The following is a 144179-nucleotide window of genomic DNA, read 5'->3' on the forward strand; positions in this document are numbered from 1 at the left end:
AATAATTAAAAATAAAATAATAAAAAAAAAACACCTTGTTTCTTATCAATTCTGTTCTTTTAGTGAGAAATTAGATAACTAATGTGCAAGAAATGGATAACTGCACCTAATTTTAGTGTTAAACTAAACTATAATTTTTAATTTAACCAGCAAGTGGCAGCATTGTAAAGAAAGCCAAGTGCCAAAAAATGTTTTTTAACCAGCAATACACACTAGAATATTATGTAAAAAAGGCCCCTACAAAAAGCTACCGAAGCTATATTACTTATTAATAAGCATTATGTCAGGTATTTAAAAGAAATCAATCTAGTTTTATAGCCCGAATAAAGCATTATACTTCCATCTCTAAAATTAAATGAAATATTAAAATGAAATAACATGGAAATATGTCAGTTTCAAAAGCAGAATTATGCTTCCTATTTTCCCAAATATACTTAAATAATGCACAACAGCTATGAATATCCTGTAAGGCAGTGCTGTCCAACTGGCGGCCCGCGACCCCCCTCTGTGTGGCCCCCCACCTGTCTGGCTGCTTTGATGGCTTACTCTTGTGTAAGCTTTAAATGGTATCAGTACTGTGATTAACTGCCCCCCCTGCATGGTTCTCACCTCACATTCAGGCTGTAATCAGGCTGTATTGTTTAAATATGTAATCCCCTGTGTTGTTCACACCTTTTAATCTCTGCATTGTTCACCCCCTGCTGTGTTCACACCTCAGGCTCAGACTGTAATCACCCCCATTGTTCCCCTGTTCACACCTCAGAACAGTTTTTTAAAATATAGTTATTGTGCAGACTGTAGGAGCAGTGCCAGCATTGTGTCACTGTATGCTGCCTGTGTATGGCACACACAGGCAGGGTAGGGCAGGTAGAGTATGGCACACACAGACAGCATAGGGCAAGCAGAGTATGGCACACACAGGCAGGGTAGGGCAGGCAGAGTATGGCACACACAGGCAGGGTAGGGCAGGCAGAGTATGGCACACACAGGCAGCATAGGGCAAGCAGAGTATGGCACACACAGGTAGCATAGGGCAGGCAGAGTATGGCACACACAGGCAGGGTAGGGCAGGCAGAGTATGGCACACACAGGCAGGGTAGGGCAGGTAGTGTATGGCACACACAGGCAGCATAGGGCAGGCAGAGTATGGCACACACAGGCAGGGTAGGACAGGCAGTGTATGGCACACACAGGCAGGGTAGGGCAGGCAGAGTATGGCACACACAGGCAGGGTAGGACAGGCAGTGTATGGCACACACAGGCAGGGTAGGGCAGGCAGAGTATGGCACACACAGGCAGGGTAGGGCAGGCAGTGTATGGCAGGTTTTTTGCTGTACTACAACCATTAATATGGGTATGGTCATGTGATAACATTGGTGTGGTTTCAAGTGGGTGCGGTTTCAAAAAAGGGAGTGGTCAAAACTGGCTTCCATTATCGGCCCTCCACAGAAGTTGGACAGCACTGCTGTAAGGTATAACATTATATTGTGAATTGTTGATTATTGTAGAGACTTTCACCCAAAGACAGACCTGTCTGTGGAAGGGCAACTGTAGACACTTCGGGTCTCTCCGCCGATACGAACTTGCTTGTGCATGCGCAGTTGGAGGTAGCAGGAAATCAGCTTCAACTGTGCATGCGCAAGCAGGGTCCCTGTCGGTGGTGAGATCCGAAGAGTCTTCAGTTGGTAAGAAGATGTTGGTCAGGTACGCTGCTGTGCTACTCTGCATTTTTAGCTAGGGGTTAGCAATAGGAACAGCATTTAAACTTAGGAACTTAGCGCCCAGAGATATAGTTCTCCTTAAAGCAAAACAGGGATTGTTTGCCCATATATTGCATATACTTCAAGCTGGCCAACTGGACCCACTGGTCCTAGGACTGGCTTAAAGTATATTGCAATATACAGATAAGAATATCTATGTACATTGGTTTGCAGGCATACTGGTGTTATTGATATGCCACAATATGAATGAGCTTTCAGAACAGCTCTGACAGTCTGTGCTGCTGCATATCAACATAGTTATTAGCAGTAACATGGGCAAGCTGTCAGACCACAGTAATGCTAAAGTAAAATCAATTGTAAGGGCTATTAGAAGTCACCTTGGACTGTATATATTAATATTCAAAGAATATCGTGTATATTTTAACAGAGTAGAAGACCTTATATAGTTCCAACCATGAGTCTATATTTTAAAGCTGCTTTGTAGGTATAACATATATTATCTGGAATGCTTGGGATCTGGGGATTTCTGGATAAGGGATCTTTAAAATCTGCTAAAAAAATAATTAATGCCACCAATATGGGTACATGTGGCTTAGTTACCATCAAATACAAACTTCCATTTTATTATTACAGAGGAAAAGGAAATTATTTTTAAAAATCAGAATCATTTTTTTTAAATGGAATCTATGGGAGATGGCCTTCCCATAATTCTGAACTTTGTGGATAGTAGGTTTCTGGATAAGGGATGCCTTACCTGTACAACAGGTATCACCTGGTATCCAAGATGCTCTGGACCTGGGGTTTTCTGGATAAGGGGTCTTTAGACATGTAAAGCCTACATTTGCCTACAATATAAATCAGTTGGGCACGTTTCCCCCACCCAAATGGCATTATTTGTACTGCATGTATCCCCTCCTCTTGCCAGCACCATCACATTTTTCTAAAGTAAATAGCAGCTTTCACCCGGTGGCCATTTTTCCTCTGATACATAATCAGTTATATTTAAATCTGCAAACAGCATACACACACAGACCCTTATTCAGCATACATTTCATCAAGAATACAGGCTCACACAGGCACAACTGTCTCTGATAAAAGTTCTGCTTTGTTTGAGCACTGTAAGTGATTAAGGAGATGTTGCAGCCTTACTATTTACCTCTGGACAACCAGAGTGGCAGGTATTGAAAGATTTCAAAGAGGCTGTTCACTGATTACATTTTTGTGTGCGGGGTTTACATGTCTTTTAAGACTATCAAAAGATTATTAAAATGCTAATTAAACCAATGGGATTGTTTTACCTCCAATAAGGATTAATTATGTCTTAGTTTAGATCAAGTACAAGGTACTGCTTTAGATTTACAGAGAAAAATAATTATGTAAATGTGAATTATTTGATTAAAATTAAAGGAGAAGGAAAGGCAAAATGTTAGGCACCCCCAAGTGACTTTAATCGCTTACCTTGTACCCCGGGCTGGTGCCCCTGTACGGAGAAAACAGCACCAGCCCGGGGTACCTGCAGCGCTTCCTACTTCCGGGTTTGCTCACGCGCGCATGCGCAGTAGAGTGAGGAGCAGAACTTTAACAGAGAAGTCGGCTTTTCACTATACTGCGCATGCGCCTGTCCTTAGTCGTTCCAAGAACGAAGCAGGAAGGAGGAAGCGCTGCGCTCCAGGTACCCCAGGCTGGTGCTGTTTTCTCCTAACAGGGGCACCAGCCCGGGGTACAAGGTAAGCGATTAAAGTCACTTGGGGGTGCCTAACATTTTAGCACCCCCAAGTGACCTTGCCTTTCTTTGCCCTTTAAGGCTATGGGAGATGGCCTTCCCATAACTTGTAACTTTTTGGGTAATGGGTAGATCCTATACCTGTACCAAGTTATTTCTTTATGATTTTGCTCTGACATATAACTTTCATAGAATCTTTCATCAATCTTTAAAAAATAACAAAAACAAATCTGTTCTTTTCATGAATGTACTATAAAATGAAACACTTTCCAACAGCACATATAGACAGCTTATCAAATCTTTATTGGAGTAATAGCCATGTCAGGTTTTTAAAGGTTACAAAATATAAGATAAAACTTTTTAGTCTTCAGTTTAAACCCTCTTGCTTTTTCTTTTTAGGGTTGTTGGTCCAATTGTGATTGTCTGCAAGAAGAACAAAAATAATAAGTATTGTCTGAAAGGCTTCACCTTAAATTAATATGCACTGTTCTAAAATCAAGCGGTGTATTTTCTGGAAGATTTGGACTATTTCAAATAATTAGAAGAAACATAATTTCCAACCTCTAAATACTCTTGTAATGCCTTGCACTTTTTCTAATTGCCAAAAAAGATCCACTTTACTAAGTTAAAGAATTAAAGCATATCATGGGTATTACTGGGCAGATTGACACATGATTTGTGTGGATTGGAACAGCCTGAGAAAATGGCAAATAACTGCTAAATATCAAATTTTGAATACCTACATTATTCCTTACCAAATCTCTGTTTGTCTTTAATTATATGTTCCCCTAATACTTGATAATTAAAGTTCCTGCTTACCTCAACCATTTCATCGCCTTGAATTTCTTGAATGTGGGAAAATGTGTCACTCTTGCAGATGAGTTTTCCGCCCTCCAAATTTACAATAACCTAAAATAAAATTACAGATATGGATATGGCAAATGTGTATACAAATGATTAGAGGTTAGTTGCTGATGTTATTGTAATTTATAGAACCATAGCAGCTGGTATCAGCTGGTAAAGCAAACATTGGATTGGTTGCATGGGTTACAAAACCTGGTTATTACGAAAACCCCATTGTAATTTGTACTCTTGTTCCTGAAATATCTAGAACAGGAAATAAATGTTCTTCTCAAATGTCATATGTCCAAAATGTCCATGTCCATAATACCCACATACACACCCCCTATCACCCACTTTATGCCCTTCTTAGAGCGAAGACTGGGCGATTTAGCTGCCATAGGTTAATATACAAGTCGCCACAATCAATTGCACACCATTCTACGGCTTGCTGATTAGTTGCCGTGACTTTTTAAAAAAGTTGTGGTGTCTAATCACCCCACATGTCTTTGCCATTACGAAGGACAGCAAATAATTTGGAAACTTTTGATATTATTGTGAAAGTGTGACTGAAACCTCCATGGGCCCAGGTTCAGACTTTGAGACAAAAAAAAAAACAGATATTGTTGCCTTACTGGCAGTTTCACTGGAACATGTAGGGGTTCAGTGGCCTATCTGTAATGGCATTGGGGCTTTTAGTACAATGTATCAATTACTTCAGAGCTTCAGAACTTCTGAGTTGTAGACCAGGGATCCCCAACCTTCCTTACTTGTGAGCCACAGTCAAATGTAAAAAGACTTGGAGAGCAACACAAGCATCATAAAAGTTAATGGAGGTGCCAAGTAATGGCTAAGATTGGCTATTAGGTAGCCTCTATCTATCAGTTTATTTGGTAGTAAATCTTGTTTTTATTCAACCAAAACTTGGCTGGCACCAAGTCAGGAATTCAAAAATAACTAACTGGTTTAAGGGCACTGAGAGCAACATCCAAAGGGGTTGGGGAGCAACATGTTGCTCACGAGCCACTGGTTGGGGATCACTGTTGTAGACTAATCATATCTTTGAAAAAAGGCATTTTATTTTGAGTGTCATTCCACTAAATTGTACAAATTTGCTTGAAAACAAAAGGCACATAGTATTTTTGGCATATTTATATAAAAAGTCATAACAAAGACTGCAATCATTGTGTGTAAATTAAGGCACTATTCCAGTTTGAAACGTTACCTTTGCCTTCTTTCCACCCACTGTGGTGATTTCCGACTCCTTTCCGATAGTAAAAGAATTGCTTTGAGACTGTTTTGGTGTCTTTGATGTAACAACGAAATTGTCCCCATTTTGCTGAATTTCAATAATTGGGTTGATGTCTTTGGCAACTTTAATGATCTCATCTGGTAAACCTACAGTAAGATGTATGATATTAGATATGTGTCAAACACAGTGTGCAATGATGGAAAACTACAAAAAGGTGCACATGGCTACTATGTATATTTAGTAATCAGACAGTTTTTGCTTTTTAACCCTTTCAGTGCCCGCTACACAGGAAAAATCACTGTGCGGCTCTGCACTCCTTTCATTGCCTGCAATGAAATGAGCCATTCAATGGTGTCCTATGCTGACATCCTCTATTTCCTTTATTTTGGTTAACCCACTGGCCACGGTCTACTGCATACTAACCTCATGCTAATCCAACTAAGAAATTCCCTGTCTTATTTTTTGGGGGGTGGGCAATGATCTAATGAAGCACTAGTCTTTCTAGCATATCTTTCTTGCCATAACATCCTTCCATTTGCATTAAAAATTGCATGTTACTGTGGCAAAAATCACTAAAGCATTCATTGCAAGGTAACAAAGGTAACCCCTTTTGTAGCTTTATGCTTCTCCCTGTGTATCCACAAATGCACTTAATCTATCATATGCTGATTATGTGCAAATATTTATATATTAATTATTGCATCAAATATAATAATCAATTTGCCATTTGTGTGAATTTCTTTTGAACATATTTATTAGATGTAGATTGTACAGTATTTGCACACAGGCAACATGATAGATCCACTTTAATATCGTAATATAATTGTGTTTGTTAGCATGCTTTATAATATACTTATAATCTATAAAGTTCTATGCATACTTATGGCACTATTTAAATAAAAACATATACATTTGAGCATACTTACCCACTTGTTTTAAGAAGTTTTCATAGTTCTCTTGTGAATATACCTGCCAGGTTCCAGCAAAAGACATGATGAATCCTGATGGTGTTTAGAATGCAGAGATCAAGAGAGAGGAGTGATGTGATCTTCTCACAAAAATCCAGTTTATATTTGCCTGGCTATACTGACGTGTGTGGTGTATGTCATAATTATTACCAACCAAGCTAGTAATTATTAATAGTGGTTTGATGGTCATGGGAATGACCTACAGTTCAGTGTCTGGCAGCTTCAGTTCTGATCAATAAATATGTCCGCTTTAAGATTTTCTTATCTACTGTACATCTTTTAAAAGTTTTTGTAGGGTTGTAATTTGGATCAAACATTGACAAGTTGAAAAGTCACACGCAACACATTCAGCAGCAATACCAGCAATGAACTTATATAAAAACTCATATTAGCTTGTTAAGCATTCTTTTTGCTTTAAAACAAGTTCATTTTTTTTGCAGTAATGTGGTTTCTAAGGGGTCTTTTGAGGTAAATTGTTATAGAGGGATTCTGTTATACAGTGTCCTATTAAAACAACATAGTTACATAGGGTTGAAAAAAGACCAGAGTCCACGAAGTTCAACCCTTTCATACCAACATCAATACAAGTATGAGACCTGTTATCCAGAATGCTCGGGACCTGGGGCTTTCTGGATATGAGATCTTTCTGTTATTTGGATCTCTGTGCCTTCAGGCATTAACAGAATCTGCCATCACAACATAACTAAGAAGGGCATTCCCCAACCTCACTGCCTCACCATGAAAAACCACTACTTTAAATGAAAGTTCTGTTTCTCTAATCTAAAGCGGTGGCCTCTGGTCATTTTTATGGGAAAAAAGAACATCCCCTATGTGCCTATAATCCCCTATAATGTACTTATACAGAGTAATCATGTCCCCCTCACAAGTGCACTTTTTCCAGAGAAAACAACCCCAACCTTGCCAATCTAACCTCAACGTCTTTGCTTTTTTTCTGAAGTCTTGTTAACTTAGCCTAGTATAAATCCATGCTGACAGTAAAACATACCTATGTGGTTATTATTTTTAATGGTGAAATGTTTTAGTACAAGTATGGGACTTGCCATCCAGAATACTAGGGACCTAGGGTTTCTGAATAAGGGATTATTCTGTAATTTGTATCTCCATACCCATAGCTTACTGGAAAATTATTTAACCATTAAATAAATCCAATAGAATTTTTTTTGCCTCCTATAGGCCAAAAATGTCTGCAAAAAAAGCAAAAAACCGTCCTTTCATCCACAAAACTGCAGCAGGTATTTCTAGAACCAATATTGACCCATTATTACTACCATTACACGACATGTAGAATTATTACATTTACCAAGATGCACTGGGAAAGAGCAATTTAGCTACTGTGAATGCAACTGCATCACTTATATTACTGACTAATTAACTTTTAGTTAGAAATATTTTAAAGAACTACAAATCCCAGAAACAGGTAATATGGCACAGTTCTCCACATATGATGACAATAACATTGGATGGTTTACTTCTGGGCTACAGTTTACACCCTCATTCAAACAGTAACCTAGGAAACCTGAAACAAACCTTTACCATGTAAAAAAATTCTGAACTTCATGGACATGGTGGAAAATGCAGCATCTTTTTATATCTGCAAATCATATTAAGCATGGAGAAAAAATTAGCAACATTACAAACTAGTAATTTATTCTATTTATTGAAAGATCTGAACATAAAAAGCATGAATCAATTCAAATGCAGAATGAAAACAAGAACTTTTGTCCACAGATTTAATAAAGATTGTTACAATTTGCCTAGGTGTTGTGTTTTTTACATGAACGAACATTAGTAAATAGGCCCCCTAGGGGCTGATTTACTAATCCACGAATTCGAATCTGAATGGGAAAAATTCGTATTGGAAACGAACATTTTGTGACTTTTTCATATTTTTTGCGATTTTTTCGTCGCCGTTACGACTTTATCGTAAATTGTCGCGACTTTTTCGTAGCCGTTACGACTTGCGCGAAAAGTCGCAACTTTTTCGTAGCCATTACGATTTGCTCGTATATTGTCGCAACTTTTTCATATTGAGTGCTTGTAAACGGCGGGCAAAACTTTCAGACTTTGCATGATTTTGGAAGCCTCCCATAGGACTTAATGGCACTCTGCAGCTCCAACCTTTCCCAAGAAAAGTCACGATACTGAAGCTTGAATGAATCCGAAAGTTTCGTACTCGGCGAGAAGGCTACGAAAAAGTCGCGACAATTCGCGCAAGTCGTAACGCTACGAAAAAGTCACGACAATTTGCGAAACAGTCGTAACGGCTACGATAAAGTCACGACAATTTACGAAAAAATCGCAAAATACCGATCATTACGAAAAAAACGCATTCGGACGCCTTCGGACCGTTCGTGGATTAGTAAATCAGCCCCCTAGTGTCACAATGCCCATTGGTCATGTTACATATATTATCATATATATTCATGTTAATTAGTTCATAATAAATAAAAGTGACACATGATGATACACTTCCATCGACATCTAGATCAGTTCACACCTTTATATCTCAAGGTAAAACCACATTAGGATATACATTTTTTTCTCAAAAGAAATGTACTGAAGTTCAGTGTATGCAAACAATGAACAACCATGTGTTTTGGGCAACTCTGAACTTTTTCAAGTTGCTGTCACCTATAAATTTTTTTTACAGCCTCTAAACTGGCAGAAGCTAAATCTTGACTCTCCCTTATGATTCCATTACAGCAGTTAAAATATAAACTCAACTGAACTTCATCTAGCCACCTTCCAGTATTCTTGACAAATGAGGCGAGGCCTTTATTTTATCTTAGAAAGGTAAATGGCGACTAATCTCCCAGAAATACCATCCCACCGGCGATGTATGTAAATCGCCGGTGGGATGGCATACGCAGCATTCCTCTCAAGGCAACTTCCACGATTTTGGGGAAATTCTCGCCAGTGGGATGGTATTTCAGGGAGATTAGTCGCCAGCGACAAGGGAGATTTGTCGCGGGCGACTAGTCTCCCCGTGTGCCACAGCCCTTACCTGTATTTTGAGAGGCAACAGGCTTTTGCTTGTTTAACTACAGTATAATTATAAGTAAAATGTCTTACTTGTACAGAGACCCCCCCCAAAAAAACCTCTTAAAAAGGTTTCCAATGCTCAAAAACTAAAGCTGAAATACCTATTCATAAGAGCACAGCAGTAGCAGCTAGAATAATAGCTATTATTGATTCATCACCTGAGTTGTGGCTAGGGTTGGCTCTTGGGTAACAGTACTCAGTAGGGTTTGAGCAACAGCTGCCTTAGGGTCCCTCCTTAGCAGGCTACAAAAGGAACGCCTCTATCCTAGGTCTACCTGCTTGTTAATTCAAAAAAAAGGTCAAAATTATCCATCCATTAGCTAGTCCTCCATTACAAGGTTATTTAGACCAGACTTCCACTCTTCTGAAGCCTCTTGCCTCAGAGCACACTTTTTCTTCAATTTAGGCCTCCCATCCTAGTTTTGCATTACATCATAACACCATCAAAAACGCAAGCTCAGCTTTTTTAACCCTTTAAGTGCCACAGATCGTAGATTCTACATTCTGCTGCACTTCCGGGTCTGAGAGCGGAGGACCTTGATTCCCTGTTCGTTCCCAAGCACCTAGCTAACGAGCAGAGGCGGGGATTGAGCAGACCCTTGGGTGCGATCGCCCAGGGGCCCCTAGGCGTCAGCAGGCGCATGCAAACTACTTACCAGCTGTTGCCTGCACTTTCTGGACCCCTCAGAGCTGCCCACTCACCGGATTCTCCACCACAGATGCCTTTCTCATTATGCCTTGGACCTTCCTCCTCCTCCAGACGGATCTTGCAGTAGATCTTTTTTTTAATCAAAATTTTTGCCTAAAGTAATTGCTTTATTGCTATTGCAAATACTGTATTTGGCAACTGCACTGTGCAATACCTTTTGTATGCTATTACAGTGATTATAATACATTTTTGGTGATTTTTGTGCAGTTTTATTGATTTTATTGCATTTTTAGCCATTTAATTGTATTTTCAGTTCTGCATAGCTGTTGGTTTGTTTATTTCTGTAAAACCTACAGTATTTGTCTAAGATAAAATATTCAAACTGATTCTGACTGCTGATTATACTAGATGAAAAAAAAAATTGATTTTTGTGGTTTTATTGGATTTTGGTGATTTTATTGCATTTCACATTGTTCTTTGTTTCTTGTTTGTGCCCATGGAAATTTTGTCTGCTATGTATTCATGTCGGTAACTCTGTACACCAAATAGACTGGTAAATCTATGCATATTGGACATCAAACTGTTCAGCAGATCCCTGACATTTATATTTAGAATGTTTTATATTAGTATGTTAAAGTATATGGGGTATATAATGCGGTAAAATGCAGCTTTGTGACTATTTTCAGAAATTTCATAAAAACTGCTACATTTAACATAACTTTGCTAGTTTGCAGTAGAAAGGTGCAGTTTCCCATTTTGGTTTTGTTAGAATGTGTACTTTCAGAAATAATGTTTTTTTAGGGTCTCCATACTGTTAAGGGGGTCTTATGGCACATAATACACATACCGGGTGCTTATATTGCAGCATCAGACGTGAAAATTCATATGCAATATTTTCATTTGCTTCTGTACGCCACGTAGTTTGCTAAATCAATGCATATTGGGCTTCAAACTGTCCAGTAGGCCCATGGTGTTCATATTTAGCATGTTTATACTGGAACGTTACGAAATGTGGGGCATATTATAGGGTAAATTGCAAACGTTGAGACAATTTTTAGAAGTTACATAAAAATCATTACATTTGGCTTAGCATTCCTGTTTGGTGCTTTGCCATACAAAGACATATTTACCCATTTTAGATTCAGCAGAATGTGTATTTTCTGAAAATATGATATGAGGTCAACTTACTTGTTCACTTACACACTAACTTCCTTTTGGAAATGTTTTGAAAAATATATTTATACAGGTATGGGACCTGGGGTTTTCCGGATAAGGGATCTTTCTTTAATTTGGATCTCCATAACTTAAGGCTGCTAAACATCATTTAACTATTGAATAAACCCAATAGGCTTGTTTTGACTCCAATAAGGATTAATTATATCTTAGTTGGGATCAAGTACAAGGTACTGTTTTATTATTACTGAGAAAAAGGAAATCATTTTTAAAATTAGAATTATTTGCTTATAATGAAGTCTATGGCAGATGGCCTTTCTGTAATTTGGAGCTTTCTGGATAATGGGTTTCCGTATAAGGGATCCCATATCTGTACTTTCAAAAAATGTGTACTTTCGCAAAAATATATGGTTTTGGGGGGGGGGGGTCTATGTATTTTTTTGTGATTTTTCCCCACAAAAATGCAGAAAATGTGTTGAATTGAATTGTTTTTAAGGGGATGCATTATGGGAGGTGACTTATGTAGCCTCAGCTGCAAGTTTCACTACTTTTAACATATGAAAAAGAAAACAAACCAAGCTTGGTCTATGAGGTGTCCCTTTCCTTCAAAACTGCTGTACAGTCAAAACTCATCTGCAGCATTTGTTACATTCACTTTCACTTAAATATTTTCATATAGAAGTCTCATACTATTCACCATTAGAAACATCATACTTATGAATGAATTGGGGCCAAAACAAATTCACAAATTTTATTTAATGGACCATTGAAGAAGAGACATGTACATCTATCATGTAGGTAGTGTAGTGTAGGTTGTTGTTTAAAAATAGTTTTGATGGCTAAAAACAAAAGTACATAAAAATAAAACAGATGTTACCAGTAAATGGTGTAAAACACCATATAAAACTATTCCTGTTCTAGTGCGCCTGGCATTAATTTATGCTTGATTCACATATTAAATAATACTGTTCACAATCGGCTGGATAAAATATGTTTTAAAAAAAGAAAAAAAGTATGAAAATGTCTTGATCTTTCCATTATGCCTTTGGTTTAAGCTTCAGTATTTCAGTTGAGTTTATGATAGCTGAACCAACTGGCTGAATTCTGAATGAAGCCTAGGTTAGTAACCCCTCAGCATTACCTTGTGAAATTCTCAGTTCAATGACCCCACTTGAACTGGACAAGGTCACAACTTAGTAGCTAAAAATTAAGCTAAAATCAAGAATGTAGAACAAATGTAGCGAAAGCATTTCAGAATCTGGTACTCATAGATATGTTAAACTAAAATAATTTTTATATTAAAAATATAGGATATTTGCACTATATGATAAATATACTTTCATATATAATTTTTAAAACATGTAAGCCTGTTTTTACATGGATCAGTTAAAATGAAAACTTTGACCTGAATCATTATGTACACACCTTTGGAAAACCAATTACATTTTTATAGAGAGCAGCCCTGAGCATCTACAGTAAGTGAAAGTGCATATTCTGCAGGTGTTTCTGATCCTTTAACAGATCTCTATGAAGGGATGCACAGTTTCTGCTTTATGACAGGGATTCTTGATATACACTTGGGATCAGAGAATGTGTCTTGGAAAACCAAAGTACCTCATGTAATATTTACATCACCGCAGTACAGAAAAGTGTGTTTCTAATTTACCTAGGAGAATATCAGAAATTAGAAGGCAAGGATAACCACTGAATGTTTAAATGCAAACACATTGGGAAGGCAGAGTTATCTATGGCCAAGCTGAGCAAAAGGCACTCTTGACATGTGTCAGTGCTGTTTATATATAGTACCTAAAAGGAAAACTATAACCCCAAATAATGTAGGTCTCTATAAAAATATATCACATAAACCAGCTCATATGTAAAACCCTGCTTAATCTATATAAACCATTTTCATATAAATATACTTTTTAAGTAGTATGTGCCATTGGGTAAACCTAAAAAGAATATTGCCATTTTAAGAATTAAGGGCCGCCTCCTGGGATCATACGATTCATGGTGCACATACATGCTAGGCCACATAAGCCAATTATAGGACACAGTTCTTTCTTTTGCTCCCACACGTCTTCCTTTTACAGTTAGAGCTTCATTATTTCTGGTCAGGTGATCTCTGAGGGAGCACACAGCCTATTGCAAAATGGTGGCTCAAGGGAAAAGTAATATAAAAGAGCAATATTTACTGATATATATTCCAGTTTGGCAAGATTCTTTAATAGGCCACTTAATATAATATAAACTGTATTCATTCTAGGGGTATAGTTTTCGTTTTAGTGTATTCTGGTAGCATCTGGCAGCATTGCATTCTTTAAAGTAAACTCTTGGTTCAGTGCTGTCCAACTTCCACGGTGCCGAGGGCCGGAATTTCTCTAGCATACATGGTGGAGGGCCGCTAATGGAAGCCAGTTTTGACCACTCCCCTTTTTGAAACCACACCCACTTCAAACCACACCTATTTTATCACAATGGTGGTAGCACAGCAAAATCCCAAATGCTTGGTCCTTACAGTGGGGATATCAACAATCATTCATATGTGAAAGAATTATGTCATATTAAGATATACCCTTAAATTCCATATGCCTCCTCCTCCACTGTGGATAGCAGAGCAACCCCCAGTACATAATTACACACCTTAGGGACCATTTAATGGCTATTTCCAACTGCTAACAAACTCCCACAACAAACCCCTGCCAGGTTCACCTCCCACAAGCAGCATAGGGCAAGCAGAGTATGGCACACAGAGGCAGCATAGGGAAGGCAGAGTATGGCACACACAGGCAGAGTGTCATACTCTGCCTGCCCTACCCTGACTGTGTGTGCCATACTCTGCCTGCCCTACCCTTCCTGTGTGTGCCATACCCTCCCTGACCTATGCTGCCTGTGTGTGCCATACTCTACCTGCCCTATTCTGGCTGTATGTGCCATACTCTACCTGCCCTATGCTGGCTGTATGTGCCATACTCTGCCTACAGTACCTATGTCTGAGGTGTGAAGAAGTGAACAATGGGAGTGATTACAGCCTGAGCCTGAGGTGTGAACACTGCAGGGGGTGAACAATGCAGGTATTAAAAGGTGTGAACAACACAGGGGATTACATTTTTAAACAATACAGAGGGATTACAGCCTGAATCTGAGGTGAGAACCATGCAGGGGGCCAATTAATCTCAGTACTGATACCATTTAATGCTTACTCAAAGGTAAGCCATCAAAGCAGCCAGACAGGTGGGGGGGCCACACAGAGGGGGGTCGCCCGCGGGCTGCCAGTTGGACAGCACTGTCTTGGTTAATGTAATGTAGTTTCCATATCAGGTTTGATATAACCGTTGACTTACAGGACAGTATAGCAGTTTTATTAGCAGTACCATAGTATTTATTTAAATACAATTCAACTTCAAGTTTTCCATTGAAGCAAAAGCAAACTAGTCCTGTGCTTTGCTTTCTAATTGAAGACATATTAATAGTTTGTTTCCTATGATAATAAAAATTATAAGTCTTTAATTTATGGTATGATTTACCTTATAAGATAGTTGTATGTATCATGTGGGAACCAAGTATTGTAGCAAAACTATTATGGTAATAAATTAGTATATTGTATTCACAGATTCTGCTTGTTCTTTTTTTTACCTGCACAGTTTGCTCTTGTAACCAATTTAAATAAACTATCTGCAAACGTACAGTACATTCCAGTCATGTCCCTTCTTGTTCTTGTAATGGAAATGGAGAGGAGGGTTGTATATGAAAGACAGTTGTTATAAGTCAGCTTAGGAACACTTAAAGGCCTATTTACTAATATTTAAGGTCAAGATAAAAAAAACTTTTTTTTGCTACTGCTTTTTTCCCCCCTCAAGCACTACCTTATTTAAGAAAAAAAAACGTAAGAATATTAGCAGTTATGTTTTTTCACAGAAAGAAACTGTTACACACGTGGGTATTGTATTGTTCCATTTATTTTCAATGATGCTGAAAATCTGTAATGTTTTAATAAACTGGGAGAATAAATAAAGTTGTTAGAGACAATTCCAATTGACTTCTATAGAAACTTGCTAGGTTAATATCAACCTCAGCCAATAAGTATCTTCCTATTTGAAAAAAGTTCAGTAATATAACTACATTGAATGCCATCTGCAAATGTAAATAGGGCTTTTGTCTTAAATGTGCTGTTAACGGCTCCGTGGCTTTTGGGTTTTATCCCATGACTTTTTCAGCTCTTCAGGCTCTTCTCCATGTTTGAAGACACTTACTGTCACCTGCCCAACTTCTGAGCCGTACTTGTTTCTCACTGTAATACTGTACCTCCCAGAATCCTCAGCACATATCTTTTCTATGGTCATTGTAACCACAGTTCCCTTGATATCCAGTTTATAACGATCTTTGAACACTACATTTTTATCATTCTTTACCCAGGAAACTTCTGGCGTTGGGTCTCCAGATATATGACATGTCAAACACAGGGTCTGTTAAAAAAGAAAAGCAAGAGTAATTTTTAAATTAATATTATTTGTCATTAAATATGAAAGACACTATGGCATTAATTGACAGGGCAGGCAAAAGGGGTCTTTACATAATGTGGATAACCACAATAAAAATTAATTTAAACATTAAGTAAACTCAATAGGATTATTTTGCCACCAATACAGATTCATGCAGCGTAGTCACCATTAAGTACAAGTTACTGATTACTACAGAGAAAAAAATCATTAAAAAAATTGAAATGATTTGATAAAAGTGTAGTCTATGGAAGATAATTTGGAGTTTTCTTGATATTGGGTACTACTGTATATCTGAACATGTAAAGATATTAAAAACGCACAAATAATTATTAACACCACGGTAACTAATTTGGGGGCTCATTTATAAACAGGGCAAATTTGCAGCGGGGTGGTAAGCCATAGCAACCAGTCAGTGATTATTTTTTTTGCACAGCTGCAAGTAGAACAGTGAAATCAAGCATCTGATTGGTTGCCATGGTTAACTGCCTAGGTGCAAATTTGCCCTGTGTTTGTAAATGACCCCCATGGGGCTCTGCTACTTTCCTGGGACATGGAAACCGAGCTCTCTGGAAACTACTGCAAACTGGCTATTGGGCAAACATTCAAATATCATATCTTGGTGTTAGGCTTTAAGATAGGGTCAACAGGAGTACAGAATATTATTTAAAATGTAGTAAAAATATAAATGAAACCAGCACAGTAAATTTGGAGAGAAAATAACAGGCATTTTAAATCTGTAGGAGAAGGGATAATGACCTGTCTTATGCAAAATTATGTAAACAGAGGATAGTGTGACTGTCTGTTCTTGCACAAGCAGTGCCAGACACACATGCCCTGTTAAAAATGAACTTTAAGACCAACTGTACACTGAAGCAAAAACCCATTTTGATGTCTGACTCTGCAGTTTATTTTTTTAGCTACCTAAAATAATTTATAGAAAATAACAACTTCAGGGTTACTTCATTATTTTTGATAATACTCATATTTCAATGAGTTATGTAAAACAATTGGCTTAACCGAGCACTGATGACCTTACTAAGCCATTCTAAAGTAATAGTATCTGTTTTTATGTCAGTGTAAGCTCCTAAAAAGTTTGTGTGTCTTTGCAGTTCCAAATGCTCCTAGTTTCTGACCACTGGGGTAGTCAACATTTGTAGGGAGGAGGCTTTCTCCTTTCATTTCCATTAGTGTGGCACCCTATAGCAATTAATAAGCAATTAGCAGTTCCCAGCCAAGGCAGACTGATGCCCAATGCAAGACATCCATGATCACAGAGCCCCCATGCATTCATTTGGCATCTGCAATTAGCTTAAACTGGAACAATGATCAATAAAAGCATATTGAATGTCTGCTGTGGGTTACTGTACAAGGTCAGCACTCTACTAACTTTAGAACACGTGTCCAATTGTGACAAATATAATAATATACATGTTTGGTTTAATCAGTGATATTGATAATAGAAACTAATTAGCAAGAAGTTGTCATTCTTGTACAATTTAGAAAATAAAAAAAGATCTGATTGGTTGCTATGGATGGATAACACCATCTGTTTAATCTAAACATCTAATGAAGTGCCAGAAGGAGATTTCATCTATTTAGTTTTTTTTTCTATATACTCTAAGTATGTATACCCAATAGTAATTATTCTATAGAGGCTTGTTGTTTTGAGGCAATTTATTCCAAAACAAGCTTTGACAAGCTTAAAAGGAGACAGTAGAAAATACAAAATTCTGAACAATGTGCACACCACATGTATGAGAAATAAAATAATATTACCTTGTCTTCCATTATCGTAGCTAGATCTGGGAGACCCCGGACAACTTTAGCACGATCTAAAAAATACAACATTCTACATTACAAGATTTCTTTTTAGTTTTTAAGAATTTCTCCAGCTTTGCTGCCCACCACACGTCATATGACAAATGGGTTAAAGTGACACAGTCACTGTCTGTGATTAGTTAGTTATGAAAAGCACAGGTTTTGTTTTAAGAGCACAGAAGTAGATCATTTGGATACCCATATGTATGTTCATGGACAGATGTCTAAATATATGGAACAGTATTAAAAACTGGACTACCAATAATGGTCTTCAAATTTTTGAGTTTGAAGTGGTAAACAACGCTTCCCTTTAAGAAAAAATATTTAAGAATGACAAATTTTAGTATAGATCGGAACAATGCATTAGTCATACTCTAGTTAGTGTAAAGCTAAAAGTTAACACATTTGATAAAAGTTCTACATAATTAATGCTGATGAACTAGTGCCTTTGGTGATGTAACCTATTGATCGTAACAGATGTTTTACAAGGAAGCAACCATAAATTATGCAAAAGGATATTAATGAAATAGAAAATGTACAATGAAGAGTGGCAAAGCTGAAAAAAGGTTATGAAATCTCTTTGCTATGAGGAAAAGCTAGCCAAGTTGGGATTATTGTAACTGGAGCCACTTAAGGGCAGTGGCACACGGGGAGATTAGTCGCCCACAATAAATCTTCACTACTGCAGGCGACTAATCTCCCCAATATGCCATCCCACCAGCAAGAATCTAAATCGCCGGTGGGATGGCACACACAACGATTCGGTCACCCGAAGTTGCCTTGCAAGGAAACCAAAGCAACGTGTATGCCATCCCACCTGCGATTTACATTCTTGCTGGTGGGATGGAATATCGGGGAGATTAGATGCCTGTGGTATTGAAGATTTATCGCAAGCGACTAATCTCTCTGTGTGCCACTGCCCTAAAGGAGGATATGATAATTATGTATAAATATACAAGGTGACCATGCTATAAACTCTTGAATCTTTAGGGTGAAGACACACAGAGCTACTAGTAGCTCTACTACTCGTTGAAAACGATAAGTAGAATGAGATTTTTGGTGAGTTTTTTCATGTTTTTAGTACACATTCAAGTTTGGTGAGTTTTTTTCACATAAAAAAATAAAAAATGTACTAAGTTAAATTTTCAGAAATGTTCCTCCCCATGTAGCGCAATGTATTTTTTGAAGCCAGCATGATGAAAATATGCTACTACTTGTGCAAACTGCCCCTTTGTTGCTACAAAAGTTTTTTTTATTACACCTCACTTACTTTTCTCTATTATTGCAGCTTCCCTGTAAACAGATAAAAATAAAACAAAAATTAGCCTTATCTCAGAAAGGAATAAAACAGTTGATTGGTTTGTTGGATTCATTGCTTTAGCTTCTTGTGCAGCTGAAATGTGTACTTATTCTGCTGTAAAGTCTTTTTATCATTAGTAGTCAGGTTTACTGACAAAAATGGTTACATGTAGTGATTTTTTATAGTATAATTATTAATTCCAAATTATGTTGGATTTAATAAGTAAAGCAAATATTACACTATATGACCAAAAGTATGTGGACACCTTTTCAAATGATTGGAATTTGATATTTAAGTCATAGCTGTCATGGCTGATACAGATGCTACTACATGATACAATTACATTCAAGACGATTCTGTGCTTTAGTTTGGGGAAGATGATTTTCTGTTTCAGCAGAATAATACTTCTATGCACAAAGTGAGGTTCATGCAGAACTGGTTTCCAGAGATGGGAATGGAGGAACCTGACCTCAACCCAAAATAAATACATGTGCGATGAACTGGAATGCCTGTGCGAGTCAGGCCTGATCATCTTATCCTCAGTGCTTAACCTCATATACATAAATGTAAGGAAATTCCACCAGCAATGCCCCAACATCTAGTGGAAAGCCTTAGCAGAAAAGTAGAGGGTAAAGGCAGTTTAACAGCAAAAAGAAGACCACCTTTATATTGGTTTTGAAATAAGATGTCTATTAGGCAAGTGTCAATGTACTTTTAGCCATATGTTATAGATTAACCCATTTTAATATCTGATCCTGATCACCAGTTTCAAACTGGCCCTCTGGAATTCCAGGAAAAATCCTGATGGGCCCAGGTGTCAGTGAGCTCTCCTGTTTTTATTCATTTTGCCTATTCCATGACCAATCTCTAATTCCATATGGCAACAAACAGGTTAAACAGATGGACATTAATTATAGTATGAGAAAATACACAAGCCCCCATATATAACTAAGTTTGCCCAGGAGCAGAAACCCATAGCAACCAATACAATGTTTGTTTTTTAACAGGTGACCAGTAAATGCTGCCTGCTGATTGGTTGCTATGGGTTTCTGCTCCTGGTGCCTTTTATTACATAATTCCCTAGGACAATAAAGAGGTTGAAGGTTAGGAGGTAAATAGTTTGGAAAGTGGGCTCATGATCACACTGCTGTTCACCTGTTCATTTACACATATCTTGCAGGACAGAGCTTATTCCTTTTCAAAGGTTGTGTCTACTACTATTGATGTATAGAGGTAACCAGAAAGTACCAAAAAAGGAGTCTGGACAATCAGCACATGAAATACTATGTAAATCAATTTCTAAATGTATAACATCCCACATCTGTCTATTGGGATTTTCTTTCTTTCACAATAAATTTCTGTGTGTTGGAGAAAATATATACATTAACTGTGGCTTATTGGTTGTTACAAATATAAAATCATAAAACAAACAGTTTACTTGAGTTTCTGATGTTCAGCCAATGCAGCTTCAAACACTGAAAATCAACAGAAAAAAAATCATGTAATAAACATAGTGCTCTAAAAAACAAATGAAGAAATTAAAAAGTATATATTGGAATGTGCAAGTAATAAATACAAAATATTTTTTTCCATAGGGCTAGGTCAAGCTTTCTAAAAAAAAAAACCCACCCTAAAGTACAAGAGATTGGAAATGTAATTTTAAAATGTAACTGATTGTTCTATTTATAGGCATCGGGTCTGATAAGAAATCCCTATGTCATGTGGAGTAACATGCCTTAAACATTCTAAAATCATCTAAATATTAAAAAAAATATATTGTTTTGACATCATGCTTTAATTTATTACGCTAGCTTAGTCATAATTGCTGCCCCTTACATTTGGAATGCCCTCCCTGATTTCCTCCAGAGAGAATCCTCCCTCAGTCTTTTTAAAACTAAACTTAGCGACTACCTTTTGGAGCACTCGCCCAGCACCTGATCTGGAAACTGGCACTTATATTGTAGTGTCACCCACTGTGACCTACAGCACTTACATTTGCCCATTTGTGTCTGTAAGTGACACCTCCCATATAGATTGTAAGCTCTACGGGGCAGGGACCTCCATCATCTTGTGTTCTTGACTCTTATTGCAACTGTACCTTGTATTTATTTGTATTTATAGTTGTACTTTGTATTTATCTATTATCTTAATAACCCCCTGTTTGTATAAATGTATTCTACTGTACAGCGCTGCGTACATAAGTAGCGCTCTATAAATAAAGATATACATACATACAGGTATAGGATCCCATATCCGGAAACCCGATATACAGAAAGCTCCGAATTACGGAAAGCCTGTCTCCTATAGACTCCATTTTAATCAAATAATTCAGAATTTTAAAATTGATTACCTTTTTCTCTGTAGTAATAAAACAGTACCTTGTAATTGATCCCAACTTATATATAAATAATCCTTATTGGATGCAAAACAATCCTATTGGGTTTAAATAATGTTTTATTGATTTTTGTGTAGACTTAAGGTATGGAGATCCAAATTACGGAAAGACCCCTTATCCGGAATACCCTTGGTCCCCGGCATTCTGGATAACGGGTCCTATACCTGTACATAATCAAGTACAATCATTAATATTCAAGGTATCAGATATGCTGATTTATTTGCAAAAGTCTATTCATTAGGCATGTAAACCATCTAAGGCTTCTGGCTACTTTAAAATTTAGCTAGTTGATGTTTTCAGAGTTAGAGGCTGGTAACAGCTAGAAGGCCATATCTTTGATTTATGGTCTGTGCTGATTTATTTTTTGCTCAATAAATCCTAAAGTCAGCTGAGCAGCTTTACTCTGTAGAGAAGGGCAATGAGCACAGAGGCAGCAGGGAAATGATCAATACCATAATGATATTCAAACAATAAAAAGAATAAACAATTCCTTTTTACCTTTGCCACTTAGGTCAAGGGTGCGTTTATGGATGTCCTTGCCATCAAACAGCTCTAGAGTATATTGGCCTTTGTCTGATTCAGTAGGGCTGGTAATATGGAGCCAGACCTGGTTCACCGTGCTTCCAGATTTAACCCTCTCAGTACTTGACAGTTTTTTATCTCTGTGAAGTCCAGAGCAAGAACAAAAAATATGTGAATGCCACTCTGCTTAAAAGGGCCACCTCCAAAAAAAGGAGAAATGTTTTATCCAGTACCAGTATGGTAGATTGCTTGATAATTCTTTGCTTGAGAAATATCTCAAATATTTTAAACTGATAAATAAATTATATAGTAACTATGCAAGGAAAGCAGGACAAAGAGAAAGAAAGAGAGAAACTAAAATATGAAAAGAATTATGCTAGAAATTCTGTTTGATATGACATCATATATTAGGGTTGATTCGCTAATGGTCGATAAGCATTATCGCATGCTTTTTTTATTTGCTAAAGTATTATCGCATGGGTTAAACCGCATATCGCATGCGCTAAATAACGGATAATCGCAAGGCATTAATTTTAATGCATTGCATTAATTCTCGCATAGAAATAATACTAACGCATGATTCACAAACACATAAGAAGCATTAGATGCGCTAAATATCACATTAGTCTCTGCGAAAATTAACACCTACTTGGGGCAGGCGGTAATTATAGAAATTTGTGGTTTGTGAGCTTTTGGCAACACAACATGGACTTGGCAGTGGGATTTTTTCAAGTATGGGGGACAATTATTAATATATGAACGCTCCTAGCATATTTTCTGCAATTTTTCGTACTTTTCGCGACAATTTCATACTTTGCAACAAAATTTTGTGAGAAAAAATCGTATAGTCGCGAAAGTTGTACGAAAGTTTCAGATTCATTTAAGTTTTGGTATCATGACTTTCCTTGGGCCAGGTTGGAGCTACAGAGTGCCATTTAGTCCTATGGGAGGCTTCCAAAATCATGCACAGAAGGATCAAAGTCGGAATCCAGGATCCAGCCGTTTACGAATATTTTGTGACTAAACCACTCATCGCGAGTTAAATCACGCAAGCAACATCGCGTCTAAATTAACGCAAGTATCCTATAGTGAATCGTGGGTTAAGTCGCAAATAATAAGAAGCAATAAAAATTGTAGCGCATACTATAAATAGCGCTCGTTTTAACGCACTTTAGTGAATCGGCCCTATTATATGTATATTGCTCTACCGCTGTTGGGGGATGAGACCCCTCTATCCCCTAAGCCCCTACATGGTCATGGGGTTGGCTAATGTCAAGTTAAACCACTGGGCATAAACGCACAATAATGATCCATGCCATCCAGGTTGCACAGAAGAGCTCCCCATGTTTCTGGTGTTATGTATAGTAGTAAAGAGTTCAACCCTATAACCTCTGGCTCACTTAGCTTCTTTTCTGAAAGACCCCTCTGCTGCAATATCGTATCAATAGAAAAAAATCCAGCAGTACTCCAACTGTTTTCATAGTGTAATAGGTGGTTATTTAGCCCATATACATATACAAAAGGGTATATATTTGGACCAAATAAACCACCTATTAAACTACGCAAATTGGAGTGTTTTCTATTCTGGGGTAAGTGACAAGTATGATCTGGGTTGCGAATAAGGGATAGATGCATATCAAATCAGAAACTGAGTTTACCACTGTAAATAAAGCACAAACACTATTGCTGCAGGGCTAATTACTTATCAATATACTGCATTGGGTTTTATGCTGCTTCATCAACTAAAACTAAATTATTTACTAATCTGCCTTTTGTGCATTTTGTTTTGTAGATGTTAGGCCTACAAAACGTACACTTGTGTTCTCCATAGTAGAGAATTTATGCCTCATTGGTATCTGCAATTTATTAACTGATCAACTAATGGCTATTTATTTATCTTCATTACAAGTTACATAGAAATTTTAATTTAGCAGCCTGAGGAAACCAAGCATGTGTAGGAGCTACAGGGAGCATCTTTGGGCAGTGTTACCTACCTAAAAACATCAGGTACATTGCCAGCCTAATCCTTTATTAGACATTGCTTCTCTTTTAAAGAATAAGCTAATAGGATGAATGGAATCATGTTTATTTTTTCATGTAATAAACATATTTTTTTAAGGGCATTTTGAACATACTTGTGGTACCAAACTGGGTTCATGCTTTCCATGAAGCATTTCACATCACTGTATATCTTGATCCCTTCAAGGGTGCCTTGGCATTTCAGAGGGGAGGCAGACAGAGCTGGTGGGAAAGGAGACATTCAAAGACCACAAATATGTTATAAAGCATACATACACTAGTGTATTACTGTGTGTTTGCAAGGCATTCAAAATAGATTTTCAGATATTAACTATTAAGGGGATAATGGATACTTGTCCTGGCCTCTACATGCACCAGTAAGTCAGTACAATAAGGAGGCAAATAGACCTTTAGGTTCAAAATAGGGAAGATACCAAAATTTATTGTTGGTGGTCCAGACACTCACCAGTATATCATAAGTATGAGGTCTGATTATGAAGACTTGTATTGAGCAATACATTCTGTCCATGTGGAAACCCCACTAAAGCTAACATTTACATATACATTCTCCTCCTCCCAGTCTTCTTAAACAGCATAATGCCATGTAAATGTAAATCATTTAGCCAAAACGTTGCCAAAATGATTTGCAAGTGAGCTTTTCCTTTTTCATAAAGTTCACTTGCAGGTGCTGAGGACTGAGTGACTTCCAACACCGCACAGATCATTCTACACATGTGCCAGTCTACCCTTCTATTACTGCTGAACTCAAAAGATTAAATAAAAATAGATCATGTGCAAGGACAGGACATAGAGGAGTATGCATACTGCATGCCCAAGGTGGACAAAAACAAAAGTGGCATGATGTTACCCAGGGCTGAAATCACTTTAATTAATTTGGAGTACAGGTACCAATTAGTAATTACACAAATCTGCTATTACAACTTTTGACAGTTGGTGTTGGCTTTGGCATTATTAAGGCAGTTTTGCTTGTGCTAATGTGAAATTCTAAATGTAAAATTTGGAGTGTTATTTCCACTTGTGAATTCCAAATTTTTATTCTGGTTTTTGTTCTGGAGCTCTTAATGCCAGTATAACAGCATTACGTTAAACCAATAATACATCTCTGGCATTATACTGGCCTTTTAGGTCCTAATAATAATGCTACTATACCTTGGTGAATAGTTCCTCCATGATCCCTGATTTAGCAGGAATTTAGAAAAGCAAGCTAATGGCAAAAGCTCTGGAAAAGTTTACAATTATTTTGCATATCTTTGTTTTGAATTATTTTATCACACAAAACAGCAATATATGGTTTATAAAAAAAAACATGGGCAAAGTTCATCCTGGTCTAGTTGCTTATTGCATTAAAGGAACAGTAACACCAAAAAATGAAAGTGTATAAAAGTAACTAAAATATAATGTGCTGCTGCCCTGCACTGGTAAAAGTTGTGTGTTTACTTCAGAAAGTCTACTATAATTTATATAAATAAGCTGCTATGTAGCCATGGGGGCAGCCATTCAAAGGAGAAAAGGCACAGGCACATAGCAGATAACAGATAAAACACTATTGTATTCTACAGAACTTATCTGTTATCTGCTATGTAACCTGTGCCTTTTCTCCTTTTTACCAGCTTGAATGGCTGCCCCCGGGGCTACACAGCAGCTTATTATATAAATTATAGTAGTGTTACTGTAGCAAACACACCAGCTGTACCAGTGCAGGGCAACAGTGCGTTATATTTTTATTACTTTAAAGCTCTTTCATTTTTTGGTGTTACTGTTCCTTTAAATTAACATATAGCTTTTACTGGTATAATGCAGTTAGAATAATGAAAGTAAACATCTGACTGTTTTGTAAATCTGTCAGCATTTGAATATGCATGTATAATTATTGCACCACATGCAGAAATGAAGCCAATCAGAGGCTAAAATGGAGTAGAACTGTATACAGAGCAATGATCTGTCTTACCACTAATCCTGCAGATTTCTTTCATAATGTCTTCGAAACCTTAACAAAACAAAAAAACAATTTAAACACAAGTTCTTTGTGTTCATCTAGTATGGATCATTTACCATTGACAGTGGCACAAGTTATGGAGTGCTCTTCAAAAACCTGCTTCCTCATCTGTTTAAATCCATTTAGAAAAGGGGAGCAAGGGGTGGATGCAACCCACTCCAAAAGTGCTCTGAAATACAGGTATTGGATCCCTTATATGGTATGCAGGATGCCCAGAACAATGGGAGGCTAACGACAGACCCAGATTTGGGAGTAGGTACTGGGCACACGTGTCCTTATTTTTGTATCATTCTGAATACCGGATGCCGTTTAAGAGATCTGAAACCCAGCTAAATGCAGTAGAGCATTTATGGTGCTATAATAAAAAAGGCACTCTGTTTGTTAAACCTTTTAGAGAAAAAATGCTCCCTGTTTCAAAAGGGAAACCTCCAGAATGGGAAAGTGCAGCTAAACCAATAAGCACCCTGAGCACATGCAGTGCCTCTGACACCAGGGAGAGCTCCAGCACAGATTAAAAACATGTGTATGTGAATAATTGGAGATGTTTTCTTACCTTCTTTGGTGAGATCAAGATCACTACTGTCCTCTCCCCTGGTATCTTTTACCACTGCATTGTACTGTCCCTTCTGTTCACTGGTAAACTATTAAAACAGTGGAACATAACATTATTAGCACAGCTTTTTAAAAAACAGCATTGGAAAGCTTAGCTATATCCTAATAGTATATGGCCCTGATATTATGGAGTAGTCAGACAGACCAAAAAATCAGGCGCAGATCAGGGTAGGCAACAGACAATAGTAACTAGGAACAGGTCAAAAAATAAATTGAAGTGATTGAGAACAGGAGTAAGCCCACTTTCAGGACTTCACAAGAATGATATCTACACTGGGAAGAGGTTGCAAGAAACATAGTGTATTCAAAGGTATTATTGGTAGTGGGCCATAACATCATAAATGAGATTCAACACAATGGGATGATGAGATCCTGGTGCAAATTCATGGGCACCATTTTTTGATGTATCCGTCAGGCCACTTTTTCATTATCATTGTTTATGTTATAGTTTCTATGTTCTAATGAACCAGAAGCCACCTCTTTAGGCCAGAGCAATTGAATTTGGGTCTTCTACCAAAGGCCTGGTTCTTTGCTGTTTTTTCTCTGAAATCTTGGAGCCACTCTCCCAGCTTAGGAGTCACGGCCCCAAGTGCTTCTATCATCACAGATATCACTTTGGCCTTCACTTTCCACATCCTCTCTAGTTTCTCTTTCAGGCCTTGGTAATTTTCCAGCTTCTCATTTTCCTTCCTCTTGATGTTTCTGTCACTTGAGACTGCTACATCTATCACCACCACTTTCTTCTGATCCTTGTCCAAGTCCCACGGAATCTCCTGTAGAATTTGCCATCTGGACTTAGGAGGATTTAGCTCATGTTCCTGCCTGCATCTCACAGCTACCACTAAGTGCTGTATCTCTGAGACCTCTGTACAGTCGGTACCTTGGTTCATTTCTAGTGTGGTTGATACCTGATTCTATGTATCTGATGCTTAGTACCTGTTACTGTACTTCTATGATTAGTGCCTTAATGCTGTCTTATCATGGCATCTCCTTTGTTTTTCCTTCCATGTATGCTTGGTCTTCGTTTTGTATTCTTCTATGTGCCCTGCTGGTTGTTTTGCCCCATCAGTCTTAACCACCTTTCTCCTTTTTATTACCATCCGAGCCACACTTCTCCAGTGCAAGTAACATCCCATTGTCTTCACTATGCATGTCAGGTGGGTCAGTGATTCAATAGTTTAGTTTATGCATACAGCTTGATGTCATCCATGTAGAGGAGGTGGCTGATGGTAGTTAGACTCTTGAAGTTATACCATTATCTAGTCATTGTGACTATCATGCTGAGGGGATTCAAGCATATGCATAACAGCAACAGGGATAATGCATCGCCTTTGTTTTAGGCTGCACTTAATGCCAACTTGTGCGAACCGTCTTGAGTCGGCTTCTAGTGTTCCACTGAGTTCTTAAAGAAGGTCCTTAGTGTCCTGTTGATTTTGTATAAGTTCAGTCATTCACAGATCCATTTGTGTGCCATTGAGTTGTAGGCTTGCCTCTAATCATCCAGGCTGTACTCAGGTTGATCTGTCTAGAGCATGAGCCCTGGAAATTGTTCTGTATATAAACAACTGGTATTGTGAGCCTCTGGTGTTGTTATCAATGCCCTTCTAAGCCATGCTCATGTACTGGCTCATATGTTCTCGTAGCTTTGCGGCTATGATGCCTGGGAATTTCTATTTTGTGTAATGTGTATCAGTCAGCTTCATGTGATCCATTATCACAAGATTTAGCCAGTTCTAGCCCAAGATTGCTTGCATTAATGGACTGTGTGTCTGTAGTACGAGGCACTCTAAACATACCTTTTTAATGACAAGTTTACTATCCCCACTCTGGTCATCGAACAGCACATCAGGCAATAGCTTCTTATTTAAAGACCAGGTAAGAGTTGTCTCTTTCTTTGTATTAGTCACCTGTATAAAGAGAGACAGACACCATATTTCAAATTAAAGGCACACTAAATGCCCTCTTTTTTATTGTGTTTGATTAAAGGGACTGCATACACCTAAAATCACCTTTGGTAAAAATGAGCATAGTAAATAGAACTTGGGTTGAAAATGTATTTTGTCTATTCTTTTACTTAAAAACATCCATATTTTCCTAGTTTTTTGCCAGTTACTTAAAATAGTTGTTTCTTTTCACTAAACATCCCCCCCATTAAGAGGGCAATTTCTTCAGAGATCCTTATCTATCTTTGAACAAACAAACCCCTCCCTTCTCTAAGAATAAGTAAGAATTTTCTTTAAAATGACTAAATATAGCCCCCAGAATAATATACCTTTCTTCTTGAACTTGGTTATATGTAGATTCTGTATTACAAGCAGCTCAACTTCAGCTCTCTAAGCTACTTCCTAGTCTATTGTGAAGCTCCACCTCTTATATTTGCTGAGCTCTCCTCTCTGACTGTAAAGGTGGTTGAAGAGGTGTGTACTGTGCAGGCTTGCTGTCTGTGCTCCAATGGAAATCAATCAGTCATATGCAGTAAAGACACCTCTTCGACCGTATCTCCATACGTAATCATCTGACCATTCAGATTACATCAGTTCAAAGTATAGCAGAGCAACATATTGTGGCAAAAGACGAAACATGTACCTTGGGGTTTTCAATGGTGCTGAACTTTAATGTAGCATCCATTTAATCAAAAATCAGACACCTCCCATATGACCAATCATAACTACTGAACCAAGGAAAAATGTTTTACCTGCAAGGGTACTGAGCTTTACTTTGCCATTCATTAAACTCAAAATCAAATGTTTCACATCTGACCAATCAGTTTGTGCCTCTCAGTAGTTTCAGAAGACTACACAGCAGCACATTATGGCAAAGGACTAAACATTTAGCTAGGGCAGAGATACCCAACCATTTTTACTCATGAGCCCCACTCAGATGTGAAAAGTGTTGTTGATCCACACAAGCATGAAAGAGGTTCTTTGGGGATGCCATATAAGGACTCTGATTGGCTATTTGGTAGCCCCATGTGGACTGCTGGCCTGCAGGAGACTCTGCTTGGAGTAAAATTGTATCAATAGGCTTCCAAAACTTTAAGGTCATCAGGAGCAACATCAAATGTGGTGGTGAGCAACATGTTGCTCATGAACCACTGTTGGAGATCACTGATCTAATGGGTTTTCATAGCTGCTGAGCGTCAATTTGCTATTTGTTTACCCTCACATGCCTGCCATCTGACCTTACAAATGTTTAGCAATGCTAGTTTTTTTCAAAATTGATCCTTCCACAAATAGTAAATATTTATTCATATACAGTGAGGTATTTAGCTATATTATTTCTCCTCTACTAACAGGGCTATTCATACAATCCTGAAACTGATTTTGCTTATCTTACAATCAAATACAGTCATTTGTGCATTCAAAGTGAAACAATATACCTTGCATGTTATAATAACATGACATTCCTCTGTCACTTTCCACTGCAGCTGTTTCACAAAATGTGGTCCTAGTTAAAAAAAACCGAGAAACTGTTAATTCCAGTGAATGCTTTTAGGATCTGGGGGCTTAAAACCAGAGAGAGATTACAAGTGAATCCTTAACTTTTAAGGCACAGTTCTTCCTGCTTTACTAGGTCTTATTGCAGCTTGTTTGAGCTACTATCATAGGGGTTGATATTTCCTGTAAACGCAGGCCTATGTAAATAAAATATGTAAACGCAGTCCTGAGGAAGATGCATATCTTTGAAATGTAATATGAGTGTTTTCTACAGTTTACTGAACCAGTTGCTACCTTTTATCCATTCAGCAAGGCAACATTAATGATCAGTCTGTTTTAATTAGGCTAGAAATTCAGTCAACTAGATGTAATCAATAAAAGTACATCTATAGTCACAGGGAGGTTACATAGAAATTCTTTAGTCCTTGGCCCTGAAGGTGAAGGTGGTCTGAGCAAACAGCTATTTACTGTATGAGCTCATAAACTATTTACTGCTTTAAGAACTTGTAGGACATCTTTTAATGTTATACTTAGTTTAATTACATGGTAATTTATTCTGGGAGAAATTAATCTCATTAGAATTTTGTATACGTACCTTATTTTGGATTATTTTTAGAATCTACGTGTTACGGTGAGGCGGTGAGGACACCCGCTGATCACCTCGCACTGTGTGGACCGAATCGAATATGTGCATCTTTTTATTCTTACATGAGTTTTGACGCACCATGTCATAATGTCATAGTGCCTGAAATTCGAATATTTAAAGGTGCCACTACCTTTTTGCCATTGCCCAATGTGGTCTATCCTGTATAGTTCGTGGATGTGCTTCCTGTCTGATCTTGTGTTCCCGACTCTTGCCTGTTGTTACGGACTGTAATGTAGAGGAGCCCGTAAACTGCCATTAGTAACCTCTTAGGTGTAGCAGGAGAGCCCTGCCAACCCCAATATTAACAGATGCCCTTTTGGGGCCCTGAACTTTCTGCAGTGGAATTGACAGGGATCCTACAGACGGCTAAGGTTATTCCAGAAAACGCAGTACAAAAGGGATCAGGCAAAGTCAGGCAAAAGGTTGCTGTGAGGCAGTGAAGATTCGTAAGTCAGGGACAGCAAAAGTCAAAAACCAGCAGGAAACAATAAAGGGTTAAGTAAAGTCAGAATACTCTTAACCAGCTTGGGCACTAAATCAGACAAAGAAGCGCTATTTAGATTTGGCGGCAAAAGTGACGTCAGCACATACGCTGCCTGTACTGACCTGTTGCATGTTATTGACCATGCTTCTAGATCCTGATTCTCTGCTGCGCTACAAGTTTGGTTATCGGATATTGGCCTCTTTACTCGACTACACTCTGCTCTTTGCTGTTACTCCTGCAACACGCACCAGTTTCCTTGCCTGTCCAAAACTTCTGTGTTGGTTGTCTAACTTTAAGACCTGGTGGCAATCCAGTAGTAGCAGAGGGCTCCTCCCGCAGTGAAAGGCAGTTGTTATAGGCAAAAGTGTGAGCTATGACTGGGGCCTTGGCATTCATTCTGGGTTTTGGGATACCAAGCGTGACACTATGGGGCAGATTCATGAAGTCACGAGTTCGAATCCCGAATGGGATAAATTCGGATTGGATACGAAAATTTCTGAAGATCGCAAATATCACGAAAATGCTTATGAAAAAATCATATTAGTCACGATAATATCGTATTGGCGATCGTAAGTCACGCGATTGTAAACAGCAGAAAAGCATTTCCATTTTTTTTGCACAAGTGTACGAAAAAGTCACGCAAGTGTACGAAAAAGTCGTGCTGGCGTCGAAAAATGCAGCGAAAATACGATTGGAGCGCTCGAATGAATGCTCCGAGCATTCGTGTCTTAGTAAATCTGCCCCTATGATTTTAAATCATGTATGCACTTATGGAATTACTAGGTTATATAAGAGATGAAATCATGTATTTAATGCCTGTGGACAAATTATATTAACCATATATCTAAAAATTTTTAATTCAGTCCTCAAAATTTTATAAGTCCTACCTTTCTTTTTCTTCCAGGCTTTACATTTTGAATTGGATTCATCCTGAAGTTTGTCAAAGTCTGCAACAAATGTTCAATAAATTCACAATATTTATCATATCATGTGTCTATTTTAAATTAAAGAATCTGGGCAGCATAAGCAACCAACATAATAATGCATGGTGTTGTATATGATTAATAAATTCCTAATCTTAGTGAAATCTCTGGCACACCATTGTGCTTTTTATTGGGTAAATGGCAGTTCTAATGTGAACTTTATAGCGTAACACGAGTAGTGACAACGCCAGGTAGAGCCCAGTTTGTTAATACCTACATGCACTTTATATTACAGATAAAATAAGAAATGGTAAAATGATAATATTAGTAGTAGTTCATTTCACCATTTTTATTTGAGCTTGAATAAATAAGTGTGTGTAATAATTGCAATTAATTGAATAATGCTCTAAGCAGAGGCTTGCAATTGGCAATGTGGTTATGCAAAGAACCAAGGCTTGCTAACCTTCCCCTGTGAGGGTCACAGTGAACTGATTTGATGCTTTTCCATCTTGCAGCTTGGCAGTGTATGTTCCTCTGTCTTCCTCACCAAAGTCTTCCTTTATAATTTCAATGAGTCCATTTTCTTTATCGAACGTAATCTTTCGTTCCTATAATGAACCAATTCTAGAATTTAATCCTAACATTAACCAAACCTGATTTCTTATCACCAACTACAAATATTCAAGATATTTTTAATTTACTTTAATACATAGAAGTAATGGCATACTAACGGGGGGCATTTTATAAACTGCAATTCAGGTCATGCTTTTGTCAGCAAAAACATGAATTTGTTGTGGAAAAAAAGCAGATGAAGACCTACCGGTGTGTTTTCAATGACTTTGTTATTAAAGATCATCTCTAATTCGGCATCAGGGGACAGCTTTTCCACCTGCAGCCAAAGCCGTACATCCCCATTTTCCAACACCTCCTTATTCCATCCAGATATTAGTTGTATCACTAAAGGCAACATAAGAGCAGGTAAAAACACTCTGGGGGATTCTGTCTTTTTTTTCTGCCTTCTCTATCATACATTTTGCTGGACTAGTCAGAGATATGCAATGCAATGCATATATATAATCTTGTATCATAGTGTGGCTATTATATTTCTTGATCAGTTTTACTAGATAAAACTAAAATATATATATATATATTTATATAAAATAAATATTTTGAGGCTTTCTTTTCTTTGTATCTCTTCGTCGACACGGAACCAGCAAGAGTATGCCCAGTAAAAGCTGATTCTGCACTAGCTCTGATTGCGCATGCTCCTGCAGGCTCTGTGTTGTTGAAAAAAGAAAAGAAAAGGGTTGGGAGTGAAGATGGCGTTTGCAATCTCTGCCGTGCAACCCTGAATTTTTAATTCAGTAGTTCAAATAGGGGCACTTCTATAATAAATTGTGCCTGTGCCTAGGGCAGCAGGGTTTGGGGGACAGCCCTCGGGGGCCTATATATTTGTTTTTTAATTAAAAAAAAATGCCCCCAGCCTTCGCCACAGATGCACGTGATGCATGACTTAGGGAGCATATTTAGGTCCGGTGCCTAGGGTGGCACCAGATTTAACCAGAGAGGTGAGGGGGCTGATGAAGGGCAGCTGCTAGGGGTTTTCTTCCAAGGGGGTTTAAGTTCTCCTTTAATGACCACAGCACAAAATAAAAATGTTCCCATAGACAGAGAACTCAATTTTCATCTATATTAAATGGGTAGGTTATCTAAAAACCTAAATAAATGTGGAGATCCAGAAAAATGTAGGTAATTGGGAAAAATATTTCACTGCTGGGAATCCTTCAGAGCTCACCAGTTTGATATTTGACACATCTTGTAAATAGGCAAACTTTCACTCACTTTATTTAAAAATACTTACATGGGTGCTTTATATCATGGCTTCTACGAAGCAGATCAGCTAGTTCTGAAAAACACGAAGCAACAAAAAATATAAATACTTCTGCTCTTTTTTATGTCTGTTCCAGTTGCACCTGATTTTTGCCTCCTAGTTAGAAATAGTAAAAATGAGCTGCAAAGGAGCAAATATTCCCAGTTCTATGCAACATTTTCTTTATTTCTTATGTACAAAGCATTTTCTGCAATTAGTGAATCTACACCGTGAAAATATTATGCACCATTATAACTGATAAATTACTTTTGTTGGTCACAATACATGCAATATAGTTTTTCATTATTGGAAAAAAGTAATCCAAAACTTTTAAAGGGATTTATTTTAAAATATATTTCCACTTTGCAGTATTTTTTATCACACAAGGGGGCTGATTTACTAAGACACGAATTCCAACTGAATTGGAAAAATTCCGATTGGAAAACGAACATTTTGCGACTTTTTCGTATTTTTTGCGATTTTTTGGCGAATTTACGACTTTTCGGAAATTATCGCGACTTTTTCGTTACCAATACGATTTGCGCGAAAAAACGCGAGTTTTCGTAGCCATTCATGCTTCAGGCCTGGTTTTTAATTCTGATGCTAATCACCCTAGTTTCTAAGCAGCCATGTAATGAGAATCTGAATTAACTATTAATCAGCCTTGTATTGTGACATTTATATTCTATATATACAGTATATTGTGAGTCGGTCCCTAAGTTCAGTAACTGACAGCAGCACAGAGCATGAATCAGCAGAAAAGAAGATGGGGAGCTACTGTTGCATCTTTGGGAGCACAGATCTTCCCTGGTAAAGGGTTGTGGTTGCTTGGGGCTGGTACAGAACAAAAAGAATATAAATGTGCAGTTTTTCCACCTTGCTTCTTTGTAAAGCTTCACGTCTCCTTTAAGTAATAGGTTATATTAAATGAGAAATGTGAAGGTGTGCAGAGAGGCATAAATATATTTGGCTTGTTTATATTCACTAAAATACTACAACTACCATGTGGTTTCTAAATGTGAGTGCTACAGCCCATTGAAACATGGTTACTTCACAGTTTATTTGTTACTGTCTTTTTAAACAGTGGGACTTGGCTTAGTTGTCCACAACAGTAACAATGTCTGAGGCAATTAAATTGTAAAATAAAAGATAGATGGTCTCCCTTTAGTTTACATTTTGGTTTAAGAAGAGCATGATCTGTTTGATCATATTTTATCCATTACAGCACAGAGCAGTTTATAAAGTGGTCATCCAACAGAGGGAGCCATTTATCCATCTTTTTGAAACCTCTGATGGTTACTGACGTGACAAGTAGATTCATGCAGTTCTCAGTAGTATCAACATGTCTATAGAATTTCTGCTTCCTAAAAACTGTCCTGTTTTCTTTTTCCTAAAACAATCCTAAAACAATCATCAATGTAAGCATTAAAGTACAGAACAGACTCCAAACAGATAAACATTCTCCAGCAAAGCCAGATCAGTTTAAACTGCATTATTACAGTAAAATTTGCAGCAATACATGCAAGGAATGTCTGATTATTAAATTGTAGATCAGTTAGACATTTCTGACCTCAGGAGGAGTTGAGTTTTTTCATATAAATATCAGAGTCCATTGTTTCTTACCTTTTTCCGTTAAAATGTGACTAGCAGAAATTCCATCTGTGTTCGGAACCTCCACTGCATAGGTTCCCAGATCCTTCTCAGATGGGTTTGTCAAAACTAACTTAGATCTAGTTACATAATAGAAAACATTGTTAGCAATCATTGAAATGCTGTTATTATAGGTTTCTACATTTTCGTGCATTTCATAGTTCTCTGTAGCTAGAAACTAGCACATTCATTAGAAATATTCTACACATTGCCAGAACTAGGGGTAGGCAGAAGAGGCACCTGCACAAGCATGTGGGGGAGGACCCGAGATGGCCGGCTGGGTTGCCTAGGGTGGCTGGCTGGCTTGGCCTGCCTCTAAATCTACACCAAGAAACCGTTTCCGTGCCTGTTACCAAGTACCAACACTGGTGTAACTATAGGGGGAGTAGACCCCACAATTGCAGGGAGGTCTAGTGGATCAGTGTTACTGATTTAAGTGCAGTGTCCATTTTAGGTAAAATTGGTGTACACATTCAACTATGTCAGATCTTCTCTGTACCCATAGATTGTTATGTACCCTCACCCAAACCATACTCATACCTATGATCTGCAAAACTTTCAAGCTGCCACCTCACCTTTTGTGCACTTTTCCTCCCTGCTCCTTTCCCCCTACCTCCCTGAGCTTTCCCATTTTTTATCATAACTCTGTTAGGGAATAAGTCCAGCCAGACTTGTACGTATGTATGTATGTATAACTTTATTTATAAAGCGCCACAAGGGTACGCAGCACTGTACAGTCTTACAATATACAAAATTACACACAGGGAGGACAAGTGTTATAATAGATGCAATAAATAAGTATAAATACACAGGGAGTAAGTGCCATGTGGTATGAGATACAGTAGGAAGGAGGTCCCTGCCCCATAGTGGTTAGGTAACATACAGGCACAAATTGGAAGGTAAGAGTGCACCAGGTATGGGCACTTGCCCTTAAACGCAGGACTAAGCAAAATAATGTTTTAGTGCTCCAGACGGTAGCATCTGGGTTTTATCTTAAAGAGAAAGGGGTGAGTGTTCCCTACGGAGGGATCCAGGGATAGAGTTCCAGAGGTAAGGGCAGCGAGTTAGAAAGGGTTAAGACCAGAAAGCGCAGAGGGTGTGGATGGTGTAAAAAAACGGAGGCTCTGAGAGGAGCGGAGGAGACAACCAGGAGAGAGCAGGAGGATCCTGGCAGCAGATTTTAAGATTGATTGCAGGGGAGAGAGGTGGGAGTCTGGGAGGCCGGTTAGTGGGAGACCCCAAGGCAGCGTGCTGAATTAACAGGCTTAATGGTCATGCCGTCAATAGCGATGGTGAAAGGAGGAGAAGGGCTAATTTTGGGCGGGAAGACCATGAGCTCTGTTTTAGCTAGGTTAAGTTTGAGGTGGCGTTGGTTCATCCAGGAGGAGATAGCCAGAAGGCAGTTAGCAATCCGGGTTTGAACATCAGAGGTTAGTGCAGGGGTGTGTAAGTATATCTGGATTTCATCTGCATATAAGTGATATTTAAGACCAAAAGAACAAATAAGGTCTCCTAAAGAGAGAGTGTACAGGGAGAACAGCAAAGGACCAAGCACAGAGCCCTGAGGCACCCCCACACTAAGCGGAACCAGGGTAGAGGATTTGTTAGCAAGATCAACAGAGAAGGAGCAGTTAGAAAGATAAGAAGAGAACCAGGAGGCAGCTTGATCCCGGATACCCAAAGAATAGAGAATTGGCATAAGGACTGAATGGTCGACAGTATCAAAAGCAGAGGAAAGGTCAAGGAGAATGAGGACTGAGTAGCGTCCTTTGGCCTTGGCAGTCTGGAGATCATTTGCCACTCTACATAAGGCCGGCTCAGTGGAGTGCGCAGGCCGAAAAACCAGACTGCATAGGGTCCAGCAGATTATGGGTGCAGAGGAAGTCACACCAGAAAAGACAAGACGTTCCAGGAGTTTAGAGGCTAGGGGCAAGAGAGAGACGGGATGGTAGTTAGATAGGCAGGACGATGTATCGAGATCAAAGGGGCTGAATACGGAAAGAGGAGATTCTGGAAGGTTGAGATTACTGGTATGTGAAGGTTGGGAAAATTGTTTGTGGATAGAATCGGCGAAAAATGAGCGAAATGCAGTTGTCGCATGATTTTTTTTGTCGCCTGCGTTTTATTTTGACGTGGCCGCGCCCAATTTGACGTGCGACAAAAAAATTCAGCGCGATGAATTTTTCCACTGCAAATTTTCACGGAAGTTTCGCAAAACAATTTGCCAGTGGCAAAATGCAGAAATTCACTGCAGATCCATGCCTGATGAAAGAATTCGCTCATCACTACCAAGGACGACAGCACGACTGCATTGCGGCTGCAGGGGGGTATGGGTGTTTATTGCGGATGATAAAATAGAGTTGAAGGTATTTACCAGTAACTCAGGGTCAGAGGAATCACAGAAGGAGGAGAGGTTAGAGCTAAGAGAGTTAGAGAGAATGGTTATATCAACCCTTCGAGTGTTGCGTATCGGGGTTTTAGGCTGAGCATTAGTAGAAGGAGAAGGAGAGGTGTACGAAATAGAAAAAGAGATAAGACGATGATCTGAAAGAGGAAAAGGCTCACTGTTAAATGCAAATAGATCTAGATTTTTGGAAAATATCAGATCTAGGAAATGACCATCCTTATGGGTAGCTGTATTAGTCCACTGCTGGAGATCAAAGGAGGAGGTTAGATGGAGAAATCGAGCTAGCCAGGACTGAGAGGGGTCATCTATGTGGCAATTGAAATCTCGCAACATAATTGCAGGGGTGTCAGAACATAGAAAAAAAAGAGAGCTAGGATTCAAAGTCAAAGGATTTTGTAGAAGGAGGTCTGTAAACAACTGCCACCCGCGCAGAAAGAGGGTGGAACAGCTGAACTGCATGCACCTCAAAAGAAGGAAACCTGAGAGAAGAAGGTATAGGGATTAGTTTAAAACGGCAATGAGGGGAGAGCAGAACCCCAACCCCTCCCCCATGGCCAGTAATGCAGGGAGTATAAGAGAAGGAAAGACCGCCATAAGAGAGAGCTGCCTCAATAGCATTATCATTCTGAGAGAGCAAGGTCTCTGTTAAGGCAAACAGGTTAAAGGACTTAGCACAAAACAGATCATGAATAAGAGCGGCTTTGTTAGTTACAGAGCAGGTATTGAGAAGAGCACAAGAGAACAGGAGATAAGAAGAGGAGAGAGTGGGAATTTGAATAAGGTTAGACAGGTTAGTGGTCTGTGATGGTTTGACCAGATGAGAAGCATTGCGTGGGCGATAGCAGATAGGTATACGGCAGGGACCAGGATTTGGGGAGATATCACTTGCGGCAAGTAGAAGCAGTAAGGAGAGGGAGAGGAGGTGGGAGAATGACTTGAAATTTTTAAGCTTTTGCGATGTATTAGTTGGAGGTGCTAGATTTTTCAAAAAGTTATATAGATTATAAGAGATTAGAAGGTCACACGAAGTGTAGATCCGCTTCTTTCAGCCCTGTGTTTTTTCCTCAGGCTGAGAGAAGCGAATCCGCTTCCTTACACTGTCCATGTGCCTGCACTGAAAACTACAAAATTCAATTCAGGGCTTCAGGGCAGAATCCCTGGAATCTACCTTACTACCAGTTACTATCATTCAGCTCTGCTCTCCGCTTAGTTCAATAATTAGATTTCATAAAGTTAGTTTCCTGGTGTCATCCATCCACAGGGATTCTATATAATATACCCTAACAGTCCAATCACAAGAATCCCAACTGGAGGCCATTGAGCCCACCGGAGGACCTGACCTCTGAAGCCTATTTACTACTGCCCCCTGCCACATGGCTGCTGCCAAGCACACTTCACCCCGCCCCCAGAGCAGAGCCAAGGCAGCATAGGCAACCTTACCAACAACCTTGCCCCACACCAAATGCCAACAAACAAGTGCATGAGTGAATGAATGAACAAGGGCCTGGACATAAGTGACAAAACAGGTACGTGCCTATAGCCCCTTAGCATTGTGCTCTAGGCACATGCCTCTCTAGCCTTCTAGTTCCAGCCCTTCCAGTCTATGACTGCCATAGCACCAAAATATGTATTGATGATGTTCCTGAAAATATGTGAAGAAGGAACGGTAATTTACACACAAGTGCTATCAATGCTGATTTTGCTTTCAAATTTCAAAGCATTGTTTTGCACCAGATACATATGAAGTTGGCATAAAGATGCACTGACTCCCTGTTTGCTGCTAAAAAGCAACTATGATTGGCTTTTATCATCTGAGATGGCATCTGAATTGTGCTAAACACTTTAATACATTTTTTAGGAAATACAGACTGACAAACAGAATATCTTTTTATTATTGTAATTGTTTTATAATTATTTACATAGAGTAATATAATTGATTTACCAAGTACCTGATGCAGGCAAAGAAAATGCAATAGAGAGGTTAGTGTAATTACCCATGAGCTATCAGATCAAAGTCCATGACTTTGTTGCAGGTGGTGCCATTCCTCTTTCCCTAGAAAAGGAGTGGTACAGGCATTTTGCAAGAAAAGCCATGGGTTGCCCTGCCCTATAGTTTTCAGTATTCGTTACATGCTTTAGTCCAGTTCTATTTGCAGGGTAAACGATAACATCAGGGCAGCAGTAAATTTGCTAAATAACTTCTGTTGCATAGGCTGCCATTCCTCTTATTCTAGAAAAGCAGCGGTGGTGACGTTTTGCAACAGAAGCCATAGGTTCCTCTGCCCTGTAGTCTTCAGTATTCATTAAATCCTTAGGTCCAGTTCTATTTGCAGGGTAAACCATAACATCGGAGCAGCAGAAAACTTGTTAAATAAATTAACAATTGCTTTTGGCATAGTGATCACCATATTATTTTAATCGTAGTCTTCTTCATGGTTTTGCTGATATGCAAAGGTATAAAGTCTTGCTGTAAAAAAGAATCTGCAATCTGTGCCTTTTCTGAATTGTGAATTACTTCTTTATAACTCTGTAGGTTACACTTTCCTTCTCTTTTTTGAAGGATTGTCTTCAGACTCAGAAAATGTTGTCTCAGAAATTGTAATAAATTCCCCTCCATATTTGCACTTGTGTGCCTTGGTAGAAGGTGGGCAGTTCATAATTCTTCTTACTATCAGAGATTTTATATATATATATATATATATATATATATATATATATATATATATATATATATATATATATATATATATATATATATATATATATATATATATATATATATATATATAATATAGTTTAAGAAATACAGACTGACAAGAAACAGAATGTTGTTTTTTTATTATTTTATTTTATAAGTATTTACATTGAGTTTTAATTGGTTTAACAGGTACCTGATACAAGCAAAGGAAATGCAATAGAGAGGTTAGTGTAATGATCCATTAGGTCAAAGCACACAACTTCTGTTGCACAGGGTTCACAATAAGAGTTGGCGTTCTTTCCCCAACATTAGGGCAGTAGTACATTTTCTAAGTAAATTAACATCTCTCCTTTTAGCATATCAATTACAATATTATTTTTATCATAGTCTTCTCCATGATTTTGCTGATATCTGTTGGAATAAACTCTTGTTAAAAACGAATCCGCATATATGTCTTCAATCTGTGTCTTTTCTTAAATCTGACATATATCTTTATAAAACTTTCCTTTTCTTTTTTGAAGGACAGTCTTCAGGCTCTGAAACTTTGATAAATTCTCCTCCACATTTACGCTTGTGTGCCTTGGTAGAAGGTGGGCAGTTAATAATTCTTTCTAATTCTCCACAGGGGCCATTGCACTGCCACCAATGGCGCTTCAATAAATCATATTCTTCGTCTTGATCAGGGTAGGCCTATATAATAATGAGAAAAATTTAAGGGGAATTATTTTTAATACATTAATAATTATTAAGAAACAGATGCTTCCAATGCAGTGATATATTCATTGTATTTAGCCACTTAATATTTGCACCAGTCAGTCTATTAATACGCCGCTTAATACACCATGACCATCATCTTTTGTATTATTAATAAGCTGATGTGCATGTATCATTTCATGCAGAAGGATCTGTAGAGAACAGAAAGAAACAGTTATATCAGTATTATTTCAAGTTTATAATGTAAATAAACTGTTGTATTTCTTTTCATCTAATTACTACAAATGTATACTGCTTATATTCCTTACAATATAAATGAATACAAAGGAAATGACTTACTTTCACTGTAATACTCCTTGGCCTTCAAGAAGCGGCTTATATAGGCAACCTTTCCGCTACTAGTCCCACGGTGACCCCTAGAATCTCTGCATAACAATAACAATATGTGAATCTTCATTTAGGATTTTTTTTATGTTTCCTGTGTCAGATTACAGCTTGATTCTTCAATACTTGTTTTCTGTGTTTTAATTCAATGCAACATGCATGTGACTACACCTATAACAGTGACATACAAACTTGAAAAGTTTAGTTTATAACTTACACACAAACTCTGTTGCTCCATTTCAGGTCAACTTCAGGCAACTTTCCTCTAAAGAATTTGATATTAAATTCTTAATATAGGGCCTTAAGGTCTGGTTTGGGATCCAGAACCTCCCATTGTGGATCTACAACTGAGAGATTCTCCAAATTAATATTAGATATTTGATTAGAATGGTTTTGAGATCTTGCTTTAGCTCGATGTCTTTTAAATCAATGAGATGAAGGTGAATCCATATTGATTGATGTTGTCTCTTCAAAGTGCTGATGAAGAGTGAAGGATTTTGATGGATCCATCTTGGAGGGCAAGTTCAAACCATCTTGCGTTTACTGCTCCCTTTTCACTAACCAAATATAATAAGCTCATTCACATGCATTCATGGCACATTTAGACTAAATGCATATACTATTCCATTCACCAGTCAGTTTGTTTAGATGTATGTGAAAGGCCTGGTTAAATGAAATAATTGAAATAAGAATGGTATGTGCAAGCAGGAAAGAGAGAAAATTATGGATAACAGACAGTATAGTGGGCCACTTATCTGGACCCAGGTTGGAAGAGTAAGGAATAGGTGGGAGTAAACATATTATGTTGGGTTAAAAAACTCAACACACTGTTCTTCAACTTCAGTTTATTATTCCGCTTTTTCTTCTTCAAATTATTCTTAGCGCCCCCCATTTTCTAAACACTACTCCTCCTACAGTTTTAGGGGTACAACACCCAAACTCTCCACACTTCCTCGCCCTATAGTGGAGCAGGTTGCTTGTGCTTTTATAAGCGATCCCGTCCCCACATCTTTTTGTGGCGCCGCTCCGAACACCCCAATTTTCCCATTGACTTTGACAGGGAAGATTTTCAAACTGCTGCCACACTTACAGTTTTGAAGCTACATCCCCCAAACTTGAATAACATAATCATGGGGTCACATCAAATGAAAAGCGACATTTGTTGGATGACCCATAGTGGGAGGGGCCAATCAAATTTCACCCATTGACTTTAATGAGGAAATTGAAACTGCTGTGACACTTTGAGCTTTGAGGCTACACTCACCAAACTTGAATCACATAGTCATGGGGTCAGCCTGAATGAAAATATGATGATTGTTGGATGCCCAAAAGTGAGTGGAGCTGTGAACAGATTTTACTTATTGAGTTGGAGAAAATTCAACCTGCTGCCGTTCTCACAGTAATAACACCAGGGTCCCCAAATTTAGGCACCAGGTAACTGTGGTCCAAGGTTAGAAAAAGTGGCTGGAGCCACCAACAACCAATCAGATGTTACCTATTGAATTTTATTGTATTGATGCCAGAGTTCCCAAACTTTGCACAGTCAGTCACTTGGTGACTACGTACTCAAGGTTGGAAAAAGTGGGTGGGGCTGCCAAAAGCCAATCACATTTCTTTCATTGTTTTCAGTGGGGAAATTTTAACTGCTGCCATTCTCACATGTTTAATGTCAGGGTCCCCAAACTTTGCACAGTTTGTCACTGAGTGACTATGTTCCAAGTTTAGAAAAGTAGGCGGGGCCAACAACAGCCAATCAGATTTCACCTATAGACTTCATACATTTAAATTTAAACTGCTGCCATTCTTTAAATATTAATACTAAGGTCCCCAAACTTTGCAGAGCTAGTCACCAGGTAACTGCGGTTCAGAGTTAGAAAAAGTGGGTGGAGCCACCAACAGCCAATCAGACTTCACCTATTGAAATTTTTTGGTTTAAATTTAAAATACTGCCATTCTCTACTACTCTATTTCACTATTTATGTCAGGGTTCCCAAACTTTGCACAGTCAGTCACTGGCTGACTACAGATTCAGGGTTAGAAAAAGTGGGCGGCGCAACCAACAGCCAATCTTTTTCCACCCATTAAATTAATATTTAAACTGATGTTATTATTTATGTATTATTCCAGGGTTGTTAAACTTTCCAAAGTTAGTCACTGAGTATTTGCCATTCAAAGTTAGAAAAAGTGGGCAGAGCCACCAACAGCCAATCAGATTTCACCTGATTACTTTCAATGGGGAAGTGTAAAATGCTGTCAGTCCCACAATTTTTATGAGTTGCCAAACTTTGCAAAGTTGGTCACTGGGGGACTACAGTTCAAAAATAGGAAAAGTGGGTTGGGCCATTAACAGCCAATCAGATTTCGACTCAAGGTTAGAAAAAGTGGGCACACCCACCAACCACCAATCACAATTTACCTATTGACTTTTATTGGTTTAAATGTAAACTGCTGCTGTTCTTTAACTATTAATCCTAGGGTCCCTAAACTTTGCAGAGTTAGTCACTGGGTAACTGCAGTTCCAGGTTAGAAAAAGTGGGCGGAGCCACCAACAGCCAATCAGATGTCATTAGTTGACTTTCAGTCTTTCAAATTTAAATTGCTGCCATTCAGACACTATTAAAACCAGGATCCATAAACTTTGCACAGTGGTTTTTACTATATAATTGTGATCCAAGGTTAGAAAAACTGGCTGGAACCAACAACAGATTAGATTTCATTCAGTGACCACGTTTTTCAAACCAACATGAAGTTTGTTCTCAAATTTCCCTTTCTAGTTAGCCTGGTAAAGTTTTATGGCTGTAATTTTCTTCCCCTTTTAAAGTTCTTAAAATGTCCACAACCAGTTGCAAAATGTTCAGGGAAATTGCAGCTAAACTGTACATTTAATTCTTGCAGGCAAGGGGCTGCTTACACTCTTGAGTACAGATTCTTAAACCTGTCCTAAATCTTTATCAATACTGCATGAATGGTGGAAAATAAATCCTTAGCATAAGGACATGGAAACATTTCAATAGGTCTCTTATGCTTCCAGGTTTCCTCATATCATCCACCTTTGTAATGCTGCAGTCCCTATGTCCTGAGGATGTTTTAAAGTGTCACAGTTTTCAATCAGAGACGTTTTAAAACATTTTGGGGGGTAATGAATGTTGCTTTCAGAACATTGTTGTAAGTTAAGGTTTGTACATATCCTTTTCTGCCTTGTGTCCCTTTTTTTGTTATGAAAATCCTGAATCCCTACGAACATTGTCTAGGTAAAATCTAATATAAGGATACCTTTAAAGAGATACCTGTCACAGGAGATGTCCTTCTGTTTTACCATGAGAGGTAAACTGTGGTATAAATTGGGTTTTTCATGATGGTATCCATTGCCATATTTCAGAAATAGAGTAGACTTCTGTAGCATTTTTTTTTAATCTAGTGCACTGTATTTATACCTGCTTTGACAGTTACTAAAGAGGCAGGTGGAAGTCGTACCATTTGCCCACTATCACTAATTAGGGCAAAAATATGCAATTCCGATTACAAGTATAGATGACACAATTAAAGATTTCAAAACTTATCAAGTTACCAAATGTGGTCCAGGTGCTGTGCAAAAGTTTGAAAAAAACCTGAGCAGCACAGGGACTTGTATTGCCACATACATATGCTCATTGGATATTCTAGATCTGCACAGACCCATATCCCTGCTTAGTAAGCATATGATCTGTCAGACAACTGCAATTAGACCACACCAGATCTGGGCAAGTTGCATTCGACCTGAAAAACTGAATTTCTGGCTAAGGGGATCTAGACCAATGATGTCCAGTACTGGCGGCCCATGCCCACCCTGATTTGGCCCACCACCTGTCTGGCTGCTGTGACTGCTTACCTTTGTGTAAGATTTAACAGGTATCAGTACTGAGATTAACTGGCCCACTGCATTGTTCACACCTCAGATTCAGGCTGTAACCCCCTGTATTGTTTACACCTGTAATCTCCTGTATTGTTCACACCTTTAACCCTTTGTGTTGTTCATACCTTGTAGTCCCTACATTCTTCACAACTAAGGCTCAGACTGTAAGTGCCCACATTGTTCACCAGTTCATACCTCAGACAGCCTGTAGGAGCATTGCAAGCATTGTGTCACTGTATGTGCTTCCTGCCCTATGCTGCCTCTGTGTGCTCTACTCTGCCTGCCCTTTGCTGCCTGTGTGTGCCATAGTCTGCCTGCCCTATGCTGCCTATGCGTGCCATACTTTGCCTGCCACATACAGCCTGTGTGTGCCATACTCTGCATGTCCTATACTGCCTGTGTGTGTCATACCTGCGTGTCCTATGCTGCCTGTGTGTGCCATACCCTGCCTGCCCTGTGCTGCCTGTGTGTGCCATACTCATATGAATGAAGGGTGATATCCCTGCAGTGAGCACCAACCATTTAGGTTTTTGCTGAGCTACTACCATTAATGTGAGTCTGGTCTTAAAAGCTCTTGTGATAACATGGGTGTGGTTTGAAGTTGTGGGGTTTAAAAAGGGGGAGTGGCCAAAATGGCTTCCATTAGCCACCCTCCACCATGGAGACCTGAAAAACTCCAGCCCTCAGTACCACAGAAGTTGGACAGAGTGATCTAAACTATTTACCCCACTGACTATTGTATTTAGTTAGATTAAGTATATTTAAGTGCTATAAATCTTGGTGACCTGTTTCCATCAGTGGAAATCTCAGTTCTTTCCAGATCTGGAGCACCCTTGTAATCTTTTGACCAGATGAACTGTGGAGAATCAATTGGCTCTGGATTTTCAAATGCAAGGTAAATCAACCCTTCTTCATCTACACCAACTTCAATCTCATTTGTACCTGTGAAACAAGAAGAACAAAATTATATGGTCCTTTCAGCCCAGTTCTTTCATAACATAAAGAAGGGAACACAGAGTTCCAAGAGCTCCCCGTAGAAAATTTCCATCCCTTTTATAAATCCATGCATGTGCTACTCAACCTGGTTTAGTTTCAGCAACCACTGGATCACAGGGCAAAGATGGTAGTCCCGGACCTGCGGCATTAACTCCTAAGACACGAAGTTCATAACATTTTCCTGTTTCCAAATCAGAAATCTTAAAAACAAATTAAAAAGGGAGTAAGTTGAATTTTATGTCTTGAAACACATTTCAGTGCTAGATGTAAAGACTATTAAAGCCATAGTTCCCACTGCAGTTATAGTATTTGTGGACCTAGATCAGGAGCTCTGTATTTTTAAATTCATTGTTTTATTGGGATGACCAAATAGTATTTTGACTGCTAAACATTAATAATTTATTAATTTTCAGTTCTGTGCTTACTCTCATATGGGTGTCAGCTACTATATTTTCATTTATCCTCTTCCAGTCTAATCCAGAACCATGTTCTCGGATCTCTATAATGTAGCCAGTGACTGGGCCAATTCCTGTGTAAATTGGAGCCTCCCACTGTAGCATCAGTGAAGTATTCCTCACCTCTGTACTTCTGACATCATAGGGAGGACCTGTAAATAGATATGCACTAAATGCCAAAACATGTACTGGGTATATGCATCCCGTGAAGCTGTTCATTTCATGTTCTTGGTCACCAGATTGTACAGTGGCTCCATATAAATTGTTTGAATGGCAACAATGACATTTTAATATTAATTTAGCCTAGAGAGTTATTTGCTCACCTTTATAGGATTGTTGGCTATTTGGCTACCTTTATTGTCATACCCTAGGCATGCTACTGTTAAGACACTTTAAGAATAACATTTGTAAGAAAAATATAGTTCAAAGTCTCAAAGCCTTTCTGTAACTGTTTGTGAGTTTTGTTCTGTTTTGTTTGGAGTTATAGAGCATTGTAGGAGTTTGTGTGCAGCTGGTGTCTTCATATTAAAGAACAGATAGAACACTGATGGCTGGCAAGGGATGACCACAGTATCTAGATCAAATTTAAAGTCCAATCAACCTGTTGTTACGGTTTATGCAACTACTCTGGGCATTCTGTGCCTGTTGTTAACTTCAGTTCAGCCTGACATGTTTCTATAGTATGCTGTTGTTTCAGGTTGTTAGAGGTGAACTCCTATTATCTACCATTAGATAAATACATTGACACACTTCCATCAATGTGTGCCACAAAGGCTGCAGCTCAAAAATAACTCTTAACGTTTTGTAATTTGTAATTTTTGTAATGCTCCAGTTCTTCTACTCTTGGTGCTGCTCATAAAATTCCTGCAACAATTGCTCAAATAACAAAAAAAACCTAAATTTCATCTCAAAATGTGATTATATGGACTTTATAAAATGCACAGAAAGTGAAAGTACAGACATTAGGAACATGGATTTGTACAGTACCTGGTTCTGGCATTGTCCACTCTTCACATTTAAACAGGTCACTTGGCTCTGACATCTTTCCAACTCCAGATGAGTTCAATGCTTTGGCTCGAAACTCATAAAAGTGACCTTCAGTCAGATCTGGTACCTTGACAGCAATCAGAATCTTTATTACAGTGTGAAATGAATTTTAAGGTGCTCTGACTACAGTTATTCTAAAGGCTAATTAATTAATGCAAATTGTAATGAATTACAAGAGCTTTCAAAAAGAGCCAGGCCTACACGTTAGAACTGCTTTCAGGTAACCTATTGTTTCTGCTTCTCCAAACCAGACTTCAATTTCTTACTATTGAGTGCTATTCTGATATATACTGGGTGCTGCTATCTTGCTACCTCTCATTGAAAGGAAGGGGGGGTGAAAAGACTTGGCTAGCCCAATGTAAAATTTCAAAATTAAATGTAAAAAAATCTGTTCGCGTTTTTGTTAAAGAGTTTTTAAAGGTAGAGTTGAAAAAAATCGGTTAAATCTTACATTGCATAACCTCTTTGGGATAAATAAATAAAAATTACCTTGCATAACCTCTTTGGGATTGGCTGAGAGTTCACTTCTTGCCAAGTGACCTCTAAGGAATCATGTTGGTCGAGAAAGTAGCCAAGGACTTCCCTTCCTGCAGTGAACTTCGGAGCTTTCCAGCTTATGGTCATTTCATCTTTTCCACAGCACAGGAGTGCAAAGCCATAAGGAGCAGTGGGACAGTCTACAAGAAAAGCACTGCTAACCAGCTGGATTTTCAAGTTGGACAGTATTGTTCATTTCTTTTATAAAAGCATATAAGGGTATCGTAATAGTCAATATCTGGTATGAATGCACCTTTGTGAATACATGTTTTGTATTACTTACTCTACAATTATAGAATTTTGGTAAACCAATTTATAAAATACAATTTGTGAACCAAAACATATAACAAAAAGAGTCAAACAATTTTCACTATCTTTTTTGCAATTGTGTTGTGATGACAATAAAGCTTGACTTGACTTAATGTATTACAGGTATGGAATCTTTTATCAGGAAACCCCTTATTCAAAACATTCAGAATTATGGAAAGGTAATCTTTCATAGACTCCATTATAAGCAAATAATTCTAATTTTTATAAATGATTTCCTTTCTGTTTGTAATAATACAATAGTACCTTGTACTTGATCTCAACTAAGATATAATGAATTCTTATTGGAAAGAAAACAACTATTGGGTTTAATTCATGTTTGAATGATTTTTTAGTAGACTTAAGAGGCAGGTGCAGTTTTAATATGAATAGATTTAAGTAATATAAACATGGCATCACCGCAGATATAATATGATGATGGTAAATCAGTTTTGACTGATTTTTTGACTCTCAGTGTCCCTATAGTAAGACTGATTTTGTAACATTAGTACAAAGTATAGCATTATACAATGGAATGTTATACATACAGATAGCCTCACTAATGGTGATTGGCTCAGATGGAGGAGACCGTTCACTCAGCCCTGCTTCATTAACCGCTCTCACACAGAACTCATACTGCTTTCCAGTCTGTAGCTCAGGCACGGTAAACCTGCAAAAAATATTTGCCTTTATATTTCAGTGGAAATTGTAAACACAGTTAAATTGTATGCTGAAAATACAAAAATGATCTAATACATGTGAATGATATTGAAATTCAATCTACTATGATTTGAGTAGATTGCATTTTAATGTTGTTCAGTGTTTTCTTCAGAATTTTGGCATTGTTGCAAGTGCCTGTAAAATTGTTATTTACCAATATGCACAATTTACCAATGTGGATGAAAATTAGTTTCTGCTTTGTTACATGGCATGCACGTTGCAGCCTAAATTTTTCTCACTGTTAAAATGCCATCAGTTCCAGTGATGACAATGAATTATTAACACTATTACTGTGTTCACAAGATATCAATCAGTAGTATGTGTAGATGCAAGATGCCAAGGGCATAATGTAAACGCGTATTCACTCTAGTACCTTTGTTAATGTCATTAAAGGAGAAGGAAAGTTCTGTGTAAATACTGCCATAAACACCTGCAGAATTTCTGCTCTGAGCCCTCAGTGACAAGACATACCACATTTCTTTCCTTTTAGTGTGTATACATGATCTTCTGTGTCAGACTTTTTTTATTAGAAAAATCCTTCAGGGCATGGCACGAGTCTGTTCAGTTTGCTCATATCTCCCCCCTATTCTCTATACTCTCTTGCCCTGCTCTCCTTGCTGTAAGAATTAAGAGCTGTTCCCTGCCTGAACTCTTCTGCCTGGAAGTGAAGTCAGACCAAGCTAAAATGGCAGCTTCTATCTTAAACAAACAAAGGGAACTTTTAGGGCTGTTTACTCAGGTATGGTAAAGCATTATGTAGAATAAATATAGCGTTCTAGCTTGCACTATTGTGTCTATTGGCAATAAAATGCTGGAGTAGCTTTTCTTCTCCTAACTAAGATTTTGCTTGCATCTAGCTTAGCTTCCTAGTATGTCATTATTTTGCTGCTGTTTATGGTTTTGCAAGCAACATTGCATGTTCCTCAACCTCAAAGTTTTAATAGTTATGTGGAGTCACACAGCAGTCTGTGTTCTCTGTTTGTGTTTCATGGGCCTAGCTAAATTGCATTGGCTTACAGGTTCAGCTCATTCCTGCTTATCCCTTCTTTTGAGGTCCACCTCTTCCTCCCTTGCTTTTTGAGCAGAGTTCTATCTCTTGCTTTAATCCTGCAAATTCTTGCTTATCCTACATTCACACCTCTTCTGTGCTTCCTATAGTGGTGCTAAATAACTTTCTCTGTGTAGCCTTCTCCTGTCCCGTATCACTCTAGAATATTCTCTTTTGACCCTCACCCACTCCATCCTGCTCCAGTTTGTCCTGTTCCATGCTTGCTCATGCTAAACCACCTCTGTTCTATTCCTGCACCATCCAGGTCCTGTCTGTTCAGATCTTTGTCCAGCCTCATTCACCATGTTTCCTTGTCCCTTTGCATTCATTAAATTCAACACCCATAAAATGGGAAGGACACACAGACTTCTTTGTGTGTACTAAATATTTATTGAAAAGAGTTTAACCTGAGAAAGAGAATTAGTGCACAAAACATTATTGTTATAGTGTATATAGTATACACAAAGAAATCTGTGTACCCTTCCATTTGCTTGTGTGACTTGTGACACATGGTATAGAATAGCCTGAGATTAGCGAGTACCAGCATCTAGAATATGTGGGGTGCTGTGTTCGTAATAATTATTTTTCCCATTACTAGGGTCGCTGGGGACTCCTTTGACAGATCCCTGACAAACAGTAAGCAGTAATGAAGGGGGTATAAAAACCCAGTTGGGTAAAACCACAAATGATATCAGTGCTGTAATGCATCAGTTACTTACCGTGTGCCTTTCAAAGGCTTGTTATTTACTGTCTGCCATTCTTCTTCTCCTGAAAGTCTGCTATATAAGTAATAACCAAGAATGTCAGGATCATCCTCTACCATTTGCCACTGTACCACTGCAGATTTATTTGTGTCTCTGAAGGCTATGATATGCCCAGGTGCTGGAGGGATGGCTGTAGTTAAGAAAACATTAAAAAGATCAGAAACTATTAAAAAATATCTAAACTTTCAGGCCTTTTGAAATGTATTTAGGGGTAGTGTACCCCTTGCTCAATAACAGTTCAAAAAATATGCCTTGTGCTGAATATACTATGGTCTATGTTTTTTGTGACTTATTTTAAGCTAAAAAGGCAAACAGGGAGACTAAGGATGTTTGGTCCTTGTGGAAAGAGAAATTAGGTTACTAGTAAGCAAGCTTGTCCCTAAACCCCTGTGTTGTGATTGTTTGGGCTTACACATAAACAGCAGCCATTATGCATGCACATTATTTGTGAACTGGTAACTTTCTAACTTGCAAGCACCAAGAATGGAGAAGCTTGAAGAAATAACAAACAACATAGATTTTCAGTGATTAAAAGAATGGGGAAAAAGTATGTTCAGCACATGCCCTATTTATTGTTCTCAAGTTAACCCAGAGGGTATATTGCCCAATACTACCCAATACTAGTTGTGTCATCTAGCCAACATTACTAGATATAACATCTTTAGAACAGAATAAAACACTAAGGGGCACATTTACTAAGATCCAATGGTTTTCTGGGCTTAAATCACAATAAGGTAAAAATTTGTAGTAACCGCTATAATTTCTGATGTTCTAAAATGTCACGGAAATTGTCTTCTCTGTTGTACTAAAATATCGCAATTGTGTTTTGAAAGTCACAAAATTTTTGTGCCAAAAAGTTTGTTAAGTCACAAAAACCTTTCTTGCTTTCCATGTCTAGCTTTGGAAGCCTTCAATAGGACTCAATGGTTCTCGACAGATCAGAAGACAGAAGCTTTAAAGAATTCCAAAATGTTCGCAATTGTGTTCTAAACGTCACTAAATTTTTGTGCCAAAAAGTTTAAGTTACAAAAACCTTTCTTGCTTTGATGGCTTCCATATCTAGCTTTGGAAGCCTTCCATAGGACTCAATGGTTCTCGACAGATCAGAAGACAGAAGCTATTTTTAACAAAAATCACGAAAAAGTAGTGGAATTTTAACAGACTTTTTGCATACATTCTGAAATGTTCTATAAGTGAAAAAAAAGTTAGAAAAAATACGAAATTATCTAAAAAAATGTTTAGTAAATGGGCCCCTAACTGTTGCTATTTCAGGAATAAATTACTACTGCAAGCAAGCTTCTATGCAAAGGTGCTTGAGCCACTGTATCTAGATCAGGGATCTTTTACACGCATAAGCCACATTCAAATGAAAAAAAAGTGTTCGGGAGCAACACAAGAATGAGAAAAGTTTCAGAGGTGCCAAATAAGAGCTATGATTGGCTATTTGGTAGCCCCTATGTGGACTGGAAGCCTACAGATGGCTCTCTTTGCCAGTACTCTGGGTTTTTATGCAACCAATGCTTGCCTTCAAGTCAGGAATTAAAAAATAAGCACCTACTTTGAGGTCACTGGGAGCAACATCCAAGGGGTTGGTGAGCAACGTGTTGGGGATCACTGATCTAGATTAAGGTTGGTTCAACTGGTGAATCTATTTGATGTCTATAGGGATGTTTTATATAAAATGAGTATGATTGGCTGTACTATACATAGCCAGAATAAAGCTCAAGACTAGCACACTGTACTTCCTTTTCTTGTAAAGTAAATAAATCAAGTCTCAAAGTACTTTTGTACTCACTGATTACAGCTCATGACAAGGTAATAACAATTGTTAAATTATCAATTCCTTGAAAACCCATAGTCAGTAAAATGTATCAGAAATATATTTTATAGTTTTTTTTAAAAACATGTATACTACTCCACACCATAGGTGACAATAAGTTGTTACCTAAAGTTGCTTTGGGAGAGATGGGCTCGCTTGGGTCTGATGGGCTGCTTACTCCAAATTTATTTGCAGATCGTACTCGAAAACAGTAGGATTTATTTTTATCAAGATGAAACAGAGAGCACCTTGGAGAATTCAGTGTTGTTTCCAGCATTATCCTTTGCCAGTTGTTGGTGCCCGAAATAGCCTAGTAAATAAAAAGAAGACTGAATATTAATACTTGTGCACTTCAGTATAGCATTGCCTTTCATGATTCTTTGTCAATCCTTGGCTACATATTATGTGGTTAATCATATCATCAAAATCTGGACAGGCACTCCAAAAAATTCTAAAAGCCACTTTTTTGGAGTGCCTGTCCAGATTTCGATGATATGATTAATCAGCTCCCTCTAGCTGTGATTGGTGATTTGTATTGCTTGCACTTTTTGGGATTACATTTACATAGTGAGGGGTCCTTACCTGTTCAACATAATAAAAAAGACTCTCTTTCCCATGTGGATCAGGTTCATCCCAACAAAGAACAATATAGTCTTCATGGATCTCTGAAGCATGGACGTTTGTTGGTGGCAAGGGCATTTTGACAGATTCTGTTTCATTAGCAGAGAGGCACAAAAAAGAGAATAAAATTATATACAATATTTATATATATATATATATATATATATATACATTGTGACATGCTGTCTACCTGTACATGTAATTTTTGGGGGAAATTAGCTATGGTAGGCAGGGTAGCAGAAGATCAGGAGCACAAAGACAAGGACACCAATTATTTTGGCAAAAAAACACAGGTTTATTTGTGGTAAACTCCTCCCAACATAAACATCAACAGTTCATGATTTGTTCCCTCTCTGGGACTCTCACCTTCCAGGGTAACTCTGACATTCTGGAACCTATTCCTGGGGCTTGTCACCACCCCCAATGACCTTTACAAATCCATGGTGACTCTCACACTCGTTAACATTCGGGCTACTCACTCAGCCATGCTGTCTCTCCCCTCCTGGGATACCAGCTCCTGGCACACTTTGGCTTCTCACTTCCTGCCCCTGCCCTGCTCTGAGAGTCAACCCCCCTCTGCGAGTCCCCAGTCTCAATCAATGCTGTGTAATCCCACATCCATTTTATTTGCTGTATGGAATGGAGGACCTATCCCACTAACCCTCCACATTTATCCGGCTTTTTCTACTTGTTTCCTACCTTCAACACTTCTTACTAGCCAACAGTTCTTACTGCTTGTATCTCTCACAATATATATATATATACCACCTAATAAAGGCTGCAGCAATAAAATGGTTATAGAATTATGTATTAAGGTACACATTGGTTCTTAATTTCTATTTTTTTGTCTGGTAGACGTTGTGAGGGAATGTAACATACCTTGTAGATCATCTCTAGACACTGTGATAGCCCTTTGTTCATCATACGGGATCACTAGAGAGAATGAAGATTTAGCAGCAATCCAAACACCATTTATTATTTGTATTATTTATACTAGTAAGTCCCTTGAATAATGTGGGACCTGTAACCTTCATAGTTTGATACTCATATTCCCTTGGTCCTCAAGACAAGCTTTGTAAACATAGTTAACTATTAAAAAGAGGGCAGGAGAAAGTAATAATCTCATACTGGTTTCCTCTCAGATCAGTTGAAAATAGTAGTATCAGATATGATTAGATACTAGAAATCAGATATCATTAGATAGTTATGATATTGGGATAAAATTAAACATGAACTCTTTTAACCTAATTTCATCTTAAGAGTGGTTCCCAAACTGTGGGTCTGTCTTCTTTGGGCAGGACTTGATTTTCTATATAGGAAAAAGAGGGCTGGTTTGAGGGGGGCAGGCAGCCCTCAACTTTGTGTATAGAAAAAAAAATCCAAAAAATCCACCGCAGAATACTTGCTATAAAATCCAGCAGAAGATCCAACAGGAGCAGCACCATATATTATGCAGTGCCGTTATAGAGAGGCCAAGGAGTTCATGGTCGAGCCTAGCCTGAAGGCCAATTGGGCTTAGATTTGGAATTAATTTTTTTTTTCTATTTTCTACTTTAACTTGGAAAGCTAAATTATAACAGGAGGCATGTGATCAAATGTTGGACCACAACAGATTGATTGAAACCAATAACTCTAATCTGCTGGGATTTGTAATCATAACTGATAACCCACATTGTAGAATATTTTCCTTCCTCTTATAAATCCAGTATGACCAATATAAAGATATAGAAGAACACGTGTCCCTGACATCTGTTGTTAACCTCTGCTGCAAGTTAATATAAAACATAAACATGAATGCTAACCTATTAATCTGTCTTTCTCAGCGGGATCCATCATGGTCACTGGCTGGCTGGCCTTGGATGGAAGACTGATTCCAGCCTGGTTGACTGCTCTGACTCTGAACTGATAGGTGTTTCCTTCAGTTAGCCCAGAAACAGGTAACCTACATATCTTCGTGGGGACTTCATTACATGGTGTCCACTGATGTATTGAGATGTCACACCTAAAAAGACGCCAGTGAGGATTGTTGTAATCATACTTTACAGATGTTATGGTAGAGTCAAACGTACATCTTTTTTGGACTAGTACTCTATCTTGACTAGATGCAGATCAATAATCTACCTGGAAATGCTCTAGGTATTTTGTCAGCTGTCATTACTGGGGAATGCAATTACATTAGATTTGTACAGGACAGGGTTGGATTGAGACACCAGGTAAAATCCTGCTGGGCCTCACTTACTGCATGCAGTAGGGGAGAGCTGAGAAAAGTTGGTTGAATTCTGCTTGTGCAAAGGTGGATGAAGTAATGCTTTATATCTATTCATTTTCTGCAGTGATTATACTGGCATGTGGGGTTAATTTGTTTTATTGTCCATTTTCTGCAGTGATCTGGCTTGTCTGGGGTTAATATGCTCATTATTGACATTTCATACTGCCATTTCTGGGACTAATAGGCTTATTATCTATTTATTACTGTCATGTCTGCTGTTAATACATATTGTTCATTTCTGCAGTGATCTTACTTGCATGTCTGGGTCATTATGCCTACAGGTTGTGGCAAAGAGCATAAAAATGTTGGAAATGCGCTAAGTGCAGTGCATTTTTTTTAGGCTGCATGCTTCATACAGCTTTAGCCAGTAGCAAAGCTCTAAAAGTCACTCTAAATACTTGAAGCCTGCAGACCTTTAGCTGAATCACCCTGGTGTAGTTTGCTTTGCCTATACCTGTGGTGTTTTATGGACCCAAGCACATTTAAACCAGTAGATTTAACTAAAGAATGAACAACCAATATAACCCTCTAGGAGGGAATATATTTTAGTAAGCTTACTAATAAATGCATATAAAAAAGGTATATCCCTCCCAGAATACTCTATGAAGCAGCACAGAGGACTGTGAAAATGAGAGTCTACACAAGTGTGAGGTCTGATTAGCCTCGCCTCACCTAGTCTAAAGGTGGCCATACCTAGTCTAAAGGTGGCCCCCCAGTGATTGTACCTTCCCTTCTCCTTTAAGTGTATGGCCTGCTTAAGAGTAGGTGCTGCTCTGCTATAATGCAGAGATGTTTAGGGGAACTTAAGGTGGCCATACACCTTAAAATGTAATTGTCTTTAAGCAGATCCTTCTCCTGATATGGTTGATATCAGGCTAATTTGATCATTTGGCCCTAGGATTACAACAACAGGAATAAGAGCCATTGGAGCAACGATCTGATGGAAAAATGAAGCCTGTCTGATCGACACCTTCCAATCAACATCTGCCTGATTTTGGGCCAGTTATCAGATAGGAAGGCCCAGATAGGTCCCATACATGGGCATATAAGTTGCTGAAATGGTCTGAAGCGCCCAAATCGGAAATTTAAATCTGCCCAAGTATGGGCACCTTAAGAAGACACTACATAAAAAAATAAAGTTGTTGGAGGAAAAGGTCTGTTTTTGTCAGACAAACAGTTGCCTCTGAGTTATTGAGGAATTTATTCCTCCTAAGGAAAGAGTTAGTTTGATTAATTTGTCCCAAGTGTGGCTGTGGGTCCTTTTAAAAGGTGATGTTCTTTGTCAGGTAGACTGCCAATTGTTAGCTTTACTGAGGAATAAGACTTATGAACTATAGCATATACACTATATAAGCCTATTACCTGGTTAAAAACAAATATATTTGCCAGCAACAGACAGGACTATTTAATTTAGCTGTGTATAGGAAAATCTTATCTGCTGTATGTTTTGTGGATTTTACTTACTTTTCAACATAATAACCAATGACATGGCTTCCTCTGTCATCACTTGGAGGGGTCCAAGCTAACATCACACTATCTCTATTAATATCATAACACCGAACACAAAGAGGGGCCCCTGGAACACCATATTTTTCAGGCTTAGCATCTATTTAAATACAAGAATGGAAGAAAATCATGTTTACATTTTAATTGTTACTTTAAACTTGCTGAATATTTTAGCTATATTCTGTGATATAGTTAAGGGATATTTGGGAACCCATTATCAAGAAAGTACCTAAATACTGTATTATCTAAGCAAACCATTTTTATTTTTTCAATGATTTTCTTTTTTGTGTAATAATAAAACAGTACCTTGAACTAAGCTAGCATATATTCAAGTTGGTGGCAAAACAACCCTACTGTTTTGCTCTAAGCATTTTTTTTTAAAAAAAACAGACAAATGGCAGCTACATATCTGGTTTATAAAACACAGCGTGCCCTAAGCAAGTTATCTCCGCAGAGCTATTGTCAGAGTGATTATGGTGAGGAAATTAGTCACCCCACAAATAATCCTCTCTAGCAGTGGCGACTAATCTCTGAATGATTTCCTACCAGCGACAATGTACTGTAAATCGCTGGTAGGAAAACATATGTGTAGCGTTGGCTTTCCTAAATTGCCTCACGAGGATTTAAACAACAGTCAGAATCTCCAGTGCCCAGTTCTCAGTGTGTCTCTAGGAAATAGAAAGTAGAGCGTATGTAAGGTAGCTGGCAGCCCCATACTGTTCTCACTAGCAGGTGTAGGGCCTTTGCTGAATGAAGTAGGCATTTTCAAACAATCACAGTAAACTCAAACACACATTACTGACATCCACTTCTGTAAAATAATGCACAAAATACTTCTGCAGATTCATTCTATCTGCTTCTCACAAACATATCCAGTGTTTCTCACCGAAGCCTCCAGGACCCCTGTACCATATGGATGCATTAGCCATTCCAGGGGCTTCCTGCTCGCAAGGGACCATTACCCCTTCCTGTGCAGTGATCGTATGTACAATGCCCACGCTTCACCTGTAGGCCCTCCTACGACATTCATCTGTTCCCACTCTGGCATACACTAAACCTCAGGGGCTCTATCCCTCTTCTAATCACTCCTTGTCAGGACAACAGGCTGTCCTTGCTAACTAGCCTTCTCTAGCTTTCACTCCTGGAGTGAATTCACTTGCCACTGCTGTCTCAAGCTAGCCTAGGTACCAACCTCCACAGTAGGTCTGGCCACAAGGTTGTGTTGCTCCCTAACTTGCATATTGGTTTAATTATTTATATTGCTAAAATAAACCTTTTATTTCACCCCTTTACAAGAACATGTTTTTTTTCCGTAAAATCATCATACATTACCCCTAATATGAGACTTGCAGAATTAGCAGGGGGTTCCTCAACTCCTGTAAATCAAAGGTGTGGTGCTGGTACTTACAGTGGTTACAGGTCAGTAGGTAGATGATAGATATTTCTTTTTTACACACCTCTCACAAAAACATAGGCACTTTGCTCCTGATGGCCAGATGAAGAAGGTATTTGAACTGTATAGAGCCCTTCATCTTCTTTGAAAGCTGGGGCTACATTAAGAGAGAGGTCGCAGCCATTGATTGCCATCTTTCTGCGTTGTGACTCTTTCAGCAACAGTCCTATAAAAGTATTTATGTAATTATTACAATGCCTTTATTGTATTGTTCAATCATCTTCACAATGCCTTGCTACATACATAACAAAACACATCAAAGGTACATTATTAGCCCAGTCAATACCATATGTAAAGACTAAAATTAAGCTCAAATTTTAGATCTGTAAGAATAAAATTGTTTTAGTAGTTTTAGGTGTTGTGGCACATGGGGCATTTGGATTGCCTCTGCCCTCTGATGGAAACAGTGACAAGAGCAGAGGGGCATTTTGCCACCACCAATGGTCCCATGTGGCATTTCACTAGAACAGAAAAAACATTTAAGGGTGTATTTATTACCACTGAAGACAAACACCTCTGGTGATTTTGCCCATAGCAACCAATCGGATCTCTGCTTTTGTTTCCTAACTTGTAGGTGACTTTTCAAATCTAGTTGGTGATTCGTTGCTACGGGCAACATCATCGGTTATGTTTTTTTTCCAGTGTTAATAAATACACCCTTAAATGTTTTTTTCAGTTCTTGCACACTCTCACTTAGTGCAAAACAAATGAAAGTGCATCATCCACTTACCATCCCTGTACCACTGAATGCTCTGCACATGCCTTTCAATATTCGAAGACACCACACAAGACATGATAAATGGTTCTTTTTCTCTTGTAAACACAGGCTTCAAAAGACTTGTAAACTCCCCTTCATAGACTGGTAATAGGGCTACAAGATAAGGACATATGATGGAAACAGACCAAATAGAAATTCAATGTTTCTGCTTTTTTCACTATGCTTGAATGGTACAATCATTTTTATATAATCAGGCCTACAAAACTTTGTATTAGGCCCAGACTGACAATCTGTGGATTCTGACTAATGCCAGAGGCTGCTGAAAGATGCCATAGACAGTCACCATTTATTGTGCTGGTGGGTGACTGTTTGGGTCTCTGTGCACTTAAAATGGTCTGGTGCTTTATCTGCAGCTGAAATTTGCCAGCAGAGTATAGCGGTCTTCAACTTTAAAGTCTAAAAATCCTAAACTGTGTTGTCTGACACAATGAAAACTGCAGTTCACACAAAAAATTGTGATGCACATAAGGTTTGGCCCAGACAGCCCAGTTTTTCAACATTATGAAATGTTCTGAATTGCTTCCAATATGTACAATAAACCCACCACCGATGTCATCACAACACCCAAAATGTGATCACAACTCTACCCGCCTGATGACGATGATGTGCATGATGACGTTTGTGGCATGCATGATGACATCAGTGGTGCACATTGCAGATGTTATTGCTCATGCATATAACATAAAAGTCACTGCTCCAGGCACCCTAAGGGGCACAGATTACAGTACTTTATCTGAAGACATTTAAATAAAATGTATGTATTGTACTCACATGGGTATGAAACAGAGTCCCATCCAGATTTTAGTCCTTGATATTCTGTAAAAACGTTTGTAAAATAGAATTTATTCATTCTATTATAACAATTTGTAGTGTACAAAAAGATATATAATATGCTGAAATCTGTGCCTTGGCAGTAGTTTTCTGTGAGTGCCATAACCACAGAGCCCGAAACACAGTTTTTCATACAGTTTTCTCAGAAACATTCCTAGCATTTATTGTGGGGAATACAGCAAGGTTATGAGTGCAGGAGATATGGAATCAATAATCTCCTATTTAAGTCATTGGAAATATATGTTGCTAAATTGGCGTATTTAGGGTGCCACAATTTACTGGAGATTTTTTTGTTTGGTGTAAATTGTATATACAAATATTTTACCATGTTTTCTGCAGCAGTTTTTTTTGCAAATACAGTAGGTTGCTGTGTTAAAACCATGAAAAAAAACTTGAACACAGAAAAATCTAAAACAATCACTTTAATTTTGGCTAGGACAACAATTAATGCAGAAGGTCTGTGACACACGGGGAGATTAGTTGAGCCGCAACAAATCTACCTTGTCGTGGGCGACTAATCCCCCCGCAATGCCATCCCACCGGCTAGAATGTAAATCAGTGGTGGGATGGCATATGCGGCACCGCGATTTGCCGAAGTTGCCGTAGTTTCCTCTCAAGGCAACTTCGGTGACTTCAACAAATCACAGTGCCGCGTATGCCATCACACCGGCGATTTACATTCTAGCCGGTGGGATGGGATTGCGGGGAGATTAGTCGCCCACGACAAGGGAGTCCCGTGTCACAGCCCTAAAGCTCTAATTCCAGGTTGTGAGTTTTAGCTAAAAAAAAACAACCCAATCATTGTAAAAACTTGATAAAAACCTGGAAAAGCTTGATAAAACCTGGAATTCGCTGCAAATCCATGCCTGCCGAAAAATTTTCCTCATCACTACTGATCTATTTATCATCTATCTATCTTATGAACAGGTCACTTATTATGATATACAATATATCTTGGTTAAATATTTAATCTAAAGGCATGTTATTAAATTAATACTTGCTTTTTACAAGCACATTGGCAAAAGAGGTTGCTTGTCCAAAATCGTTTGTGACCACAACACTGTAGTCAGCTGAATCTTCTAGGGTGCACCTGTACACAGAAAAAACATCCAATACTATCATTCTTCATACATATCATAAGTTACAATATCTAAAAAAAACTGATTTTAATGTAAGACCATAGTGAATCTATTTAACTTTAATGACACTGTGGTTGTTAACAAAAGGCATTATGAAGAGTGCTTAATACAACATACCTTGAAAGTTTTCATTCTCTTACTATATCGTCCAACAACTAAATGAGTAAGGATGAGCAACAGCGGCAGATTAATGAGATGTGAGAGCCCTAGGCTACACTTTCCACAGGGCCCCCTTCTAGGCTTCTCCCACCTGGAGACACACAGCCAGTCACCAAGCTAGGCAAGAGTAGACAGCAGGCAAGGCATGTGTGATCCAGTGTGATCAGGGGCCCATCTAGCTTTTTTTCAAGTATTATTTCTCTTTCCAAATCTTTAATATTTATTTTTTTTGTGCTGGAACCGGTTGCGTGCACCTGAGAGAAGAAGGCAGGCAAAGCGTAGGCAAGCGCCTGCATGTGTGCTCTCTAAGCTGCGCTGGGTTTGTGTGCCAAATCCAACCCGAAAAAGATTCACAGAGAAATAATGTAATCATTCAATTAATAATAATTTAAAAAAAAACTAGATAGGCTCCTCATCACACTGGACCCCTAGGCTATAGTCTGGGTAAGCCTATGCATTAATCTGCCTCTGATGAGTAGCTTTTTCTCAGTGGTAATATTTTGGTGCAAATCCAAGGTAGAATTTCGCTGTGTGTTTTGTTTCCCCAGCAAAAAAAAAAAAGGGTTTTTACTTTTTGTATACTAGCGCCTTAGCTCCTAATCACTCTTCCAATAAACAAAGGCAGTTTGTCCATTTTTAATCAACAGGAGAACTATCAAATCTCATCATTAGAGGGCCACTATTTTATTTATCTGCAGCATTGTACTTAGCAAAGTACCTGCACTTTGACATTTTTTTGGTGTCTCTCTGTAAAGGCTATGAGAAAACCTAGTGAGTTGACCACCCTATAGAAAGTTTTTACAGTCCAGTTTTGCTGCTCATTTCTTAAGAGAAGCTCATTCTGATTCTTCATCAGATTATTACAACTCAAGAAGAGGGATATGGTAGGTTCTATGAAGGGTATGTTGAGCTAGCTGAAGACACAAATTGCTTAGGAGGTCCATAACCATATAAAAGACACAAAGCTGAAGACCAAGCACTTTTATACATTTAACTCAAAGGTGACTTCTAATTCCTCATATTTTACAACAAAAGAAACTTTATTATAATACACTCAGTGAGTGTTATGACAGAAATTACATCACTGAGCACTGATTACAAGGTGATGATATCACTAAGCACAGTTTACAAGGATCAAATTTACAGGATATTCATGTGTATTATAATAATCTCAGCAAGAAAAAACAAAATAAACTACTTATACTTTGCTAAGTACAATATTTATCCAATGTACCCAAATGTATGGAATGAAAATCTGTCTTTATCCTTACCTTCTAATCTCTAAGGTCAGCATTCCATATTCATCCAGGATTCTGTACTTTCCAGGAGGAGATGATCTAAGGTCAATAGGCACTCCATTCTTAATCCTAAATGTAAAAAATATTATATAATTCAATCACATAAAAAAATCTAAAATTCCAACTAAATTATGATGATGAGTTTTATTAAAACAGCAACATTTATATTCCACATATAACAGCCATCTTTAACATATGGGATGTTTCTTATAATGGGTTTACAGTAATATCTATATTTTAATAATAATTTTGCAGGCAACGCATAAACACATGACTAAAGCGACAGATTGGCCTAAGGGTGAAGACACACAGAGCTACTTAGTAGCAGCTACTGTTGATTTTATTTGCGTACTCCCTGGGGCAGCTATGAGCTTTTAGTTATTCAAAATGTACCAAGCCAAAGCGACAGGTCTCCCTACATAAATACCTCTAGTTATGTGTGGTGCCCCCTTCGGCAGGGAACAATACAAAATGTAGAACATCAGCAAAAGAACAGAACACAGAGGGCTCATTCTCTTCTGGGTAGCAGACATTGTGCAAATGCATTTTGCCCACAATGTATCTGTCCCTTACCCTTTGGGAATTGTTGATGCATACATGAAGGGAAAGGGAACCACTAGAACATCCATTCTGTGCATGTCATTGAAGAGACACGAAAAGTTTTCCAGACCCCAATAATTATCATCTACTAGGGCACCCTTTTGCCTATGAGCGAGACCCCAGATTATCAATCGTGATTAAGGCAGAGATCGTAGGTTGGACTTCCTACGATTATTGTCCTTAGTGTATGGTGTCTAAGTGATTTAGCAGACCACTGGTAATGAGTAAATTAGCCCTTCAAAAATGTTTTTTAAAACTCGTTTTAATTTATTTGATTTGTTTTTTTGCTCCTTCTTAACTAAATCGCCAACCTTACTGTCTTTGGTTAAGGTGTTGATGTAACTAAAGAGAATGTATGCTCTTTATAAAGATGCATTAGCAAGAATCCATGCTTCAGGAGAGCCCAGGTAGATAGATACAGTACACATTGTGTAAATATAATTCTAAATTAAGAGGCATGGATTACTTACCACTGCACTGTTGGCTTTGGGTTCCCCATTATGGTACATGTCAGGTTTACTGACATCCTCTCCCAGACACAATGTGCTCTTAGTGGGACCCAGAACATGGGTGCACGCCTTGCACACAGCTCTCTGAACTCCTTCTGCTGTCTGGCTTTTTCTTCAGCCTACAGATAGCAAATTGTCTGCTTCATTGTCATTTCGCTTTATAAAATAAAGTATTAGATACCAATGTTTGTTTTAGTTTTCTAACTGAAATAAATACAAGTATGCCATGTCCCACAGTGTTCCATTTAAACAAGCAATTCTGAATTTTTAGCAGACTTGCTTTTTCTTTCTACGTTGTATGTGTTGTTAACTAAGATTGCATAAATCTATTCTGATTCCAAAACAAATTCTTACTGTGTTTACATTTTTTTATTTTATCTTATTTTACTCTGTCACCACTAGCACAGGCTTGAGGCTGTGGTTTTGCTGTCTTCTGTAATACTGATAAGGTAATATTCTGACTCCCATAAAGACTGGTACAGGTATACAATCTATTATCCAGAATGCTTGGGAATGGGAGGTTTCCAGATAAGGGATCTTTCCATAATTTGGATCTCAATGCCTTAAGTCTGCTAAACACCATTTAAACATTCAAAACAATACAAACATTACTGTTTTGCCACCAATATGGATTCAAATAGCTTAGTTACCAACAAGTGCAAGCTATTATATTATTAAAGAGGAAAAGGAAATTGTTTTTAAAAATTAGAATAATGTGTTTTAAATGGACTATATGGGAGATGCCTTCCTGTAATTAGGAACTCTCTGGATAACAGGTTTCTGGATAAGGGATCCCATACCTGTATAACTTGAAACTAGACAATGTAACAGCAAATCCTTACATTAAAAGCAATGCACAGTCTCTTTCTCCCTCTCTGTCTATGTACATATAAATATATAAAAAGAGACCAACAATATTTACTTTTCTACGCAAAGATTTGCAATCAGATCTCTCACGCAAGGCTCTACAGGCCTGTATCACACCAATCTCAAGTTTTTCCATGTAGTTCCTGAATCCTTCCCTCTTTTGATCTGAGGTATCCATCCACATTTCTCTGGAGTCAAACTGAGCCTTGGATTCCCTGCAAAAAAATACAATATGGATAAAATCTTCATTGGGTTTACCACCAAAAAAGGACTGTTTTTTTTCAGCTTTTAAAATGAGGCACCTATAGAGCTAAATGACATATATTTTACTTGAAAATATATTTTATTTGCAAACCTTTTTATAAGACGGTTCTCAATGGTCCCTGCCTTTTGTCTGACAAAAATCTGGATACTTAATGCTTTTTCTGCTATCATCACAGTAATCTTTTAATAGGCTTTAATACAAGAACACCAAAAGACATATTCCAGGAGGTGCAAATAGATTTTGATCCAGGTATCCATGTTATTTGGGTCTGACCACATAGCTTATTCCTCAAAATAAGATTCAATTGATTACCAAACCAAATTGGCATATCAAATGTATTCAACATTCAACAAGATGTAATCTGAATAAAAAATGTGTTGCCTTCTTTTGTCTTTAAAATCACACGAACAAAGTTGAACAAACCCCCACTGATAGCCTTTATCCATTATATTGGCCATTTAAACCTCCAGCATACTGTATGCCCTCCGGATCACCGCTGTTTGCCCCCAAAAAAGTACTTCTTATAGTCTCTTTTTATAGGGGAATGCTACATTAGGAGAACTACATCATATTCTGCTCCGACACTCTTCACTATACTGTTGTTGCTGATTGAGACATGTGCAAAACAAATTCTATTTTGTAAAAAAGCGAAGTGCAATATTCAGCAGTTCTTTTGGATGAAAAAAGAAGCAGATTAAGTAATTGTCACTGGGTGAGGATTAACTATATAGCGACTGTTAAGATAAAATTGTTAAAAGGGTTTGTTCTCAGTTTGGATTTTGTTACCCTATAATATTAGCTTATTTAGTGCTTATTGGGTCCTTAAAAGTGATTAAATCTCAGTAGGCCTGCACCTTTTCTTCAGTTAACAAAGTTTAATAGAACTTCGTTTAGTGGAGCAAAAACTTTACAAAAAGGCCATTTTTTAAAAATCTTTGAGTAAACTCTCCCATTCATTTCTAATACATTTGAAGTCTTCACTTACCAGGATGGCTTCAAAGTTTGTTCAGCCCGTATAATTGAAAGTTCTATGGACGACACTGGAATGTCTTCAAGTTCTTCATCACTGATATGCCAAAAAAAGACAAATTAATCATTTAATGTTCTAATTTTCCTGTTTTAAGAAAAGAGCATAAAATATGGTTTTACAGAAAAATGGAACATAATGTAAGGGTTATGGCATGTGTGGTGTTTTATAACATGCCACAAGGAGCACATGCGATCACATGCCTTTAGCAGTGCCTCCAAGATGCCCTAAATTGCTCCCCATCTTGTTTTCTGCTAATTCACAGCACATGCTCTCTGTTGCCTGAGTTTAGGTACTTAGTCGGATTTTAATTATGAAATCAGCTCTGAAATCAGTAAAATATGCATCAGAATTTAACATTCAGCCCTGTGCATCAACTTCTATGACAGATGAACCTCATTTTCTGCTTGATTGTTTGCGACGACCCCCTAAAGGCTGCATTCATCTGCGGTGGTGTTCTTCTGTGTCCCACCACAGGGCAGTGCAGGGTAAAACACACCCCTTTCTGACCTATCATGTTGCACTCACACAGGCACATTCATTAAGGTGGAACACAGCATGTTGTGCTTACAGTACTGCAAGCTCATCATGGTACCTGCCACACCAAAATCAGGATCGTTTTTGGAGCAATTCCTGACTGAGAGGCTCAGAGAGGCATTTGTTGTGAAGTGGGTATGTCAAATGTCCCCTAAACTCCCTATACCAATAGCACCACTACACAGTAAAATACTCAAAGAACTGAAGAAATCCACACCTGGGTTAAAACAAGCTACAAGATCCCACCATCTTCTAAAAGGTTGTGAGTACCTACATTATAAATGCATATTTCAGCCACAATCTAGTCTAATTTTAATGGCTAGAGACGGACTCTAACTTTACAACAGTACCGATCCCATTCTAACAGTTTGACTTTTCCCTCCACTGCGCATGTGTGAAAAAGAACATGATTGCTTCATTGCACACACCCCTGCCAGTGCAGTTTTCTCCTAACCGGAGCACAGGCCAGGGGTTAAACGATTACAATCACTGGGGGGTGCCTAACACTTAGGAACTCCCCAGTGATTGTAATTGCATAATTATATATTAACATAGTAACTTAGGTTGAAAAAAGACACTCGTCTACAATTTTGGTGAAAGTTGACTAACTTCTAGTTTATCCAGAGGAAGGAGAAACCCCCATTTAAAACCTCTCCAGTTTATCTAAAAAAAATTTCTTCATGACTCCAAGAGGCATTTGTACCAGTCCCTGGATCAACATGTACTAAGATCTTTAACCCTGCATTTTCTCCATTCTGTTCCCTTCTTGTCTGTTCTTTTACTTATGCTTTTCTGCTTTTCATTTCACTTTCAAAGCTACTTTTACTTTTGTTTTTTCCATGTTTTCTCCTAGACCTTCCTGCATCTTATTTTTCCTCTCTCACTACAGTATGTTTCTTTTCTTGTAGCTATTCATTTTCACTTTTCCTCTTGCCTGGCTGAGACGCTCACCCCCGATAAGAGCAATGGCAAGTCTGTGGCTAGTTGCTCACAACTTCCAGAAGGGGGTGAGTTGAATTCTGGGGGGCCATGGCCCCCCTGCAAAAAAAGCAAAAAAACTTTAGAGGGGTCAGAGATGCACCAAAGCCTATCCACCCCTCTAGCTGCATGCAGACATGTGCGCAAGTGAATGTGCATACGTATCTGCCTGCACCTGGCACACAATCTTTCAGTGGCTATAGAGGAAGCAGCCCACTCATTCCAGGCCCCCCCCCCACCCTTGCAACCAATGGCGTCTACTTCCTTTATAGTTACACCACTGTAAAGCAGGCCAGTAGGGCACCTGATGTTCAGTTTAGCACCCAAGCCACTTGTCTTACGTGTGTACGCTTGGAGACACCCAACAATCTCAACTATGGCAACTCTCCTTTCTCAAAGTAGTTGCGCAAGTTTAGCTCTCTGGGGCTGATATTAGATTATTAGATGGCCTCCCACCCGAGATTTACATGCGCCGTATGAACTACCTGACACCCAAGCTACTTGAGTTGTAACAATATGGCCAAAACTCGGGGCTCTTTATTACCCTCCAGGCCCTAATTATAGTACAGTATGGGATCCAGAAACCGTTATCCAAAAATTACCGAATTATGGGAAGGCCGTTGCTCACAGACTCCATTTTACTCAAATAATTCTCATTTTTTAAAATTACTTTTTTCTCTGTAAAAATAAAACAAGTACACTGTACATGATCCCACCTAATATATAATGACTCCTTATTAGAAACAAAACCATCCTAATGGGGTTATTTAACGTTGAAATGATTTTTAGAAGACTCAAAGTATGGTGATCCAAATTACAGAAAGAGCCCTTATCGAGGAAACTCCAGGTCCTGAGCATTTTGAATAACATACCCATACCTGTAATACCCAAGGCCGAGAAAGACACTACACTAGACTGCAACTCATATCACCCTATATCCTTGCTTACGACGGAAATCTGCATGTTTAATGAATATGCCAATACCAAATATGTATAGTTATAGTAAAATCTCGAGTGCTGCATCTTTTTGTATGTAGCAGTTTCTCTGCCAATAATGTGTGCTTCCTTTGGAAGTATGTCTCACTGTACAATCATGTTTAACCCTGTGACATTTAAAATAGATTCTAAAGATAGAGGTGTAATGGTATTTTAAGCATATCATCATGCACCCTGGTTATATTGTTCCTAATAACAGGTGCTTAATCTAGGAACTAAAATATAAAGATGAGAGTTAGTGAACAATGTTCCCAGGGAAAGCAACAGTAGACTTTTCTCAAAAGGCATAACTGGATAATCACGTTCAGATTTAAAAAATATATGTGGCATTTCAATGAAAGGGCTAATGTTCTTCCCACTCCTAATTTACACCTGTGCTTATTACAGTTTTTAAAATGGACTGTAATACTGTCCAACCAGCTGTTGTTGAACTGTAACTCCCTATACTTTTTGTCTCTTAAGGGCCATAGGTTGGATATTAGATTGGACTTTCTGTAATATATCTATTATAGTGCATAGTTTATGTACCTGTAAAGCTTCCAAGTTCCTATCAGGTTCCCAAAATGGACACTGCAGTCTAGGTCAACAAGAGCTGGCATCAGGATCTAATTAACCCATAGGAATGTTTTTGGCATATGGAAGGACTATGGAATATATGAAGAAAACACACACAAACTGAAGGACAACACCTTTCAGATAGTGCTCAAGTCATATCAAAGTGTTTATACATGCAGAATAGTAATACTAAAGGAAAAGGGAAGCTTACTGTTCTTAAAAAGATACCAACTGCGAAGTGCAGGTAGTTATACTATTATAAACTTGGCCATGGATAGGCATCTCTTGGTTCTCTCCCCAATCAAAAATCTTGCCCTCCTACAATGCCAGTGCTGCAATGCAGCAGTGCTAACCAGTTGTAAGGGTCTGCTGGGGTTTGATCCCAGGACCTCCTGGTTGTTGGCTGCTCTCCCTAACCATTGAGCTAGCAGAGCAGCCAGAAAGAGGTGATTGCCTTGTGTTTTCTTTCGCCTGTATCCTGGGCTTGGTTACATCACCCCAGCAGCCTTATTGGCTAGGTGGGGCCAGCTAATCAGGGCTGACTCTGCCCTATTTAAGCCCAGCCCTCCTCACACTTGTTGCCTGAACATTGGTTGACATTAAGCACTGTGGCCTGACCCTAGTTTGTGTTTCCTGTTCTGGCTCCTTGTCTTGTTTCCTTGCTCCTTTTGCCTTTCTCCTGTTCTTGCTTCTCGCTCCTGTCTTTATTCCTTGCTTCCCCTGTCCTGTCCTGCCTGCTCTATGCCCGCTTCGTCCTGCCCATGCCCCCTCCATCCTGTAACAGCCCCTGCCTGAAGGACTCACCTTCCCTTCTCCCACTCATAACAGAATGATTTGTAACACCAGTGAGCCACTGAGCTGCATTTCAGTGTATGCCCTTAGCAGGAGAGTGAATGGCCTTTACAATCTGGTAACTTATTTCTACAGAAACAAAGATATGGCAAATAGTATAAAGATGTATTAATGGACAAGTAGAGCCTGGAAAAGATATGGATATTTTAACAGACTTAAGGTATGGAGACCCAACGTAGGGATATGTCCTTATCTGGAAAACTGCAAGTCCCAAGCATTCTGGATAATAGATCTCATACCTGTACTATATTACTATGTTCATTGGTCATAATTACATTTAAAGCAACTCACAGCTTGAAAAAAAATAACACTGAAACAACTGCTGCCACTTATAACGTGACTAATTTGTGGCATTATACTTTGGTAAACATGGGAGCGGTGTTATCAGCAGCACATTGGGTGATGAGTTATAGATCATTTTTATGAACGTTAGTAAATTGCCTACTTAGAAACCAAGATCATTGCTAAAACTGCCAAAGCAGCTATAACATACAGTATGTGTTCTCATACAGCAGACCAGTAAATGCTATGTCCCTAAGGGTAAAATAATAACATATACAAAGCTTTCTTTATTTTAAATAGCCCATTGTATTGCTAATGTTATTAATAGGGGAGAATGGTATGGCAAACTAAATACTGTGGATGGGCTGAGTTATGCAGAATTTAAGTATTTTACTCTGCAGAATCATAACAATCAAGTTAACTTAAATGAACAAAGTCTGACAAACTTTTTTAACAAATGTTTTGACAGTTTTCTTGCTTGGGAAGTTATTCTCCAACAAGTTATTCTACAGTCTTAAGGCAGGAAATGGTGGCTAAAATAAAGCAAAACATTGGTTCAAAGTCTCATGCCTGAAAATTCAGCAAAAAAAGCCCAGCAACATTGGACTGGCCCACAGGGATACAGGGAAAATCCCAGCCTCCAAACATAGGCCTGTGAGACTGAATTATTCAATTGAAGGGTTGGGCACTAATTAAAAAAATCCTTCATGCAAATAATACATTTGTAAATATCCCAAATGTATAAGTAAATTTAATCACTGTTTTTATATTTTTTCGGTAAAGTATACTGACAGGGTATTATTGTATTTTACTAGCTCCTTTACATATATTGGGGATATTATACTGTCCTCTTCAGAAAAGTCAGTTTAATTGCAGCCATTGTATCAAGTGATACAATGGCAACCCTGGAAAGAAAACTACTGGAGGCCTTTTACATAAATAGAATTTAGCATTTTCTGTTAATCTTTGATTTTTAAGTTATACATGAAATTTAAACTAGCTGTTTGCGATCCCAATTGCTACAAGGCATTTGTTAGAATGACCGATTGTACAATGAATAAGTGGGGGCCTTGACAGAAATATAAAAAAAGCCTCAGAATGAATATGCTGCTTTATTTTTGGGCAAGGCTGACATACACAACCAGATCCAAAAAGAGGATAAATTGAAAGGGCCAATCAGGAGAGAGATCTGCTCATTTGGTGACCTCACCAAACAAACAAATCTTATGGTGTATGGGCACCTTTACATTTTTTGCACCACATGAACCAAATTACAAATCCAGTGGGGGGGTAATTAATTAATAGTGTGATATTGCCTCAGCAATTACCCACGACAACCAATCAACGATGCATTTTTATCAGTCTACCCGAAGCAAAGATCTAATTAATCGCTAAGCGTAACTGCAGTTTAGTAACTATTTTAGTAAGTCAGGTCCCATTCCTGTAAGTGCACAAACACACCTCATCTTAAGTACCACTGGTGGACTTTTACACAGATAATCCTAGATAATCCTAATGGGAAATAAATGTGAGTTCCTGAAACAGAACCATAATATCAACTATTCATTCAAAATGGGACCACAGTAGCCAATGAAGTCAATGTAAAGGCAGCCATGTCTGCTGACAGCTGATTCCTGTTCATATGAAACAAAACATAATGACTATTGCAAACACCTTTTCCAGTATGTTGGGCTTGCTCAGGAATACTGATTTGGTGGTATTTTCTTGGAATGAGTAGGTAGGCAAGTAGCCTTGCAATCTTTTCTGGAAAAAATACAGGGAGTCCGATACTTTTATTTTAATTTCTATTAAAGGAAAACTATACCCCAAACAATGTAGGTCTCTATAAAAATATATTGCATAAACAAGCTCATATGTAAAACCCTGCTTCATCTAAATAAACCATTTTCATAAAAATATACTAGTATGTGCTATTTGGTTCTCCTACATAGAAAAATTGTCATTTTAAGAAACTTCCACGATTTCGGGAAGATGCGTATGCCATCACACCGGCGATTTCCATTCTAGCTGGTGGGATAGCATTTCGGGGAGATTAGTCGCCAGCGACAAGGGAGATTTGTCGTGGGCGACTAATCTCCCCGTCTGTCACAGCCCTTAGGCTACCACGCGGTGCATATATTTTACCACCTGAAATTTATATTAATGCTGGTTAGAAAGTTTGCCCAGCAGCCTGCTGTATTAGGCTAATGGCAGACAAGGCGTAGGGCGGATATTTTCGGCAAGCGGAAAAGCGATTGCTGAAAATACCAGCGCTTTTCTGCTTGCTGAAAATATCCACCCTACGCCTCGTCTGCCATCAGCCTTAAGCTGGCTGTGGCCCATGGCCGGCGGACCAATGGGGACTCATTAGTTCAGGCGTGAGGTAATTACTTGATTATTGGGCAATCAGCTACCTGGGGTTAAGGTGACTAAACGGGGACTGGTTTGAACCAGTTTGCCTCAGGGAGGTCCGGGACTCGCAGCTTCATCCCACCCACCCTTTATTGTTCAATATTCATAGGTATTTATGTTATATTTTGTTATATTCATGTATGTTAATTGTTTTTTATATTGCAGAATGAATTTATTGTCACAGCTTTATTTGGCGGTTTTTGAATGTCCAGGTCTGGTGTTTGGTGGAAACTCAAGCTGGTGAGTTTAGTCACGGGACTGCCGGTAGCCCACGGCTTCGGTGGAACTCCCAGCGACTTATGACTCCTGTTTAAGTTCTGTTTGTTTGTGCCTGTTGCACTCGCAGCAGTTGGCATATTGAAAATTGATAAGTTAATGGCCTTTTTCTTCCCAATACCTGTCTGTGTCCATTTGTTATAGTGGGAAGATTTGGCCACAATGGCTCCTTTTTGGTCCTTTGGCTGCCAAGTATTTTCAGGAGCGTAGCCACCCACAATAGAGCAGTTTTACTGTGAGCAACTAATCTCATCTGCCATCACCCTGTCTCAGGAATCTTGTTTTGTTTACCCAAATGGGGTGGAGTTTTTTTCACTGTTCATTTTAGTTTTGCTTGTTTTTGCTATTCCTAAAACCAACTACAGAAACCTGCTTTTCTGCTTAGCTGCAATAGGGGAGTGTCAATAGACTGTTTTAAGAAAAAGTTTACTCCAGTTTTAATATCTAGCCCTAATGTTGAGCAAACTTGCCTTATTTTGCTTCACCACAAATGTTTCAAAAACCACAAACTTTTGCTGGAATTTAATGGGGTCAATGGTAAAGGAAATTCTGCAATAGCATATAGATTGCCCTACCTTGTTAGAGAGGCTCCTTTCCACTACGAGAAACAGTTTTCTATATAAAAAAAAAGCTCCATTTTTCTTTTTTATAATTCATGCCTACAAATACTTAGCCATTGCTCATTTATTGATTTTGTGTTTTAAGGTACAGTGGACTGATAATCTTGCTACGTCTGGGTACAGGAGAATTGTAAAAAGAATTTATGATCTCATGTACATGCAATATGATATTTTAGGCACCCACGCGCAATAAAATAAGCTCTAACAAAGGATCACTGAAACAGTGCCTGCAAGTTTTATAGTCTCCTTGAGCAGGTTGTCTTTGCACGCACAGGATGTATGCAACCCATAATAAACATGCAAAAGAAAGACAGCTTGAGATGATGCTTTTTTGTACTTACAGATTGAACCATGTGCCATGTGGCCTGCTAACCACCAAATACAGCTCTGCTTTCCTATTCAGACTGATATAGGGTATGACTGCTAACATAATGACATGGTTAGTCTTTGTCCTTGGGTAGAATATGTTCTAAAATTGTTGTCCAAAAGGTTTTGATTGGGGTAAATATAGAAAGACAACATCCTTGCTGGAACAGTCCCTGAAATCAGGATAGATCTTAAACCCTTGCAGAAAAAACAGGGCTAAAGGGTGCTTATTTAATTCAGAGAGAACTGCTTCCTTGAGCAGTTGTTTAAATTTGGTTTAAACAAAATAATTTATTTGAAATAGGCTTTAAAAGAAAAAGGTGTTTTTATTCAATAACATTTTGTGAGTACTGTGTCATAGTTCTCTTTTAAGTTATTGTATATTATATTGAGTGTATATTATACTGTATATAGTTATCTTTTATGTAATCTGGTATAGTACAGATAATGCTCAAGTACAAAATACTATCTCATTTCCACTGGAAGTGCAACTGGGTGGGTGAGGATAGATCCAGTATCATACAGCAGGGAGCTGGATTACCTGGCATCCTAGTTGTATAAATTTAGTTTGCACAAAGAAAACATTCAAACTCAATTTACAAGGACACTTCCCTGCATATGTCTGTGTGTCCCATATATACAAACAAATATTGCTTTAACAATGTCCTGACCTTGTTCTAAATTTCCTCTTCAGTGTTCTGCTTTGCATTTCAAACTGACGTTGGTTGAGCTGAGACATTTCTTCCTGCTTATTAAAAGATGTAACCCGTTTCTCCATGTTGAACAAAGGATGCTTGGTCTAAAAAAAACAAAACTTTTACTGTAGCCAGGAGATTAGTCTTGATGCCTTCTATATGTTACAGTGACTCCCTAAAGGTAGCCATGCAGTGAACAATCTTAATCAGCCCATGAGCTGAGTGGATGGATACAGTACAAAGGGTTGTACATGGCAGGTGCAGATTGAAATCAAACTAGGCCTTGGCATTTCAGGTACACCGTGGGCTAAGCGGCCCCCCACCAGCCTATTAAAAAGTGTATGTCTATGAGATCTTATAGCAGCCCCCCTAGCTCCAATGGCATTGCCTCTAGAATTCACAGATTGCCAGTCCAGGGCTGGTACATGGTATTGGCACCTTTCTATGATTCAGTTTGTTCCAGCTGACATCTTAACAGCAGGAACTAAAAGAGCGTGTGAATCCTCTTCACTTTTTATGTGCAAATACACTGGCTGACATGGTGGATCATCAGAGTGATATCCATAGACAATATACCATAGGCATGATAAATATGGTTAGAAATGACATATTTTATGTTCAAAACTGACTGTGCTAGCTTAAAGTTTCAGCATCACCATAGTAGTAGTGATATAGGTCTTTGTTGTCACAGGAGCTTTCCATTCTGGATTCTGTTAGAACTGTTCGGGATAGTGCACATGCTCAGTGTGCTCTGAGCAGCTGTTGAGAAGTTAAGATTAGGGGTTTGTTGCAAATTATGAAGCGGAAAATGAGGCTGACCTGTTATATAAACTGATTATTAATGATGCTAATTGCACTGGTTTCAGAGCTGCCATATAATGTGAATTTAAATAAATTACTATATAGCCTTATACTGTTACATTTATATTTTATATATACAGTATATTATGAGTTGGCCCCCAAGCTCAGTAACTGACAGCAGCACAGAGCATGTGCAGTGAATCAGATGAAAAGAAGAAGGGGAGCTAATGGGGACATCTTCATGGGTACAGACTTTCCCTGCTTCAGGGCTGGGGTTGCCTTGGGCTGGTACAGAATCTCAAAACATAATGTACAACATTTGTAGCCTACTTAAGCTTTAGTTCTCCCCCCACAGGCTTTGTACCTTAGTGCTAGGCCAACAGCTTACTCAGTCTAAAACATAACTTTTTGCCCTCATTCTTCGACCTTGGTTCTGTAGTACTACCTGAAATGTTTCCTCCTGGGACTTCATATGTGACCTTGCACAGAACTGCAAATCTTTCTGTTATTTACTAATCAGTGCAAACTCTGTTTCTTCATTACTATATACTAGGGTGAGCATATCTGCAAGTTTTATTTTTAAAGTAAATGAAATAAGGGCATGCTCCCTGTTGAAATATATTCACATAAATTTATTAAGTGATAACATTTACAAGATTGTAGTGACAAACTCGCTCATCAAAAAATGCAGCAGTTCCCAACGCGTTTCATCATAAAACAACTTCATCAGGGGTAGAACGTTTTCTCCAAAGCTTGCAGTTTTATTTTTAGGCTTTATTTTGTCTAGTTGTTAGTAAACTGATCTAACCTCTTACTAATAGTGCATGTAAAACCCCAAAATACTCTCTTTTAGGTAATAAAAGAAAATGTAATTCTTAGTGACTTTCCAATATACTGTACATTCATTACAACTTTGCAATGGTTATTTTAAATGTATTTGTAAATGTAAGGTAAACTGGAATATATAATGGAAAGATTAATCATTGTCATTATGTAGACAATTAAAAGCCTCCCTTTGGCTTTATATCTGCTACTGATTAAAACTTTACCCTTTTCAATTAGCAGTTGTTTGTCATTTATCCATCCTCTCCACCCACACCTAACTCTGATTTTCATGCAGATTTGTTATTGTCCAGACATGATAACGCATATTACTACCCCCATATAAAATAATAGCAAATTGTGCACAAGTTACTTACAGATTGTGGTGATGGTCAGAGACAGAGTGCATTTAGCCCTGGGTGACAAAACAACTGTAAGCCACTATTCCTGCTGGTGACATCAGTAGGGGGACCCGAAGTGAGAGGCTGGGACTTAACATCATAAAAATAGGATCACTAGAATTTGATGGAGGCTGGAAAGCAATAATGCCAAACTATTCTCTGGGTTCATTCTGACAAAAGACTAAGAGTGGAGAGCATTCCTCAGTTTCTCTCTAGGCAGCAGGTTCCATGATGTGGGTATATAAATAAACTAAGGATTAACATGGATTTTAGAAAGGGCACTGGAAAGAGATTGTTCAGCTGTGGAACATACCTAGAAAAGTACATTATGAAAGGGAATAATGTTACATTGAAATTACAGCTGAAACATAAGCAAGGATAAACAAACATTGGTGCACCCACTGTTGTAGAACTAGAAGTCCCAGAATTCTCCTGCTCCAGCTCTGCTAGTAGAGATTCTAGGTGTTGGGTTTCTATACAAAGGGTTGCCTACATGTGAACCTACAGTTACTTCATTTATTGAGTTATATCGTTTGAATACAAGATTGTGGATCTTGCTGTGCTGCTCATGCAGGTTATTTTGCTTGCATAATCTTTCTCCTGAACTCTAAAATATAACACATGCCAATGGTACTGGGTGCGAAAGAAGGAAATATGAGAATATGAGGGTATGCATACATAGCTTTTCTCTCCAATCATTCAAGGGTCTACTGAATATTGTATGGGATTGTACAGATGATATGAGTCTTCTATGTCCTCCTTTGTACCGGGGGGATTTTTCCTTTCATTTGTGTAGAGATACTTGGCAAGGTAGCAAACAGCCCCTGATTTATTCTTCTCTAACTAGTTAACTTAATTGATCTATCAAGATCTATCTTTTGCGTGAACTCCTTGTTGCCAGAGGTGAAACAAAACAGCAGATTGCCCCAGTGCACAGACAGTTAAAGAGGTGGTCCACCTTTGAGTTAACTTTTAGTAGGATGTAGAAAGTAATATTCTGAGATAATTTGCAATTGGTCTTCATTTTTTAATTATTTCAGTTTTTGTTCGGCAGCTCTCCATCTTCTAGTTTCAGCAGCTATTTGATTGCTAGGATCCAAATTACCTTTGCAACCAGGGAGTGGTTTGAACGAGAGACTGATATATGAATAGTAGAGGACCTGAATAGAAAAATAAGTAATATAAAATAACATTAACAATTAAACTGTAGCCTCACAGAGCAATAGTTTTTTGGCTGCTGGGGTCAGTGAAAGCTGCATTTGAAAAGCATTTGAAAGCTGCAAAGAGTTAGAAGAAGAAGGCAAATAATTAGAAAAACAAATAATGAAGACTAATTGAAAAGTTGCTTAGAATTAGCCTTTCTATAACATTAAAGGTGAACCACCCCTTTAAGGACCCATATTGGTAGCAAATTACTGTAACTCACTTATTATTTTTATATTTAGAGAAAAAAGATCTGAGTGTGCCTACACCTGCACCAAAGGATTACCCCTTATATGTCTCACTAACAGCAATATAGTTCAGATTTAAAAAGGGCTAATCCTTTAATCATGCTATTGACATTACAATTTGGTAGCTCTTGGAAGGGCTTTAAAAGGTTCAGTCAGGCCCACTACAGCCTGTCACCAAGATAATCCATTACCAGGGGATTTCAAAGGCACTCATTGGATGGTGACACTGTAGTGTGGCAGGTGTAGGGGATTATAAGTGGAACCAGCCAGCATAGAACAAGCTCTATGTTGGCTCAGTGACTGCCACTGACTGATTCATATGGGGGATGTAGTTCTGCAGTTTAACCCCACTGCTACTGGAGAAAGGGGGAACACTGAGCAAGTTCAGTTAACCATTGACACCATTGTAATGATATCTTTTTCTGTGCATACTGGCACTGAAGAACATAGAGGCAGGATTATGCAGTATGACTCAAATAGCCTTTAGGAGATTTTGTGGAGCCTGCCATCTTCACAGGTAGGACAAATTGGGGTTTGGCAGCTGCAGTATTTCAGTTTTAACTGCAGGTGATAAATCTGACTGTGTGACATTAGCCTAAGGAGGTATACCTACAAATTTTTTCTCTGTAATGTGTATTCTCTGTGTGCTAAACAGACCCCAGTGTGTGAGGCTCCACCTGTTGCACTAATAGTAGGTCTACACTGAGGATTACCTCTAATACCTCTTTCTGATAGCAATATAGATTGACTCCAAATAGGGCAAATCCTTTTATAATTAACATTGACCTCTAATTCATCTCTCTGATAGCAATATAGTTTGACTCCAAATAGGGCAAATCCTTTTATAATTGAAATGTCAATTCAAGGGTAATAATATAACCATGAGTCGGTACGGTTCACTGCTGCCGTCACCAATATAATCCATAGCCAAAGAATTTCAAATGGCTCTCATCTGTATTTTGTTATTTTAAACTAAAGGCAGCCATTTGCTAAGTAGGATATAGGAGTATACAAGGACTCAGTGGAGGTAGAATTTGGCCCTGAGTGGGCTTGGCTGATTGGATAAATAATGTGTTTGCATATGCAAGCATGAGTGAATATAACAATACGCATTAAAACAGTATATGATGTACAAAAACAAGCATTTAAACACATTTACAATAACTGCTTTAAAATCCAGTTGATGCTGAAATAATAACTGAACACAAATGTTGTGCTTAGTGACTCATTGATTCATTAAAGTCACTTGTCCTAATTGTAAAGAGACTGTTACATTGGAATGAATACTCTGAAGATGCCATTTATACCAAAACATTTATAGGTTTTAGACTTGAGCATACGATAAGATAAGGCAGCCTAAACACCTAACTGCTCATATCAATGCAAGTCACAAATAAACCAGCAGACGAGGCAAGAAAGTCATAATCAATAAAAGAACACAGAAGGCTTACCAACTAACAACTTTCCCTAACAAAAAAGCTGCTTATATTTTTTACTGTACTATTTACAATTTGGTAGCAAAATCTGTAATCATCCTTTGAAGAACAGATAGAGGCCCCTACTTTGTTTTTTCCCTCAATAAGGAGGCCCAGAACATTCTGGGCATGTCTATACTTCCCGACAATAGCAGCAAATAACTGTTTGTTTCATAACTTTGGGTGTTATAATTAGGAAATATTATTATGAATATGTGCTGAGAGTAAACTAGCAGGTTCTACTGATAATTGTTATTGGCCTATTTTACTTTGAGTACTTTAGTCATTGCTAGTCAGCTACATTCCAAATCCCAGGGATCGCCCAGATCACTTCCCAGATATGACAATGAGAAGCAGCCTGGAGTTGCCCTCAGTCACCTCATCACTTAAAGATTGCACCATTTTATTTTCAGGCAACAATCCTGGGCCAAGGGCTACTCAAAGAAACTGCTCATCGCCATCAGTTGGATGTGACATAGAGGAGATAACCAACTTATTTGATTACAGATAGCCAGTAGAAGTGCAGAAGGGGATGTTTGCCTTTACATTAAGATAGGTTTTGGTGTTTGTTTGTTTTTTCATTAATAGCCTTAATATTCTGGCTCTTGAAGCCAGCTTGAAATGCTGCTTGGTTGTTGGGAGATCCCAAAGACAAATTTACTGTAAGGCTTTGTTTTATGTTTTTTATGTTGGTTTGAAAACCCCAACATACTGTTCTTCAGCTTATTCTTCCGCTTCTTCTTCTTATTCTTAGCGCCCCCCATTTTCTAAACACTACTTCTCCTACAGTTTCAGGGGTACAACACCCAAACTCTCCACACTTCTTCACCCTATAGCGGAGCAGGTTGCTTGTGCTTTTCTAAGCGATCCGGCCCCCCCGTCTTTTTGTGGCGCCGCTCCGAACCCCCCAATTTTCCCATTGACTTTGACAGGGAAGATTTGCAGCTACACCCCCCAATCTTGAATAACATAATAATGGGGTCACCCCGAATGAAACAGTGACATTTGTTGGATGACCCCAAAGTGGGAGGGTCCAACAACAGCCAATCATATTTTACCCATTGACTTTAATGGGGAAATTGAAACTGCTGCCAATCTTACAGCTTTGAGGCTACACTCCCCAAACTTGAATCACATAGTCATGGGGTCAGCCTGAATGAAAATATGATGATTGCTGGATGCCCAAAAGTGGGCGGAGCTGTGAACAGCCAATCAGATTTTACCTATTGATTTGGCGGAGCCACAAACAGCCAATCAAATTTCACCTACTGATTTTTATTGGTTTGATGCCAGAGTTCCCAAACTTTGCACAGTCAGTCACTGGGTGACTACGCATTCAAGTTATTTTTTTTAAAAACAGCAAAGTGGGAGGGGCCAACAACAGCAAATCAAATTTTACCCATTGACTCTTATGGGAAAATTGAAACTGCTGCCAATATTACAGCTTTGAGACTACACTCCCCACACTTGAATCACACAGTCATGGGGTCAGCCTGAATGAAAATATGATGATTGCTGGATGCCCAAAAGTGGGCGGAGCTGTGAACAGCCAATCAGATTTTACCTGTTGACTTGGTGGAAATCCAACCTGCTGCCATTCTCACAGTAATCAGATTTCACCTATTGATTTTTATTGGTTTGTTGCCAGGGTTCCCAAACTTTGCATAGTCAGACACTGGGTGACTACACATTTAAGGTTTTCTGTATTTTTGTAAGTGGGTGAAGCCAACAACAGCCAATCAGATTTCACCTTTAGACTTCATGTTTAAATTTAACCTGCTGCCATTCTTTAAATATTAATACTAAGGTCCCCAAACTTTGCAGAGCTAGTCACCAGGTAACTGTGGTTCAGAATTAGAAAAAGAGGGTGGAGCCACCAACAGCCAATCAGATTTTAACTATTGATTTTCAATGGGGAAATTCAACCTGCTGCCATTCTCACAGTATTAACACCAGGGTCACTATGGGACAGCATTTTTAGGTTTTAAAAAGTGGGTGGAGCCACCAACAGCCAATCAGACTTCACCTATTGAATTTTTTTGGTTTAATTTTAAAATGCTGCCTTTCTCACACTATTTATGTCAGGGTTCCCAAACTTTGCACAGTCAGTCACTGGATGACTACATATTCAGGGTTAGAACAAGTGGGCGAAGCCACCAACAGCCAATCCATTTCCACCCATTAGATTTAATTGGTTTATATTTAAACTGATGCCATTATTTAAATATTAATTCCAGGGTTGTTAAAGTTTCCAGAGTTAGTCACTGGGTATTTGCCGTTCAAAGTTAGAAAAAATTGGGCGGAGCCACCAACAGCCAATAACATTTCACCTATTTACTTTCAATGGTGAAGTGTAAATTACTGTCAGTCTCACAATTTTTATGCCTGAGTCCCCAAAATTTGCAAAGTTGGTCACCGGGGGACTGCAGTTCAAAAATAGGAAAAGTGGGTTGGGCAACTAACAGCCAATCAGATTTCATCCATTGAATTTTATTGGTTTAAATTTAAAATGCTGTAATTTTCACACTATGTATGCCAGGGTGGCCACTGTTTGTCACTAGGTGACTTCGACTCAAGGTTAGAAAATGTGGGCACAACCACCAACCACCAATCACAATTCACCTATTGACTTTTATTGGTTTAAATTTTAACTGCTGCCGTTCTTTAGCTATTAATCCTAGGGTCCCTAAACTTAGCAGAGTTAGTCACTGGGTAACTGCAGTTCCAGGTTAGAAAAAGGGGGTGGAGCCACCAACCACCAATCAGATGTCACTCATTGACATTCAGTGGGGAAATTAAATTGCTGCTATTCAGACACTATTAAAACCAGGGTCCCCAAACTTTGCACAGTGGTTTTTACTAAATAACTGTAGTCCAAGGTTAGAGAAAGTGGGCAGAGCCCATTCAGTGACCCTTTCTAGTATTATTATTATTATTATTCTTAGCGCCCCCCATTTTCTAAACGCTACTCCACCTACAGTTTTAGGGGTACAACACCCAAACTCTCCACATGTCTTCAGCCTATAGCGGAGCAGGTTGCTTGTTCTTTTCTAAGTAATCTCGCCCCCCGTCTTTTTGTGGCGCCGCTCCGAACACCCCAATTTTCCCATTGACTTTGACAGTCAAAATTTTTAAACTACTGCCACACTTACTTACTTGAAGCTACATCCCCCCACCTTGAATAACATAATACTGCAGTCACCCCAAATGAAATAGAGACATTTGTTGGATGACCCCAAGTTGGGAGGGGCCAACAAAAAAAATTAACAAAAAATCAAATTTCACCCATTGACACCCATCTTACAGCTTTGAGGCCACACTCCCCAAACTTGAATAACATAGTCATGGGGTCAGCCTGAATGAAAATATGATGATTTTTGGATGCCCAAAAGGGACGGAGCTGTGACCAGCCAATCAGATTTTACCTATTGACTTGGTGGAAATTCAACCTGCCGCCATTCTCACAGTAATAATATTGGGGTTCCCAAACTTTGCAGAGTTAGGCACCAGTTAACTGCGGTTCAAGGTTAGAAGAAGTGGGTGGAGCCACAAACAGCCAATCAGATTTTACCTATTGAATTTCAATGAGGCAATACAACCTGCTGCCATTTTCACCGTATTAACCCCAGCGGCCCCAAACTTTTCACAGTTGGTCAATAGGGGATTGATCCCCCCTCCAACAAAATGGTACAATCCGACCCCCCAATAAAATTGTACAGGCCAACCCCCCTTCCAATAAAATGGTACAGCCCAACCCCCCCTCCAACAAAATGCTATGGTCCGACCCCCCTCCAGTAAAATAGTAAGGCCCAACCCGCCCCTCCAACAAAATAGTACAGCCCGACCCCCCCCACAAACAAAATGGTACGGTCTGACACCCCGTCCAACAATATTGTATGGCCTAACCCCCCCTCCAATAAAATGGTACAGTCCGACCCCCCTCCTAATAAAATGGTTAGGCCAAACCCCCCCTCCAACAAAATGGTATGGTCCGACCCCTCCTCCAATAAAATGGTGCAATCCAACCCCCCCATCCGCCAAAATGGTATGGTCTGATCTTTATTTACAGGGGCTGTCATGAAACCTACTGTTTTACAACTTCAGCTTATTCTTCTGCTTTTTCTTCTTCTTAGCATCTCCCATTTTTATTGGAGTGTGGAGGGGAAAGTAAAGTGAATGACAGTGAACTGCTAATGGTCCGATCTTTAGTTGCAGGGGATCATGAAAATGTATCATTATCATCCCCTCGTCCCCCTAAAATGGTACAGTCTGACCCCCCTTCAGTACAGCCCAACCCCACCCCCTCCAACAAAATGGTACGGTCCGACCCCCCCTCCAAAAAATGGTACGGTCCGACCCCCTCCAACAAAATGGTATAGTCCGACCCCCCTCCAACAAAATAGTACAGTCCGACCCCCCCCTCCCAAAAATGGTACAGTCCGAACCCCTTCAATTAAATGGTCCGACCCCCCCTCCAACTAAATGGTACGGTCCAAACCCCCCCTCCAACAAAATGGTACAGTCCGACCTCCCCTCCCAAAAATGGTATGGTCCGACCCCCCCCTTCAACAAAATGGTACATCCCGACCCCCCCCCCAACAAAATGGTACGGTCCAACTCCCCCCTCCAACAAAATGGTACAGTCCAACCCCCCTGCCGACAAAATGGTACTGCCTGACCCCCCCCCTCTCCAATTAAATGGTACGGTCCAACCCCTTCCCCGTCTGCAAAAATGGTACGGTCTGACCTTTCGTTACAGGAGCTGTCATGAAACCGAATCATTATGTTGGGTTGAAAATCCCAACCTACTGTTTTTCTACTTCAGCTTATTCTTCCGCTTTTTCTTCTTCTTCTTAGCACTCCCCATTTTTATTGGTTTGATGCCAGGGTGAGTGTGGAGTGGAAAGTAAAGTGAATGACTGTGAACTGCTAACGGTCCAATGTTAAGTTACAGGGGGTCATGAAAATGTATCATTATCATCCCCTTGTCTCCCTAAAGTGGTACAGTCTGACCCCCCTTCAAACAAAATGGTACAGTCCGACCCCCCCCCACAAAAAAATGGTACAGTCCGACCCCCCCCTCACAAAAATGGTATGGTCCGACCACCCTCCAATAAAATGGTATGGTCCGACCCCTCCTCCAAAAAATAGTACGTCCTGACCCCCCCTCCATTAAAATAGTACAGCCCAACCCCCCTGCCAACAAAATGGTACGGGCCAACACCCCCCTCCAACAAAATGGTACAGTCTAACCCCCTTGCCAACAAAATGGTACGGTCTGACCCCCCCTCCAATAAAATGGTATGATCCAAACCAGAATGGTATGGTCCAACCCCTCCTCTAACAAAATGGTACAGTCCAACTCCCCCCCCCTCCAATAAAATGGTACGGTCCGACCCCCCCCTCCAATAAAATGGTACGGTCCAACCCCCCCTCCAATAAAATGGTACGGTCCGACACCCCCCAACAAAATGGTATGTCCTGACCCCCCCCCCTCCAATAAAATGGTACGGTCCAACACCCCCCTCCAACAAAATGGTACAGTCCAACCCCCCTGCCAACAAAATGGTACTGCCTGACCCACCCCTCCAATAAAATAGTACAGTCCAACCCCTTCCCCCGTCCACAAAATTGGTATGGTCTGATCTTTAGTTACAGGGTCTGTCATGACACCGTATCATGATGTTGGGTTGAAAAACCCAACCTACTGTTCTTCGACTTCATCTTATTCTTCCGCTTCTTCTTAGCGCCTCCCATTTTTATTGGTTTGATGCCAGGGGGAGTGTAGAGGGGAAAGTAAAGTGAATGACAGTGAACTGCTAACGATTCGATCTTTAGTTACAGGGGTCATGAAAATGTATCATTATCATCCCCTCATCCCCCTAAAGTGGTACAGTGTGACCCCCCAGAAACAAAATGGTACAGTCCAACGCCCCGAACAAAATGGTACAGTCCAACACCCCCCCTCCAACAAAATGGTATGGCCCCCCAACAAAATGGTACGGTCCGACCCCCCCCCCTCCAATAAAATGGTACGGTCCAATCCCCCCTCCAATAAAATGGTACGGTCCAATCCCCCCCTCCAATAAAATGGTACAGTCCAATCCCCCTCCAATAAAATGGTACAGTCTGACCCCCCCATCCATTAAAATGGTACGGTCCAACCCCCCCCTCCAACAAAATGGTACAGTCCAACCCCCCTGCCAACAAAATGATACTGCCTGACCCCCCCTCCAATAAAATGGTACGATCTGATCTTTAGTTACAGGGGCTGTCATGAAACCTACCATTATGTTGGGTTGAAAAACCCAACCTATTGTTCTTCCACTTCAGCTTATTCTTCCGCTTCTTATTCTTAGCGCCCCCCATTTTCTAAACGCTACTTCTCCTACTGTTTTAGGGGTGCAACACCCAAACTCTCCACACTTCATCGCCCTATAGCGGAGCAGGTTGCTTGTGCTTTTCTAAGTGATCCCGCCCCCCGTCTTTTTGTGGCGCCGCTCCGAACCCCCCAATTTTCCCATTGACTTTGACAGGGAAGATATTCAAACTGCTGCCACACTTACAGCTTTGAAGCTACTTCCCCCAAACTTCAATAACATAATAATGGGGTCACCCCGAATGAAACAGCGACATTTGTTGGATGACCCCAAAGTGGGAGGGGCCAACAACAGCCAATCAAATTTCATCCATTGACTTTTATGGGGAAATTGAAACTGCTGCCAATCTTACAGCTTTGAGGCTACACTCCCCAAACTTGAATCACATAGTCATGGGGTCAGCCTGAATAAAAATATGATGACTGTTGGATGCCCAAAAGTGGGCAGAGCAGTGAACAGCCAATCAGGTTTTACCTATTGACTTGGCCTGCTACAACCTGCTGCCATTCTCACAGTAATAACACCAGGTTCCCAAAACTTTGCAGAGTAAGGCACCAGGTAACTGCTGTTTTAGTTTTGAAAAAGTAGGCGGAGCCACCAACAGCTAATCACATTTCACCTATTTACTTTCAATGCTAAAGTGTAATATGCTCTCACAATTTTTATGCCTAAGTCACCAAACTTTGCAAAGTTGGTCACTGGGGGAGTCCAGTTCAAAAATAGGAAAAGTGGGTTGGGCCACTAACAGCCAATCAGATTTCATCCATTGAATTTTATTGGTTTAAATTTAAAATGCTGCCATTCTCACACTATTTATGCCAGGGTGCCCACTGTTTGTCACTGGGTGACTTCGACTCGAGGTTAGAAAAAGTGGGCACATGCAGCAATCACAATTTACCATTTGACTTTTATTGGTTTAACTTTAAACTGCTGCCATTCTTTAACTATTTGTAAGGTACCTGCTCGTCGTGGCCGTCCACCTGGTCGCAAGGGGGCGCGCTCTGACGCTGGCGCACGCTATGACGCCGGCATGCGTCTTGACGCAGGCGCGCGCCTTGACGCCGGCGCGCGTCTTGACGCACGCGCACGCTCTGACGCCGGAGCGCGCCTTGACGCACGCGCACGCTCTGACGCCGGCGTGCGTCTTGACGCCCGCGCATGCGCCTTGCGCTTAAAAAGACGCCAGAGGCCTAGGATCACTGCGAAGTGATCATTTTCCTTGTGAAAGACGCCAAGCATTGTTTCCTGATTGATATTTGTTATTTTGACCCGGCCTGACTTCCGATTCTGAATCCTGCTGCCTGTATCGACCTATTGCCTGCCTGACCATCCGATTGCCTTCCGTTTTTGCCTAAGACGCCTGGTTCGGCACTCCTGCCACTCCTTCACTTGGCTCCAGTCCTGTTTCATCCCCAGCGGCTGTTTTCCCTAGTGGGAGGTGTAGGAGAGGTCCTTCCTCAACGACTTCTTCCAGTGACGTTTCCTGCTTAGTCGTGACACTATTAATCCTAGGGTCCCTAAACTTAGCAGAGTTAGTCACTGGGTAACTGCAGTTCTAGGTTAAAAAACGTGGGCAGAGCTACCAACCGCCAATCAGATGTCACTTGTTGACTTTCAGTTGGGAAATCTAAATTGCTGCTATTCAGACACTATTAAAACCAGGGTCCCCAAATTTTGCACAGTGGTTTTTACTATATAATTGTGGTCCAAGGTTAGAAAAGGTGGGTGGAGCCAACAGCAGATAAGATTTCATTCAGTGACTTCACATTTTTCAACCCAACATGAAGTTTGTTCTCAAACTTCCCTTTCTAGTTTACTATGCTATTTATCTGCTATTCATCTGCCATTTTCAATTCAAAACTGTTTTAAATTCTGCCTAAGAATGGCAGAAGAAAGACAGTCAAGAAGGTCTGAAAGAGTTAGGGCTGTCTTTCGTATAGTTCAATCTGCAAGCTGCCCTCAACCAGCCCAAACATGCCAGGGCCAGAGGTTTCAGGCCAGACCATGCACAACAAGTGAGTAGTGAGTTTCTCTTCTGTATGACTGTTCACTGTTTAATAAATATGTCATCATGACCTAAAATCTTCACAGAAAAATGCCATGGCTTGATAGTTGCAGTTACTTTTAGTGAAAATACATGTTTCCCACAGGCTCCTAATGGAGTAGACCCAGTGTCCCCAACCTTTTTTTACCCCTGAGCCACATTCAAATGTAAAAAGAGTTGGGGAACAACATAAGTATAAAACACGTTCCTGAGGGTGCTAAATAAGGACTGTTATTGCTATTTGGTAGCCCCTATATGGACTGGCAGCCTACAAGAGACTCTGTTTGGCAGTACACCTGTTTTTTATGAAACCAAAACTTGCCTCCAAGCCAATTATTAAAAAATAAGCATCTGCTTTAAGTCCACTGGGAACAACATCCAAAGGATTGGAGAGCAACATGTTGCCCACGCGCCACTGGTTGGGGATCACTGGAGTAGACTGTTGAAAAGTTTGAGGTTGTGCAGACACCTATTTAAGTACTGTTCTGTGAGAAGTTTAAACTCTTTGGTCTGCAGCAGTACATGATAGAAGCTGCAACCAACTGAACATAAAGTGGTATAGGAATTAGTAACATGAGCTTTATATTGAAGCAAATAAAATAATAGTTAAATGTACATTAATATATTTCTTTAAAGTTTCTTAGTTTTATTTTGCTTCCGCGTTAAAAAATTGGCTTCCTCTAAACTTTGGAAACATGACAATGTTGCATTCTGTATGGCTGCTGGCAAACCATTACCCTTTGCTGTAGGTCAGTCTGTGTGTTTTTAAGAGGACATTGGAAGACATATGATGTATTAACACTGGGCAGAATGGCAGGCTCTGTTACTTCTGTTACTTCATTATGGTTTGTTGAATCTTGTGACAACAATATTGATAGATCCTCAACTTGTTCCTTTGGTTCCTCTAAGTCCAAAAGGTCCTGCACAATTACCGTGTGTATAAGGGAGTTCTCATTTTGGTTCCTTAAGCTTTTAGCTTCATCAAAGCAGAACATCTTTGGGGATCTGAAAGACTCTGTTGTCTCTCTCAGTCTTTCTGTCATCTTTTGATTTCCATCATCCACATTTGAAATTGCTGTTAGCAAAAAACTCTGGTCCATTTGATTAGAACAATTAGAAGGGAAAAGGCTTGGTTTCCCAAGTTTTCCCAAGTTTGTTTGGGGGTTGGCTAGATAGCTTGTCTTATTAACTGTCCTCTCTTCAACCATCCCATAATCAACACTTTGTTGCAAGCAGTTTGAGCTCTTTGGAAACGTGGAATCAAAATTTCTGATTGTAGTCTGAGACTGGGTTTTGTAGGCTATTTCCCCTGGTTTCTGTAGATCATTTGGTTCATTTTTATCAGCAGGAAACTCTTTGGTATCAGACACAGCATATAAGACACTGCAGAGATGGTAATCCTTCAGTGGTTTCATTGGGTGGGCAGCTGGTATGTTTGAAAGAGCCTATGTAAAGTAATAGAAAAAAGAAATAAAAAAAAATAAGCATGTATATTACTAGAATATCAGCCTAAGTTTAAAGATACTCATTTTACCTATTGACACCCCCCACAAACAACTGCAAACTACTAAATTCATTTACAGTAAGTCATTCCATTTAATAAGCAAAAAAAACAAACAGCCGCCATTAAAATAATAAAATGAATACATAAAAAATGTGTGTTTTTTCCCCAAACAATTTTTTATAACTAGAGCTACCTTTATTATAATAACCCAATTTTCCTATTAAAAAAATCCTAAACTTATCCCATTTTTTTTTTTTTTAAACCAAACATCGTTTCACCAGTCAGTGTTGCTACTACATATTTAGGGCCAATTCTCAACTATATAACCCCTGAGATAGAGATAGGGGCACATTTACTAATCCGCGAATGCTCTGAATGCGTTTTTTTCGTATCTTGCACGTATTTTTCGTGACTTTTTCGTCGCCGTCACGAAAAAATCGTATTGTTGCGCCGAGTACAAAAGTTTCGGATTCATTCAAGCTTCGGTATTGTGACTTTCCTTGGGCCAGGTTGAAGCTGCAGAGTGCCATTTATTCCTATGGGAGGCTTCCAAAATCATGCAAAGTCGGAAAGGTTTTCCCGCCGCTTACGATCGTTCAATACGAAAAAGTCGTGACGGGCAACAAAAAAGTCACGAAAAATACGAAACGTTGTGACGGCGACGAAAGAGTCGTGAAATTTGTGTTTCTAATCCGATTTTTTCCCATTCGGAATTTTTCACCTCCCTAAACATGAAAACGTGAAACCCAAATTCTTTTAAAACATTCATACCTGTTATAAAGGTATTTCAAAAATGACGCCTGCCTGCTTGCTGTGATTGTGAATCACAAGACTGGCAAAAACAAGGTTTCTATAATTTAAATATTGTAAGTAAAGTTTACTTTGGCTGATTAGCACAATAGAAAAGAATTTGGAGTTATTTCTTTAAGTGACAGGTCTCCTTTAATAGATTTATAGATGAAAATGTTTGCTTATCCTTCCAACACATGTATTTGATATGTTATATATTTCATGGTAGAGCAAGCAGTGACCAGTAGTGAGCAAATCTGTCCCGTTTTACTTAGCCAAATCTTTTCAAGATTCACGAAACAGTGAAAAATTAGCAAAACGCTAAAAATTTTAATAATTTTTTTATGCGAGTGACAATTTTTTTGTCGCAGGCTATTTTTTCCGCAGCAAATTTTGTTGCCTGTTTTGCAGAAAAATCCGCCAATGCCGAAATGCAGAAATTCTGGACAATTATTTTACCCATTACTAGTCACCAGTAGCAGTAGATTTCACCATATCTAACAAAATTGTTATGCATATTTTTAAAATATTACACGCTTTCAGTTCAATTCACTTTTGGAAGTGTATTTATCAATGGATGAAATTTAGAATTCACAATTTGATAAATACACTTCTAAAAGTGTTGTTGGATCCCTAGTCAAGTATCAGACTCAAGGAAACAACCAGTTGCATGATAACTATTTACTACAGCATAATAAAGTTAAAGGTGAAATTTCTTTAACCATTTTATACTAAACAAATGTTTAAGGAATGGAGAAAAACCAGTTTTTTTTTATGTTCTAGAAAACATATATGCAAATACTTTACATTCTTACAGAATTTCAGCTGCTCATTTTTTGCAGGAAATGGAAGTTGCAATTATTTCCTTGTAGTCCAAGGACTACTCAGAATCTTTTGTATTTTCCCCCATCTGCTGTACACCTGCTGTACCTTCCCAACATTTGAAAAATGTAAAGAGGGACAAAAAGAAATGCTGCGTGTAGCGTTATGAAAATATTTGACCACACCCATTTTTGTGACCACACCCCTAAATACCACTTCCATTTTACAAAATTTGGCAGGTCATGTAAATGGTACAGTCCGACCCCCCCCCCCACAAAAAATGGTACAGTCCGACCCCCCCTCCCAAAAATGGTATGGTCCGACCACCCTCCAATAAAATGGTATGGTCCGACCCCTCCTCCAAAAAATAGTACGTCCTGACCCCCCCTCCATTAAAATAGTACAGCCCAACCCCCCTGCCAACAAAATGGTACGGGCCAACACCCCCCTCCAACAAAATGGTACAGTCTAACCCCCCTGCCAACAAAATGGTACGGTCTGACCCTCCCCTCCAATAAAATGGTATGATCCAAACCAGAATGGTATGGTCCGACCCCTCCTCTAACAAAATGGTACAGTCCGACTCCCCCCACGTAAAAAATGGTATGGTCCGACCCCCCCTCCAATAAAATGGTACGGTACAACCCCCCCTCCAATAAAATGGTACGGTCCGACACCCCCCAACAAAATGGTATGTCCTGACCCCCCCCTCCAATAAAATGGTACGGTCCAACACCCCCCTCCAACAAAATGGTACAGTCCAACCCCCCTGCCAACAAAATGGTACTGCCTGACCCACCCCTCCAATAAAATAGTACAGTCCAACCCCTTCCCCCGTCCACAAAATTGGTATGGTCTGATCTTTAGTTACAGGGTCTGTCATGACACCGTATCATGATGTTGGGTAGAAAAACCCAACCTACTGTTCTTCGACTTCATCTTATTCTTCCGCTTCTTCTTAGCGCCTCCCATTTTTATTGGTTTGATGCCAGGGGGAGTGTAGAGGGGAAAGTAAAGTGAATGACAGTGAACTGCTAACGATTCGATCTTTAGTTACAGGGGTCATGAAAATGTATCATTATCATCCCCTCATCCCCCTAAAGTGGTACAGTGTGACCCCCCAGAAACAAAATGGTACAGTCCAACACCCCCCCTCCAACAAAATGGTATGGCCCCCCAACAAAATGGTAAGGTCCGACCCCCCTCCAATAAAATGGTACGGTCCAATCCCCCCTCCAATAAAATGGTACGGTCCAATCCCCCCCTCCAATAAAATGGTACAGTCCAATCCCCCTCCAATAAAATGGTACAGTCTGACCCCCCCATCCATTAAAATGGTACAGTCCGACCCCCCTCCAACAAAATGGTACAGTCCAACCCCCCTGCCAACAAAATGGTACTGCCTGACCCCCCCCCTCCAATAAAATGGTACGATCTGATCTTTAGTTACAGGGGCTGTCATGAAACCTACCATTATGTTGGGTTGAAAAACCCAACCTATTGTTCTTCCACTTCAGCTTATTCTTCCGCTTCTTCTTCTTATTCTTAGCGCCCCCCATTTTCTAAACGCTACTTCTCCTACTGTTTTAGGGGTGCAACACCCAAACTCTCCACACTTCATCGCCCTATAGCGGAGCAGGTTGCTTGTGCTTTTCTAAGTGATCCCGCCCCCCGTCTTTTTGTGGCGCCGCTCCGAACCCCCCAATTTTCCCATTGACTTTGACAGGGAAGATATTCAAACTGCTGCCACACTTACAGCTTTGAAGCTACTTCCCCCAAACTTCAATAACATAATAATGGGGTCACCCCGAATGAAACAGCCACATTTGTTGGATGACCCCAAAGTGGGAGGGGCCAACAACAGCCAATCAAATTTCATCCCTTGACTTTTATGGGGAAATTGAAACTGCTGCCAATCTTACAGCTTTGAGGCTACACTCCCCAAACTTGAATCACATAGTCATGGGGTCAGCCTGAATAAAAATATGATGACTGTTGGATGCCCAAAAGTGGGCGGAACAGTGAACAGCCAATCAGGTTTTACCTATTGACTTGGCCTGCTCCAACCTGCTGCCATTCTCACAGTAATAACACCAAGTTCCCAAAACTTTGCAGAGTAAGGCACCAGGTAACTGCTGTTTTAGTTTTGAAAAAGTAGGCGGAGCCACCAACAGCTAATCACATTTCACCTATTTACTTTCAATGCTAAAGTGTAATATGCTCTCACAATTTTTATGCCTAAGTCACCAAACTTTGCAAAGTTGGTCACTGGGGGAGTCCAGTTCAAAAATAGGAAAAGTGGGTTGGGCCACTAACAGCCAATCAGATTTCATCCATTGAATTTTATTGGTTTAAATTTAAAATGCTGCCATTCTCATACTATTTATGCCAGGGTGCCCACTGTTTGTCACTGGGTGACTTCGACTCGAGGTTAGAAAAAGTGGGCACACGCAGCAATCACAATTTACCATTTGACTTTTATTGGTTTAACTTTAAACTGCTGCCATTCTTTAACTATTAATCCTAGGGTCCCTAAACTTAGCAGAGTTAGTCACTGGGTAACTGCAGTTCTAGGTTAAAAAACGTGGGCAGAGCTACCAACCGCCAATCAGATGTCACTTGTTGACTTTCAGTTGGGAAATCTAAATTGCTGCTATTCAGACACTATTAAAACCAGGGTCCCCAAATTTTGCACAGTGGTTTTTACTATATAATTGTGGTCCAAGGTTAGAAAAAGTGGGTGGAGCCAACAGCAGATAAGATTTCATTCAGTGACTTCACATTTTTCAACCCAACATGAAGTTTGTTCTCAAACTTCCCTTTCTAGTTTACTATGCTATTTATCTGCTATTCATCTGCCATTTTCAATTCAAAACTGTTTTAAATTCTGCCTAAGAATGGCAGAAGAAAGACAGTCAAGAAGGTCTGAAAGAGTTAGGGCTGTCTTTCGTATAGTTCAATCTGCAAGCTGCCCTCAACCAGCCCAAACATGCCAGGACCAGAGGTTTCAGGCCAGACCATGCACAACAAGTGAGTAGTGAGTTTCTCTTCTGTATGACTGTTCACTGTTTAATAAATATGTCATCATGACATAAAATCTTCACAGAAAAATGCCATGGCTTGATAGTTGCAGTTAATTTTAGTGAAAATACATGTTTCCCACAGGCTCCTAATGGAGTAGACCCAGTGTCCCCAACCTTTTTTTTACCCCTGAGCCACATTCAAATGTAAAAAGAGTTGGGGAACAACATAAGTATAAAACACGTTCCTGAGGGTGCTAAATAAGGACTGTTATTGCTATTTGGTAGCCCCTATATGGACTGGCAGCCTACAAGAGACTCTGTTTGGCAGTACACCTGTTTTTTATGAAACCAAAACTTGCCTCCAAGCCAATTATTAAAAAATAAGCACCTGCTTTAAGTCCACTGGGAACAACATCCAAAGGATTGGAGAGCAACATGTTGCCCACGCGCCACTGGTTGGGGATCACTGGAGTAGACTGTTGAAAAGTTTGAGGTTGTGCAGACACCTATTTAAGTACTGTTCTGTGAGAAGTTTAAACTCTTTGGTCTGCAGCAGTACATGATAGAAGCTGCAACCAACTGAACATAAAGTGGTATAGGAATTAGTAACATGAGCTTTATATTGAAGCAAATAAAATAATAGTTAAATGTACATTAATATATTTCTTTAAAGTTTCTTTGTTTTATTTTGCTTCCGCGTTAAAAAATTGGCTTCCTCTAAACTTTGGAAACATGACAATGTTGCATTTTGTATGGCTGCTGGCAAACCATTACCCTTTGCTGTAGATCAGTCTGTGTGTTTTTAAGAGGACATTGGAAGACATATGATGTATTAACACTGGGCAGAATGGCAGGCTCTGTTACTTCTGTTACTTCATTATGGTTTGTTGAATCTTGTGACAACAATATTGATAGATCCTCAACTTGTTCCTTTGGTTCCTCTAAGTCCAAAAGGTCCTGCACAATTACCGTGTGTATAAGGGAATTCTCATTTTGGTTCCTTAAGCTGTTAGCTTCATCAAAGCAGAACATCTTTGGGGATCTGAAAGACTCTGTGGTCTCTCTCAGTCTTTCTGTCATCTTTTGATTTCCATCATCCACATTTGAAATTGCTGTTAGCAAAATACTCTGGTCCATTTGATTAGAACAATTAGAAGGGAAAAGGCTTGGTTTCCCAAGTTTTCCCAAGTTTGTTTGGGGGTTGGCTAGATAGCTTGTCTTATTAACTGTCCTCTCTTCAACCATCCCATAATCAACACTTTGTTGCAAGCAGTTTGAGCTCTTTGGAAACGTGGAATCAAAATTTCTGATTGTAGTCTGAGACTGGGTTTTGTAGGCTATTTCCCCTGGTTTCTGTAGATCATTTGGTTCATTTTTATCAGCAGGAAGCTCTTTGGTATCAGACACAGCATATGAGACACTGCAGAGATGGTAATCCTTCAGTGGTTTCATTGGGTGGGCAGCTGGTATGTTTGAAAGAACCTATGTAAAGAAATAGAAAAAAGAAAAAAAAATAAGCATGTATATTACTAGAATATCAGCCTAAGTTTAAAGATACTAATTTTACCTATTGACACCCCCCACAAACAACTGCAAACTACTAAATTCATTTACAGTAAGTCATTCCATTTAATAAGCAAAAAAAACAAACAGCCGCCATTAAAATAATAAAATGAATACATAAAAAATGTGTGTTTTTTCCCCAAACTATTTTTTATAACTAGAGCTACCTTTATTATAATAACCCAATTTTCCTATTAAAAAAATCCTAAACTTATCCCATTTTTTTTTTAAACCAAACATCGTTTCACCGGTCAGTGTTGCTACTACATATTTAGGGCCAATTCTCAACTATATAACCCCTGAGTTAGAGATAGGGGCACATTTACTAATCCGCGAATGCTCCGAATGCGTTTTTTTCGTATCTTGCACGTATTTTTCGTGACTTTTTCGTCGCCGTCACAAAAAAATCGTATTGTTGCGCCGAGTACAAAAGTTTCGTATTCATTCAAGCTTCGGTATTGTGACTTTCCTTGGGCCAAGTTGAAGCTGCAGAGTGCCATTTATTCCTATGGGAGGCTTCCAAAATCATACAAAGTCGGAAAGGTTTTCCCGCCGCTTACAATCGTTCAATACGAAAAAGTCGTGACGGGCAACAAAAAAGTCACGAAAAATACGAAACGTTGTGACGGCGACGAAAAAGTCGTGAAATTTGTGTTTCTAATCCGATTTTTTCCCATTCGGAATTTTTCACCTCCCTAAACATGAAAACGTGAAACCCAAATTCTTTTAAAACTTTCATACCTGTTATAAAGGTATTTCAAAAATGACGCCTGCCTGCTTGCTGTGATTGTGAATCACAAGACTGGCAAAAACAAGGTTTCTATAATTTAAATATTGTAAGTTAAGTTTACTTTGGCTGATTAGCACAATAGAAAAGAATTTGGAGTTATTTCTTTAAGTGACAGGTCTCCTTTAATAGATTTATAGATGAAAATGTTTGCTTATCCTTCCAACACATGTATTTGATATGTTATATATTTCATGGTAGAGCAAGCAGTGACCAGTAGTGAGCAAATCTGTCCCGTTTTAATTAGCCAAATCTTTTCAAGATTCACGAAACGGTGAAAAATTTGCAAAACGCTAAAAATTGTAATCATTTTTTTATGCGAGCGACAATTTTTTTGTCGCAGGCGATTTTTTCCGCAGCAAATTTTGTTGCCTGTTTTGCAGAAAAATCCGCCAATGCCGAAATGCAGAAATTCTGGACAATTATTTTACCCATTACTAGTCACCAGTAGCAGTAGATTTCACCATATCTAACAAAATTGTTATGCATATTTTTAAAACATTACACACTTTCAATTCATTCCTATGGGATTTTTGGAAGTGTATTTATCAATGGATGAAATTTAGAATTCACAATTTGATAAATACACTTCTAAAAGTGTTGTTGGATCCCTAGTCAAGTATCAGACTCAAGGAAACAACCAGTTGCATGATAACTATTTACTACAGCATAATAAAGTTAAAGGTGAAATTTCTTTAACCATTTTATACTAAACAAATGTTTAAGGAATGGAGAAAAACCAGTTTTTTTTCATGTTCTAGAAAACATATATGCAAATACTTTACATTCTTACAGAATTTCAGCTGCTCATTTTTTGCAGGAAATGGAAGTTGCAATTATTTCCTTGTAGTCCAAGGACTACTCAGAATCTTTTGTATTTTCCCCCATCTGCTGTACACCTGCTGTACCTTCCCAACATTTGAAAAATGTAAAGAGGGACAAAAAGAAATGCTGCGTGTAGCGTTATGAAAATATTTGACCACACCCATTTTTGTGACCACACCCCTAAATACCACTTCCATTTTACAAAATTTGGCAGGTCATGTAACATTTGAACACATTTCTGGAGGTTTGGGGTCTTGTTTTCTGTGTTATTACAGTTTTGCTAATGAGGGTGAAACTGCCCTTTAAGGCAGTGGCACACGTGGAGATTAGTCACCCATGATAAATCTTCATTACCGCGGGCAACTAATCTCCCTGCAATTCCATCCCACCAGCAAGAATGTAAATCACTGGTGGGATGGCATACACATTGCTTCAGGGAAGCATCGGGAAACCGAAGGGATGCATATGCCATTCCACTGGAGATTAACATTCTTGCCGGTGGGATGGAATTGCGGGGAGATTAGTCACACACGGTAACGAAGATTTATGTGCCACTGCCCTAAGGGTGAAGACACACTGAGCTACTAGTAGCAGCTACTTTCACGCTACTTCACGGCTACTACATGCCAGAAAATACCCTGCCATAGAATACAATATACAATACTGATAATTGCCTCTGCTAAAACACACATATAGACAATTATCAGTAAATGATCAGCATTGTCTTTTTTAGTAGCCATGACACGTAGCTGCTACTAGTAGCTCTGTGTCTTCACTCTTAGGGCTCTGGCACATGGGGAGATTAGTCGCCCGCGGCAAAACTCCCTGTTCGCGGGCGACTAATCTCCCCGAGTTGCCTTCCCCTGCCATCCCACCGGCGAACATGTAAGTCGCCGGCGGGATGGCAGACGCGGCGGCGCGATTTCGCGCGAATCGCCGAAAAAGACTCGGGGAGATTAGTCGCCTGCGAACAGGGAGTTTTGCCGCGGGCGACTAATCTCCCCGTGTGCCAGAGCCCTTAAGCTGCAAGTCTCAGTTCCCCCATGAGACCTGTTTATCTAATTAGTTACAATTGTATCTAAGTGCAGATGTATCTTGTTTAGTTTTCTGGGTTCTCTACCAAAAGCTACTTATCTAATTAAGTTTGAGAAACATTGTATCTATTTTAGCATTCAATGTAGGAGATCAAAGGGAAATGAGGGACTTTTCAGTAAGAATCTGAAACATATATCGTGACAGTTGGGAGGTATGCAATAAATTGTATGTAATCTCACTCCCAAACTCTTGGCAAGGTTTACAGTAATTCTGGTGCAAAGTCAGTTTTTATATAGTCATATTTATAGAGCTTACCATTTCTGTTGCTTACTATACGTGTTGCTTCTTAAAGAGGTTGTTCACTTTGAAGTTAACTTTTAGTATGATGCAGACATTTCTATTCTGACAATTTGTAGTTAGTTTTTATTTTTTGTAGTTTTTTTGTTTAGCAGCTCTCCAGTTTGGAATTTCAGCAGCTCTCTGGTTGCTAGGGTGTCCCTTACCTTAGCAACCAGGCAGTGGTGTGAAAGAAAGACTGGAAAATGATAGACGAAAGAGGGACTAAATAGAAAGATAAGGAATAAAAAGTAACAATTTAAATAAGATTGTAGCCTCACAGAGCAATAGGGGGGTCAGTGACCCCCATGTGAAAGCTGGAAAGATGTAGATGAAGAAGGCAAATACTTAAAAAATCTATAACAAAGAAATAATGAAGACCAATTGCAAAGTTGCTAGGAATAGTACCTTCTCTAACATACTAATAGTTATCTTAAAGGTGAACCACCCCTTTAAAGGGTCCAAAGTATGCACCAGATTTATGCCATCTTTAATGTTTGACTAATTTATGCCATATTTTGTGTTTGACCAAAACTTCTTCTGGCAAAGCATCACAACATGACTGCTTACAGCTAGAATGCACCATTGTTATTAGATAGCATACATTATACCAATCCTTGTGTAAATCTACAAAAGTTAATATTAAATGAATATATCAGGGAATCTGTGATGCACTAATTTTAAGAAACACTTACCAAAGATTTTGGTGTTTTGGTTCCCTTTAGACTGACATATCTGTAACTGAGGTACATCAGTACTATAATCAGGAAAAGGACCGAGACTGCAAATCCACACACAATCAGCGTGAATAAGGAGTGGTCTGCAAGATGAAATCAACAATTACTTGGTTGGCTATTGCTCCTTGTAAAGGGCACTGGCATATTTTTTTTTAAATGAATAAAAATTGAAATATAAATGGCCAATAGCCTCTATTTGGTATTTGGCAACCTGTATGAAGGCTTTGCCTGCAGCCTTTTGCCTGTATGTGGTCAAGGAACTATAACCTGACATCACAATGTATAGTTTATAACATGCACACTATATTTGTGTATGCCCCAGTATACCAGTTCTACCCTGCCACTTCTCTCTCTTCTGGCAGACCTTCCACCCACCTACTCCACCCCCCCCCCCCCCCACACATGCTGATTCTCTTAGGTAATTCAAATTCTACCTGAATATACTGCTGTCTTTTCCATCTTTTTGTTACATGTTCCTTAATCATCTTTTCTTCTTTATAAAGCCCTCCTGTCAATCTGCCAGCTGTGAAAGTCTTATAAAGTCTAGTAATGGCAGGTCAGGAAAAACTCAACCTGCACCCAACCCTAATCTGCAAAATGTTGCCATTTTAGGACCTCTATGCACATTTTTCCGCTCTGTGCACTACTTTGCGCTCACCTTAGGTTCCAAGACAGGGAAACTTCGGGAGCAAAGGAGTGTTCTTCCCCCAATGGTTGGCCAAATTTCAACTCTAACCTATCTGACTTAAGGATAAACCCATGGGTTGCAGATCAACCCACACATCTAAGGGCCATGGCATGGTCTGACACCATTTGGATGTGTTGTTTGGTGTAAACCATGGTCCATCCAAAATTTGTGGTATACCACAATACTAGGTCTGAATATTTTCAAAAATAAAGAAAATGTAATTACTCATTGCCAATTTAAAGACATTTTTATTTCTGCCTACTATTTGATCAACATTCTTTCCATGTCATATTCTTTTAAAACATATAAGCACTGAGACATTTAATTTGGTATCATGTATTTTTAAAATTGTTGTTTATTACCTGGAAGAGTTTGGACCACAAAAGTATGTATATCGCTTTTACGTATATTTTCTACTAAGATGTAGACACTTCCATTATATTTTGTATTTGGCTTCAGCCCAGTTACCTCGAATTTGTTGTCAGCTTGTGATTTTTGCCACTGGTGGGAGAAAAGAAATTCATGTGAAACTTACTCTAACTTAATGAGACAAGCGGTGTGGGGGACTGATAGGGATTAAATTACTAAATGCTGTGATAGGGGCTAAATTGCTTAATGTTGAATTTACACAATTTTGTTTTCAATCATGAAGGCCTGTGTATGTGTTACTTCAATTGTTATGATTATCCTCATTATCTTGTCTTTGTCCAAGTTGCTCTGGCCTTGGGTATCTCAGCTTATTTTCAAGGCTAAGAAACCATAATAAGCTTCAGTAGCCATTTTTAATGAATTTCTGTTATTTGCTAATAACTGTAAGGCATATGTGCCCACCCATGCTACGTAAGCATAATGGGATGTGTTTACCTATCTACTATAAAAGTAATATCAAAACAAAATAAATTTGTACTTGTTTGCAATACATATACTGGTTGTATCGTTTGTACAAGTTCCCTGATCAGCGCACATGCGCAGACGATATCAGATGTTTCGCCGACGCACAGATTAAATCGGACCGGTCCGTGACTGCTTATAGGGACAGTGCTACAGGTGCACAGACAGAGTTACAGAGATTTACCCTAACAGTTCGTGCTACAGGTGTTACGAACAGAGATTACATGATTTAACCCTTTCAGGGGACCTCTTATTTAACTGACAAATTATGGGCTTGAATATATTTTATAAAAAATATATCTTTCCAGCCTCACATATGTGACCATAGTTAATTTGTTTTCTACTGAACTAAAGCCAGCCATGCAACTTAGTATAAGTAGCTATGGGTTTCTGCTTCTTCATTGCTTATAACCTCCTTATATGGCACAGATCTTCTTTGCTGAATAAACTGTAGTCAGTGGCTGAAAAATTGAATATTCTCCTCAATATGGAGAAATACTAACATACTGGTTGGAATCAAAGCCAAACAAAACCTTGTGATTTATAATAAGAGTAGCACAGAAGCAGCAGCAGCGTGTTACTTCAAAACCTAAAATGTAAGTAGCAAAAGGGTATGTTACATTGCACCGGGTGCTTTAATAAAACTGCTCCATTTATAGGAGAACCACCAACCAATTCTGCAAATATAATTTACATTACAATAAACATTCACAAAAATATCTTATGTTAGCATGGAAATTATAGTAAAATGTATATATGATATGATTAAAAGTCATCTTCATAACAGTAGGTTACTGCAAACATTCTGGACCATTGTTTTGTGTCACCTTTGTAGTATTGCAAAGAAAAGGCCTGATTTAAACATCACATAAATGTGAGGGGGCAGTGGCTTACAGGTCCTATTATGTCACACCTCCATTAAAAGAGGAGAGAGTATAATTCACTACAAGTTCCTGGCAAAGATGCTGGATTTGATCTAATGTTATTTTATTGGTTCAAGTTTTGTAACCACTACAAGTAGTGCAAAGTAGCCCAAAAATACAGTTTCTTGTTTTGACATGATCAGCAGATATCATCAGCAATTAGTTTTAAACAGTCTACTAAAATGAAAGCAAAGATCTTATTGGTGGCTGCTGGCTAATTAGCACCTATGTTAGTAAATAAGATTAAATATTTTACCATGCTATGTTTCTCCTGTATAGATAGGCTAACATGATATTTAAATAACATATCATGGTACAGATCTTGTACACTCTGTGGTTCACCTCCTTTATTTTTCACTGGAACGTATGGAGTGTAAACGAATATTGTTATGGAGTTGACATCCTTAACATATTGTACTGCTGGCTGACCAATATGCGCTGCAAAGAAAAGGAAACAAAACATAGTTATGCTAATACCTCCTATATCCATCTATTTTGGTGCTATCCATATTAGCACCCATACAGTATGTTCAGATATACAACACTAATAAAACCAGATGTAAACCAATATATACAATATATAAACCAATTAATACTGTTTCACTTGCATTTGAACTCAAATTACTTAAATAGTTTGATCAATACTTTAAAATATTCAGGTTTGTGCCTATCACTGAGAACCATATGAGTTTGTATCTGAGGCTTTCTGTCTGATTTTTTATTTGTAATATCTTAAACCATATACACATCTGCAGAAGAAAAGTGATAAAGTGTTTGTTGTCTATTTCTCTAGTGGAAAAGGAGTGTATAAATATTTTCCTTTTTTCCCTAGCTTCTAGGGAACATAGTACTTTTAAGCCTTTGCCAAGTTGAGCCTCCTGACTTCCTTATCACCTTCCAATGCCCTTCTGTTTTGTTATGATTCACCAACAAAAAGGCAGCAAATGGAATAGCTTAGCAGTTCATGGGACATGATTAGGCATGTAGCTAAAAATACCACGAGACGATGAAAATATATTGATTTTTGTACTAAGCAGAAATACCTAAGGGTGCTGTAGCCTTCAAATATCAGTAATACTTCATATCTAACTGAGGTGATGAAAGAATATTCCAAAAAAACTCTGGCACTCCTGTGTAGGTATGATTGTAGGTTTAGTGCATATGGTGTTAAATGGCTGTTATTTAAGTAATTGATGAATGGCTTTGGTGTCCTATTCTATACCCACAGCATTTAGCTACATCATATGTCTTAGAAAATGTCTGTGTGCTCTAGACCACTCTGGAAACTCTCAGAACAAGCTCTTTACATAAACTAGATTGGTGACATTCAATATTTAATGACAAAAATCGCAAACAGTGTGCAAAAACTGTTGAACGGAGGTGATCAGGAACTCTTTTTAAATACAAAATGTAACAATAGAATAAAAGATTAAATGCACTCAGACCCCATGGTTTGAATACAGTATCATTTTTATTTGTTCTTCTGAATGGGACATATCTTATTAATGCTTTGTATTATGCTGTCTTATACGCTTGTATCCACGTGGTTTCTTAGTTACCTTTTGTACCACTTGCTGTTGAAATGGATAAAGATCAAAAAATGACCACAAGCTTTTAAACTACAGGTCTGGCTTGTGGCTTACCCAATCATAAGGCCTGAGACATTGCCAGTTTATGCATTGTTATCTGCTCTATGGTGGCAATTATATGAACCAAATTTTATGACTAGATCACATTATCATGTCATCATTATCATAAAATACACCCAATTATTTAATTTGATAAATTCATACTGGCCTCCTCATTATAACCAAACAGAAGCAAAACCTGATTTTTTGAGTTTTTTTGGGACAATTTGGCAGTGTCACCATATAAGACCATGAACAAAGTATTGGTTGAGAAATTTAAAGGAACAAGAACTTAATTTTAAATCTAAGATAAAGCTAATAATTTCAAAAATTGCCTAATCGTTTCACAAATTTCTCATTTTAAGAAATACCCAAGGCATATGACATAGTGGACATTGTCAAACAATGTTTTTACCCAGAAGGCAGCATTATTTTCCTGAACACCAACTGAATATTCAGTTGGTAGAACGCACAGATGCATTTTGGGAACATTGCAATGGAGGAACATTAGGAAATGCTGTAGTAATAAAAAAAATATTGTATTTATTACAAATGTATTTCTGAAGAAATTATACTTACTGTGCTCTCTTGGGTACACCCTTTCTGACATGACCCAGTCAGAATGGCAGTACTTGGATGATGCCCTAACACGTCCATAGTATTCATGCTCAAATAGCTCATGTACATCCCCAGCGATCTCATTTGTGAGGTTACAGAAAGTTCTGCTGATATTTTGGCACTCATGTTTTATGGACCACTCTTTGTCTCCATACCTAAATGGAAAATGCTTTTTCATATATTTTCAACTAAATTGATTAAATTTTGAACACTAAAAACTCTGATCAAACTTTGGCTTCAATGTAGGAAACATCATGGTAAATGATTTACAAAGATAGTAAGAAGCATTTTTATATCTTGAAAGTTTGTAACATATTTAAAATGAATTGCCTTCCAGACACTCTTTTTACTTTCATGTGTTTGACTCCAGTATTTCTAAAGCAACTGCTACTCCTGTAGTCTTGTTAGCCTTTGGGGCGTGGCAAAGATCTGATAGGCTGGAGCACTTAATTAAAAGTTATCTAGTATAAATAAATTTAAAGCAACTGGACTTGTTTGGTAATCATTGAAAACGTTTTGGTCTTCAATTATTACCAAACAAGTCCAGTTGCTTTAGATTTATTTATACTAGATATACCATGACCTGGATGAATGAAAATCTTCATAGACTTAATTAAAAGTTGTATGTGGTCTTTGCACTACCTCTAAGCCCAGCTTTACTACTGCAGCAGCCATGACTGAAGATAATAAAGTTATACATAGGTAAGTAATGGGTGCTGTGCTCTTTTTCTATAAAAGATTTGAAATGTTTCTGTACAGCTTTAATACTTAAATACAATGTGTAATTATATAGACTCTATTTTTCCTCTATATAGTCTATACATATATGATCACACACACATGGTAAATTTATGATGGATATGTATGATCATCTAAACATTTAGCTCTGATTTTGCTCATCTTCATCTGGTGCACCAAAGTTTATTCACCAAAATGGAAATCAAGGTCCACTGATGACCCCATTGGGCATCTTTACCATTGTTGTAAATTGACCCAGAAGTATATAACAGACACTTCCATTACTCCTTGTAACCTTGTGGGTTGGCAATAATATAATAGATTTATATATATTTTTGTCAAAGTGTTTTCCATAAAGAACTTTATAGATGAAAAGAGAACATGCATTGTAACTGAAGGAAAGAAGGTTTTGCCATGAGCATATGTGGGGCAGGAAAATATAAGCATGAGTGTTGATTAAACAATCACAATTCAAAATAAACACATTTGGTGAGCTTTATAAAATCTCCAAACCATAAGCCTTACTTCCTTGTCAGTGCTCCGTGCTGCACCTGAAGTAATCAACAATTCCAATAAAAGAAAGGAGAACTCCAGCAAATTAAGTGCAGTGAATTTATTATGGGTAGTGGTTATACAACATGTTTTGGGTCGATGCCATTATGCATTATGCCATTATTAAAGGCAAAATAAGCTTTAACATATTGTTCACAAGGCATTGTGGGACCATTTAAAGTTCAAAGAGCCACTGTGGTATGTCTAGCCTCACTGGGAATAATAAATTGCCCATAGGGCCTATCCAGAATAATAAAATCCAAAAGGGGGAGCAGTGGTTATTATAACATAAATGCTGAGGTAATAAATTGAATGTGCCTGGGCATCACTGTATTATTAAAAGAAAATTAAAAGCACCATAGATACAATGGTCAATGATGCATTTCTGATGCATACTATTAACAAGAATATCAGGGAATTTCCACAGATTCCATTATTATGCATTATGCATTTTGCCCAAAATTCACAAAACTCTAATCTCCCAGGGGGAACTATCGTGTCTGGTGCTGGCTGAGTATTGGAGGCACAGTCTCAGTTTGTTGATTACCACTTACAGAAATTCATTATTAATTCAAAGGCACTGCTGACCTTTTGAATAAATTGAGGCATTTAGGAATCCTTGAAGGTGATATTATTTTAGGTAACATAGACTTTAGAGGCTTATTAACTTCAATTTTACAGGAGGAGGGACAGGTAGAAATAGATTTGTTGGATACTACCTGGCCAAATGCACTGGTTTACTTTATGGGCTGTTTTTTACTTTACTTTATTTGTACTGTTTAGAAATAGTCCTAAAGAAAAACTATTTCCCCTTGACAAATTTGAACAGATGGTAGCTGAAGCGAATAAGTCACACTCAACTGTAAAATTTACTTTTAAAACCTCCACTAGTGCTCAGTTTCTTAGACGTAAATATTAAATTGGTTCAGTTATACCGAAAGAATATAGAAAGGAACAACCCTTTTGCATATTTAGAGTTACCATAACCCTCTGACATTAAAAGCAATTCCCAATGGGTCAGTTTTTTCAGAAATATTGCCTCAAATGACCTTTTGTATAGAGAAGCAGCTAATGATTTAACTTGTGGAAAGGGGTTATACAGAAGCTGCAATGTATTGCTAAGAAGGTTGCTAGTTTGTCTTGTGAGTGACTGTTGGAACCTAAATCCCATACTAGCAATAGCAAGAGGATGACATATGTTGGGAGATTTGATAAAAAGAGGTTGGAATATGTTATTCTAAAATAATGTCTTGTTTTACAATTGGATGTGAAATATGGTAATGTATGCCTATAGAAGGGGTGCATCCATGAAGGATATCTTGTGCCCAACACAAACCACTCACACGAAGAGTCTATTTGAGGGTAAACCTTAGCTACATTTCCATGTATGGATTGCAATTGATGTAGTATTGTTGTCAAGTTACCAAATATACACCATCTCTTAAGTGAGGAAGAAATCAAACCAATGCCAATTGTAAAAGCAAATATGCAGTAAATGCATATATGACATGTTACGTGTGAGAAAAACAATAAACCCTGTCAATACATGTATCAGGGAACACAAAAACAATATTCAAAATTTTAAGGACTAGAATATAGGTAACCCGGTTTCTAGGCACTTTTTCAAAAACATCCACAGTGCTAGAGGTTATAACGAAACCAAAAAGACAGGGTGATTAAAGTAAGCTATTTTTACAAGTGAATGCCAGATGGATAAGATACCTTGATTGCCTTATATCTAAAGGAATGAATGATTAATACAGCTTGTTTTGTTTCTTTTAGGGTTTGACCTTATAGTAATATATTTTTGAGCTAGTCATAGGAAACACAATCTCCTGTTGTGAACTATATATGGATAAGTTACCTGGTACAGGTATCATATAATTAGATTGGCCACTAGCATTAATATGTTATTTGCAATAATAGTTGTGATAATGATGGATATCAAAATTTGTTAGTGTTTTTTGGATACCCTGTCGTGTGGAGTTTGTCATTCTGGATAGGCTCTATAGACAGTTTCCTGTTCCCAGAGAGACTAGGCATACTACAGTAGCCCACTGATGTACACTATTGGACAACATAATGTGCATTATTGGTCCAACACTTTGGACTTTACCTATAGGATCCTTGTATGAACTTTGGATGGAAAAATGGACTTGATCAAAAAAGGGGATCTGTAATTAATTTTTACTATTCTATTTTTGTATATGTTTTTATACCCTGGTACAAGATGGGTTCTTAAAGATTTATGGTAATGTCACTTTAAATGCTCTTAGGTACCTGATGCAAAAATCACTTTAAATGTTATCCCACAATGCATGTGAATAATAGGTTAAAAGTTATTTTGCCTTGAAAAAAAAAGCACATAATCTATGGTCTTTGATAAAGGGTATTGGCCGAAAACATGTTGTGTAACCACTACCCAGAATACATTCACTGCAGTTAATCTGCTGGAATCCTTCTTCCTTTTATTCGAATTGTTAGCTTATCAATCACAATCTGATATGCAACCTGGTTTTGTTTGATTCCTCTGGATAAACTTGGATTGTTCTTTGAAAAGAGCTGGGTTTGAAAGATTTGAGGTTTTTCTAAACATTTACATAAAAACAATACAATATATAGAAACATGAAACAGTAATGGAATGAAGGGGCATAGATGGAGTTTTGGAATTGCTACTCCACCTTTTGATGCACTTAGGCACAATTAGAGCCACTTTTGTGACATCTGTATTTCATTTCACATTAGCATTAAAATGAATTTCTATTAACTATTTAGATTAATGCCATGCAACATTTACACTTATTTAACAAACCTCTTATATTGGACACTGAATACTACATCTTCTCTCAGATCTTCCCTGTCCCATTGCAGAATAAATTCAAAGTTCACTGATTGAAATGTTACATTTTGCCTTGAAAACTGTTTACATCCATAGCTGAAGTTTTCTGAAAAACATAAAAACACATCACTGATTATTCTTGGGCGCAAACCAAGGCTGCACTTATTCAATGCAGAAAAACTGTTAAAAGCTATTACTATGAAGTAGTGCACTACATATATAAGCACTCAATAGGTTGTGATAGGTACAGGTATAGGACCTGTTAACCAGAATGCTCAGGACCCGGGCTTTCCGGATAAAGGATCTTTCTGTAATTTGGATCTCCATACCTTAAGTAATTTAAACTCAATAGAATTATTTTGCCTCTAATAAGGATTCATTATTTCATAGTTGGGATCAAGTAAAAGACACTGTTTTATTATTACAGAGAAAGGAAATCATTTTTAAAAATTAAAATTATTTTCTTATAATAGAGTCTATGGGAGATGGCTTTCCGTAATTCGGAACTTTCAGGATAATGGGCTTCGGGATCCCATACCTGTATTATAGCCTAATGTTTTAAAGGGGTGAATTACAACCTCTGAGGCAGTGTGTAAAGTGCTAAAATGGCCCCCTCCCCAGTTTATTTACTTTATAGTGGCCATATATGACCTTCTAGGCAGCGTGCAAAGTGCACTTTACATACTGCCCCCCTCTCTTGCAGAATTGCTGCGCATCTCTGCAATCTATTTTGGAGCGCAGAGAACTGTTTCTGCCCTGAAGATTATAGCTCCCACTGTTAGTCAGAGTTATATTCATGAGGGATGGGCGGGGGAGATTCAGCTGGAGATGCAGGCCGCAACCAGACCCCGTGCATTGGGAAGACAGGAGATTGCTGGCCTGCACCTCCTGATGCTACAGTTTGGTTTTCTCGCTGGAGCACTAATAACTTCACTCTGGAGCCCTAACATTACTTGTTAGATAAGATAGAGGTGCTATGTTGTGCTTGTGCCATAAAAAGGCTAAACTGTAATTTTCTGGCTTGTGGGGCAGATTGAAAACTCTTCAATTTCTCTGTCTAGAGGTTATATGGCAATGGTCTATATGTGATGGTAAGTGCCATCCCCACATACTGAGGCCAATGAAAGTACTGTACTAACTGTACCAGGTAAAGCCCCATACAGTGCAGTGTGGTAAAAATAGACCAAACTACCCACCCGCATCTAAGCATTTACATGGCCACCTCTCTGTACCTTTAGTTTTTAGAGATATTGCTTTCTCCTTAGACTCCTAGGAAGCTTGAGTCATTTATAAGCTGTGTGTCCTCTCTCCACTGACAGAGAGAAAAACCATTATGATGAATTTTATTTCTTTCTTACAGAATATGTATTTTTGTAGTATGTATATGAATTGTTGTGCATTATAGACTAACCACAGAAAATGTTTACCCCTACAAACCTCCTACCTCCTTTCAAACATACCATGTTATTTTGCACTTAACACACACAGAAGAAAGAGTAGATAATATAATTTATACATTATACTGCAGGTTAGGGATTGGCAATTCAGTAAATGGAGGAGGAACAGCAAATCCCAGCATCTAGTATTGGTAGACATTCTACAACATTCTAGAAGTAGTAGAAAAACTCTCAGTATGTTGAGGTCCACTGGGTGGGGGGTAGAATGCTGTGGTGCTATAACTACAGCACTTAAAAATGTCTATGCCTTATGAAAACAATTTTTATTGATATATTTTAAACCAAGTCTATATTTTATACATTTTAGTAATAGACTATATAGATATGTTTTTACATACGTTAAACATACGTTTTATGTATTTAAACAGCACAAAATAAAGTGGATTCATAAACTAAATACAAATACAGTACTAACTGCCATAGTATTTAAGGTAAGTCAGAATTATAGTTTATTTAAATAAAAATGTGTTGTTGTGTTAGGCTCTCTAGTGCAAATAAAATAAAAATTCGGAATTGGCTCAACAGAACGTAGCTTGCCAAATCCGAATAACCTGGCATTAGTCAAAATCTCAAATTTGATTGTGGAATTGATACATACCTAAATTACTTTAACCACACAAATGGCAGAGGAATTATCAATTCACAGTTTTCCCCATAACAATGTTCCTGTCATCAGGAGGCCATCACACAATCTACAGCGATCACTTTCACTGTACTTTTGTACCTTCATATCAGTCTGATATTTTTAAAGAGGCAATTTAGTGCACTGGTTCTCTTTAATTGAAAAATAAGCCCTTTCTTTATCATGTATTCTATCCATTATACAGAATACAATGCCCCGGTATTACAGATTTAATGGTGAAGCTGGCTTTAGAGTGTTTATATGGATCCACCCAATACCCAGAGTTCAATCTCATTCTCCAGATCTGGAACTTACGGTATATGAAGCAGAAGAACAGAAAATAAAACCCCTTCTTCATCTATTCAAAAAGTGAAACCCCTGCTTCATCTATTCCAAACGTATTCAAGGATTAATTCTTCTTTTGAATCCAATCTATAATTCTCCTTGTACTCCGCTCTGATTCAAGAAATCCACAGCACATTTGTATGTATCTGGACTTCCTCACACACGCTGCTTGTTTGGCAAAGGTGCTTAAGAATATGCAAATACAAGAATTTCTCATTCACAGGAGGGTGTTCCCTGGTTAAAGGTTGTTGTGCTCCATATACAGGAAGAGTTTCGCAACTAGGAGTTGCCTGTGTGAATAAGACAAAGTAGTGCTTTAAAAAGGAGAATAATCACTAAGGTAAAGTGTAAGTTTGCTTAAAGCTGCCATGTAAGAGGCATGCTTTGTTCAATTGTGCTCTCTGTTACTTGAAAAAACACCTTGTTTTTGGTTATTTCAGATTTTACATAGACTGCAATAGAATTGCAACACTTATCATTTGCAGAGGTGGGGTGCCCACAAAACAGCTAAAACAGAAGCTTATGTGCGGGACTCAGAACAAGTGCCACATTTGTTAATGACACTTACCCACTGGTTTTAAGGGTCAAAGCAAGGAGTGCTGTTTTTTTCCAACCCAACTTTATTGCAGAATTCTAATGCAATGCAAAGCTTAGTTTACATTTCTTAAACAAAGATTACAGTATCTTTAAACTTGTATAAGGTTTGGACATATTTTTGCTGTCACTGGGGTGCCAATCTGTGGGGTCATTCTTTTGCCTGAGACAGCAGCCTGGATTCCCCCAGCTATGTCTGGGTGGGTGGCTTACATTTTTTTTTAACTGTTCTAGAGTGAAAAGTGGGTCTGGTTTAACTGCTGCACACCACTGCATTAGAAGAAATATACAAAACAGTAACTAACATGGTTCTAAGCTTGCCACATGACCAAAATGCCCCAGTCTGCTCAATGTGTACAGGATACGGGTTTGAAATTCAACATTAAATCTGTAAATAATTGCATATGTACCCTATACCTTTAAAAATAATACTGCTAGTCACATTGTTAGCTGTTCTGACTTGCTAGAGCCATGCTACGTGTATGTACCCAGCACGATTGGGAATATACAAACAGGTCCTTGTGCCAATAATGTTAGAGTATCATGCTGTTTGCCACTTTGCCTGCTTATTGATTCTATGACTAAATATAGATTTTTGCTGCTTGCACTGATATTTGGCCTGAAACTTGGACTTTGACAACTGCTGTCTGCCTGGAACCTTTGCCTGGATGACTACACTCCTTTACCTGTTCTTTATTTCCATGGCATTCTAAGCAGGGTTGGATCTAAATAGGTGTCACTGCAGAAAGATCAGAGGCTCAAAAGTCATTACTGTCTCCTGCAAGCATAATGAGAAATTTGTCCCTCTGTCTTTTCAATTTTTTCAAACCCTTAAGTACAGTTCTCTTTGCAATACAGACCAGCTGTAGTCCCCTGAAGGCTGCCTTGCCTGATATTTGGGCACACCCTAGAGATTTTACCTTTCCTTGTTCTTTAATTGCTACCAGGGCCTTTTAATAAATAGACAAAAAGGGCATTTGCCTATAGCAGAAACCTCCTGTAGATGCAGACACTTTTTTCTTGTGGCATCATCATTTTATCTGTTTCCGGGGCTGTTGGTCCATGTCCGCACACCTGTGGATCATGTCTACTTTGGTATTGAACTTCACACGTTTGAGGGTTATTCTATCACAAAGTTCTTGGGGCAGGGGGGCTCCAATAAAGGAACATGTCATTCTTAGAGGTAGCACTAACTAAACAAGTTATAAGAACTCTTGGATGAGAATCCATATCGGTTGTAAACTGTACGTTTATTGTTAGCCATCCAGTATTTCCTAAAAGAACTTTGCTGTCTACACAGCCAGCAAAAGTAACCTTGTGGATCATATTTCCTACCAGTTTTATGCCTGCTATGAGATCCCTGTTTCCTTATTTAAAATTTACCATCCTTATTTTGTTTACCCATTTGGTATGACCCATGCTTTTTACCCCATAATAATTCCCAGTCCCCCAGTCCTGCTGAGGAAGTTTGCCAGTTTAATCTGACAGCCAGCAGTTAAAAGCACTGTTACTTGGAGTAGAATTCTAGACTTTGCAGAATTACAGTCATTTTACATAACGCCTAGAAAAATGTGCATATTCTGAGTAATGGTTAAATAATTTTTATGGGTTGTCTCAGGAATGCTTAAATTCATTACAGTCATGTTGAACAAGTTCTGAAAACCAATCTCTTAGAATTACATCTTTGATTAAAACTCTGGCTTCTGGAAAGAAATATTGATACCCTGGCACAGTGAGAAACATGTTGCTCAGCAACCCCTTGCGCTCAGTGCCCCCCAAACCAGGTAGTTATTTTTGAATTCCTGACTTGGTGGCAAGTTTTGGTTGAATAAAAACAAGAGTTACTACCAAATAAAGCCTCCTGTAAGCTGATAGGGTGCAGAGAGGCTCCCTAATAGCCAATCTTAGCCCTTATTTGGCACCTCCATGAACTTTTATGATGCTTGTGTTGCTCTCCAAGACTTTTCATATTTAACTGTGGCTCACATGTAAGAAAGGTTGCCCCTGCGCTAGCACATTAAATTTATTGGCCTATTCAATAAAATTTATATTTGTGGAATTTTTGTATTTTTTTCCAATGTGAATAAACTCAAAATTTTATAAACACAAATGTTTGTTTATATAAAAAATGTGATCAAATAATACCTCAGATTCATATTTTACTCATCATTTTTAATGTGTCTACAAGCTCACCCCCCTCACCCCACTTAATAAATATTAAAATTAAAATGCATTTTCTCGCAAAAAATTTGAATTCAAGTAAAAATTATAATACACACTTTGATAAATCAGCCCGTTAATGTGTCTCTTTTCCCCTCATTTTCATGTGGTTTGCAGTTCCTGCCCATTGCTATTTTATTCACCTCTTTTCTGATTTATTTTATCTTCTGCTTTCTCCTACCCTCTCACCTTTTGTTCTGCTCTTAACCTCAATTCCTTTTTAGGTCTTTCTTTCTCTACCACTCTCTATATTATTCTCCATCATTTCTCTTGTACCCCAATTTCCCTTGTATTCTTTTCTTCTTAATTATCTTCTATGCTTTTGCTTATTGCGCTTATGCTCTGTTTTGAAATCCATTAGTCTCCACACCTTTATTAATGCTCATACTTCTTTTGAAGTTTTCCCTTAGTTTTATGGTTTTAGGAGCTGAGTCAATTTTTAATTTATGTTCAAAATGTATCCTGCACTGCTACCCTGCCTCCTGGGATTATAGCAGCAGAAACAAGTGTACATGCTCAGTTTGTAAGACTATGGGGCTGATTTACTAATCCACAAATCCGAATCCCGAAAGGGAAAAAATCGGATTGGAAACGAACATTTTGCGACTTTTTCGTATTTTTTGCGATTTTTTTGTCACCGTCGCGACTTTTTCGTAGCCGTTACGACTTGCGCGACTTGTCGCGACTTTTTCATAGCCATTACGACTTTCGTGAATTTCGTGACTTTTTCATAGCCATTATGACTTTCGTGAATTGTCGCGACTTTTTCATAGCCATTGCGACTTTCGCGAATTGTCACGACTTTTTTGTATTGAGCGCTCGAAAAATTTGCGACAATTCGCAAAAAAGTCGTGCCAGTGACGAAAAAGTCGCAAAATACCGATCATTACGAAAAAACCACATTCGGCCGCTTTTCGGACGTTCGTGGATTAGTAAATGTGCCCCTATGAGTCAGCTTCCTGCTGATTGGCTCAGATCCACTTTCCTAAGGGGGGGGAGTTCTTAGCATTCTTGAGAGAGGGGGGAACCGGAGAGCTGCGTGTCTCTGGCACATGAATTACAGACACAAGAAATCTTTTTACAGAGAAGTCAGAGCAGCGTTTCTATGAGTGCTTATGGCTGTATTTACATAGACCTTTCTGATAAACCTTACTTAGTTTTTACCTTTCTTTCTCCTTTAAGCCAATTCTGCAAACAGGCTAATGCTCGGACATCATTATGATTTTGTTTCCCGTGCTTCCTGAGATATACTATGCTGACTTTGATTGCTGACCTTGGATCGACATGGTTTGGCCCTTTCCTGCATCTTAACTTCCCATATAGATTGTAAGCTCTACGGGGCAGGGACCTCGTTCATCTTGTTTTTGACTCTTATTGCAACTGTACCTTGTATTTATTTGTATTTATTGTTGTACTTTGTATTTGTCCATTATCTTTAACCCCCTGTTTGTATTAATGTATTCTACTGTACAGCGCTGCGTACATAAGTAGCGCTTTATAAATAAAGATATACATACATACATACATACATTAACTACACTGATTTCTGCGTGCCCTGACCACTGGTCCGTCTGGTCAGCTGTGGTGGGTTAGACCCACCGCAGGACCTTGCTTTTATCAACAATACTGCAACTCTCATGCCGCCCTTCATCAGCAACCAGTCTGTTAATCTTGAGGCTGTGCATCTATTTGTGTGGAGTGCTGTAGGAGTGGCCTTCCAGCTATCATTTCCATTCAGTCAGTAAATCTTATGCTAAATATATGAATAATCTTGTCTCATCTATCATGTTAATAACCCCAGGGCAAAATTTAATTCGTGGACCCTTACTGCCCCAAGAAATGTGTAATAGAATAAGTCTCTGCAGGAAAATTTTAGTGAACCCGCATGGTATCCTGGTAGGCCCAGGGCAGATGCCCATTTTGCCCACTGTAATAATGAAACAGTAACTTGTACTTAATCCCAACTAAGGTAAAAGTACAAAATAATACAATGGAAGAGTCAGATGACATAAATCAGAACCACCAATAATGAATGAAGTCTGAAATGGCCCATTCATTCCCAGTCCTGAATATGCAATGATTGTACTTTCATTTTTCCATGGTTTATTCTGGTGTCACAATATGGGAAACAAACCCAGCCACTACAAGTCCAGCACAATGTATGCAAAACTGGGTCACATATTTTTTTTAAGCCAAAAAGAAAAATCCTCAGAAACATTTTATGATTAAAACAAACTTTATTTATATGTGGAAACTAGTATAGAAATATATACTTGCATTCACAAGCTTATAGTTTTAAGGGGAGGGTTAAATGAGTTTAAGGCTGCAAACAAGATGCAATGTATGAGAATCTTTTTGAAATAGCTTACCATGTATGACTACTAAATAAAGGGTGGTTTTGAAATAACCTGCAAAGTCTGCTAGCCTATAGTATAAGTCAGCAGTAAGCTTAAACTTGCATGGTGCATACTGAAATTGAATATTGACAGAAAAAAAAGAATGCATTGGAGCTGTTTTATTAGAAAGGGCCACTAGAGGGCATACTAATACTTCTAAATTTATGTACAAGTTCCTTGCTTCTGGTGCATAAAGAGGTAGTTTTGCAAAAATTGTCCCCATATCATAAAAAAACAAAACAACACTTTTTCAGGTTAGATCATTTATATTAAATTAAATAAACCATGTTCAGTCTTCTCATTTTGAGAGAACAGGAATTACCTGGCTATAACACAGGAGGGGTAATTTACAATGTATAACACAATGTGCAAAGAAGCCCTTAATTTGCCATTTCATTTACAAATTGTGCGGCGAAACAGGTTTCTGTGCTGTGCTTGTTTGCTCTATCCAATAACTTGTGTGTTATTCAGAGTCACAAGTTAGGAAGCATCAGGAGGTAGAACCAGCATTGGGAGCCCTGTCCTTAAAGCCTGCCCTAAGGCTAAAGCAGCTATGCCAGGGGCCCAAGTGCTCGGTAATGACTTCCACAATCTCAATGACCCTGTGGTGCATGCAGGGGCATTCCGGCCTTCTTCCCTCCCCACATTAATTTTTTTTTCGCTCCTACAGGGACCAGGAGGGGCAGCATTGCTTGTACATAAAGCACAATTGCAGTCTTTGCACTAGTGATTCAGCCCCTCCTTGCCCCTGTAGGAGTGCAAAAATGGTAAATGCAGAGCTGAAACTCTGCTTTTAAAACAGCAAATTTGACTTTTATTGTTGCCCCTGACAAACTCCAGGGCCCAGCTGCTGAGACAAGTTTCTCAACTTCATGCAAGAGCACCCCTGGGTGCATAAAAACAGATAAAAAAATATTTTATAAAACCTGTCTATAAGTCTATGCACACACACCAAAGTGTCTTTTCTCTAGCCAGAAATAACAGACAAGAAACAAATGTGCATAGAATTCTTCTCATCTGTTCTTCTCATCAAATCAGTATTCTGGCTCAGTATTCAGTAAGTAGCAGTAACCAAACAACATTCAACATTGCTACCAAAATTAGGCAATATAATGTAACTACTGAGTAGCTCCTAGGTGTGCGTTAATGCAGAGTTTTATGTAACTGTAAATAAAACTCACTGACAGCCCATAATAGTCATGTACATGGGAAAAAGATTTTTAACATAAAGTTATTCCTTTCACAAAGAAAAGCCCTGCCAGCAGCCCACAATGTTAAATTCTGTATTTCTGCCAAAGAACCGCAGCTTGGATTCTGCACAAGCTATGAATAAAAGTAAGGCACTGATTCTGTGCAGTAATGCAAAACCTATTTTGTTTGTACTCCTGATTAAGCATTCATCTTGGCAATATGATTTATGGGTGTTCAGTTTTATAGGAAGGATGGTACAACCTTAAATTAGATAAAATGCTACCATTTAAAACAAATTAAAATAAAATGGCCAGATCAATACTTTAAAATCGGGACATATTCAAAGCAGTCCTAAATTTGCACATTGGGCATTTTGCCTCAGGAAAACTTCCCTCTCCATCTTGTCAATTTCCATACAGAGCTATGAGATATGTGTTAGTCAAAGGACACTTGGGGCAGATTAATCAAAGTGTGAAATTAGAACTCACCATAGAAAATTTGCCCACTCCCTATTCAAACTCAATCACATAAGAGGGGCCAAAATTTAAAACACAGGCCATTTGGGGCCCATTTATCAAAGTCCAAATTTCGGACATTTAAAAGTATGATAGAAAAAATTTGGATTAAATCCGATCATTTCTGATGTGCGTTAAAGGCGTGAAAATGTGCGCATCGCAGTCGTATGAAAATATTGTGGTTTTATGAAAATATTGTGGTACGATCCGAAAGTTCCAAACGATCGTAAACGGCGCAAAAAACTTTCTGACAAAAATGAATATACTGCCCAAATTCTTGTACCTTTTCGAAACGCTGCCTGTAGAAATCCCATTAAGATTCTTTAAAGAAATGCACACTGCCTTCAACAACTTTGTGTGGGGTTATAAACACCATAGAATCAACAAAAAGGTACTCAACATATCAAACAATCAAGGGGGCTTAGGGCTTCCAACCCTTCATAAATACTATGAGGCATCCCATATCCGACAAATCCTAGCCTGGTCCCGCTGGTCCTCTGAAATGTCATGGGTGAAAATAGAAAATGAACAATTTAACCCATACCACCCTAATGCGTGGTTCTGGCCCAATCAAACCTGTATACTACCTAAGGTCAATATGCTGAAAGCGACTGCATTCACACTCAAAGTATGGAAGAAGGCTAAATTAAAATATAAGCTCAGCTCCCCATACTCTCCCCTGACTGCAGTCCTAGGCAACCCGATGTTTCCGCCCCTGGCTACAGCTTTACCCACCCAACCTAGAGAGAGAATCTCTCTATTTACGGTCAGAGACCTGCTCAATCCTACATCAAGGTCTATCCTACCTCTTGAAACTCTCCAACAAAAAATTTCAAATCTCCAACTCCACTGGTACATGTATTTTCAGTTAAGACATTTTTTAGAACCATTCTTAAGGTACTTTCAAAGTAACTCTCACACCCAATTTGAATCCCTAGCCCACAGAGGTCTCCCCCAAAAAGGTCTGATATCCAGAATACACACTTTGATTAACGACCCATTCCTTGAACAAGGTTATAAACATTCCTACATGCTGAAAGTGATAGGATCAGAAATTACAATGGAAGACTGGGATCTCATTTGGGGGAACGCTAAGACAAGTGTAACATGTACTAAACAAAAAGAGAACCTATATAAAATATTGATGTTCTGGTACCTCACCCCAACGAGACTGAACAAAATATATCCTGAATACCCACAGACATGCTGGAGATGTGGGGAAGCCCCTGGAAATGTGCCACATATATTTTGGTTCTGCCCCCCTCTGCAACCTCTCTGGGATAAGGTCCAAGACCTTCTGTCATCTCTCATGCACCAAACAATCCCAAAAACCATAACCACTTTTTTATTGGGCAGGCCCTTGATTGGCCTTAGCAGACCGCAACAAAAACTTGCCAACCATATATTAACTACAGTCCGCATATCCATTGCATCTAAATGGAAAACACCAACCCTCCCAACCTGGGAAGAACTCTATCAACGAATCGAAAGCAACAGGAATTTTGAATCCAGAATCGCCTACCTCCGCAATACGACTCCAGCATACTTAAAGGTCTGGTCCGCCTGGGAACTCCGATCACTCACACAGGGGGAACAAGGACACATAACCACAACAACAAGGATAGCAACTGGCACCACCCCAACTCAACTCTAACCAGTAGAACCAAGAACTGAAAACTGCATGTATAACTCTTGATACATCTATAAAGCTACTATATCCCTCTCCCCTTCCCTGTCCTTTCTACTTTTACCATGTTCATATAATTGTGTTTACTTGCAAAAGAAAAGAAAAAACAATAAAAATATAAGTTACAAAAAAAACAAAAAAACTTTCTGACTTTAAAAGTCACGATACCGAAGCTTGAATGAATCCGAAACTTTCGTACTCGTTGCGACAAATACGATTCTGTCACACATATTGTCACAAAGAACGAAAAAGTAGCAGAAATGAATCAAAAAATCACAGAAAATACGCACAATTCTAAAAGTTAGAAAAAATACACATTTTTTGTAATCGTACCCAATCGTACATTGATAAATGGGACACTTAGGGGCACATTTACTAACCCACGAACGGGCCGAATGCGTCCGATTGCGTTTTTTTAGTAATGATCGGTATTTTGCGATTTTTTCGGAATATTATCGCGACTTTTTCATTACTAATACGTTTTGTGCGAAAAAACGCGAGTTTTTCGTAGCCATTCCGAAAGTTGCCCAAAATCTGCCGATTTTTCGTAGCGTTAAAACTTGCGCAAAAAGTAGCGATTTTTCCGTAGCGTTAAAACTTGCGCGAAACATCGCACCTTTTAAGTTTTACCGCTACGAAAAAGGCCCAACTTTTCGCGCAAGTTTTAACGCTACGAAAAAATCGCCAGATTTTGCGCAACTTTCGGAATGGCTACGAAAAACTCGTGTTTTTTCGCGCAAATCGTATTGGTAACGAAAAAGTTGCGATAATTTCCGAAAAGTCGTAAAGGCACCGAAAAAATCGCAAAAAATACAAAAAAGTCGCAAAATGTTCGTTTTCCAATCGGAATTTTTCCAATTCGGATTCGAATTCGTGTCTTAGTAAATCAGCCCCTTAGTCTTAGTCACCATGTAGTTACTATGCTGGATGGTCAGACACACTCACCAAGGGCCACATAAAACAGCCAGACAGGCCAGATTCGGCCCGTGGGCCTGTGGAATTTTTTAAAGTGTATTTATGTGGGTGAAAGAAAATATGCTTATTAAAATTCAATAGGAATGAATAGAGAGTGGGTACATTTTTCTGTGGTGAGCTCTTTCACCGTTTGATAAATCTGCCCCTTAGTTAAACTCCCCTCTGGAATGCTGCCTTTTGCATTTATAGGGTTGTACTGTACCTCTGGGCATGTACAGTAAGGGGCATATTTATTAAAGTGCGTAAAATCATTTACGCCATTTTTTCAGCGTTAAACGCACCATAAACCTGAACTTACGACTCAATCGCGTCTTTTCCAGCCGTTATTCACCATCACGGAAAATAGCACAGCGATCTTATTCATTTACCCGCATACTCCTTTGGCGTACGTGAATTTTACGCCGTAATCGTCACAGTCCATTCATTTCAATAGGCGTAATTATCACTTTTTATATAAATTAAATTAATAACGCCGTTTTTAACCAACCAATGAAAACAACTTGAGGAAACTTTAATAAATAATGCCGTTTTTAACCAACCTATAAATGAATACAATAGCTTGAAGAATTAGAACGCACATGCGCTAAATTACATTCACGCCGATATACGCATGAAAACGCGAGAGAATGCAATGTCTCGCATTTTCATGCGTATATTGGCTACATGTGCCTGCACCCGAGCGTATCCCATTCATTCGGGTGCAGGCACAAGTAGCAGGCGTAGGGCTGTATTTTCGCCAAGCATTTTTCCGCTTGCCGAAAATATCAGCCCTACGCCATGTCTAGCATCAGCCTTAGAATGCAAACCTTTGCAGACAGAGCCCTATAATCCTATAGCTTCATTCAGTCAATTTATCATAAGACCCGTTTCTTATAAAGTCAGTAGAAAGCCTTGTATAATTTGTTGGCACTATTTCAATAACGATGATCATGCTCTTCAAATGAAATATATAATTAGGCTTTAATTGCTGCATCTAAGGGAATATGGATATATTGAGTTAGCAAGAAAGGCTGACTAAATTAGCCATTATATGTTTGTGTCAGTCATACGTTTCTTGGACCTCACAGAGGCTTACAGTTAAATATTCACATTCAGAATAATAATAATAATAATAACAAACACACACACACACTTTTAGCACTACCTTGCCATATAACCCCTGCTTTCATAACCTGAGCATCTTAACTTTTGCAAATTTGAATTACTGCTTAATTGATCCTCTGTATCACTCTCCTCATTTAAATCTTCTGTTGAATCCTCAAATTCTGAAAAACACTGGTCACTAGATTCACCATCTGAGTTTTCCACCTGACCACTCTTCCCTTCAATCTTTAATGTCTCAAAGCGCACACTAAGGCTTTGATTGAGCGGGCAAAAAGACTTGGATCCTAATGAGGACATGTTCCAAAAGTCTGATTTAACAGTACTTAATAGTAATTCATTGGGATCAGGCTCCTTGATCTTGTCTTCATCCTCATCTTGAGTGTGATCCAAATTAGTCTTCTGCATATCATGCAGAGTTAGGAGTCTAGAAATATGTGGTCCTGATGAGCTTTCACTTTCCTCACAGCTAAAGTCTGAGGTAGAGCATCTCTCACAGCTGTGATCCTTTAATGACGATCTTAAGGAGCTAAGCTTGTAACCACCAGACATCTGGCTTTTAGATCCATCTTCTCCAAATTCTCTTAGCGCTGGGTGTGTCTTTGTGTATCTAAAGTGACTTAATTCATAATCGGCATCAATATTCAGGTTCTGACCACTTATTTCTACTGTAGTGATCTTGTCATATTGTTGGGGAGTCATTTCCGAAAACTCTGAGGTACACAGTTCCCTGCTGAATCTGGAAAAATCCTAAGAAACATTAAAGAAAGTAACAGGTTCATTAAATAGGCAATTTTAAAAAGCCACAAGTGCTTTATCAACAGGGATAAAAAAATAATGGGTATAAATGACAAATGTCCTGAAGACAAAATGTTCATATTAAAAAGGTAGTTTACTTTTAAATTCATGTATTATGTTGACACTGCTGAGTAATCTGGAGACAACTTGAAATTGGTCACCAAATGTTTTAATAGCTTCCCCCCCCAGTTTTTTTTCAGTTCCCCAAACCAATTCTAATGCATTTTGATAGGTGCTTTTCCTGCATTTTACACCAAAAGTGTCCAAGTATCCATATTTTTGTAAACATGCTTGTTTGCCCAAGGGAAATAAGCTCCTCCATATTTGGTCACTGCACGGTAATTATGTTTAATATTAGTGTACTAGATATCAGTGTAATAGAAGTCCATTGTATGAGGGATTATTTGAGCTCTGGTAATTGAAATGGGGGAGCCACAGGGACTAAAATATTAGGGGATGCATAGTGATTGCATTCTTTTTATGGTCCTTTGCTTAGATAGATCTATATATATATCTATATAAAGATTTCATTATATATTTTCATATATGTATATATAGTCACTAGTATAAAAGAAGTGGCTGCTTTTTTTCAACTAGTGACTGTGATTGTGATTGGGGATGTGTTGTCATCTCCTGTAAGAGCTGAGAACCGGGTAACTGCGCTTTTTGGTGAGTGTGCTGGGGCTCACTTACTCAAGAGCCACATTCAAATATAAAAAGAGTTGGGGAGCAAGACAATTATAAAAAGTTCCTGGTGTGCCAAGAAAGGGCTGTGATTGGCTATTTGGTAGCCCCTATGTGGACTGGCAGCCTACAAGAGGCTCTGTTTGGCAGTACACATGGTTGTTATGCCTCCAAAACTTGCCTCCAAGCCAAGAATTAAAAAATAAGCACCTGCTTTGAGGCAAATGGGAGCAACATCCAAGGGGTTGGTGAGCAACAAGTTGCTCACAAGCCACTTATTGGAAATCACTGCTGTATATACAGGTATGGGACCTGTTATCCAGAATGCTCAGGACCTGGCGTTTTCTGGATAAGGGATCTGGTAATTTGGATCTCCATAACTTAAGTCTACTGAAAATTATTTCAATATTGAATAAACCCAATAGGCTTGTTTTACATTTAATAAGGATAAATTATATCTTAATTGGATCAAGTACAAGTTACTGTTTTATTATTACAGAGAAAAGGGAAATCATTTTTAAAAATTAAAATTATTTGCTTATAATGGAGTCCATGGTGGGAGATGGCCTTTCCGTATAAGGGATCCCATACCTGTGTATATATTGGTTACTACTGCTTCTTTAAGGCAAACTTTATAATAGCACACCTATTTTTCTTAAAACATACCAAAGCAACTGGCCTCTTTGCTTCGCCAGGATGTCTGGACTTGATGTAACAATAAAGAAGGATGCCAGAAATGAGAAGTATTGGGAACAAAATCAATACAGCAAAACTCCAGTTGTGGCCACTGTTATACTCTAAAAATTGAAAAATGTTATTAGTTATTGGTAACATTAGTCATGACATTGTATTGTAACTGTATTACATAGTAACAAAGTTTTAAATAATGACATTAACTATTAGTTAAAGGCCTTTGCGCATGGATATACTGATTATGGGTATACTACTTGTAGTAGAATAGTTTTTCCTAAAAAGGTGATATAATCCAAAAATCCACTAGTTCACATTTCTAGGCAACAATAAAAAAAACTCAGAAAAACATGCAGTTCTTGAAGTTTATATCAATAGGAAGCCATACATTTATACTATTAACATTTTGATTAAACTCTTATGTGCAATTGCCCAAAATATGTAAAAAATGGAACGGGGTAGTTTGGTAATATTGTGATATTTTATGAATGCACATAATTATAACATGATTTACGATGGGGATTTTAGTTAAATAAGAAAAGCATACACAGATTATTCTAAAGCTATGGTGCATAGTAGGCTTCAACACAGTCTACCAGTGGGAAATTTTATCCCTCTATATTCATTTATATGGGATTTTCAGGAGCATATGTATCAAGTCGTGAGAGTACCCCTAAGTTTTACATCTTCAACACACTAATGCTAAATAGTTGTGCTAACATAGGTCACCTTTGTGGTCACCTTAAACAAACTACATTTTTTTGCATTGATGCAATTTCTTTCACTATATTTTCCTTAATTGCCAATAAACCAGTTATATTTGTGTTACCTATGTAAAAGGTATCATCTTTGTTTTACCTGCAGGAGTTAATTTGTCTTTCTTTCCCACAAACAACCTGTACTTATACCTCTGTTACTGCACTGACTAGTAAACTGATATCCACGTATCGACAGATACATCAGTGCTATCTGATCAGAGAATTCCATTCTGCCATAACAAGCAGAGGGTCAGGTGTACTGCTGTTTTATACTGTGCATACATTTAATATAGTACAACACTTATTGAAAAATGCTTTACATTTGTACACAGTGCTAACAAATCTCTTTAGCTGTATTCAGATGACATTTGTTACATGACTTATTGAAACTTTTGAGAAAATACTGTAAACTAATATTAATAATAATAGGATATGTGTAGTGCAGGAGCAGTCACCTTGCCATTCCATAACCTATATGAAGTTCTCTGCTTTTGGCCTTGGGCCTTTATATGATTGTGGACTTCTGCTATGAATATATAATAATATACTTATAGGGGCTGATTTACTAATCCACGAATCCGAATGGGAAAAATTTGGATTGGAAAACGAACATTTTGCGACTTTTTCGCATTTTTTGTGATTTTTTCGTAAATTGTCGTGACTTTTTCGTAACCATTACGACTTGCGCGAATTGTCGCGACTTTTTCGTAGCCATTACGATTTGCTCGTATATTGTTGCGACTTTTTTGTATTGAGTGCTCGTAAACGGCGGGAAAAACTTTCAGACTTTGCATGATTTTGGACTCAATGGCACTCTGCAGCTCCAACCTGGCCCAAGAAAAGTCATGATACTGAAGCTTGAATGAATCCAAAACTTTCGTACTCGACGCGAAGGTTACGAAAAAGTCGTGACAATTCACGCAAATCCTAATGGCTACGAAAAAGGTGCGACAATTTACAAAAAAGTCGTAATGGCTACGAAAATGTTGCGACAATTTACGGAAAAAAACTCAAAATACTGATCGTTACGAAAAAAACGCATTTGGACGCCTTCGGAGCGTTCGTGGATTAGTAAATGTGCCCCATAGTTTGCAATAGGCAATTCATTTGCCCTTTGTACACAATAAACAATTTACTTTAACATGAAATAAGCAGCAACGTTAAAGTTCAGTGTGATATAGGTTGTTAAGTAGGCCTAAAGGTGTTAAAGTTTTTATTTAAGTGTTAAAGTTATTTAAAAGGGCTATCAGAACTTAAATAAATAACTTAGGCCTCTATTACTAACACAGGCCCAGCCACTAAGCAGGATCTGTTTAGATTCAAGCTTTGCACTTTATACTGAATTGCTGCTGCATTATGCTGGTAAGCCACTGGAGGGTTTTGGATCTTGTGCTTATCAGTTACCCTAACAGCCACACAATTTACTCCTACCTTGTTACGGCAGCATATAAGCAATCTACGGTATATATCTATAATCCCGCCTTGTGGAAGCATTAGTTGCTTGATTATTGTGCTCTGTTGCTTTAGCCTTGTATTCTACTGAAGCTCCTGGAGTTCCTGTTTATTCTACAGTATGGTTTTTGACTCATTCTTGATTCCCTACCTTGGTACTCTGTTATAGTCCCTCATCATTGCCTAGTTTCTATGGTTTCCCTCTGACCTGTGTTTTGACTTTGCCTCAGCCTACCACCTGCCTTGACTTTTGGCCTGGACTATGCTTCAACCTCAATTTGCCTACCATGAGTTGCTACTACTTTAGCAAACTGCTTATGGCCCAATCTATCAGGATTGTCCAGTATATGGACACCAGCCTGTTCACACTCATCCATGGCATAATACTGCTATGCTGCTTTCTATTTGCAGTACCCTAGAGCCATTTTAGAGCCCCCACACAGCACTAACTTCTACTTGGTTTCACAAAAGTGGCCCTTCTCCCCTCATTCTTTTTGAGCAAAATAGACAAGCTTCCAAATTAACAAGATTCTCTACATCTACATATCCAGACTAACTTTAAGTAAGAAACTTAAAAAAACTATAATTAAATACCTTCATCCTTGAAAAGATGGCAAAATGGTTTGGATGGTTGGCTGATTTTTTTTTGTTCCATTGTAAATACTGTCAATGCTTCAACACAATAATTCCCACTGAGCCCTGTAGTATCCAGGATGACAGCAGAGTTCATCTTAACCTCTTTGAATTTTATCTATTGAAGAAAATGGAATGTCTTACAATTATAAATTGCGTCTTTTCCCTATTATTCCTTTTGTGCTCTAACGCAGTTTTGATATATATATAAAAAAAAATGGTTTCATCACAACAGGACTCGTTCCTTAAGTACATCATGAGGTGAGGAGATTTTACATAATGCCAGTTAAACCTGGCTTGTTCCACAAAAAGTAGTAGTGTTGGAGAATTCCCAAAGGGTGGGCATTAGACACAAACAAGCATGATTGAAGGTATTTTTAAGGTGAGTGATTCTCAGATTTTATCATTAACCATAGCTGTGTACAACCATATAGGGGAAATTTACAAAACAAGAAAATGCCATTCTAAGCAAGATCCTAACAAACATTAAAATGTGTTTCACGTTGAAAAAATTCAAGTTGTTTTGAAGTTATTGTTGTAAAAGTAGTTGCATTTAAAAGCAATTAAATGTTGACTTTATTAAGGAACAGAAAAGTATATATCCAGATGCTATGTACCATAGTTACATATTTAGTTATCAGTGCTGCAAACTCTCATTGCATTTGCTTTTTAATTTTTTACTTTGTTAAATACTAATTTGTTATGTTAAATGTGTTCATTTGTCAATATATGTAGGTTGCTATTTAAAATGCTAAGAAATGTTATTAAAAACACATGCACCAAACTAATAAGGGCACGTACCTGCTTTGGTGCATTGTTTAGAGATGCTTCAATATTGTATTTCAAATTGTAAATGTCTTTTATGCAATGTGGTGTCTTTACTGCTGCATTAATATACATGCTCTTGTCCACAAATTTTACTTCTAATGTTGGTGCCTCTGGATCCACTGCAAAACAAAGAGATTAAAAGCTTCAGGTGCTAAATCATGGACAATGCCGTGTAATAATGACCCTAAAGCTAAAATTATGCATAAAGAGAAATCATGGAACACCCAGGGAGTACTTACCATATAAGTCAAAGTGGCCTTAACCTAGGCAAACAAGGGTCCGGTAAGACATTTGGGGGGGTTATGTAATAAAAAGCACTAAGTTTGCCCAGGTGCAGTAACCCATAGCAACCAATCAGCAGGTAGAATTTACTGGCAACCTGTTTAAAATCAAACATCTTATTGGTTGCTATGGGTTACTACACATTGGCATACTTAGTGCATTTTATCACATTTGGGGAATTGTGTGTTTTTAGATACTCGCAAAACATTGTGTTGTTTAACTACATTGAAAGGTTCAGGTTCCTGTGACCTGTTTTCAAGCCTTGGAGCAGTAACAAAAAGATAACCAAACTCATGAAAAATATTTTTTGATAACATTGCTTAGGTTTTCACTCTTTATCTTTTCAAATATATTCAGCAAGTATCTAATAGATATTAAGTCCTTTGAAAAGTGTGTGACTTTCTAACACATTAGGGGCCCATTCATTAAAGCACGATTAACCACAAATGAGAAAAATTAGTATTTTTTCTAATTTTTAGAACTTTTCATTTTGACCACGATAATATTGTTAAAATTAAGTGACTTCTTCACGTTTTGCATTAATTTATACAAAAAAGTTGTATTTTTTGCAAAGACTACGACCATTTCGGAATTCATTCAAGCTTTGGCATTGTGATTTTCTTTTGGCCAGGTTGAAGCAGAGTGCCATTGAGTCCTATGGGAGGCTTCCAAATCATGCATTGAAGGTTCAAAGCCAGATGGGTTTTTGCGCCGTTTACAATTGTTTGGATATGAAAATTTTGGGACTTTTGAATCGCAACCATGATATTTTCGTATGACCAAGAAAAGAATTCTCGCACAAATTTCGCACATCAGAAATTATCATGGTTATTCCAAATTTTTTCCAATCGTGCTTTAAATTGGCAAAAATTGGTGCTTTAATGAAAGGGCCCCAATGTGTTAGAAATAAAGTCACACATTCCTGTCTTAAAGTCACTTTTGTGTATATATACACAAATATACTGTACATATTTGACTGTGCACCCCGCTATTTTGTTTTTAAAGCACTTGAGTTTTTTGGACTAATATATGTTATACTGTGTGTGTATAGATATAGATATATAAAACTTTTGTGAAATCTGTGTGCCCCATACATACTACCTACCTGTAAATATGTATGATATATCTTTTATTTCTTCCCACTTTGACATGGATGATCCAAATTTGGTTCTGACTCCTACTATGTAATTATGAGTATAATCAAAGAGGCAGGTCAAATCACATTCTTTGCCAGTGATATTTCTGCAATTTTTCTTATTCCACTTTGAATTTCTAAAAGGAAACATATATATTTTACACATTTATCATTAATTGTAACTGTTAACTAAATGCTGGGTTTGGCTCTATTAGATTGAGATTTGTTCAGTTTGATGTCTTCTGGCATCACTTTAATGGAGAAGGACAGGTAAAAAACTGAATAAGCGTTATCAGAAAGGTCTTCTATTGAAAGAAACACAGAATTTCTTGTCTCCTTGTTTTGTAAACATGTTCTTGGGTATCTGACTTCCTCTCTCAGAAAAATCCTTCATTCCTGGGGCCAGAGTCTGCTCAGCTCTCTCCTCTCCCCCCTCCCATAAGAATGTATAAACTCACTCCCCTCTCCCTTAGGAATATGTAATCTGACCTAGAGCTAGAGGGCTAGAGCTACAGCAGGAAACTATGAAGACCAAGCTTAAATGGCAACTGCCATCTTAAGCAAATGGAGGGAGCTTCTAGGGCTCTTTACTCAGGTGTGATAAAGATTTCTGCAGAATAAATATAGTGTTCTAGGTGGCACTAATGTGGCAAATCTATTGGCAGTCAAATTCCAAAATGACTCTCCTTCTCCTTTAATCCTTCTAATGAACATTACTGTCATCTCCTAGGACAGTGCTTTTATAAATGCCTCTTTGTTTTTTTAAATTTCATTTATGAAATTTAAATAGAGATCCAGCATTAGAAATAAGAAGGTGGAAAAAGTAGGCAATAAGGTTAAAATCAGCCAGGGCCACATTTAAACAAAAACATAGTTAGCCCTAAATGCATTCCATACCATCTAGTTGAAACAGCAGTTAAATTTTACTTATCATTTTTTAAACTGTCCTAATGATATTTAAAAGCACTCCAGTAAATAATCGGCTAATAGAAAATGCACATTGTTGACTTTCACAAACATTATATATATTTTATATATATATATATATATATATATGCATAAAAATGCTTTAGGTAAGATGATAGTAAATATTACATACTACATATGACTATTGACTGAAGCTAAGCAAGTGCTAAGCCTTGTGTGTAACCAATTGTAATTTCTATGGGGATTGCATCCTTGAATCTCTGGATAGCACAGATCATGCCAAGTGCTGTCCTAAGTAGGTTTTGTGGTGGTGCTCAGTAATAGATGTCGCTGTTTTTAGCACTTCCCAAAGCTTCCCCAAATGACCTCCACTCTCTTAAAATCAACTTAAAGGCAAAAAATAGAGTAACTTAGAACCTCAATGAACAAAATGCTTGTTTTGTAATCTTAAAAGATTAGTAGATATGTCATTGGATAGTGTTCTTTTTGCATAGTTTTTCATACTCTGTGTGGCACTGCTCCATTTTATTGATTGGTAGCTTAGTATATCTTCTCACCTTTGAACCTTTGTGGTCATGTATAGCTGCATGCTCCTCCTTGATATATGTCCATTTATGTAATTCTTTTCAATAAACCTGGTGATAAAAAACAACTGTTTGCACTTGGCCATATATCTAGAGGCTTGTTTATCAAAATGTGTAAAAGAAAAAACCCTCAAATCGCTATCTGATCTGAAAAATGCCATTTATTCCACATTATTTTTTATACTTTTTTGGTGTCAAAATGTATTCAGTTTGATAAATAGGCACCAAGTGTACATACAATGTGCTCCTTACAGGTTTATTTTTTTCAGATTTGAAAAGGGGTGTAGTCTACTGGAAATTGTATACAGTTAATACAAGTTTTGGTCAGGACATGGCCATAGTTTATAAATCTATATAGTTGTGAATAACACAATGTGCATTTTCATGCTAGAAACATTTTTTAGGCTTAATACCCATTAACTGATTCATTGCATCCTAGACTTATACATACTCTAAATATGATCCAGCTCATCTAGTAAATTACATCTCCATAAGTAATGGTTAGTGATATTTACATGTATCTGTAGGCCACTTGATAGGATACGTTAGGAGGATTCCTAGGATCTGGTGCCCATGTGAGGAACAGCCTGAAATTCCGGGATATAGTGGTAACATTCAAAGGTGGGTGCAAAAGGCCTAGAACCAACAAATATAGTGTTATTATTTTGGAAATAATAAGTCAAACTGCATTAATAATCACATTTTGCACATTTGGACATATAAAACAAAAATTAAATTTTCATATCCAGACAGCAATTTCCAACTCTAATATATGTGTAAATAATATATTTTATATATATTTAGTCACACCTCCCAACAGTCACTGATGCAAAACACAGAAAAAGCAGACAGATACATTCAATTGCACAGCTACAAGAATAAACAAACTGATATGATGGCATTAATGATTATACTCCCATCTAGAAGCCCAAGATATTTGCCAGATGGATACAATGTTATACTCCTTTGATCCTTTGTGACACCAAGCTAAATGCCGCCAAACCTCACAGCAAAATAAAGAGACTAGTTATAGATTGATTAGCCTTTTTATAGGTTAATTAATAAAGGGTGTCCAGCACCATCAATATACGAGGAAGAATGTATAGTTTATATGTAGCTTTCCCTTTACCTGCTATAATGTAATTTCTATCTGAATCAGTAGGTTTGAACTCAGATCCCTCTAACTTGTAAAAACATTCCTTACAAAGGCACTTGATACTTAACGTCAATAGGAAGGACAAAACTAAGATATGGAAAAACTTACATACTAGACAATTGGTCGGCATACAGAGCCAGATCCTTATGTTTGGCAAGATCACAAAACCAGCGTGTCTGGGCCCAATTTGAAATTGGCCACCCAGATTATTGGGTTGATCATCCAGAGAAGCCTACAGAGACCCATCAAACGAGGACTGAATTGAAAGCATCAAACCTGCCTGATTGATCGGCCCCATACACTGGCCAATAAGTTGCAAACTTGTTTAAAACAGTCTTTAACTCATTGTCCATTAAGAGTGTGCATTTTGTAATGGCAAAATTAATGCAGCACCCATGTTTGACACTGATAAACTAATAAATTGTTAATATAAAGTGTCTTTAAATTGAGTTACTATTTTTTTTGTATTCAAGTCGCTTTATTGAGAAAGTGATCAATACAGTTTTCCATTTGTTATTCTTTCTCTATTCTCAAGGTTATTACAGCAAATAGAAAAACCTATCGTATTCCCTTGTCTATTATCCCTGGGGTGAAATCATGATTATTCCCCAGTGGAAGAGGTGAGGGATAAGGTGATAACTGTAGTTTTGTATTAGGTGAATTCCATGTTTCCACTATTGTTTGAATTTGGGAGTTACCCTCAATGTGTAGCTCTTTGTGTTTAATTTTATTCCATAATATGTTTAAAGGGAGTGGCAAACCCATTGTTCCTCTATGAATGTCCATTGTTTCTAGGAGTTAGGGTTAGTATGTACTTGCTTGGTAGTAAGAACAGAGATCTGGTAGATTTAAACCTCCTGCAGCTTTGAGTTTAATAAGTATAGTTTTTGGGAAGTCTGGCACATTTGCCACTCCATATGAATTTGCCAATTCTCTTGGTATACTGATTAGCAGAGTTTGAAGTAAGTAGAGAATCTTAGAGAGAATTGACATCTTAATTATGTTTATTCTTCCAAACCTAGTAAAATATTTTACATCCTAGTTTTTACAAAGGTTGGATACTGTGGTATAAGTACTTCCAAATACTTTATGTGGTCATTTTGCCATTGGAATTCGCACCTAACAGAAGATGGCGGGCATCCCCGCCGTCCCACTAGACTACCAGGTATCATTACAATACCATTCAACTTAATTTTTGCTGTAGTTGCTGTATATATAGCCATAATTTTGTTTTAGAAATTTAACCCAAATCCTTTATATAAGACCAATTTCAAAAATGTCAAGCTAACTCTGTCAAACGTCTTTTCTGCATCTGTTTATAGGAGCAGAGAAGGCGTTCAAATATGCCTTGCCCAAGTAATCAAATTAAGTATTTTCTTTCCCTTCTCTTTCTCGCACAAACCCCACTTGATCCCTATGTATTAAGTTGGGCAGCAATTGGTTAAGTAAACTGAATTACTATTATATGAATGTTTTGTAAAACATTTTGCCCAATACATTAATATTAATTTTATACTTTTTATCAATTAATTCACTAATAATACATTCACATACATCCATCAGACTTAGTTATTTTTGCCAGTGATGTTAAAAACTGACACCACATCTCATTTACTATACAATTTTATAGGTTGTTTTGCATAATGCCCCTCTGTGGGTGGTGGTGCAAATCAACATCAATTGTGGCATGGCTAGGCAAGAATTCTGGTGCTAGACTTTTAACCTTACATAGTAGGGACAGAAGGAAATCATATACAAAAATCTCTGTTGCATTTTATCATACATTAGTAAAGAGATGAATTAAAGCTCGCTACTTCAAAAATCACAATCCGATTTTTATTCTGCAAAAAAGAACTACTTGAAATAATAAAGATCACTCAAGCAGACTTAAATCAACATCAAACCTCTTAACATTCCAAATAGAAAACTGGAATTTTTTTTTAGTAATAGCCAACATTTCCTCTAATTTCCTTCTGGTTGTGTGTAAAAAAACAGTATCTTTTGTGCTCACTTTTGCAAACATGTACTGAGAGGTGGCTGGGGTAGAATAAGTATTGCCTGTTTTCATGCAAAATTCTCTGCACACACAACAATTTATTATATTCGCTAGCCAAGAATTTACCTGTGTGCAACAACCTCGCTGCTAACATAAAGCATTAATCATGACCCAATCCAGCAACACCTGGTTACACAAAGAAAACAACAATCCACCCAAAATCCTGCCTGTTTTTAACGTCATACCTCTCATAGGTTCCTCCAAACTAGGGACAATATTGAGGTATACGAACAATATGATGAAAATAGTAAAGCCACACCATTCAAACAGGTTCAACCTGTTCTAATTTAACTTTGCATTCTGAAAATCCTGCATTTACTCTGTTTTTTCTTTAGATGGTTACCTTGACCTCATACATACATACATTTGCCTTTAGTTTGCCCTATTTATAGTTTCACTCAGTGAATCATATTGAATTTTACAGTTCTGTTTTACGTTTAAACTAAAACTAGATCTATTTCTACAATAGGGTAAATCCATTCACATTCATTTGTTCCAAAGCAATAATTTAAAAATATCATGTAAAGCAGGGATGGGCCAAATAAAAGGTTTCAGTTGTCTCCCCTGTGCCCCCTGATTATTCAAAAGGGCCACACTTCATATTAAATGTGTGAAGATGTCCTTTGAATACATTATCAGACTACTGGATTTTAATCGAATGTGGTAATGTGAGTTACTTTATGCAATGTGCATGCAAAAATTTATGATTACTCCTGTGAATAATAATCAAGACTTCCAGTTGGACCGTAAACCATGGGGCCACTGCTCAGCTGTATACAAAAGGATCTGTAGTAGATATATGTATATATGTTTAACCCTTTCCCTGCCAACAACGTAGCTGCTACGTGCTGGCATAAAAAATGTTAAACGCCAAGCACGTAGGAGCTACGTTTTCTTTATCTTGCGCTCGTTCTTTGCACTCGCTGCTTAATCTGAGTGCAGAGAACAAGCGCAAAGTAAAGAACCCCCTAGGGAACGAGCAGAGGGGGGCAACTAGTGGCCCCTGGGGCGCAATCGCCCAGGGGCCCCATAGAAAAAGTCAGGCACGTAGATTCTACGTGCCAGACTTTTTCTGCTCTCTCCCTCCCTTCCTCTGCTCCCCCCTCCGCCCCCCCGCTTCCTGTGCCGCCCACTAACTCGTCCTTCACTGCAGCTGCTGTGCCTGCATCTCCTGTCTCCCTCCTGCGATCTGCAGCTTCTTGACCCCAGGTAAGTGCCACATACACACACAAACACACATACACACACATATTACACTAATACACACTTATACTCACACTTACACACACATACATTTTGGGGGGGTTGGGGGGTTTCACACATACACAGCACTTACAGCACTCACACTTACTTACACATTCACACACATGCACACAAAACATATTTTGCCTAGTGTACACACACACCCACTAATGCACTTATGTAATTTTATAAAGAAAAAAAATTTATCGCATCGTTTTTATTCTTGCCTGAAAAAAAATTATTGTCATTGTAGAAAGACACAGGTACCCATTTTAGATTCAGGGGAATGTGTACTTTCCAAAATATATGGCTTTCTGGGGTGAGCGTACTTTTTTGTAGCAGCTGCTATTTTTTGAATAAACACGCAGGGGCTAAGCCTTGCTTGCATTACACTCGTGCTGGTCAACTATTTTGGCTGGACTGTGCTGGGAGTGCCGACTCTCTGGGCTGTGCACCGAGTAAGAATTGTTGGAGGAGGTAAGGGTGTGCTGGTGGAACTTTCTTTGTTGTAAGGTTTGAAGAACTTTTCTTGGGTCCCTCTACTAAGCTCTGTTGTCAGCAGAGCACCTTGTCCTTGTGTGCCCTGATTCCCGTAAAGGAAAGATGGGGCAGCAGGGTCCCTTGTCTTTGTGGCCCTGTTCTCTGTCTGAGGTATGCAGCAGCATGGGGACAAGGTTTGCAGCACTGAGGGCACCTTGGAACTTGTATTTTACTTTGCAAAACTAGTTGGCTTTATCTCCTACTGGTGCCTGCTGGAGTATACTACTCTTAAATTAAAAGAGAATGGCTGATGGAAAGAATAAAGACAATGAAAGACATTTAAAGCCCTTCACTGCTCTGCCAGTTTTCCTGGTATCCTGGTAGGCCAGTCCGACACTGGCCCTACCTGCCCAGTCTTAAAACTAAATAACCAATGCCCAAACCTTGTGTATTTTTCCCTCTTATTCGTGCTTCAATGTTATCCACCCACTTAGTAATTCCTATGGGACAGTGATTTCCTTCTGCTTGTATCCTTAACCACTTAATCTCCATATATTTACACTTATTTAATATTATTTAGTATTATATCTTCCCAATATGTACATGTAATGTAAAATAGTACAGCACTGTGTATACTAGTAGCACTTTATAAATGAAGTTATACAAACATACATAGAAGTTGTAGACCATGGTGTTTTAAGACAGCGATTGGTCATTATTCTATACTTTCTGTCAGTAACAGACTTGGGGGCCGATTCACTAAAGGTCGATAACGCTTATCGCATTCTTTTTTGTGTTAAAAAGCACACAATAAATAAGTACCGATTCGTCATAAGTCATTTCGCATGCGTTAAGACGCATATTGCATGCGGGAAAAGATATATCATCGCAAAGCGTTATTTCTAATACATTGCGTTAATTAGCGTATAGAAATAGTACTAACGCATGATTCACAAACACATATGAAGCGTTAAACATGCTAAATATCGCATTAGTCTGTGCGAATGTTAAGACCTACTTGGGGTAGGCGGTACTTGCAGTTCATGAGCTTTTGGCAACACAACATGGACTTTGCAGTGGGATTTGGAGCATGTGTTGACCCTAGAGTGATGCAGCCTCCAGTTTGCAGGGAAATGGTCATTTTCAGAACAGTAGTTTTCAGAAACTGCTCCCTGCATAATAGCTTGCGCTAATATGGCATGTATGGCTAATATGGCATGCGATTTTTTGCACGCGGCAGAAATTATCGTGCATGCGTTAAAATATCGCATAAAATCGGTCATCACGAGTTAAATAATGCAAAGAACATCGCGTCTTAATTATGACACGTGTACTTTTAGTGAATCGAGCATTAACTTGCAAAAAATAAGAAGCGATAACATTTTTAACGCTTGCTATACTTGTTTTATTGACCTTTAGTGAATCGGCCCCTTAGATTGTTATTTCTGGGTTACATTTAAAATGCAGTTTGTAAGCTGTAGGTAAATAGACAAATGACCATTCTATGCATTATTTGGTGCTGCTTTTCAAAATGCTGAATTCTGCAGAATTCAAAAATGATTACAGAGGGCAAGTATTTATTAATGCTACATTTTACTTGATTTCTTGAATTATCATTTTTTAAAGAAAATATTACCCCCTTGTTAAGATTTTTAGACCTATAATTGCTAGGCACTGTTTGTCTATTGTATTCTGCTCTGTCCTTTCTACCCTTTGGAAACAGACATCTCTCTGCTGTGTCCATGCCTTGTTGCCTCTTTGACTTTGCCCTCTAGTTTCTGACACTCAGCTGCTCACTATATCTGTTTCCACTCTCTGGTTTCTCTGCACGTTCACACACTTCCTACCACGGTTTCTCAATATTTGCATCATGTATCCGGTCTCATTTGTATGTTTATATATTTTCCAATCACGCTCTCTGCTACTGACATTTCTGCCATACGACTGCTTCCCCTCTCTCCTCCTACTAGACCCCTAGCAATGAATTATCCTTTCAGTCTCTCATTGGTGTCAGTGTCTCTCATAGAAATTGAAGGGGACTACTGTCCAAAAACTCTTTTTTTTTTTTTTTGCATGAAAGAAAATGTCATTCTAAGCAATTTTCCATTATACATTAATTATACATTTTTAGTAGTTTTTATATAATTTGCAAATGTGGTTGCTATAAAAGTTGTATCTGTCTGGTTGTTTACATTCTCTGCATTTCTGGTTCTAAAGTCTAAAACAAATTAGCAGAATATTAGCTATTTATTTATTTAGCTATTAGCTAACAAACTTGTTTCTATTTTAGCTGAAAACAAAAAGGAATAAGCAAATAAATGTGCATACCTTTGCCCAATAAGGTGACGTGTATATTGCACCTCCCCTCTCCCTCCGAGATCCTCAGCTAACCTCAGACACAGATCAAAGCATGCAAACATATTGATAAATCTTACATTTGATAAATCTTACCTGCGATCTGAAGGACAAAGCACTGGCTGATGAGAAAAGCCCAAGTGAACCAGACAGACATATTTTCAATACAAAGCCTTCTGTGCAGTAGCCCTTCATTTTATGAAAAATATCCAGCCACCAGGGTAGGGCTCTGTGAGTCACAGTGACTATACGCAGCACAGCACCTGAGACTGGATCCTCCTCAGCCCTAGGTACAGCCCTCCCCAGGCAAGGGGATGTCCCACAAGGTAAATGTTTCCATAGTAAATAGACTTTTGCTGCCTAGAAACGCTGGCTTTATTAACTATTTATTGGCTGTATCAGATTAAATTGTTGTTTCTGCTTTGGTTGCACTTAAAATACATTGCAATTACTTACAAATTATTTCAAATAGAATAGGCAAATAGAAGGCAAATTAATAATGGGACACAATTTTCTGCTCTCAAAATGTAATGCCAGAACACCTCAGGTCACTTTCAATTGCTGCATCTGTGAACCAGATGACAAAGCAAGCATTCTTTTATCCTGATTAAAAAAAAAAAAAACATCCCATGCCAATGTTTGACTGGACTCAGGGTGTGAAGTTCTCTTGTGGTCCCTAGCAGACCCAAACTAAATCTGACAGACATAATGGTTACGGATCTAGAAAGAAAATCCTCCACATTGTATCAAGAGTTAACAGTTGTTCTAAGCTCAGATTACTAAACACACCCTCCAGTCTAGCAGCCAATGAAGCATTGACATTACTGGTTCCCATAGAAACTCAACTCTATCTGTCTGCTTCAATTTTTTCTCATAACTTTCTCTCCTGAGCTCAGCTCAAACAAAGCAGAACTTTTATCAGAGACAGTTGTGTCTGTGTGAGCCTGTATTCTTGATGAAATGTATGCTGAATAAGGGTGTGTGTGTGTATATGCTGTTTTCAGATTTAAATGTATCTGATTATGTATCAGAGGAAAAATGGCCACCAGGTGAAAGCTGCTATTTGCTTTAGGAAAATGTGATAGTACTGGCAAACGAAGGGGATATATGCAGTACAAATTTGGGTGGGGGAGAGACGTGCCCAACTGATATACATTGCTTGAAAATGTAGGCTTTACATGTCCTTTAAGGTTTGCTTTAAATGGAAGTCCCACAATTTAGAAACCTTTGAGCTAGAACATCATTCATAGGGTCCCCTAACCTGGCATGATCTCTTTTGCAGTCTACACTACCTCAGTCTCTCGGCATGAACCTTCCATAAAAGATAGAATGGGTCAGCCAATGGAGCCACTAAAGAATTACATGCTATACAGATATGTGACCTGTTATCCAAAATGTTAGGGATCTTTCTGTAATTTGCATCTCCATACCTTAAAGGAAAAGTGGGGGTGTCAAATGTTAGGAACCCCCTAGTAATTAAGATCGCTTACCTGATACCCCAGGATGGTGCTCCTAATAGCAGAAAAACACACCAGCCCAGGGTACATGCAGGCGAGCAATTCTCTTCCTTTCCTGTCATTTTGCTGCGATCCCAGTATGCTCAGTAGAGTAAAAAAAAAAATGGCTTTTTTGTTTAAGTGCAGCTTTTCACTCTACAGTTCATGTGCAGTCGGCACAAAGAAAGGAGACAGAAGATGATCACCTTTGCTAACAGGAGCAAAAAGAAACCTTTTTAAAAATCGGAATTATTTGATTAGAATGTAGTCTATGGGAGATGGCCTTTCCTTAATTCTGAGCTTTCTAGATAACAGTTTTTTTGTGCAAACTTTAATTTCGTTTATGTCTTTTATCCCATACTGCTTATCCTTTTGCTTTTGCAACTCTATGCTAGTATGCAAACACACACCCAGGCTCCTTTACACATACAGTCTGGTGCACAGTCCAGGGGCATCACCACCGCACCAACAGCCTGAACAGAACAAATTTGCCAAATGTGACATTTAAAATGTTGACTACTGCTGATTCTTAGCATCTTATTAACCACAAGCTGTCCTGGAAATCGCACGGGTGACATAACTCCCCGAATCTGCCTGTATGCCAGTACCCAAATCTGCTCAGAAAGCAAGCATGTCTGTAGGAGGCTTATTTTAAAGAATCTGTTGAAAAACTGCTTTAAAATGTTGTTAAAAACGATTTCTTTACTGAACAATCCAGGTAGTATAACACTGAAAATTCACAGGGAAATGTGCAACGAGTAACATTTTTATTAGACTGGCATAGTAAACACGTGCATAAATCATATTATAACAGGGCAAGCATGTTTGGAGAATTCTGTTTCATTTCTTGCAGTTACCTTACATTGTTCACAATCCTCTGGCACTGACAAATCTTGTGATCTAGTGATCATTTTTATTTTCACTTTCTATTTTTAGCTTCAGACAAAGTTGAGCCATTGGGTGGCAAATGTAGAGATAAAGAACTATTTACATATACATTTTAAGTAGCAACATAGTTTAATTACTTTGACTGTAAGCTCTATGGGCTTAAATGTGGCACAGTACATGTAGCACTATATACAAGTGCAGTTATAAACTTGTAAAATGTTAAGGTTTGAAAATTGGTGATACAGTGGGTTTGAAGGAGTTAATAGCTGTGGTCATTTATGCACTCCTGTCTTAGCCATACATATATTGACTGACACATAAATTTTATATAGTCCTTTGTTCCTTACATCAGCAATGTCCATAGGCAACATATGGACTGCCCTAGGAATAAGGGTGGGCGAAGTGTATCCCATTGAGGGGGTATATATTTAGGAACAAAGGAGAGCCTGGTACACAAGAACACAAGCACACAGACACAGAAACACACAGACACACATGCTACACATTCAGACCCTCACACACACAGCTAATTCACACACATTTATCCACATAATACACATTTTAGACCTCAGATTAATACATTCATATATTATGTTTTATGGTTTTGGTAGGCTGTCGATGATATATCTGATTGGCTTAATTGTTATAATTTGTATGTATTTCTCTGTAACATTATTTCCATACATTAAATATACTTAAAATATCACCTTGGTGAGTGGTATCTGTTGACCATAGAACTTACTCAAATTTGATAAATATACAGCAGTTATTACAGAGCTGTCTACTACATGTTAAAAAATATAAGCAAAGACCTTACTGGCTGTTCATTAATCAGTCTCGGGTCCGTGCCCTGCCCTCAAAGTTAATGTCAGTACAGCAGCAAGTGTGGGTGAAGAGATGCTAGAGTCCAATACTGATAAATTATACCAAACTTTTATTTTAAAGGAATACTGACAATATCCTTTAAAAATCCAGAACTTTTTAGTTTTAATTTATCAAAAATACAAGAATCTAAGAGTCAAAGCCAATGTATGGCACACTTAAACATAGCAACTGGGATTGAAAAAAGACAGAAGCTCACCCTTTCTGCCTAATATCAAACTGAAACAGTAGGCGCTGATTTACCAATTGGATTATGTGTAATATAGGTATAGGATCTGTTATCCAGACATGAGAGAGAGTGCAGAGATGTGCAACTAAACTGGTAAAGGGGATGGAAGATTTAAGCTATGAGGTTAGACTGTCGAGGTTGGGGTTGTTTTCTCTGGAAAAGAGGCGCTTGCGAGGGGACATGATTACTCTGTACAAGTACATTAGAGGGGATTATAGGCAGATAGGGGATGTTCTTTATTCCCATAAAAAGGACCAGTGCACCAGAGCCCCCCCCCCCCTTTAGGAACGGAGCTTCCATTTGAAGCAGCGTAGGTGGTTTTTCACGGTGAGGGCAGTGAGGCTGGGGAATGCCCTTCCTAGTGATGTGGTAATGGCAGATTCCGTTAATGCCTTTAAGAGGGGCCTGGATGAGTTCTTGATCAATCAGAATATCCAAGGCTATTGTGATACTAATATCTACAGTTAGTATTAATGTTGGTATATAAAGTTTATGTATGTGAGTATATAGATTGGTAAGTATAGGTTTGTGTGTGCTGGGTTTACTTGGAAGGGTTGAACTTGATGGACTCTTTTCAACTATGTAACCCATTATCCAGAAAGCTCAAAATTACAGGAAGGCCATTTCCCATAGACTTCATTTAAAACAAATAATTCAATTTTTCCAACGTCTCTGTAATAATAAAACAAACCTGTAGCAAAATTGTTTAAAAAAAGCTGTGATGAGCAGAGGGTTTACAGCTGATGTCATTTTTACTGATGATGTCAGGCATGTTTATGGATGTTAAATAAAAATAATTATTAATATAAATATACTCGCTCACCTATGCTGAGTTGTCTATTGCTATGGCTCCCAAACTGAAGACCAGTTAGAGACAGATTTGGGGAGAATGCCTATTTGCTTTGCTTTTTACTTCTGGAAGCCCATTCTATTTTTGGAACTATGGCTAAATGGCTATTTCAGCAATGTTGTTTATGTCTGCAACTGAGCTAAGGGGATCCTGGTCAAATGTTGAGTCTCAAAGAGGGGCTTAACCTGAATATGTTCAACAACCACTGTTATATGGTGAAGACAAACAATTTTAATGTATTTGTTATTTCAATACAGGCAGTTAATTCTTTGAGAGTGAGTTCTTAGATAGGGAAAACCCATAGATATCAAGAAAATGATCCACTCTTGACATGATACCAGGACTTAATTAATTAATTGATTATTATAGATATTATACTCACAGAGTATTTAGGAGTCTTATCTGTATATAGTACACTGTTAAAGGCTCATTAACACCAACAAAGTAAAAAATGTTTTTATTGAATTGACATACAGTTGAACCGACACAGAATATTTCTATTCTGTGCAATTTAAAATATTTACGTAGGTGCTTTTTAATGCAGTGCAGTTGCGGTTAGATTTGTTCTGTACATTGTTTAGTTTATGTTTAACCAACGCCCCACCCAGTAGGAAAACATAAGACATAGTGCATGTGACAATGGTGAATTCTGCCTCAATAATAATATATTTACATTGTTTACATTGCTGGAGAAAATGCCACATATATTAGCCGTAAGGTCAGTAATACCTGGAGTTGTAGACAAGACAAGCAGGACCACCATCTAGGAGGACAGCCTGGACAGCTTTAGGGAACCTGGCAAATTTCACAGTATTTGGGCCCCAATGAGTCTAACATAATGCCTTTTGTGCTGGTCTTTGGGTGGCCCAATCATTTAGTGGTCTTGGCCCCAGATTTCTGATGAGCGCCCCTTCAGATTACAATGGCCAGAAAGGATTGGCATTGAAATGTTCAGACTTTTTGGACCATAGTAGCTGTACTATAAAATCAGAGAAAAAGTCTGGTAGTAAGCTAGATTAGAAATAAAGGAAAGCCCTGGAGATATAAGCGTAGGGGCTGCATGACAAGGGATCCGAATAACCAGCAGCCAGATTACACTGGTTTATTTTTAGAGACTGGCAGAACCAGGTGCAACTGTGATTAGGTGAGAAGGAAAGAGTTAAGGCAGGAGAAGGCTGGCCTGGGGAGGGGCGGAGAAAGAGAGGGATGTGATGTCAGAAAAGCACTCACTTCCGTATCTTCTGAGCAGGTAGAAACATCCCACCCACCCTCCCTCTTTTTGCATATTTTGAGAAATGTCAGGAGTTTCTCTTCTTTTGGTTTTCATATTATCTATTAATAACTGAATGTGGAATTTTACCTGAATGCATTTTTATATTGTGCTTTCTGTATCTTTATATGGTATAAACTTGAGAGTCAGCTTTGTGTTTAATTCATGTTAACAACGATTTCTTGATCCAGGGAATGTTTCCGATCGCCCAGGGGGTCAGGAAGGAATTTTTTCCCTTTTGAGGCATAATTGGCACTAGCTTCAGGTTGGGTTTTTTGCCTTCCTCTGGATCAAAATAGTGAATATATGATAATATATTTTAAGTTTTATTTGTCACAGCAGCGGTAGGACCTTGCCAGAGTACTGCACAGGTCATTTTAGCAGAGGGAGAAAGGAGGTTCTCTCCTGTGACTGCACGGTGGATTGATAGATACAGACGCTACTACTGCTTGTGCTAGGTGACAGC

At 38.4% G+C, this 144179-nt stretch overlaps 4 protein-coding genes across 4 annotated transcripts; all 4 read right to left on the minus strand.

The window, feature by feature from the left end:
* Positions 1-3724: 3724 nt before the first annotated feature.
* On the minus strand, positions 3725-6584 carry LOC100145027 (fatty acid-binding protein, liver). The gene is made up of 4 exons (XM_002938739.4): positions 6463-6584; positions 5510-5682; positions 4264-4353; positions 3725-3867 (listed from the first exon to the last, which is right to left on the minus strand). Exons 1-4 carry the CDS (start codon positions 6527-6529, stop codon positions 3817-3819), a joined length of 381 nt encoding a protein of 126 aa, XP_002938785.1. The 5' UTR covers positions 6530-6584; the 3' UTR covers positions 3725-3816.
* An 8791-nt stretch (positions 6585-15375) lies between these two features.
* On the minus strand, positions 15376-77814 carry myom3 (myomesin 3). Its single transcript, XM_031896212.1, has 37 exons — positions 77263-77814; positions 75239-75366; positions 66652-66732; positions 65457-65616; positions 64496-64653; positions 63399-63494; positions 61827-61919; positions 60770-60849; positions 59951-60091; positions 59225-59386; positions 57726-57867; positions 55795-55994; positions 54872-54925; positions 53954-54081; positions 53498-53681; positions 51508-51682; positions 49569-49690; positions 48667-48854; positions 48118-48244; positions 47101-47282; positions 46761-46875; positions 46465-46621; positions 35558-35664; positions 33926-33970; positions 32885-33021; positions 32528-32672; positions 32029-32088; positions 29954-30021; positions 28371-28481; positions 26516-26603; positions 25915-25953; positions 24062-24167; positions 21903-22066; positions 20448-20484; positions 18980-19002; positions 17668-17723; positions 15376-15855 (listed from the first exon to the last, which is right to left on the minus strand). The coding sequence occupies exons 2-37, from the start codon at positions 75343-75345 to the stop codon at positions 15562-15564; spliced, it is 4332 nt and encodes a 1443-aa protein (XP_031752072.1). The 5' UTR covers positions 75346-75366; positions 77263-77814; the 3' UTR covers positions 15376-15561.
* An 11387-nt stretch (positions 77815-89201) lies between these two features.
* Positions 89202-111550, minus strand: il22ra1 (interleukin 22 receptor subunit alpha 1). Its single transcript, XM_002938740.5, has 8 exons — positions 111330-111550; positions 108909-109041; positions 104767-104960; positions 102816-102997; positions 101108-101246; positions 100016-100140; positions 95549-96256; positions 89202-90081 (listed from the first exon to the last, which is right to left on the minus strand). The coding sequence occupies exons 1-8, from the start codon at positions 111370-111372 to the stop codon at positions 89317-89319; spliced, it is 2289 nt and encodes a 762-aa protein (XP_002938786.4). The 5' UTR covers positions 111373-111550; the 3' UTR covers positions 89202-89316.
* Positions 111551-122077: 10527 nt separating this feature from the next.
* ifnlr1 (interferon, lambda receptor 1) lies at positions 122078-138255 on the minus strand. The gene is made up of 7 exons (NM_001171767.1): positions 138195-138255; positions 131325-131445; positions 129269-129435; positions 127855-128000; positions 127015-127171; positions 124187-124317; positions 122078-122788 (listed from the first exon to the last, which is right to left on the minus strand). The coding sequence occupies exons 1-7, from the start codon at positions 138253-138255 to the stop codon at positions 122078-122080; spliced, it is 1494 nt and encodes a 497-aa protein (NP_001165238.1).
* Between the last annotated feature and the right edge of the window lie 5924 nt (positions 138256-144179).

This window comes from Xenopus tropicalis, chromosome 2 (assembly GCF_000004195.4).
Source record: "Xenopus tropicalis strain Nigerian chromosome 2, UCB_Xtro_10.0, whole genome shotgun sequence".
NCBI classification, from domain to species: Eukaryota; Metazoa; Chordata; class Amphibia; order Anura; family Pipidae; genus Xenopus; species Xenopus tropicalis.

What these genes read in the sequence shown, in the direction of transcription:
- ifnlr1 (NM_001171767.1), bottom strand. Translation starts at nt 138,255, where the DNA reads ATGTCTGTCTGGTTCACTTGGGCTTTTCTCATCAGCCAGTGCTTTGTC. An exon ending in CAAGTGGCCTACAGATACAT is followed by an intron (nt 129,436 to 131,324) that starts GTAAATATCACT and finishes GTTTCCTTTTAG; the next exon opens with AAATTCAAAGTGGAATAAGA. An exon ending in TAAACAATGCACCAAAGCAG is followed by an intron (nt 127,172 to 127,854) that starts GTACGTGCCCTT and finishes TTTCTTCAATAG; the next exon opens with ATAAAATTCAAAGAGGTTAA.
- LOC100145027 (XM_002938739.4), bottom strand. Translation starts at nt 6,529, where the DNA reads ATGTCTTTTGCTGGAACCTGGCAGGTATATTCACAAGAGAACTATGAA. An exon ending in AAACTTCTTAAAACAAGTGG is followed by an intron (nt 5,683 to 6,462) that starts GTAAGTATGCTC and finishes ATCTTACTGTAG; the next exon opens with GTTTACCAGATGAGATCATT. An exon ending in AAGGCGATGAAATGGTTGAG is followed by an intron (nt 3,868 to 4,263) that starts GTAAGCAGGAAC and finishes TTCTTCTTGCAG; the next exon opens with ACAATCACAATTGGACCAAC.
- myom3 (XM_031896212.1), bottom strand. Translation starts at nt 75,345, where the DNA reads ATGGAGAAACGGGTTACATCTTTTAATAAGCAGGAAGAAATGTCTCAG. An exon ending in CCTTGACCTAAGTGGCAAAG is followed by an intron (nt 20,485 to 21,902) that starts GTAAAAAGGAAT and finishes GTTGATTTTCAG; the next exon opens with TGTTTGAAGCTGCATTGGCT. An exon ending in CTACGATAATGGAAGACAAG is followed by an intron (nt 15,856 to 17,667) that starts GTAATATTATTT and finishes CTTTTTTAACAG; the next exon opens with ACCCTGTGTTTGACATGTCA.
- il22ra1 (XM_002938740.5), bottom strand. Translation starts at nt 111,372, where the DNA reads ATGAAGAAGGGGTTTTATTTTCTGTTCTTCTGCTTCATATACC. An exon ending in CCAAAACACCAAAATCTTTG is followed by an intron (nt 96,257 to 100,015) that starts GTAAGTGTTTCT and finishes TTCTTTACATAG; the next exon opens with GTTCTTTCAAACATACCAGC. An exon ending in AGACTGATCTACAGCAAAGG is followed by an intron (nt 90,082 to 95,548) that starts GTAATGGTTTGC and finishes TACTTTACATAG; the next exon opens with GCTCTTTCAAACATACCAGC.